Raw genomic sequence first — 144179 nt, 5'->3', positions numbered from 1 at the left:
AATTTAAAGAAAACATGACATTATAAGAGAAGCTAATGATCTTCATCTGCCTAGATTAAAAAATATATGAGATGATAAATTAAATATATGTTTACTCAATTGCAGCACGTAGATAAAAATGCAAATGTGGTATGTAAAACTATTAACAGCGCTTAATTAAATAATGACTCAGTGTCTGGAGAAAAAGAGACCTATGCAATACTATGGTTTTTTTTTTTTTTTTTTGCTTGGTAAAAATGCAAATGAAATCATTAATAGTTTATAAATGAACCTAGCTAAGAGACAGCTAATGCAGATCTTGTTCTAAATTAAATAAAAGCAATAAGTGGTCCGTTACATTCATTGAGGTAAACTCCAAAAATCACTTTATATTTATGAAATATAAGATTTAAATGTTTATCTTATTTTTTTTCTCCCATGAAATCATTCGTTATGCTGCTATGAATCTTGGCGTTAAAGTAAAGTTAGTTAGAACATCATTTTTTCTCATTATTCTATTCAATTTCCCCTCTCCTCTCTCTCTGCCTTTCTTTCTTCACACATACACATGCATACACACACACACCCACACACACACACACAGGCAAATATTGGTATATAAAGAGAGAGGATAAAAGACACAATAAAATCACATCGACCTATATGCTTTTAGGTCAGCCCCAGCATTAGGTAACTATATTCTTGCCACTAAGAGCCATTTAATATTCAGAGGAAGGGTTTGGTATGGTACTTTTCACTTTAATATTTATAGAATTTGATTGCAGCTGGATCCTCCACTTTATAGTGTGGTAGAGAAATGAACAAAAGCAAATGTGTTACGTGATCAACTCTCAGTGATTAGTATATTTTAAAACCGTGTGTCTTCTTCACGACGGAGTTTTGTTTATATCCAGATCATCTCTCTCTGTACTCACAATTCTACTCAGAATCTCCTGCTTCCCTACCTAAGGAATGCAAATAATTTTAATTCTAGCAAGAAAAAAATGTAATTATGAAAGCAAATCCCCTGAAAAAAACTGCATTCCCAAAACAAATATAAACTGCCCTTACCACTTTTAGATTATCAATGTGCTACTTCCCTTCATTACCAGATAGGTGAGTTTCCTGTAAATAAATTATTTGAAGAAGGCTACGTACAACAAAGAGTATAAATTATAGAAATGAATAATTATTCTAATATTCAAATATACTTTGAAATTCACACTGGTTAGTGCAGTGAGATGCAGAGGTAGTAAGGAGGATGTCAAATCAGAGGAGAATTTCAGGAGGAAATAATTTTGTTTCTTTATTTAACCATTTGTACTTTGACTTTAAGTATAAAAGGATTGCCATGACCTAAGAAGATGATATGTTGTTATGAAATCATGACTGAGCAAAGAATTTTGTGTGGGAGAAGGAATGATATTCACAGAGCAGGGTAAAATGAGCCAAAGCAAAGTATGACAATAACAATTCATGTTTGTATAGTATTTTCAGCTGGTGAAGAACTCTAACATCCATTAGATCATCTGATATGTAAGCTTTCTTGGTTAAGAAGGTGTATGTAATTATTACAACTTTAAGCATGAGGAAACATTAGCAGGCATCGCCAAGATACCCAATTTGAAACTCACAGAACTGGGCTAAATGGAACAAAGTAGAATAGTAGAGAATTTTATGCTTTTTTATGGGATAGTTTAAAATTAGTAAAGTCTTAGGCACTATTTCCTAGTGAGTGCGTACTTTAGAGAATTTTGACTGTGGTAAAGAAAGCTAGCTTAGCAGGCAGTTAGCCACTGAGCCTTCTAAAATAACATTGATGACCTTATGAAATTGTTTCCAAAGATGGTTGTAGCAATTCCTACCATGCTTTTCCAACTCAGAGGTAGAGTTAGCTTCCCCATCTCTTAAATACAGGCTAACTTTGGGACTTCTGCACTAAGTTTCATCAGGCCTTTAAAATAGACTTGTTGATGGAAAAAAAGATTCATAAATATTATTTTCTCATCTCCTTTTTTAAGACATTCAGAACAGTACTGTCTTGGGCTCCTATAACAAAATACTGTAAACTGGGTGCCTTAAACACCAGACATTTGTTTCCCACATTCTAGAGGCTGAGTAGTCCAGGATCAAGGCTCCAACAGATCCAGTGTCTGGTGATAGCCCTCTTTCTCATTCACAGACAGTTCTGTGTCCTCACATGGTGGAAAGAGTGAGGGAACTCCTAGGGTTTTCTTTTACGTGGGTACTAATCCTATTCACGAGGGCTCTACTCTCATGACCTAATCACAGCTCAAAGACCTCACTTCCTCCTACCATTACAATGGGGATTATGTTTCTTTTTTTCTTTTTTCTTTTCTTTTTTTTTAAATTTTTTTTCAACGTTTATTTATTTTTGGGACAGAGAGAGTCAGAGCATGAACGGGGGAGGGGCAGAGAGAGAGGGAGACACAGAATCGGAAACAGGCTCCAGGCTCTGAACCATCAGCCCAGAGCCCGACGCGGGGCTCGAACTCACGGACCGCGAGATCGTGACCTGGCTGAAGTCGGACGCTTAACCGACTGCGCTACCCAGGCGCCCGGGGGATTATGTTTCAACATATGACACAAACATACAGGCTAGAGCATGCATTTAATTCAGTGATGGACACTCCTTTCTCTCCATTTCAACCGTTGTAAAATCTTAATCTTAAATGTGTATGCAAAAAAAAGTTTATTGTATAAATAGATTTCACTTGTGACTAAAACAGTTTATTATTCAATATTTATCCATCCTTATCTCTTTACTAACAGTTTTGATTTTGTTGGATATACAAGTGATGAGTCACAAAACTACATTTTCTAGCATTTTCTGGTAAATATCTGATATAGTTCTGGCATGTGCCTAACTCCTTAAAAGGAAGCCAGTTCGGCCAGAATGACCCTTGGGCCTCTTATTCTCCCTGGAATATGGTTGGAATATGGTTGTGATATTAGGGCTCTAATAGCCACCTGTCACCATAAAATGAGATGCACATGCTCAATAGCTGAGCAGGGAGACAAAAAAGAAACTGCGTCTTTGATGGTATCATGGAGATAGTAAGACTGATTGCAGTTGCTCATTATGGAATTTTCATTGCTTGAAGAAAACACACACTTATCTGGTTTGTTTGTTGTTTATTTATTTATTTATTTATTTATTTATTATGTTTTTATTGTTTATTTATTTTTCAGAGAGAGAATTTATTTTTGAGAGAGAGAGAGAGAGTGATGGAGAGCAAGTAGGGGAGGGGCAGGGAGAAAAAGACACAGAACCTGAAGCAGGCTCCAGGCTCTGAGCTGTCAGCACAGAGCCTGACGCCAGGCTCAAAGTCATGAACTATGAGATCATGACCCAAGCTGAAGTCAGATGCTTAACTGACTGAGCCGCCCAGGTGCCCCATACTCATCTTGTTTATTAAGCCTCTATTACTTGGGTTTTCTGTTATATATGGGTGAGCTCCATATATTATCCTTATCCTGTGTGTATTGTTCCATTTTCAGGTGACCAAACTGAGGCCCTAGAGCTTAAATGATGTCAATGAGCATCTAGCAAGTCGATTTCAAAGTGGAAGGAGGAATTCTGGTTTTCTGAGTCCCTACCGCTGAACTTGTTTTCACTATAACACAGCTGAAGTGCCTATGGAGTGGTAAGATCTTTGGGAGCAGGAAGTTACCATTTTTTTATATCTTTTAATATATCTTTTGGTGTATGTGCCAGACTCTGTTTTTGGTACTGGATCCCCAGAGTAGAAAAGTCTCTTGTCGGCATGGAGTTTGTATTTCAATGGGTAAATGAATACACGAATGAATGTATGAATAACCAATACTTTTTTTTTTCTGAAACACTGACCTACCAGAGATGATCATGATTTATTCATTTTTCACATTTAGAAAAGCACATGAATATGTCTACACCTTCCCTCCTTCATTGTACCAATGAGTAATTGGAGACATTCTGACATGCAACGTTATGCTCAAGGACACAGAGTTCTGGAACAAACTTTGACATTATGTGACAACCTGATATTACCACGATCATGAAACAAACACAGTCCATCAGGATTCATGTAACAAATTGCAGATGGGTCTACTAAGCTCGCTGAAGCTGGAAGCTGAAGGGAAGCAGGGTTTCTACTTCTATACCAGGCACACGGTGGCAGAAGAAATTTTGTATATTCTCTGCAGGCTAATAGGAAACGAAAGCCAACAAAGTAATGATGGTTTCAGAATGTCTGCAAATTGAAGGATCTACACCAAACTGCGCAGAAACAAAATGCTTTCTTTCACATCTGAGCAATAGATAACCACCTGCGACCAAAGGACCAAGCAGAGTCTAAATCAGCAGGTGGATCCACAAAAAAGCTGTAGCTTTTGCAAGAGAGAACACCAAACATCTCTTTGAGATAGCGATTCAGTACACATAGGATCAGCCCTGGGCAAAGTTTCTCCTTTAGAAGTGTCTCTGCAAAGTAACTGCTTTTTGCAGGATAGCTTTGGTTGACGCTGAGTACAAAGAAACTCACCAGAACTGTGATTTAAAAAAGTAGTTAGTCCTTAATGCAATATGTTAACAATTTGGATCAAATCTGGCACTTCTTTGTCATGGGCCAAATAAGATTTACATCAAATATTTCTCAGCTGTTTGAAGAAAATCAATACTATTTACAGTTATAGCAAAACTTAGTGTGGATTGAGACCACGTAGGTACCAAGCATTTTGAATGGAATAATAGGTTTTGCTTTCATTTTATTTATTTATTTATTTTTTAACTAGTGGAACCAAGTCAGGCTTAATGCATTTTATTGATTTTATGTCACACCATTTTGAATACATGTGTGCCTGGTTGGTACAATGGCATAAAGATATCTTGACCACTTTCAGTTGTTTTCTTATCAAATGTATTGTATCAGTCTAGATTTCTAGGCTTTTGTTTTACATATTTCCCAAATTATGATGGAAATGTAAAGGACAGCACGGAATAACTGTGAAAGCCTCCCTGGGAAAACTTGTCCACATGAGGAGAAACTTCCAGAAGATTTACTGCTGGTGTGATATGTTGACTGAATGTTTTGTTTATGTAAAGCAACACTTTACACAGATAGATTAAACTACATTTTAAGCAAGTTCTTCATTTTGTCTCATGGCATAAGGGTGTGCGTGTCGTTTACATGATCACAAAAGGAGGGAAACAGCAGAGTTTGAAGTGTAGGAAGCTGATCTGAAGACATCATTGTTCTTTATGAAAAAACATAAGATTTTCAGAATTATGAGAACTGGCACATTTTTTTGTACATAGGGCATCTTTCTGTCATTTTTATATGAATTTCCATAATTAAAAATTTTGTTACAGTCATTTCATATAAACATGGGAAATGATTATCTTCATATGGAGTCTGATATTAGGTCTACAGTGTAAGCTTTTATATTTGAATCCTGCTTATAAAGTCAGATTGCATTTTGAAAACCAACCTATTCTGTATAAATGTGAAATTTACCCTTTTAAGAAAGATGTTTATATTTCAGGCTTGTACTTCTGCATCTCCTAGAAATTATTGACCTTTGATAGATGTTAGTCTTTCATATTTAATACATTCTAACTGTGTCACAGATGTCAGCGCCTTGAGAAATATATACGTATGAGGAATACGTGACATAACATATACACATAGTAACACGTCTATGATGTGTATATGAATATATACACACATATATATATATGAATATATACACATGCTAATTTTAGTAACTATCTTAATCTACATATTCTTTCCCTACTGTGGCATACCCAGGGAAGGCAGATGGGTGTGGTCTATCCTTGATATAGGCATTGTCTTTAGATAATTAAAAAAAAAATAAAACCAATTCAAAATCGATATTTTTATCGACATATGTCAATAATTCTAAATACTGTCAATAATAAAACATCTCCACCCTGAAAATATCTTTGGTCTGAGTAATAAACAAGTGCTAGAGTCACTGCCAAATTTAATTAATTAAACACACACATATGTGTGTGTTTGTGTGTGCGTATGTATGTGTGTGTGTTTCAGATTAGTACAATTTATTACTTAGCCTCTAACTACCAACTGTCTCATTTTCTGTGAGGCATTTTCTGTATATCCACTGCCTCATTTTCTTTGCTTTCTATCTAACCAGCTATGGAATATCAACCCATTTTTAACCTCCAAAAAAAAATAAATAAAATTTACATGCAAATATTTGTGGGTGGGCTTTTCTACTGTTATGCCCAGAATTCGTGATCCCCAAAGACCACCAGGGAGCTGAGTCCGATGCAAAAGCAAAAAAGCCTTTATTCGAGCTAGCTCCAGCTCAATCCCCTACCTGCACCGAGGCAGCGGTGAGATACCGGAGAGAGAGCGAGTTTCAAAAGCACAAAGGTTTTATTGGGGTCTAGGGGCAGTTGGTGAGGTAATGGCTGTGGCCTCAGCCGATTGGCTGGGGAAGGGTCGTGGCCTCGGCCGATTGGCTGGGGAAGGGTCGGAGTCCTGTTACGCAGGTCTCCGGGCGTGTTTTGATCGGGAAGTTTGAACGGGTGAGCGGGAGGTTGCTCAAGGGGAGGAGGTGTGGTCTGAGGTTTCTGCGATTTTCCCGGAAAGGGGTCATGTCGGGACATAGTCACTCAAGGTTGAGGACACAGAACAAGACGGACTTGGCCGGCGTAGGTCCGCCCTTTCACTACCAAAGAGTAAGTTTCTTGCAAACTCCATTCCATTTGCTCTAACATACAAAGAAGTTTAGTTCTTTACTCCTTCTGATTCTACCTTCCCCTAAAGAAGGATCATTAATGTGCTGTGCTCAAAAACAGATAAATTATCTGCTTTAGATCCCATCATTTAGCGGCACAGAAGAAATAGAAGCAGTTTGGGCATTTGCAGAATAAAGATGAATTCCCAGCTCACATGAGCTGTACTACTGCCCTGCCATTTTGTTATAAATAATATTTCCGCTCCACTATATAGCAATTTAAAGATATTTCATGTTCATAAGAGCAGATTTCAGGACTCTGTGCCTTTGAGAGTAAAGTCAGCCTTGAGAAAAATCATTTAGCTCACTAATATTTAATTTCATTACCTGTAAAAAGGCGAGCTTATTTCAGAATTCCTTGTAAGTTTAAATACTGATGTTGAGGAATCTTGAATGGGACTTCTTATGGCTGCCGTAGTCAAGTGCATAAATCATGTTTTATTTTATGAGTTTCATAGCTACCCAAACAGCCAATGTGATAGTGCTAACAACAACAAAAAGGACATTAATTAAACATTTCCACGCTTTATGTTAAATGCTCTGTATGCATTTCTTCAATTGATCTTGGCCTTTCCAAGTTTTCGGAGGTAATGGAACCGCCCTCCTTTGACTTGTTCAAGCCCTTGAACACTTGATTCTTCTATGTCCTTTACCCCTACGTGCAATCTCTCAGCGCCTCCTATCAAGCTCTCGTTGGGACGCCAGCAGTAACCTTGTAATGGTTTTCTGCTATTTCCCCTCCTACAATCCATTTTCTGTAGAGCAGTCAGAGTGAACTTTTAAAAATGCCAATTAGATCATGTTATTGACCTGTTTTAACCTTCCAATGGCTACAGAGTTGCACTAAAATCCATTTTCCTTAGCTGCATTGACCGGAGCCACCCAACGAGAGCCTGCTTGTCCGACCATCTCTGTCACTTCTCTGTACCTCCACTGTAGCCAGCAACCGGTCCTTGTTCTATTTTTCATGAATTCCATGTTCGTTCTCACCTCAGGGGCTTGGCATTTACTGTTCCTTCTTGCCGAGAAAGCTCTGGCCTGAGTGCTTCACACTGTTAGCTCTTTCTTGTTAAATGACACCTCCTCAAAGCCACCTGCTCATGAACGCTTCCTGGAGTATTTTCACAAGGATTCATTGGTTGCTTTTACAACATTATATCTTTTTGGTTTCAAAACCACCTCTCAGATGACATCAGTCCTCCTCAGGTGGATGCCCCGGAGCCATCTGTCATTAGTGCAAAGGACCATGTTGTGTGATTGTGTAAAAAGTGCTGGTTGGAAACAAACGGGTGAATAGATAGCCCCGTATAGTGGGAGGATTTCTCCCAGGGCCTGCTGTACTGTGTAGGGAGAAAATCTGTCACATACATATTTTAGATAAGATATTTTGTTATGCAAAAATCTGGAAATTCAGGATAACTTTCCTTCGGGAGCTCACAAAATATATATTTGAATATGCATCCTTTTACACACATAAAAATACAAAATCATGAGTGTGTATCTTGGTCGGTTTTTATTGTGTCTACATACCCGTGAACCGGTATCCATATTAAGAAACAGAGCGTTGCTGGCTCCTGAGAAACCACACTGTTTTGCACTTTCAGCTACTATTACCTCTCTCCCACTCCCAGGGATAACCATTATCCTCACTTCTAGGAGATTAGGTTAGTTTTTCTGGCTTTGAACTTTTTGTAAACAGAATTGTGCTGTGTGTACTCATTTGCTTGTGGCCTTTCCTTCCCCCCTCAATTGTATGTTTTTCAAGATTTGTCCATGTTGTGTACAGCTACCTATTTGGGGGGATTGCTCCATAGTATTCCACTAATTGAATAGAGCAAGTGTATTCCATTTGGACCATTTCCAGGTTTTGGGCGTATTAAGAATAGGTTGCTATGGACATTCTTGGACATGCCATTTGGCAACCATGTTAGGAGTAGAATTGCTTGGCTGCAGAGTGTGCATTTGTTCACCTCAAGTCAATGTTGACAGATTTTCAAAGTGACCGTACCAACTTTACTTCCAAAAGAAGTGTAGCCTCCTTGGAATATTATTATTTTTTTCACTTTTTATGGAAATAGGTAGGCACAGAATACAACATGTATTTAACTGCAGTCATCTTCTTCAAATTATGGTCATTCTACTATATCAACTAAGTAAGAACTTCAAAAAAAGGGGAATGTTTCCTCTCTGCAGCCATTTCCCAAGGGTTATTGGTTTCAAAACAAGATAGAACTCCAAATCTGATAAGTCAGCAGAATCTTGAGAGACAGGTAACGTGACATATGGGAAGACCATAGGGCTCAGGGCTAAAAGGCTCACACTCCAATTTTGGCTTTTCCTTCTACTGACTCTGGATTGTTCACATCATTCTGTCTCTATTTTTTTAGTTACTCATCCACAAAATGGGAATTAAAGAAATATTTTATATAGCTAAGTTTTTGTGAAGCTTCAAGAAAGCAATGTGTGGGATTATCTCTCCTTACAAAGAAGTAGAATAATCCCTACTTTAGTCAAGAAAAGATTAACAATGTGGATGGAACTAGAGTGTATTATGCTAAGTGAAATAAATCAGTCAGAAAAAGACAAATATCATATGATTTCACTCATATATGGAATTTAAGAAACAAAACACATAAACATAGGGGAAGGGAAGGAAAAATAAGATAAAAACACAGGGGAGGTGAACTGTAAGAGACTCTTAAATACAGAGAACAAACTGAGGGTTGCTGGAAAGGAGGTGTGAGTGAGGGGGTGGGCTAAATGGGTGATGGACATTAAGGAGGGCACTTGTTGGGATGAGCACTGGGTGTTCTATGTAAGTGATGAATCACTAAATTCTACTCCTGAAACCAATATTACAAGATATGTTAACTAACTTGAATTTAAATAAAAAAAGAAAAAATTAATAAAAAGAAAAAAAATGACTACTATATTTGATAACACTTACAAATGCCTCAATAGCATGATTTACCCCCCATTCTCTCCTTTCACAAACTCCTGAATTGCCTTTGGAGATCTGTGTGGTTCTTTAGAAACTGATTCTATCCCTGGTCTTATGCATAGATTTGCAATATGTAGGCTTTGCCAACCCATGCTGTTATTTTCCCGACCACAAGAATTATTTTAGCAGGGAGCACTCCAATTACCTCTCAGATCTCTTCCAAGATTGTGGGAAGCCTTTTCTTCATTTTCATTTTTTATAACAGCTTTATTGAAATATAATTCAGCTATCATATAATTTACCCATTTAGAATGTACAATTCTATGTTTTTTAATGTATTCAAGGAATTATGGAACCATCTTCACTACCTAATTTCACAGGACTATTTCATCACCCCCAGAGGAACCCATTGGTGATCACTCCTCATGTTTTTCTAATCCCAGTCCTTTACAGACCAAGGCAGTCGCTAGATTTGCCCATTTTTGATCCTTCATATAAATGAAAAAATATAATACGTGGTCTTTTGTGACTGGCTTCTTTCACTCAGCATAATGTTGTCAAAGTTAATTCATGGTGTAGTTTGATTTTTGGTCTGAGCAGTCGATGGATACTTTGTAATTACTGCTGAGTGATCTGAGAATGCCTCCTAACGTTAGTATGGTTGAAGATCTCCTAGTAGTCTCCTCTCTTATTCGATTATGCTACACTGTTATAAGTCATGCCCTTGTACCCAGCTCTGTAGACGAAGATTTTCCCTATGTCCTAAACATTTATTTCCTGAGCTGCTGGCGACCTAAAACTATACTGGCCTTTCTTCTTTGCCCTTCTTCTCAAGCTCATTGGATATTTATGTCAATCTGAATTTTTGTAGCTTTTTCTTCATGCTGACCTTTTAACTTTGATCACTGAGTTGGTCACAAGTGTTACCGTGAATTCACAAATTTATCACAGTGTTAATGATTATTGTAGACTCCCTAAGTTACAAAATGTTAACTTTATGTTTTCCCAAACTCTTTCATTTCAATAGTTTAAAGACTACGATGGCATGTATTTGTTTCATGTTTTGAAATTTCCAAAAGATAGGAATAAACCTGGCATTGTCAGTGTGTTCATTGTTTAGGCTTGTGCAATAATTCGAATGCCTTTCTAGACAGCAGCATCCAAGTACTCCCACTTATGGATCATATATATATATATGTACGTATATATATGTATATATACATATATACATTTATATACATATATATGTATGTATATATATGTATATGTATATAAGTATACATGTACGTACATATATGTATATATATACATATATATGTATATATATATTTGTTGCTGCTCTTGTTATTCAAAACTGATGGTCATTTAATTCACAATGATTTTATTAGCTTTCTACTACTTATACTTACTACTTGTTCAATGGTCTAAAAAGTTTCAATTTGTAATATGAGCTCCCCCAAACTCCACCCTTCAAAAAAACCCCATAACAACGAAGGAGGAGAGGGTGAAAACAATCTACTAGACAGAATGAAAAGGACAAAAAACCAATTATCTCTTTAATTAGATAAGTGTAGAAAATCACTTCAGATATTGCAATATAAATAAATGTCCCTTCTTCTCCATGATTTATATGGTGTTGGTATGGATTTGGTCAAGAGTCATTCAACAAAACACATATAAAGTGTTTACTATAGTCATGGCGTGAATGGGCAATAACAAACCAAGCAAAACAGAGGGCTTGTTTCCAATAATGTTACATTTAGAAGTTTGGACAGTTGCCTGTTGTTCTAATTCACTTTGCCAAGACTAAGAAAAGCTGAATTTAACAACATACAATTCACTAAAAACTTTCATCCCCTCAAAATTAGAGTTAATGTTAAAAATCTCACTTCAACTAAAATTTTCCTTGGATATTGTTTTTTTGTTCTAATTTGATGACAGTAATAATCCCATTTAAGGGCATTTTGATTTGATACAAAAGACAATATTTGAAAGGACAGGCAACATCTTTATTAGAAGCAAACACCACCAAACATACAGAAAAAGGCTAAGTATTTCTCACAGTTTGGGGGTAGCTACTTAAAGGTAACATATCATTCAACTGGGATCATTACTTGAAGATCTCCAGCCAATAACACAGAATGCTTGACACCCATTCCAGTCATTGAACGCATGCTGGGCACTGTGCTAAGCAACGTTAACATAGTATTTAATCTAACCCTCAAAGATTTTTATTTTTAACCCCATTGCTTAGATTAGAAAACTGAAGTTTAAAAGGATGGGTAATTTATCTGATTGAGGTCATACAATTTGGAAGCTATAGTATTACAGTATCATAATTCAAATTAAGTCGATTTCCATCATCTGGTGACCATGCTGTTGTAGCATGTATTACATCTGGGCAGGAAATGTTTCCAGGTCATATTTCGTTTCTTTCCATTTCTTCCAATGCTTTCTTTGATGTGGGTTTCTTTTCGTACACTAGGTTTCCACAGAAATAACTGTGGTGTCTATTCAGGTGAAGGTAAATTTGTTGTCAAAGTGTTTTACTTCGTCATATAGAATAGTGTTGTTACTTTAAAGAAAAAAAGAATTGTCAGATAATTTGTAGAAGTATATAAAATTAGGAAATAAATAGTGTAATAATTCATTGTTTAAACTTATTTTATCATAGAGCCATAGAACAGTGGAAAAGAGTGAGTGTGTACAAATAGTTTTACTTTTTCCCACTCATTTGTTTTGGGAAAGGTTGAGATCCAAAGATTTAAAAGTTGTTTGGAGTCAAGATGCAAATAACCCACAACACAACTAGGTCTCAATTCTTTTGACTTGACTTTCAATGATTTTTAGAAAATTAATTTAATTTAATTCGACATTTAAAAATATTTTCTGGGGCACCTGGGTGGCTCAGTCGGTTGAACATCTAACTTCAGCTCAGGTCATGATCTCACAGTCCGTGAGTTCAAGCCCTGCATCAGGCTCTATGCTGTTGGCTCAGAGCCTAGAGCCTGCTTCAGATTCTGTGTCTCCCTCTCTCTCTGACCCTTCCCTGCTCACACGCTGCCTCTGTCTCTCAAAACTAAAGAAACATTGCCAATTTTGATGCCTTTGATTTACTTTTGTTGTCTGATTGCTGATGCTAGAACTTCCAACACTATGTTAAACAACAGCGGTGAGAGTGGACATCCCTGTCGTGTTCCTAATCTCAGGGGGAAAGCTCTCAGTTTTTCCCCATTGAGGATGATATTAGCTGTGGGCTTTTCATAAATGGCTTTTATGATGTTTAAGTATGTTCCTTATATCCCGACTTTCTTGGGTTTTTATGAAGAAAGGATGCTGAGTTTTGTCAAATGCTTTTTCTGCATCGATTGACAGGATCATATGTTTCTTATCTTTTATTAATGTGATGTATCACATGGATTGATATGCAAATGTTGAACTAGCCCTGCAGCCCAGGAATGAATCCCATTTGTTCATGGTGAATAATTCTTTCTATATGCTGTTGAATTCGGTTTGCTAGTATCTTACTGAGAATTTCTGCATCCATATTCACTTTTTGCAGATGACATGATATTATACATGGAAAACCCAACAGACTCCGCCAAAAGTCTGCTAGAACTGATACATGAATTCAGCAAAGTTGCAGGATACAAAATCAATGTACAGAAATCAGCTGCATTCTTATACACTAATAATGAGGCAACAGAAAGACAAATAAAGAAACTGATCTCATTCATAATTGCACCCAGAATCATAAAATACCTAGGAATAAACCTAACCAGAGATGTAAAAGATCTGTATGCTGAAAACTATAGAAAGCTTATGAAGGAAATTAAAGAAGATACAAAGAAATGGAAAAACATTCTGTGCTCATGGATTGGAAGAATGAATGTTGTTAAAATGTCAATACTACCCAAAGCTATGTACACATTCAATGCAATCCCAATCAAAATTGCACCAGCATTCTTCTCGAAGATAGGACAAGCAATCCTAAAATTTGTATAGAACCACAAAAGACCCCGAATAGCCAAAGTAATTTTGAAGAAGAAGACCAAAGCAGGAGGCATCACAATCCCAGACTTTAGCCTCTACTACAAAGCTGTAATCACCAAGACAGCATGGTATTGACACAAAAACAGACACATAGACCAATGGAATAGAAAAGAGACTCCAGAATTGGACCCACAAAAGTATGTCCAACTAATCCTTGACAAAGCAGGAAAGAACATCCAATGGAAAAAAGACAGTCTCTTTAACAAATGGTGCTGGGAGAACTGGACAGCAACATGCAGAAGAATGAAACTAGATCACTTTCTCACACCATTCACAAAAATAAACTCAAAATAGATGAAGGACCTGAATGTGAGACAGGAAACCATCAAAACCCTAGAGGAGAAAGCAGGAAAAAACCTCTCTGACCTCAGCCACAGCAATTTCTTACTTGACACATCTCCAAAGGCAAGGGAATTAAAAGCAAAAATGAACTATTGGGACATCAGGAAGATAAAAGGCTTCTGCACTGCAAAGGAAACAATCAACAAAAGTAAAAGGCAACCAACAGAATGGGAAAAGATATTTGCAAATGACATACATATCGGACAAAGGGCTAGTATCCATATCTATAAAGAACTCACCAAACTCCACACCCTAAAAACAAATAATCCAGTGAAGAAATGGGCAGAAAACATGAATAGACACTTCTTTAAAGAAGACATCCAGATGGCCAACAGGCACATGAAAAGATACTCAACGTCACTTCTCATCAAGGAAATACAAACCAAAACCACACTGAGATACCACCTCACACCAGTCAGAGGCGCCAAAATGAACAAATCAGGAGACTATAGATGCTGGAGAGGATGTGGAGAAACAGGAACTGTTGCACTGTTGGTGGGAATGCAAATTGGTGCAGCCGCTCTGGAAAACAATGTGGAGGTTCCTCAAAAAATTAAAAATAGATCAACCCTGTGACCCAGCAATAGCACTGCTAGGAATTTAGCCAAGGGATACAGGAGTGCTGATGCATAGGGGCACTTGTACCCCAATGTTTATAGCAACACTCTCAACAATAGCCAAATTATGGAAAGAGCCTAAATGTTCATCAACTGATGAATGGATAAAGAAATTGTGGTTTATATACACAATGGAGTACTACGTGGCAGTGAGAAAGAATGAAATATGGCCCTTTGTAGCCACGTGGATGGAACTGGAGAGTGTGATGCTAAGTGAAATAAGCCATACAGAGAAAGACAGATACCATATGTTTTCACTCTTATGTGGATCCTGAGAAACTTAACAGAAGACCATGGGGGAGGGGAAGGAAAAAAAAAGTTAGAGAGGAAGGGAGCCAAACCATAAGAGACTCTTAAAAACTGAGAATAAACTGAGGGTTGATGGGGGAGTGGGAGGGTGGGGAGGGTGGGTAATGGATATTGAGGACGGCACTTGTTGGGATGAGCACTGGGTGTTGTATGGATACCAATTTGACAATAAATTTCATATTAACAAAAAATAAAATAAAAAATAAAACTCTTTAAGAAAGTTTAAATAAATAAATAAATAAATAAATAAATAAATAAATAAATATTAAAAACATTTAAAAAACAAATAAAAATAAAAATATTTTCCTCTTCTGAGCATGTCCTACATACAGAGAAAATGTGAAAATATTTTCATAGTAAGGTAGAGAAATTGAGACTTAAAAGTTCTATTTAACATCATCATTTAGATCATTTTTATTACATCACCCATAAAACTTGTTTCATAAAGTCAAGGGATGAAATTATAAGCTAAATGTAAACATCTTAATGGAGACTTTTTGAATGATGCTTTAAAAATACACTATTTGCATGTCTCAGCATAATTGACATGTTAGAATTTAATAATAAATCTTTACTCCTTTTCTTCTAAATTCTTAACATGAATTAGAATGATTGTCTTTGTTCTTGCTGTTTTAGAAAAATGCTTCAGTTGTTGTTTGGGGTAAGTGCTTTAATTCTAAAAGAACAATTTACATTTCTAACTCTAACGTTTAAAAAATGATGTGTAAAATGGCAGATATTAAGAAGAGAAATTCAGTTTTGACAGCCTTTCTTTAATTAAGGTCCATTAAATGAATCTACTTATAAGAATGTTTAATCAGCTGAGTTTTTCCTGACTTAAAAGCCACGTGCTTAGGAAATATCAAGTTAGAACAAAAGAGAAAATTCTGCATGCCCTTTTGGTTGGACCTATATCAATACTTTAAAAGCTGTTTCCTGCTTTGAAACACAGCATTGGTTTCCTGACAATGATTTATGTACTAATATCCCCAGCATATTGCCTCTTTTTCATAATCATAAAACTGTTCAAGTTTGGATACTAGAGGTAAACATGACAATATAAAACACGCTGACCCTAAAAGAGGTGTTTCTCTCACATTCAAACATAGAATAGATAATAATAAATGGTAGAGGTTAAAAAAAATGGAAAGACAAAATCTTTGAGCCCTTTAAAGGCTTTTTTTGTGGGGGTAGGAAATAAGAATATTTTAAATTAATATTTTTGGACTATGGGGATTAAATGTATGGGCGCTTTAGGAATATTAATAATTGGGTGCCTCACACAAGCCAAGTAAGATGCCATCCTTCTAAACACAAGTTAGACTGTTTTTGTCCTAGAGGCTGAGGCCAAGGCAGAATGGCAGGACCCATGGAGATAGAATCAGTGGTTTCCTATATTGTAACTAAGAAATTAGTTCTGTCTGAGAAGTTGCATGCTTTTTGTCAAGAAAGAACTTGAATACAATGGGACTCATCTTTCTCGAAAGACCGTTTAGTGTCCATCTGTTATTGTTCAAGAATGGTCCATGGGATTCTCATTAACCTCCACTCTGACCCTACATGATTTATCAATATCTTCCTTTCAGCTACATCCAATATTCTGCTTAAGATGAGTTTTGGTAAGCGCACTGTTGTCCATCCTACTACACTCGGTCTGTGTCCACTTCCTTCCAGCTTGGTATAATTTGGTGGAAGGGGTGACACTCTTATTATCACTGAATTTTCTCACTTTTACCCCCCTTTGACTCCAGTGGAAAGTGTGAAAAGGTACATTACAGGAGCCTTGTTCAAAAATATTTGAGAAGCAAAGCCTTGGAGAATGATACTACAAAGGTCACCCTGGCATTAGTAGTCTTTTTCAAGGCATAGGGAATCACTACTTATATTTTCTTTAAACTATGTAGTTCTAAGACAGCTTCTGGCTCAATTACCTTAATATCTGTGATGTAAATATTAACATTTGGTACCAACCTTATTTAGTCATCTGTAGTAATTTCATGAAAATCTCCAATAATGTAAAACAGAGAGAAAAATAGACTTAAAAATATTTTTTATTCCACAATGGGAAAATCCATAAAGCTTTTCATAGGAACTTCCAATTCAGTATAACTTTCTTTCCCTCAAACTCTCACTAAAACTCAAACCAAACTTATATCCATTTTATATTTCTAATCTTGTTAACATTGTCCTTTCATTAGTTCTTCTTCATCAGAAGAACTTGATCCTAGATTTCTCCTCTTCGTTACCTTCCAGAGTCAGTAACTTGGCACTTTCTCAGTCTTAAAAATCTCTCTTCTTGGTCCCCTCCTCTTCATCCTCACTGTACCTACCTACCCTAATTCTCTTCCTTTATTCTTCTCAGTTGATTAATTGTATTGCTCTCCTTAATTATCTTCTTTTTCTCAGGGCGCCTGGGTGGCTCAGTTGGTTAAGTATCCAACTTTGGCTCAGGTCATGATTTCATGGTTCATGGGTTTAAGCCCTTTGTCGGGGGCTCTGTGCTGACAGCTCAGAGCCTGGAGCCCGCTTCGGATTCTGTGTCTCCCCCTCTCTCTGCTCTGCTCATGCTCTCTCTTCCTAAAAAATAAATTTAAAAAACATTAAAAATTTTTAAATTATCTTTTTTTCTCTATGCTTATATTTCTCTAGTCCATGCTTGATATCATCTCCAAGATGATCTCTCCAACACAGATATCTGACTGGTCAACTAAGAATGGAAATATAATTTTGGAAAACTTAATTAGAGAATAATCTGATGTTTTGCAAAATATATCAAATTTTTCTTAGCGTGCGGCTTCCTTAAATGTTTTATCTCAACTGATTCAAGATTCCATTTTCCCCTTCTGAATTACTTAGTGTTCACAGACCTTGTCAAACTCATGCTTTCATACCTGATATTCCTTTCATCTGTCATGTCTGCTGCTGATTGTCACCCAAGTGCCTCTTCATCCTGTCAGTCTTAGCTCAAGGCTCCTCTGCTCCTTAAATACATCTTGGATTCTCTCAGATAACAATCAGCAATCTGCCTTAAGTTCTTCCTGCATCTGGCATATAACTTTAATATAGCAAGAATACATTGCATAATAATTTTGGTCAGTGTGCCTATACTTTCTATCTCCATTCTGTAAAGTCCTAGAAGGTAGAGGCCAATCCTGCCCCCCATATTTGTGTCCTGAGTACCTAATATACAGCTTGAATGGAGTAGAACAGGTACAAATTTGTACAAATAAAACAAACTTGTACAGTACAAATAAACAAATTTGCCAAATAATCTCTTGTATGGCTCCAAAAATATAAAAAGACATTATAGGTTTTCCAAATTGTGATTAATATTAAATAATTCCTCATTCATAACTGCATTATGATCCCTAGCTCTTAAAATGATTTGTTTCTTTTTTTTTCAAGAAACAAAGTACAACAGAATGTTGAGATTTCCACAATTTTTGCCAATGGTGATAAGCAGTAATAAGGCAATTGCTTCCCACTGGTTGTGAGACCATCAGGTAGAAAATCTTATCTATTAAAATGTAGAAATCCTAAATTCAAATATTTATACTTGTTCTGTGACACCCAAATTGTAGTAGAAACGTACATTTTATCTCCCTAAGGCATTAAATGAATGATAAGATACTCATCTCTGTTTTCCCCTGCAAGGAATAGGACAAGATACGTATCAATTTCAAAAACATAGATTTTGATTATAGCAGGTGGATAGTGAATTTCCTGATGAGATAACATAGAGTTAGGTGGTTGTTAGGGATGTCAAAGTGAGCATCGTTTTATGCATCCTTATATTAGTTTTGTTAATAAATATGAAACTTGAATTTCTTTTATTTGAAGTGGCCAATTTCACCAACATTTTAATACAAAGTGATAGTGTCAACTAACTATGACTTGAAGATTCCTCACCTGACAAATTGCCTCTTTTGCTAATTGTTATCATCCTCCTGATAAACTAAATCTATGCATACATAGGAGAAATATCATTAAAATAATTTACTCTTGGATCTTTCCTGATCCAGAGAATATTTTAAAAAATTTCTTATGTACCACCCAATGCAAAAAACAAAGTTAAGTTAGTTTTAAAAAGCCTAAAGCCATCACATATCTTTAACATACACATATCTTTAAGTATAGACACATAAATGTAATTATAGTCAAGATTAAAATAAGAGGATGGGTGTTTGAGAAGTAGTATAAGATTAAATTGGATACTAAATTTTTACAAAAACTTTCAGAGTTCAAGCACACATGCTGGCTTAGGTGTAGTCATATGTGAAAATGATTCTCCCCAACAGTTGCATTTGGTTTATGTGTTTAGAGATTCCCTTTCCTTGTCTAGGCACTAACATCACCAGCCATGTTCACTCTTATGCTTCTCCCCAGTGTTTCACATTGACAAATTAGAAGGAAACATATACCATATTTCCCATTCAATAGTCATTTGGAGTGACATGAAGTATGTTGGAGGGACCAGAATGCCTAGATAGGCGACATATTTCCCAGGAAGTGGGAGGGAATCCGTGGACAACTTACCATATTCTCACAGTAGACAGAAGTAAGACTCTCTTGACCCCTTGCTTCTTCTAGCTGGAAGGAGGAAGAGGGAGAAGGAGGAGAAGAAGAAAGAGAAGTGTCAAAGAGCCTCCCCCCCATCCCCTTCTGCCTTCAGCAGACCCAAGGAGAGGGAGGGAGTAATTGTGCATTTTAGAAAAATGTGGACTTTGGTTATTACTCTGCCCGAACACAACAGTTACTGAAATGGATCATTTGCATCCATTGGAGCCATTAATGTGACAGGAGGCTTTTATAAAGCAGATAATGGCTGGAAAAGTTATGGGCTCTGCTTGAGGATTCATCCAGAAAAGGAGAAAATTAAACCTCACTGAAAGGGTGTGTACGAAGAGCGGAAGAAAAGTAAATAAATTTCATGATGGCATCTGAGAGTCAGACTTGTGTGGTGTTCCAGGTGGAAACTATGGCTGGCAGCAGCCTCAGACATGGCTACAGTGAGGAAGAAGGGAATTTCGTTTTTACCCGAGTTTATACAATTCTCTGCATGTGGAGCAAACTAGTAGTTACGAAAACAATTCCAAGCATTGGTTTTATTTATTTATTTTCCCCCAAGCATTGGTTTTCAATGCGGATAAACAATTTACTGTTGTACATAGGAGATGCTAATGTGGTCCTTTTATTCGTCCGGATCTTTAGTGAGGTAAATTGTAAGATTGGTACATTTTTGAAATCTGTGTTTCAGCTAATATTTACAATGCATTTTAAAATGCAACATTTCGTCCCTAAGATGTTTATATTTGTGGAATATAGGGGATTTGGGGGTAATTTCCATTAAAATTTTATTATATTCATCTATAATTTATAGGGCTGTTATGAAGCTCAAATAAGATAATAATGTACAGTACAAGCCCTTGACAACTTAAAAAATGTTGGATATTATAAATACTATTATTACATTAGTACTAACAATTACTTTACATTTATGACACAAAATACTTTAATTTTATGCCTTTTTAGCATTAAGAATATTAAGACATAAAGTTATAAAAGCATAAATTTATTAGGCTGTATTATTCTGTTTTGAATTTTAAAAGCCATTTGGTAATGGCTTTTATATTTGAATAAGTATAGAAATCGAATCTAACCATAACACAAAAGGTTGCTAGTTTTACCACACTGCTTGACATCTTTTATTTAAATATTTCACAACTTAAAATGGTCTGTTGAAAAAGTGGTAATACATGTTTCAGTATATGATAAAATAATGGCACACAGAGAAAGATACAGAAGGTACATTATATGAATAATGGTTAAAAAAGTCAGTCTTTATGATTATCGCTTCCCTTTCCCACAATTAGTTTTTTATTTTTTTATTTTTTTTTTCAACGTTTATTTTATTTTTGGGACAGAGAGAGACAGCATGAACGGGGGAGGGGCAGAGAGAGGGAGACACAGAATCGGAAACAGACTCCAGGCTCCGGAGCCATCAGCCCAGAGCCCGACGCGGGGCTCAAACTCACGGACTGCGAGATCGTGACCTGGCTGAAATCGGTCGCTTAACCGACTGCGCCACCCAGGCGCCCCTAGTCAGTTTTGTATGATAGAAACATGGCTTATAAATAACTTAATTTATACAATAGAATCATTCTTAACTTACCATTCTGTGATTGGCCCTTCATTTTATGTTTACTGGTCACTTATTACAATCAGCTTTTTGTGCCTTTTCATGTCAATTTACCATATTTTTCTTAATCCCTTGCATAATACTCCATTGTACAGCTTTATAGTAGTTTACTAGATCTGTCTCCTACTTCTTGATATTAACATTGTCAGTTGAATTTTCAAATATTTTTATCTTTGAGAAAGCTGTTGGGTATTTCCTTATAGTGGGCTTGTGGATGTGTTGATTTGCAATATGAATTTTTGTATCTATACTTCTAAATTGCTTTCCAAAAATAGACATTTCCATCTATAAAAATGACAATACCTATTCTGTCATAGCTTCACTAACATAAGATCTTATAAAATATTTTGGTATCATTTTGGCAGTTTGGAAATGGGGCATTGTTGCTGTTTGATAGTATATATTTTTGTGTGTGTGTATGTGTGTGAATGATCCGACCGTTTCTAAATTTATTCCCATCTTGTTTTCATTTTTTGTGAGATTGTTATTCATATAATTTGCATTTTCTTTAAATGAGATTTAAGAAATATTATTGATTAGTAAGAGTAGTTTAATAATAGATTAGTCCTATGACTCTAGCTCTCCTTTTGTATAGGCAAGAGTTGTCAACATTGCAAAACTATACATAATTTTCTACATTAGAATAATTTTTTACTGAAATATGCTCATATTCAAAATATCTCCTTACATGAAATGACCATAAAAAATAAGAAATAAACATGTGAATTCAGGAGAACAGAGAGAATGGTACTAGGTAATTAAAACAGAATGCTAAAAAATAAAATGACAGAGAGGCACTTGGGTGGCTCAGTCAGTTAAGCGTCCGACTTCAGCTTCGGTCATGATATTGTGGTTTGTGAGTTTGAGCACCACGTTGTGCTCTCTGCTGATGGCTCAGGGCCTAGAGCCTGCTTCGGATTCTGTGTCTCCCTCTCTTTCTCTGCCCCTTCCCCACTCACACTCGCGTGTGTGCTCTCTCTCTCTCTCTCAAAAATAAACATTGAAAGAAGTTAAAAAAAAATAAAATGACAGATCAAGAGATTAGGATACAAAGCCCAGGAGTAGCCTATGTTTATCATAACATTGGATAAGTGTGTCATTTGGAGTCAATAGGGATATTATGGGCTGTTTTTATTTTATTTTATTTTATTTTATTTTATTTCATTTCATTTCATTTCATTTCATTTCATTTCATTTCATTTTGTTTTGCTTTGTTTTGCTTCATTTCATTTCATTTCATTTTACTTTATTTTATATTTTATTACATCTAAACTAGTTAACATATAGTGTAGTTTTTCAGAAGTAGAATTTAGTGATTCATCATTTACATACAACACCCAATGCTCATTCCAAGTGCCCTCTGTAGTGCCCATCATTCATTTAGCCCATTCCCTACACAGCACCCTTCCAGTAACCCTCTGTTCTCTGTATTTAAGAGTTGCTGATGATTTGCTTCCCTCTCTGTTTTTGTCTTATTTTCCTTCCCTTCCCTTATGTTCATCTGTTGTGTTTCTTAGATTCCACGTATGAGTAAAATCATATGACATTTATCTTTCTCTGACTGGCTTAATTCACTTAGCAAATACACTCTAGTTCCATCCACATTGTTGCAAATGGCAAGATTTCATTCTTTTTGATTGCTGAGTAATATTCCATTGTACATATATACCACATCTTCTTTATCTTCATCAGTCGTTGGACATTTGGGCTCTTTCCATAATTTGGCTATTGTTGATAGCACCATTATAAACATTGGGGTGCATGTGGTCCTTTGAATCAGAATTTTTGTATCCTTTGCATAAATACCTAGTAGTGTAATTGCTGGATCATAGCATAGCTCTATTTTTAATTTTTTGAAGAACGTCCATACTGTTCTCCAGAGTGACTGCACCATTTTGCATTCCCACCAGCAGTGAAAAAGTTCCCCTTTTCCCGCATCCTCGCCAACATCTGCTGTTTCCTGAGTTGTTAATTTTAGCCATTCTGACAGGTGTAAAGTGACATCTCATTGAGGTTTTAGTTTGTATTTCCCTGATGATGAATGATGTTGAGCATCTTTTAATGTGTCTTTTAGCCATCTGGATGTCTTCCTTAGAAAAGTGTCTGTTCATGTCTTTGGCCCATTTCTTTACTGGATTATGTGTTTTTTGGGTGTTGAGTTTCATAAGTTTATTTTATAGATTTTGGATACTAACCCTTTATCTGCTATGTCATTTGCAAATATCTTCTCCAATTTATGGACAATTAAATAACAGATTAAAAGCTATAACCCAAATATGTTGCTACTTGCATCAGAATTAACTCTGTATCAATTTACATGTATAAGTAAACAATAGAAATGCTAGAAGAAAACATAATTTAGTTTCCCATTTTTTGAGTGCTGGTTATTATTTTAAAGATACTATAAAACAAAAAATTCCTACAGAAAGAATATATGACAATAAAATAGACATGCCATTACCAAAACACATCAGAAAATGAGAAAGAGACAACAAACTCCAAAAATATTTGTAACACATAAACAATATTTAAAGAACATATAGAAATGAATTTGCTAAAATAGCAAATGAAGTCATCATTTTAATAAAATCATTTTTATTTTTTTGAACATTGCATTTTGATTAGTCTGGGAAAAAACCACATTCTGTAAGCAGATCATCACCAGAAAATAGAGAACACTGCATTTTATGTAATTTACCTTTTGGAAACTGGCCTGAAGGGTTCTGTGAGCATGAGCTGTAGAGAAACAGCCCTTTCTGCATCATCTCATGGAGTTTCTGCTTAAACTCCAAGCAGATGAAGGAGGTTCTTCTCTCTGACCTTTTCAATGGCTTACCGTCAACCAGCCCCACGTCCCATGTCCGAAGAGGAGCTATACAGCTAAAATAGCAGGCCACTGGGGCAGGCTACAATCTTGCAATGAAAAAGGACAATGGGGCTCCAATGATAAACAGAGATGTGTCTGTGAGAGAATGCTTTATGAAAAAACAATGCAGGCAGGCACACCAGCTGTACATGAGAGGGAACTTGGAAGCATGGAAGGAGGTGAACAACCAGCAGTATTTTCCTTCTGGAGATTGATGGTGGTGGTGGTGTGGCTATAATTACTGAAACTTTTTCAAAGTTTTTGCTCTAAATTCTGCATCTATTTGAAATGTACATTTGAAGTGTTTGTAACTTCTGATTTTTTTTCTAAGATATTTGTAATATGTGTTTCTTTGAACTAGGCTTCTCTTCTAGTGTGGGTTTTCTTGGAAGTAAATTTAGTTTCCCATCATTAATCAGCAAATGAGTTGTTTGTTTCCTACAGCTTCCTTGATTAAATGCAAGGACATTGGAATGATGAGTATCCCAGGAGAGAGGAGGAGTGGGAGAGAAGGAAGGAGGGAGAGAAAAAGTGAGGAAGGAAGGAGAAAACACAAAATAGTAGAATATGAAGTTGCTTGCTTTAAGAAATTCAAACCCAAGCCTACAAAAGGAGAAATGTCTGCTGTTTTCTCCCACTTTGTGGTCACGGAAGAGCTGAGTCGGCTGTCATCTAACTGGCAGGAAGAGACCTAAGCTCAGAAGAAACTCACGTGAAGAGGGTTAGTTTGTTGGTCCACAGGGGAAAGTTAGTAGCCAGGGAATGCACTGAGAGGGTCCAGACTCTGGGGTGCTTCACTCAACCTTACGCAAGTTGTGAAAGTTCTGCATGGTCCTTCCTATGGCTTCATCCATGGTGACCAGTGGCCGGTGGCCCATGACCTTTTTGGCTCTCACAGCTGTAATAGTGGAATGCACTGGCCAATGCGACTGGCATTGGTATGAAAGTGGGCTGGAGCTGGATGACAGGACTGATCGCCATCACCAGGAGGGAAAGCAGGGGGGCCAGGGAGCAGGCCACCCAGTAGGGGATGTGGTACTTGGGGCCTTATAATTGAGGCCTGTCAGGATGTGGGACAGGAATGTCCAGAAAGAGGTGACTTCATGGTTGATGATGTGAAGTACCTTCTCACTAAGCCACATCTCAGGAGAGGTACTCTGCAGCCAAGATATGTCTGTGCACTGGGTTCTCCACGGAAGTGAGGACCACCAAGTTCTCTCCATTTCCAATCTCAAACTTCACCTTGCCTTTCCCAGCCATCTTGATGAGGATGGGGACCAACTGGGGGTCTCTTGGGCTGAAAATGCCATGACGGCAGGTGGCCATGGCTAAGAAATGCCTCTCAGAATTGTTGATGCCCAGGACTGCTCTCTCCTGTAAGATTTGGTCTCTGTGTAGTGGTCTGCGGGTTTCATGGGGCAAGGGAGATCTTCAGTTCCATTTTTGATGTTGACACCCTCAAAGATGACACTGGTACTTCTGGTTAAAATGAGTTTTGAACCCCAGCCTCTGTGCAAGTTTCAATGGCATTCTTCGTGCCAACGCAATTCACTCTATAAAAGAGTTTTTGTTGGTACTGGTTGGTGGGGGTCACACACATTGGACAACTGTCCTATACCTTTAAGAGTTGGGTACAAATCCTATTAGCTACAGGGGTCGCCCAGAAAGAACTGCACCCAGGGATTGTGAAACCCTTGCTGCATATCAAATACATTGATAGAGTAGCTGGCTAGAAACTGCTCCACCGCGTGCTGCCCCAGGAATCCAGAGCCTCCTATCACTGTGCACTTATTGGCCCTTCAAATAATGGTTATTCACTTCCCAGTCTCCCACCCATGGGAGCTCCTCTGGCCAGCCTCACAGTGCTTTCAGCTTGCACCCAAAGACCTCCAGCTGCCAGTGCCACCCTTTACTCTGATGCAGTCATTTTGATGTCAAGGACCTTATTTTTCCATAAACAATTAACTTGTTAATTAATTATATTTTTCCAGAATAGAAATGTCTTTATTAGCTTGTTCTTCTGACATTGAACCTAATGCACCTTCATTTAAGCTATTAAATACAATTTTTAAATAAAAATTTTAATGAAGAAGATTATAATTACCCACAATCCAAGAGTAATCGTTTTCAATATATTTGCAGAATGTCTTTCTAGTTTCTGTTGTTTTTCTCTTTCTCCCCTTCTTTTCCTGCCCCATCCCTTTCTCTTTCCCTCCTCTTCAGCTTCTAAAACAAAAATAACCTTCATAGGTTGCATTTTTTTAGGACTTTCATTTTTCACTTACTATAGTTTGGACACATCCAAAAGCCAACTACATAATCATTTTTAATTTCCACAAAGTATTTTTTATTGTATGTATCTAGACTATGTATCTAAATCCTGTTGATGACCATTTAAGCTAATGTTATTTTGCACTACTCTAAACAACTCAGGTATACAAATCCTTGCACCCTTTCCTTATAATATGTCTGATTATTTAGGTTAAATTTTCAGAAGTGACATTTATAGGTCAAAGTATCTACACATTAAATAACATGATGCCTACAACTGTCCTCCAAAATGTTGCACCTGGCATTGGGGTGCTATCATTTTTACTATCATTTTTATTATGTCTTTTTGTTTTTTATTATCAATTTTTTATTTGCCAATCTTATTTTCAGAAAAAACTAATTTAATTTGCACTTATTGAATGGCTAGTGAAGTTGTATATTACTCATATTTTAATGACTATTTTTTAAAATGATGTCATAATTATGTCCTACACATTCTCATTATCTATTTTCTCTCTTTTTTCTCTCTCTCTCTTTTTAATTTTATATTTCTCTATTTGACTTAAAAGATTTATTACAATAATCTTTTGTCCTATGCACACAATAATTTTCTCTATTTGAAGTCTACCTTTCAATTGCTTATTTTATTATATAACCTAAAATATTTCTCTTAATGATATCTGTATTGGTTTCATGTTTTAGAAAATTCACCCTTCACCATGATTTAAAAAATAGTAACCTAAAACATTCTTATAGAGCCCTGAAAAACCATAATACATGTAGTTTAAGTCAGATGCCTGGACAGAATTCCCTCTCATGGGAGCACTTGTCTTTACTAGTATCTTTTTCCTTCCCAAATGTAATTTACCTTTTTTTCTTTAAATGGAACAAGCAGATCATATAACAAATACGATGGCAAAATAATTAGTAAATTTCAAATACATTTGGAAATATTGAGTAAGATATAGGGAGGCATTAGTTTTATAGCTTTCTTCCTTCTTCTCTTCCTTCCTTCCTTCCTTCCTTCCTTCCTTCCTTCCTTCCTGCATGTTTATTGAGTGCTAATTTAATGCCATAGGCCCAATTCAAGATTTCAGAGTTATAACAAGAACAAGTAAATTGAATAAAAGACTAGACTAGAATTTTGCAAAGACAACCTAAGAGAATCATGGATAGCTCACAAAAAGAAAGACGTATGTAGTATGAACACAGTTCCAGGCTATGAGTCAAATGTGCTCAATGGTGACATTTTTGTTTTTCAATAGAAATGCTCCCATTCAATTTGATGAGAGAAAACATAATATTTCTTAGTCAATTCATATAAACTTAGTCAATTTGAGATAAAAAAAAATGAATTTAGGTTCTTCCTCAATTTTGCATTTTTGGGGGAGACATTTTTCCTGGATCTACCAAAAATATCATCATATCTGAAGGAGTGGGAGGCACCCAGTCACTGATATTGACATCTTTCCCATTAGCTTGTGCTGAGAGACCTCTCATCTGATTCATTCTCCATGGCCACCAATGCATGTCTTTGTAACCACTGCAAATCTTTTTCAGCCAACCAGCTTTGGGTGTCGCACCTGGACACTCCCAGCCAAGGAGCATAGAAAGGTCTGAGGGATTGCGTGCTCCTTATGTCCTATCAGAGCATATGAGGACTCTCCTGACACTGCCTCAGATTGCTTCCTGACATGCAAGAAACATGTCTCCTCCTGAAGCATCAGTGAGATCAATCTACCCCTCATGTGTGCATACATGGTGAACTTAACGATAGGTAGGGCAAGATTCAGTGCTCCTTCAATGACTCACTCTCTGACTCTTCTGAATTCTTCCCAACTTGCAGTTTCAAGTGCCTGGAGATATCACTTACTGATCAATTATTTATTCACTCTATGCCTATATTGATAGCAAGAACTTGGCTTTTGATGCTGTAAAGATCTAGCTTCTTGTGACTTAAAAAGCTAAAGAATCTGCCAAAAGTTTGATTTTTAAACTTTTTATACCAAAGCTAAACATTCATTCTTTCTATCTTCATTTCTGCAGTTATGATGGTTACCTAAAAGAGACCAGCCTGCCCAAGCCTGATCTTTTTCTGGTTCTTTTTATTCTGTTTCACTCTTTTTCTCTGTTTACTCTCTTTTTACTTCACACACACACACACACACACACACACACACACACACACACATTATAAATGGACAAACTAAATCATATATAATATCCTCCCTCAAAGATCTTAGGCTTGATAACAGGAAGAGCTTAGGTAACACTTAAGTGTTGTGTAAAATCTTTCACTATAAAGAGATACCAAGAGTAAAGAATTTATAAAATTTAATATGCTTTATACTCATTTTCAAGATTAACATATCTTGGGGAGATATTTACAGTGAATTCCTTATATGTTTTGCTTGTTATTTATACTCACAGTTATTTATACTCACAAAATTTTAATTCTGTAAAACATGCCTTGTAGATTTTGCTTCATTAGTTATTAAGTGGGAAAGAAAAGTCAACCAAAGAATGAAACATAGTGTTCCAGCCTCTAGACATGAAAAAAATGGGAAGGAAGGACTAAAATCTTTTTAGGAAGGGCGTTTTCTTTATCTTTTTATATTTTTCCTATTCCCTTTCATCATCCTGCTTTCACATCTCCTGCAATTAAGCATCAGCAAATTAAATATACTCAACCAGTTTGCAGTTCTGCCCTTTGAAGATGCTCTTAGTAAGATTTTTTTCTGTGTATACAAATGTACTAAAATTAATAAATGCAGAATATATAAAAAAGCGTATGATGAATTGTTGTCAACTTGTCCAGTTTATATAGAAATGTACCTTTCTTTGTTGCATTTAATGATTGACTTTCTAGGTTAATGTAACTGTAGGTGATAAAATGCCAGAGAGATTAGTATTGGATCACATTTGAGATTTTGTTTTGGTATTTACCCACAAAATATTTATTGAGCCCCCACTATGTGCCAGGTACAGCTGTAAGTGCTTGGGATACTTCAATGAACAAAAGGCACACAAATTTCTACAAATCCTGGTCTTCCTCAAGCTTACATTCTAAGGGAGACAGACAATCAGTATCAACAACCAGTCAATTCTATGTAATTGGAGGGGATAAGTCCTATCAAAAGAGCAGAGCAGGGTAAAGGGGGACAGAAGTTCAGAAGTGGAAAGAAGGTTGAAATTTAATATGAATATGCAAAACATATTTGCAATTATATATACAGCATTTGCAATTGCATACATAGTATATGCAATTGTACACACACACATGCACATATGTATATGTATGTGTATATATATATATATATATATATATATATATATACATACGTGAAACAAGCAAATGTTTTTGCCATCTTTGCTTCAGAAGGATCACATTTGAGTTTAAATGTTAGAATTAGATTTAAGTCCACCACCTCCTGTTACTGCTTTATCCCAAATCCAGTTGTGTTGTTCCAACCCTAAATTCTCCATTTGATCCAATATCCTACAGCACTCACACTAAATATTTTAATATCAGTGCTTCCTTAAAAGTCTTGGACAATCAGTAAGAATCTCATTGTAGGAGAAACACGCAGGAGGTTAAGCCTTGGGTTCCTCCTTCCTGTAATTTATGGTAGTGTAATCTTGGTGAAGTAATCAGCTCACTGCAATTTGTTATTTCAAAGCTATTAATGTTACCCACACCTATAATGAAAAAGTCAAGAATTTTTATTTGAAGCATACTTAAGTGTCTTGGAAAGAATAATTGATTAGTATGTTCATCCCAAATAGAATATCTACAACTTTTTAAAATATTCTCTTTTTAAATCATTGAAATGTTGCTAAGAAAACATAGGAACAGCTTTTGAGTACAGTATTAAATTTAGAGCAAGTTCATGCAAAAGTGGTGATTTAGACATGACTTTTGGCATAATTATCACTGAAAAATTCTATAAAGCAAATAGTACAGAATAACTTTAAATATATAAGTCCTGAAAATGCAATTACCCACCGAAAAAGGTGCAAATTAGAACTTCTGTGTATGTTACTCTTTCTTTTGGGATATGGTTGTGATTCTACAATCCTATGTGACATGGCTTCTTACTTGCCTATTTGGTTTTATCTTAGCACTCTATTTTTTATTCCTTTAACCCTAGAAATTTAGAGGCAAAGCCTTATAATATATATTTACAGTATATGCATGCAAAAATGCTTTTCAAAGAGTATGCTTTTCAGATTTTTAATGGAAAAGAAGCTGCAGGTAACTTATTAATTTATTCATCAAGTATTCATTTTACATGTTTATTGAGCTCCTAACTTGTTCTATGGGTTCTGGGTAAGGTGATAGGGTGTCATTTTGACATAGGTAGAACATCTTAGTATTGGAGTAATAAGTGAAGAATTACTAGGTAAAGTGAAAGTTAACTTTTGTTGTGTTCCCAGCTTTTTAAAAAAACTTCCCTGCCTTTATTTGGAGATATGGAAAGAGAGAGAACATTTTAGCAGAGCTGTAGAGATCAATATTATTTTATTTTTGGAAAATAGTGAACCCTGTCTTAATGGAACCTGTATGTTTTATCTTGAAATCTCTTATTGCCATTTCCATACATTCCAGAGAGTTGTTCAGACTGACAGCTGGGGTATCTGGGAAAATGGCTAACTTACACATATCATCTCCCCAATCAATTCTGCGAAACTCTGTTCTTTATACATTTGCCTATTGTAGGCACATGTTTTAAATTAAAAGTAAAAGTAATGATATTTTCACCAGAAAGATGTACATAAGTGGCAGCAAAAAGTCTAAATAAATGGCGTGAGAAGACTTGCCAGGAGGAACTCCCTCGAAGAGGTGAATATTGAGTTTGTGATTAACAGAGAGAAGAAAAAAGATGCCGCAGAATTGCCTATGAACCAGCACGGTAATAACAATTTCTAGCTCCTTATGTGTGCTCATATGGACATCACACCTACCTCTAGAAGAGCTACTATCCTGTTTTCATCACATTCGTTTTAAATGCTTATGTTCCCCTCCTAGTCTACAGGAAAGAAGCCTACAGGGAAGGAAGCATGCTCTACTCATTTTCAAAAAATGAAGGCATAGATGAACAAATGATTGTATGTGTGTGATTAGTTTGCTAAAGAGAGAAGAAAAGCCGACCTTGACAACCATTTATAGTGATGGCTTCTTTGAAACAAAGCTGGCTTAGGTGGATGTGTCAGATTCATATCCTGGAAAGTCAACTGTGAGGTGGAATTTGTTGAGAAGGGTGATTTTTAGGGGCAGCCCTTGGGATCCACAGTTGTGAAAGAAAGGCACTCAGGCAGGAGTGGGAAGAAGGAGATGCTGAGAATGCAATTCCAATCATAGCCTCTGCCAAACCCATGGAGAGAGCTCTGGAGCTAGAATGACCTTTCAGCTTTATAGGCCAACTTGATCAGGACTCTGTATGCCTTTGTTGATGAGCCATTGGGTGTTGGGAAGCCTGGGAAGGGGGCATAACCTCTGCAGTGACTCTGTGCGATAAGGCAATCTCTGATGTTCCTGGAAGTTGAGAGCTGTCTACTGTCAGCACTCTGTAACTGGGGCAACTTCAATGATGTACTCCTTCATCGGTAGGGATCTGGGTGGTGTATTACAGTGTCGATTGCAGTGGGGTGAAACTAAATTATAACGACTCTGGCAAGTCAGAAAGAAGGATTATCAATGGTGAACAGGTGTCTTTTTTTTTTTTTTAAGGCATAATAGCGCCATAAAGTTCATTCCATTACTAGTATGCTGGATGCACAGGACTGGGTGGAGAGATCAAAGCTGAGGGAGTTAGTTTAGAAAGTTGTTTGAGTGATTCTGTCGTGAGGCAACGAGGGCTGAGGCCCTGGTAAAAACTAAAAACCACGGAGATAGCCTGAATTGAAACTGGTGCCTGAATGAATTGAGGGGTTGGAGAGGTCCGCCCCAGAAACTTTTGAGCTTCTATGTTTCAGACACTCTGTGCATATTTTGCACTTAATATGAGGTACACATTATTATAATGTTATTATATAGCACAACAAATAGATACTTTGAAAGTTTAGATGCATTGTCTGAGTCTTTCCGGACTGGGACGAAGACTAGATTTGTCTGACTGTAGAGACTGTACATTTTTACACCTAATCACTGATAGGATAGAGCATGCATTTCATCTTTGAAGTGCAGATTGGCTAGAGGATGTGGAAATATGATGATAAAAGAAAATGACACGTGAAATCAAGACCCGTGTCGAGCTCTGCAATGAGCGTGGAACTTGCCTAAGATTCTCTATCTCCCTCTCTCTCTGCCCCTCCCTGACTTGTGCACACACACACTCTCTCAAAATAAATAAAAAAACATTTAAAAAAAGAAAATGAAAGGCAAATATTCCGATTTGCATTAGTGAGGAATGAGGATTTCGAAAAAGATACAAAAGTTTATCAGGTAAGAGAATAACACCCTCATTATGCACTGGAACTATGCTTTAAAGAAAATATACTTAAGTCTCTATGAAAACTCTGTGGGACAGATATTATTATAATCTTCATTCTACACATAAGGAAACTGGATCTTAGGAAAATCAAATAAACTGCTTGACCTCAAGCAGTTAGTTAATGGTGGAACTAGATGTTTTTACATCAAGATTGCCTGACTTTATTTATTTTTTTAAAATTTTTTTTCAACGTTTATTTATTTTTGGGACAGAGAGAGACAGAGCATGAACGGGGGAGGGGCAGAGAGAGAGGGAGACACAGAAACGGAAGCAGGCTCCAGGCTCTGAGCCATCAGCCCAGAGCCTGACGCGGGGCTTGAACTCACGGACCGAGAGTTCGCAAGATCGTGACCTGAGCCGAAGTCGGACGCTCAACCGACTGAGCCACCCAGGCGCCCCTAGATTGCCTGACTTTAAAGCCACCAAACATCATATTAAAATTTGCCTCCTTATCAACAGGGCGTATTTTTCTGTTAAGTCATTTAAACAATTGCTAATCTACATCCTCCCCTTTTGAATATTCACCAGTAACGTTGCTAATCTTGCTTTTTAAAAATTTGCGTCTGGCTAATTATTTTATGAAATGGTCACCTTTAAAGTCGCCACCAAATCTTCATATAGGATATAAATGTATGTGTAAGTTGCTTATATTCAGTCAGATTGAGATGTGCTGTGTTAGCTGTCTAAGGCAGCCATGACAGAGTACCTACCACGGACTGGGTGGCTCAAAACAATAGAAATTTATTTTCTACCAGTTCTAGGAGCTGGAAGTCTCAAGTCAAGATGTTGGTAGAACGATGCTGGCTCTGAAATATATACAGGAATCATCCCTTGCCTCTTTCTAGCTTCTGGTGGTTTGCTGGCAATCCTGGATGTTTCTTGGCTTATCCATGTGTCACTCCAGTCCTCTGTTTCACGTGGTCTTCTCTCTGTGTCTCCATCTTCAAGGGGCCATCTTATATGTACAACAGTGATGTTATACTGAAGGCCCACTCTACTCCAGCATGACTTCATCTTAATTAGTTACATCTGCAATAACTTTCTTTCTTTCTTTCTTTCTTTCTTTCTTTCTTTCTTTCTTTCTTTCTTTCTTTCTTTCTTTCTTTTTCTTCCTTCCTTCCTTCCTTCCTTCCTTCCTTCCTTCCTTCCTTCCTTTTGAGAGACAGAGAGAGAGAATGTGTGTACACAAGCAAGGGACGGGCAGAGAGAGAGAATCCAAAGCAGGCTTCAGGCTCTGAGCTGTCAGCACAGAGCCTGATGTGGGGCTTGAACTCACAAGCTGTGAAATCATGAGCTGAGTCAAAGTCAGATGATCAACCAACTGAGCCACCCAGGTGCCCCCCCTCGCCCCATAAATTTACATTCTTAGGTGCTGGGGAATATGACTTTAATATATCCTTTTGGGGAACACACAGTTCAGCTTATAATACTAGCATACACAAAAGCAACCTGTGTGATCAAAATAATTTTGTTTTGTACCATGTTTGTAAAAAAAAAATAGATGAAGCTTTGCTAGGCATATTCCATTATAGCATTCTTTATTTAATCTATCTGTACAAATTAGAATCGGATAGATATCAAATTATTCCTAATGGACCAGAATCTAACACTTTATCTCTTCTTGTATGGAATTCCAACTGATATTATTGAGTGTGCTCTTGTGGGGAGCAAACAACTTTACTGATATTACTTATGATTTTGTTATTCCCCGTGGGTTGCATTTTCTTTTTGCTCATTTAGATAAGTTCCCCTGGAACACAGAGTTGAAACTTGTAGGGTAGGCTTGGGGAATTTGTTCTTCCTAAAGTGCTTTATTCTAATTATATTTTTTATTACTCATATTGTAAATGAGACAGGCTGAAGAGGCATTGCCATACTAATTTTTTTTCAGCTTTTGTCATTTGAATTACTCTCCTTCCATATGCATCTAATTATAAGAGTTTCTTAGATGTAGATATCAAAGAATTTTAATATTTAATTTGCCCCTAGGAATACGATGAGCAAGGTCTTATGTTTATTAAATTGATCTTAGGGCAGGCAGCCCCAAAGTCAGATGCTATGATGCATGATTTGTATTTAGATATCATTAAACCCACGTATAAATTATGTGATTATTTCATACGTCTGTAACATGGAAATTAGATCTCTTACTTGTCAAACGTAATTACCTATTTCTGGGTTTCAGCCTTATTTACCTTTCTGCACATCTTACAACTTCTTCTCTCAAACTCTTTTATTTCTGGTGCCCACCATATACTCACTTGTACTTTATACACTTTAGCATCCTCTTCTGCCTTGTCATCTACTGTCTACCCCAATGAATTTGTATTTATTATAACATACAATCTTTTTATCCTAATGATTTTGTATGTACTGCAAAATTGTTGCATATCCATATACCAGTGTTGCCCAAATCTACTTCTGTAGCTTTGATATCACCAAGTCTTTGACCTCAGTTGCCTCCTGGATATACCCTGGATGTTTATATGTATTTTTGAGTGTAAAATGCATCATATTCATTATCTTTTCTGCAAAACTACTTTAGTAGTAAAGTAGGTATCATTGCTTCCTCAGATGGCATTGTTTCCATGTAATTTTGCAAATCCTCCCCCAAAACACAAAGTATATTTGCCCCCTTGGATTCTGGGCTAGGTAATAAAGTAACTTGGTGTGGCCAATGGGAGGCTAAAAGCAAGAGCTTTTTCAGCATGTAGGGACTGAAATGTGCTTGAACATATGCTTTGGCACTTTTATTATTTCTGTGAGAATACCATGCCCTGGCTAGCTTGCTGGTCCAACGAGGTTGTGAGAATCATGTAGAAAAGCCACTCCAGGGACCTTTGTTTGAAGTAGCACTACCCAAACTCAGTAGTTCCACTGACATGTGAGTGAATTCAACTGGCAAAAGTAGAGGGAACCTGGTAAGATGTGTGAGAAGTAAATTATTGTTTTGGTATCTCGCTGATTTTTGTGGTTGTTATAAAGCAAAAGTCATCTGATGCAAAAAGTGGTACTTGAAGTGGAATGCTGATAAAAAAACTAAAATATGGGGCACTGATTTTAAGCCTGGATGGCAAGAGAAAGAAGCTGATATAGGAGGCTTAGAAAATGATAGCCCATATGATGCTGTCATTAAATGTTTGTAAAAAGTGCCCTTTTTGATTCTTGGGAAGACTGATATCACATGTAATAATTTGTAGATTTGGATAAGATGGACTCCAGGCAGAGTGCAGAATGAGAGATCTAACTTCATTTAGGTGGATGTGATCAGGTAATGAAAGTGAGACATGAGCTCAGTAAAGGACTATCCAGTTAGTAAACAGAATGAAGGGGCAATAGAGAGTTTCCACAATGCACTGGTTTATAAAACTCTTTAAAATTCTTCAGGCTCTCTAACCCTGCAAACCAGTAAAATATTATCAAATTAAGATAGATGCAGTTTGGGGGCAAAGAAAAAATCAAGGGCCTTTAAGATGTAGCTTAGGGATGTAGACCCTAAGGAGTAGTCCTCCTGTGCTTTCCTAAACTATTTAAAAGATTTAGGGTGATACCTAGTATGTCTTGCAGAGAATAAAAGGGCCTCTAGAAAGCGTAGCCCTGCAGATTCCTAATGGGCCATACTACTCAAAGCACCCAAAGGTCTGTGGCCTTAGAAATACGGTTCATGGAAACAGAATACATGATAAAACCCACACATTTGTTCTTTTGTAAATGTAGTTGACTGGGATCAAGTAAATAAAACACCTGGATTTGGGGATGCTTGGCTAAAGTACCACTAGCCAGGGCTAAAAAGGACTGAAGCTGTTTAATATCTAAAATAACTTTTGGGTTCCCAATTTTGCAGGCAGAAATTAGTCAAAGGAAAGAGGGCACATCCTTTAACAACCTCCTTAGAACTGGAGAAAGATGATGACAAAAGACTAATCCCCTTAGGTGGCTGAGAACCACTCCCAGGAAGCAGAACTGGGACCTAATCAAAGAACATTTTTGACTTCCAGAGGACAGAGGCATGGAAACACTTGCATAGCAGGAATTCTGAGTTGCCGAGGAGTAGTGACTTCTGTGAACTTCTTTTTTCCTTCAAATGGGAGTGTGTTTTAGAGAGTTATCTGGTTTCTATTCCCAAAACTATGTGATGTATGCATGAGGTCAAAAAATTTACTTGTATGTTTTCTTCTCTCTCTCTCTCTTTAAATTTATAGGTCTCTAAATCAAGAGAATACATGTTTAGACTTGATATACTTTACCAGATCCAAGAATTTAAGCCTGATATTATGATTCGTTAAGACTTTCAAGGATTTTTTGATAGAGTGGGGATGAGTTTTTTTTTGTTTGTTTGTTTTTTTGTTTTGTTTTTTTTTTTTGGCATGTGGGATAAGTGTGTGTTATTATGGCTGAAAGGACATCTCTCAGGTATACTTTGAGGAAGAGACAGAGAACATTTGTTAGGCATCTTCAAGTTCTGAAGGTAGCATATTGTGTACTTGAGAGTATTACTCCAACTAATTTACCCAGTGACATGGAAGGCTGAGAACTAGCTCCCAGTATGGCTCTGAGGCAGATCCAAAGTGTGTTGCAAGGAGCTCTGTCTCTTGAGTCACAGATATAGGAAGCCTTTTTGTATGTGTGGTGGGAAAAGATGTCATGCAAGCTGTAATAGAAAAGTTATAACAAATACTTTCTAGAGAAAGTCCCCATGCCATCTGTAGCACCACTCATAAAGCATAAAGCATTCTGTTGTTTTGTTAAGAACTAATATTGATGAACTGTGTAACCATGAGACACCAAGCATCTATGCCATCAGAGATATCCATCATGGGTAAAATGAATCAAATCATAAATTTAGGTAGGCTCAGTAGCAATCCCCTGTTAGATAAAAGTGATATGTCTAGGATAAGCATGATCAATGTCAAAGGCACAGGAAGATGGGGTGCCTGGGTGGCTCAGCTGGTTGAGTGTCCAACTCTTGATTTCGGACCAGGTTCTGATCTCACAGTTCGTGAGTTCAAGCCCCACATCAGGGTCCGTGCTGACATTGCAGTGCCTGCTTGGGATTCTCTCTCTCAGCCTCTCTCTCTGTCCCTCCTCCACTAGTCTGTGTGCATGCATGCTCTCTTTTTCACAAAATAAATAAATAAGCTTAAACAAAAAAAGGTACAAGAAGTTGCATTAGCAGATGGGCCAGGCCTTAACTATAGTCATCCACCACAGTTACATGCTGCGTATCTGCCTATCTTCATCTTATACCCATGCCAAAATGGAGTGAGTTCTCTTATAACAAGCTGACAGAAATGGGAAAAAATCAAGGCTGGTTCATAGATATGTCAGTTTGGTGTGTTGGGGCTAACTGAAAATGGAATGCTGATGCACAATACTCATACTTAGAAGTGGCTCTGAACAATGATGCAGAAGGAGAATCTGTACAAAAGTTTCCACACTATGCACGTAGTCATCAACATGGTGGAGCAAGAGATGTGCCTAAAGCAAGAATGTAGACAGATTAGTCAGGGGACTGGAGGATAAAGTTTGGAAGATAAGGGTAAGGAGGGCTGTGAAGAGGTGTGTGGATGGACAGATAGGAGTAGGTACAAAGTGTGTAAGGTTTTTGTATCACTCATATAAATGAGTGCCTTGTAGAATTGATACACCTTTACCAATAGAAGAAGCACTAAGTAACCAAATAGATAAAATTACACAGCACAGCATAGTTAGCTATTGGCAAACCATTGCTGGCAAATTAAACAAATGGACGCAGTAACCATGATGACAGGGACGAGGGCTATACGTAAACCGGAAAGCCTGGATCACCTCATGAAGACTGCTACTCCTCGCTGCTGACTATCCCAACTGCCAGCAACAGAGACCAGTGGTAAGCCCCTGATATGGCACCATCTTAAGAAGGCCAATTTGGTGGCAATATATTCTCTTGAACCCCTTCTACCCTGAAAGCAATTCCTCTTTAAAAAAAAAACACGTTTATTTATTTATTTTGAGACAAATAGAGCACCAGCAGGAGAGGGGCAGAGAGAGAGAGAGGGTGAGACAGAATCCCAAGCAGACCCCACACCCACAACGCAGAGCCCCACAGGGGGCTCCATCCCACAAACTGTGAGATCATGACCTGAGCTGAGACCAAGAGCCGGATGCTTAAGCGACAGAGCCACCTAGGCACCCCTGAAATCAATTGCTCTTGATTGAGATTCACACATTGTCTTAGTCTGTTTGGGATGCTATAGTAAAATAAAAACGACTGGGTAATTTTTAAACAATAGGACTTTATTTCTCACAGTTCTGGAAATTGGAAGTCCAAGATTGGGATGACAGTATGGTCAGGTACTGGTGACGGTCCTCTTCTGTGCTGCAGACTGTGACTTCTTGCTGTGTCCTCATATGGGAAAGGATTGAACTAGGTCTCTAGGACCTCTTCTATAAGGTCACTAATTCCATTCATGATGGCTTTAAGGACCTAAGCACTTCTCAAAGGCCCCACCTCCTAATACCATCACGTTGATATTTCAACATATGAATTGGGGGGAACATGAACATTTATAAAACACATTCCAAGTATGCATTTTCCTTTGCTTCCTGAACTTTGAGGACTTACAAAGACTTTCAGCCATTAACACTGAATGCTTCACAGCATCATCTCAAACTAAGGCATCCACTTCTTAGCAAAGAGGCACAGCAATGGGCAGAAGAGCGTGGGTTCCACACTGGTCTATCACATACCACACTCTGAAGTTGCCAACCTGATAAAATAATTGAATGGTCTTTTCAATATTCTGCTGATATGCCAGTTTGAGACATTACCCTAAAAGAAAGGATATTGTCTTTCAGGATGAAGTATACACTCTAAATAAATAAGCAATGGTAAACTATTGAGTTCAGGAACCAAAGTGTGGAAAGTAGTTGAGCAGTAATTTTTAAAGAAAACCTACAAATAAATAAGAAAACAGTAAAAAAAAAAAACAACTCTGAAAAAGTATGCGTAGTTTTATTCCTAAGATTCAGTGAAGCACAGTTTTATTTTCTAATATATGGTAGGCTGAATCTAAAATAGCTCCCAGTGATCTCTGTCTACTGGTATTTATGCCCTTGTTTAAGGTATAGGCTTAGTGACCTACTTTTTATGAATAGCACATGGCAAAAATTATAGGATGTTGGTTCCTAGATCAAATTAAAGAATATAGTGACTTCTGTCTTGTTACTTATTTTCCCTCTCCCCTTTGCTTACATAGTAGTATGTTCTCCATGGCAGGGAAACAAGGATCTGAAGCCAAAAGCTTGTGAGGCACTGAATCTTATCAAAACCATTATTGTGAATTCACTCCAATTCAAGTCTTAAAACAAGACTATATCTTCACAGGATTAATTGCCATCTTAACAGTGTAGTGTCTTATTGTGGTTTTCATTTGCATTTCCCTGATAACTAATGATGTTGAACATCTTTTCATATACCTGTTGGCCATTTGGATGCCATTTTTGGAGGAATGTCTGTTCAAGTCTTTTCCCCATTTTTAAGTTATTTTTTGTTTGTTGCTATTGAGTTGTAGGATTTCCTTATATATTTTGGATATTAATCTCTTATCAGGTACATGGCTTACAAATATTTTCTTCCATCCCATAGTTTGCCATTCATTTTGTTTATTGTTTTCTTTGCTGTGCAGAAACTTTTTTGTTTGATGTGTATTTTTGCTTTTATTGCCTGTGATTTATTTTGATGTCCTCCAATAACATCATTGCTAAGACTAATGTCAAGAAGCTTTTACTTTTTGTTTTCTTCTAAGAATTTTACAGCTTCAGGCCTTACATTTCAGTTCTTAGTCCATTTGAGTTTTAAAACAACTTTTTAATGTTTTATTTATTTTTGGGAGACAGACAGAGACAGAGCATGAGTGGGGGGGTGGGTAGAAAGAGAGAGGGAGACACAGAATCTGAAGCAGTCTCCAGGCTCTGAGCTATCAGCATAGAGCCCAATATGGAGCTTGAACCCACAAACTGTGAGATCATGGACCTGAGCAAAAGTAGGATGCTTAACGAACCGAGCCACCCAGGCACTCCCAATTTGAGTAGATTTTTGTGCAATCTTGTGGTCCAATTTTGTTTATATATTTATTTTTGCATGTGGATATCCAGAGTTTTTTCTATCCCACGTATTGGAAACCGTCCTTTCCCAGTTGTGTATTCTTGGCTCTCTTGTCAAAGATCAACTTTTGTCAAAGATCAGCTGACCTTATATGGATGAGCTGATTCCTAGACTCTCTAACCTGTTCCATTGGGCTCTATGTGTATCTTTATGCCAGTGCCATACTGTTTTAATTACTATAGCCCTATAACTTTGAAATCAGGGAGTGTGCTGCCTCAAGCTTTTCTCAAGATTACTTTGACTACACTGGGACTTTTATCATTCCATATGAATTCTGTTGTTTTTTTCATTTATGTACAATATACCATTGGGATTTTAATAGGGGTAGCATTGAATCTCTAGATCGCTTTAGGTGGTATGGACAGTAACAATATTAAATCTTCCAGTTCATAAACAGGGAATATCTTTCCATTCAGTGTGTTTCCCTTAATTTCTTTTATAAATATTTATAGTTTTTAGTTTAGAAATCTTTCACTTCTTTGGTTAAGTTTTTCCTAAGTATCATATTTTTTTTGATGCTATTGTAAATCAGTTGCATACTGTTTGTGGGAACATAAAATGCTGTGGCAGCCTTGGAAGGCAGTAGGGAGGGTTCTTAAAAAATTAAAAATAGAACTACCATATGATCCAATAATCCCTCTTTTGAGTGTATATTCAAAAGAACTGAAATCAAATCTTAAAGAGACACCATGTCTCTTTTCCATGTTCAGTGCAGTATTATTCACAATAGCCAATATATGGAAATGACTTGTATGTGTCAACCAATAAGTAAAGATAATATGGTATATACATACAATAAAATATCTTTCAGTCATAAAAAAGGAAGGAAATCCTGCCATTTTCAGCAACACGGATGAAGCTGGAGGACATTACAGTAAGTGAAATAAGCCAGGTATAGAAAGACAAACACTGTATGATTCCACTTATGTGAGGTATCTAAAATGGTCAAACTCATAGAGGCAGAGAACACAATAGTAACAGGGACTGAGATGAGGCGGATATGGACAGCTGTTTTTCAAAGGACATAGTTTCTGCTATACTAGATGACTAAGTTCCAGAATTCTACTATACAACACAGTACCTACAGTTTGCAATAGAGGTATTGTGAGCTTCAAAATGTGGTTAAGAGGGTAGATCACGTGTTAACTGTTCTTGCTACAAAAATAAAAACAGAAACAGGGACATGAGATAATTTTTGGAGGTGATGTGTATATTTACCTTAATTGCAATCATGGTATCACAGGTGTTTGCTTATGTCTAAACTCATCAACCTGTACACATTTACTATGTACAGTTGTGTGTAAATTGTGCCTCAATAAAACTACTAAAAATAATTTTAAAAGTAAGACTACAGTTTTGTCCAACACCTTCATTGCAGCCTTGTGAGAGGCCCAGAGCCAGAGGAACAAGACAAACTATGCCTAGATTCCTGACTCACAGAAATGGTGCAGTAAAAATGTTATGTTAAGCCACTAAGTGTTAGGTTAATTTAATGCAAAAACCTTAGGGGAAAAGCTTTATTTTTTCCCAGTGAGAATGATGTTAGCTATAGGTTTTTCATATAAAACCTTTTTATGTTGAGCTATGTTTCGTCTTAACCTACTTCGTTGAGTGTTTTTTATCATGAATGGATGTTGTACTTTGTCAAATGCTTTTTCTGCTTCTACTGAAATGATCATATGGATTTTATTCTTTCTCTTGTTGATGCGATGCATCACACTGATTGATTTGTGGATATTGAACTACACTGGCATCCTGGAAATAAATTCCTTTTGATCATGGTGAATTAATTTTTTAAATGTATTGTCGGATTCAGTTTGCTATTATTTTGTTGAAGATTTTTGCATCAATATTCATCAGAGATATTGGCTTGTATTACTCTCTTTTCTGCTATAATGTCTTTGTCCGGTTTTGATATCAGAGTAATGCTGATCTCATAGAATTAACTTGGAAGTTTTCCTTCCATTTTTGGAATAGTTTGAGAAAAATAGGTATTAACTCTTCTTTAAATGTTTGGTAGAAATCAGTAGGTTGTCTTAATGCTTTGTTGATTATGTCCTTTGCTGTGCAGTAGCTTTTTATTTTGATGTTGTCCCTACAGTTTATTTTTGCTTTTGTTTCCCTGGTCTCAGGAGACATGCTTAGAAGTATTTTGCTATGGCCAATGTCACAGAAACTACTGTCTGTTCTCTCTTCTAGGATTTATGGTTTCAGGTCTCATATTTAGGTCTTTAATCCATTTTGAGTTTATTTCTGTGTATGGTGATAGATAGTGGTCTCGTTTCATTCTTGTGCAGGTAGCTATCCAGTTTTCCCAACACCATTTGTTGAAGAGACTTTTTCCCATTGGATAGTCTTTCCTGTTTTGTCAAATATAAACATATTTGACCAACAAACATAAAAATTTAATTGTGGGTTTATTTCTGAGCTCTCTATTCTGTTCTATTGATCGATGTGTTATTTTTGTGTCAGTACCATACTACAGCTTTATTGTACACCTCGAAATTTGGGATTGTGATACCTCTATGTTTGTTCTCCTTTTTCCTTTTAAATTTTTTTTTCATTTATTTTGGAAAAGAGAGAGAGAGGGAAAGAGAGAGAGAACAGGGTAGGGGCACAGAGAGAGGGAGAGAGAGAATCCCAAGCAGGCTTTGTGCTGTCAGTCCAGAGCCCAATATGGGCTCAGTCAAAATCAAGAGAAAGACACTTAACCAGTTGAGCCACCCAGGCACCCCTTGTTCTTCTTTTTCAAGACTTTTGGGATCTTTTGTGCCTCCATACAAATTTTAGAATTTTTTTTTCTAGCCCTGTGATAAATGATGTTTGTATTTTGATAGGGATTGCATGGGATAGTATGGACTTTTTAGCAATATTTTGTTTCCCAATCTATAAGCACGGAATATTTTTCCATTTGTTGGTGTTATCTTTAATTTCTTATATCAATGTTTTATAGTTTTCAGAGTGCAGGTCTTTCACCTCCTTGACTAAGTTTAGTCTTAGGTATTTTATTCTTTTTGGTGCAATTGTAAATTGAATTGCTTTCTTAATTTCTCTTTCTGCTTCTTCATTATTTGTGTACAGAAATGCAAGCGATTTCTTTACATTGATTTTATATCCTGCGACCTTACTGAATTCAATTAGTGGTTCCGGTAGTTTTTTGGTGATTCCTTAGGGTTTTTTTATACGTGGTATTACATCATCTGCAAATAGTGAGTTTTACTTCTTCTTTACCAATTTGGAGGCCTTTTATTTCTGTTCCTTGTCTGATTCCTGTGGCTAGGACTTCCAGTACTATGTTGAATAAAATGTCAGCTTGGTTCCCGACTGCGTCTCAGCCCTTCCTACCATTTTTGATGTGGCCTCTCTCTATGTAGCTGTGGAGAATCTGTTCTGCCAGCCTTTGGGTCATTTTCTAAGTTATTTATGCTAATGTGGGTGTTATCTAGTTGTATCCATGGGAAAAGGTCAGTGTAGGGTCCTCCCTTACACTGCCACCTTTCCCAGAAGTCCTACATTTTCTTAATTCAGGATGTTTCTACCATTTTGAAAAATTTCTAATAATTTCATTCCATCTGCATCATCAATAACTGTATGGTCAGTTACATTCATCACATTTTAACTATATTTCAACTCAGAAGTTAAAAGTTTAAAAGTTTAAAGTTCAAACTGTAAAGCTTAAAAGTTTAAAAGTTATTAAAGCAAACACGATCTAAACTTAGTTCTGCATACAGGCAAGACTGAGGTAAACAATAAATTGTTTTTCCTTAACTAGACATTCTCGACTAGTCATACTTGAGGATTTTATTTTTGAGTATTCAATCAGGTTTAATAGGACCAAAGTGATACACGTGCAGGAATGCTAAACACGAAGCAATGATCTAAATTTGAAGTATTTCTTTTCTGGTCTCTACATCTGAAATGAGAAATGTGCTCCTTCATTTCTCTTGTGTGCTGGGTGACAGATGGGAGAAGAGCTTCTTCTACGTCTCTCCTGCAGTCTCAATGCCCGAGGGTAGCGTTGCAGTCCCCAAATCTCTAGCTTCATAACTTTCAGATGTGCTATTTCTTTGAACACTTCAGAGACATGCAGCGAAGTAACTGAAAGGATGCTCAATTCCATATCTCAGTCTACAAGATGGCCTGGGATGTCCTGTCCTCGCCTCTGAGGTAGGCCATGCCTCTTGAAAGGTGAACCTTTGTGCTACCTCTTAGTGACTTCCTTCCTTCTATAGCCCCATGAAAAATTTTCCCCTATGGATGTATTACTCCCTGCTTTCCAAATTGGTCATGGACACGAGTCATATTTATAAAATTCTGTTCCAACCTAAATGGAAATTTCTGGCATGTAATCAGGCAAATATTTCTGGCATGTAATAGCAAATATCAAAAACTGACCAGAGGAGAAACCTTGTAAGATGAGATACATATGAGGTTTATATGGGAGGACTATTTCTATGCTAATCAAGCTCAACAACTATTTGTTAAATGAATGATTTTTTTTCCCTTTTCTTATTTCCTTTCTGAATCTTGGAAAGTTTAGCCTGTACAATTTGTTATCCAAAACTGAATTTTTTACAGATATTAACTTGAAGGTTTTGAAATTGAGACCAGGTGGTTCAATCCAGGGCCTTACATTTGGAATACTGGATTCCCCTAGGGTAACAGTCTGTCAGGAAAACATTTATGCAACACAAAGATAAGTCCAGATCCTTGTGCCAAGACTTGAGGGGAATGAGGCTCTCTGCATGAACTAATATAAAGTTCTGACCGCGTTGATGAACAGAAAATGGTGAAATTGTAAATGCATAGCTATTATGGAGATGGAGACATTGCCTTTTAGAGATTTCTTCTGGTTTCATTCCACTCTGGGGATACAAGATCAGGAATATTTTTCACCAGTTTAACATATCAGAGCAGTGTAGAAATACTGTTCTGGCAAGAAAGGTTTTCCTATCTGTGAAAGTTTCTAAGTTAACAAGATTTATTTATCCTTTAGTTCACCAGCATTATATTGAACAGAGTTTGTCTCCACTATCCGTTTCTGCACACGTGCTGTCAAACCTCTCCATATTTTTCATATTCCTGTTCATGTTTAGGGACTTTTTTTTTCTTCTCTAAAATCTCTGGATTTTTCACTCATATTGATTGCTTCTTTTTCCAAAAATTTTAAGTTTATTTATTTATTAAAAAAAAATTTTTAATGTTTATTTATTTTTGAGACAGAGAGAGACAGAGCATGAATGGGGGAGGGTCAGAGAGAGAGGGAGACACAGAATCTGAAACAGGCTCCAGGCTCTGAGCTGTCAGCACAGAGCCCGATGCGGGGCTCAAACTCACGGACCGCGAGATCATGACCTGAGCCGAAGTCGGATGCCCAACCAACTGAGCCACCCAGGCGCCCCTTAAGTTTATTTATTTTTGAGGGAGGGAGGGAGAGAGAGAAAGAGAGAGAGGGAGAGAGCTTGTGTATGCGAGCAGGGGAAGGGCAGAGACAGAGGCAGAGAGAGAATCCCAAGCAGGCCCTGTGCTGTCAGCGTGGAGCCCAAGGCAGGGCTCAAACTCACAAACCATGAGATCATGACCTGAGCCAAAACCAAGAGTCAGTCGCTTAAGGGACTGAGCGACGCATGAGCCCTCGCCAAATTTATTTTTGACTGAAGCATTTATTCTAAAATACTTGCTTTCTGAATGCCAAAGCGGACAATGACTGTGCTGTGGATTTAGGACTTTGCACTGCAGCTCCAAGCTCTGAGTTCCCAGACAGAGTCCATGTGTCCATCCTCAGGATACCCAAATTCTTAGCCTGTGGCTCAAGCCCGAAATAGAACTTGTTCATCCCAATGAATTTGCTTTCCAAAAGGCAGAATGTGACCCTGCCCACTTAGCTGGCTCCATCACGATATGGCGGTCCTCCCAATAGGCAAAGAGCAGTTACTACATACTCTTAGAGAAATAGAAAAAATAAACTTTTGGTCATGAGTCATTATTTAGAAGTATCACTTTGGTATTCTTTAACACACGTTTATCTTCTAAATTAATTCCCCAGCCAAAAAATAAAAAAAAATCAAGTTTTCTATTCCTATGTATTACATTAAGTTTCTTAGCATTTTATGCAGAATTCTAACCCTGTTTTTAAAACAACCACCACTTTTCTATACAAACCCAATGCTCTGGGTTTCTTATGCTTTCACATTTTGTTACCATTGCTATGTCCTCTGATATTTATAATACTTTGGTCTACTGATTCTTTTTTTTTAAGATCATTTAATTTTTACTTAAAAATGTATTGGAGTACAATTAACATGCAAGGTTATATTAGTTTTAAGGTGTACAAATATTGATTCATCATCTCTATATATTACTCAGGGCTCGCCGCTATAAGTGCAGTGGTTGTTGTTATATGATATTACCACATTATCGGCTATATTCCATATGCTGTAGTTTTCATCTCTGTGACTTATTTTATAATTAGAAGTTTGTGCCTCTTAAGCTCCTTTATCTATTTCACCTACCTGCCCCCCATCTCCTGCTTCTTCTTTAGCCGTATGTGGTCTTACCTTCTCCATGAAGATTTCCTAAATGACTAAAGCTCTCTGTATCACACCGATTTAGATTTTAATATACAGTGTATCATGTAAAACTCAGAAGACTCAGCACAATCTTCCTACCTTTGCTAAACAAAAAATGCCTTAACTTCCACATACACATAATCAATAGTCTTACTGATTTTTCTGGAAGAGTTCTATAAATCAATCTCTCAAGTCATTACATTGGCAATTTCTGACAGAAATAGTACTTCTTTGCCCAACATTATCATAATTCTCTTGAGTGAAATCAATACTGTAAGCTCCTTGTCTAGTCTCTTAGTTTGTATTGGAATTATCACAAAAATCCCAATTACTGTAGTGAGCAAATTGAAGAAATACATCCAGGACGTCACGGTAACCTGAAGTTGGTGAGCAGAAGAAAATAGCTTCATCTGATCAAAGTTTAGGCTTTCCTAAAATTGGCTTCTTGGCAACGAAATATTAATGGTGGAAATAGTGGCAATTAAGAAAATAATTCATTAGCTATGTTCACTTCTATGACAGAGAGCTCTTTAAAGAAAATTACTGTTCCTTACTTGAAGTTAAGGCAGTAGTGTGGCACTACATATGTCCATCAGTTCTCTGAAATGCTCTGAAATGTTTGTTTTTCACTAATCAATTCTACCAAATCAGGATTTGTATGTGCAAAGTTGTGTCCCACCTATTTTTCTAAGTTTAAATTTGGTGCAGTGGTTGAGCCTCTTTTTTTTTAAGGATAATAAAAAATAAAGATGAGTTTATAAAAAAATTGGGTTTTTTCTAACTTTTGTATTCATTCTGAAAAGAGGCAGTCTAAAATCAAAATTAAACAGTTATATCAGAATGACACAGGACTAAAAGATCATTGTTCTGAGCTCTTTAGAAGAAAGAAATTGTGCTTTTTTGAGAAGACTACAAATGAAGTGTTCTCTGCTCTTTAAATAAGAACTGATTAAAAGATGACTTAAATAGAAACTCTAAAACAAAAGTGGTTGCAACTTTGATAAGAAGAAACAGATGTAGCTGGTATTCCTTGAGTTAACACAATTGAAATTCTAATACTGAAAACCCACATTAACTGTTATATTTTACAAATATATATATTAAAAAACAGTTCATGCCCACATGTTTGATTCTTTCAGATTGACCTTATTGACCAAAAATGCATTATCTACATCAAAACATTTATGAAAAAAATTTACTAACATGATAACCATTCCAATGAGAAGAATAGAATGAATATAAGTATAAAATCTATAGATAATTCAAAACCCAGTAGTATTTTATAACAAAGTAGACATTCAGTTATTTATTTCATGCCTTCCATACTAGAATGTGGGCAGATTCTATGTCTTTCTCATTCATCATTATATTCCTAGCACTAGATCGGTGGCTGGCTTATAATAACTACATAAGAATATTTGTTCATTGAAACAAAACAGACTCATAAATACAGAGGATAATTTGGTGATTGTCAGAGAGGAAGAGGTGGGGGAGATGGGTAAAATAGGGGAAGGGGGTTAAAATTTTAAGGTAGATTTATTTTCCTTTCCTTTCCTTTCCTTTCTTTTCTTATTTTATTTTTTAAGTCCATTTACTTATTTTAAGAGACAGAGCAAGTTGGGTAGGGAAAGAGAGAGAGGGGAGAGTGAGAATCTCAAGCAGGCTCTGCACTGTCAGCACAAAGCCCCATGTGGGGGCTCCAACTCAGGAATGGTGTGATTATGATCTGAGCCGAAATCAAAAGTCAAATACTTACCCTTAAGATTGAACCATGCAGGTTCCCCAAAGAAGGTTTCTTAAACAGAATAGAAAAAGCGTCAGCCATAAAAAAGGTTGATAAGGTGGACAACGTTAAAATTAAAAGCTCTGTTCGTCAAAATACACATTTAGGCAATGAAAAGACCAGACCCAGATTGCGAGAGGCACATGTAACTGGCAACACATGTAACTGTCAAAGGACTCGCATCCAGACATATAAAGCATATAAAGAATGACTACAAATCAGTAAAAAAATAATAAAATAAAATAAAATAAAATAAAATAAAATAAAATAAAATAAAATAGCAACCCAATTTAAAAAAATGGGCAAAAGGCTAGAAAACACTTTACAAACGAGGGTACCAGAAAGGCCACTGACAGATGGACAGGTGTTCCACCTCCTCATCAGGGAAAACCTTACCGGAAGCATCAGGAGGTGGCACCGAGCACTGCCAGAGCAGTAAAAACTGCAGAGCTGGCCGGGATCTGGAGCAGCTTTTGGAAGCTCCGGTGGGAGTGTGAACGTGTGACCGTTTCGGAACGCTGCCTGCATTTTCTCTACAGCTGACGCTGGCAAACCCAACGGTTCCACAACTAGGGGTGCCCCCCAAAGTGTATACATGTGTGCGCCGGAAGACATATACAAGAATGTCTGAAGAAGATTCTTCATAATCGTCTCAAACTGGACACATCCCAAATTCCAAAAACAGTAGATTGGATGGAGTAATTGTGGTGTATTCAAACAATGGATTACCATAAAGCGAGCGTGACACAAAATAATTACATATTGTGATTCCCTTTATGTAAAACTCAAAAATCAAGAAACAGTAACTTCTGGGATCAGAAATTAGGACAGTGATGACTTTGGGAAGGAGAGGTAGTGAACTTCAAAGGTACTTGGTCTGGACGTTGGCTACCATGGTGTGTTTATTTTGTGATAATTCAGTGAGCTGTAAAACTTGTGACTTGCATACATTTATATGTGTGTAAGAGAAGTTTTTAAAAAATGAATATTTGTTGATTAATTAATGGATGAATTAATGAATGAATATTAAACAATTGTAAAAATAACAAGACCTACTGTTTTGTGCTCAATAAAAGACCTGTACACCGTCTTGTATACACCAGCTTTCTATGAATTATGGTGACTTTTAGGTAGAATCAAAACAGCTCTCTCATATAATAATATTTAATTAGGTTTTGTGTTTAGTAATTTAAATATTTGGAAACAAGTCTAACCTAAATTTAAAAATAATAGATTCTATACAATGGTTACAAGAATATTTTATTTCTCCTCTTTCGTCTTTTTTTTCCTCTCTCTCTCTATATATTTAATTTTTTAAATATTTATTCATTTTTTAGAGAGAGCAAGAGACAGAGCCGAACGGGGAGGGGCAGAGTGAGAAGGAGACACAGAAACCCAAGCAGGCTTCAGGCTCTGAAATATCAGCACAGAGCCCAATGCGGGGTTCAAACTCACCAACCCTGATATCATGACCTGAGCCTAAGTCATACACTTAACTGAGCCACCCAGGCTCCCCTTTTTTCTCTAAATGTATTAATTAGGGTTTTGAGGAACATACAAGTGTGATTTCAAATTTATTGACCATAGTTTACCAAATTGCAAATCTTTTGGTCCCATTGAAAGATAGCTGTATTTTTCTTTAAATTTACCTTAAACCAGCTCACTATATTGTTTTAGCCTCAAGTTAGGGGAACTCTCAAATCAAGGACAAATGCCCATAAAATCATAGTTTTGAGGTAGTAATTATCATTGCTCTAATGGAAAAGTAAAATAAGTATGTAACTATTAAAATAAATGCCCTTCCACAGAAACTGGGAGACTACAGTGCTATTTTTCTTGGTGTTTACTTTTTAATGGGATATTTCCCAGGTCCTTGAAAAAGACATTTTTGGGTCCTTAAGGTGGCAAAAGCCTAATTTAACTTTTAAAAGGATTTACAAATTTTTCAAAGAGACAGAGTAAGAACTTATTATAAGTTTTCTAAAATAAGTGGTATGATATGGGAGGGGAGGAATCTCTTTCCTTATTTTTATCAGGGAGAATAAAGCCTTTTATTTTTAATTTGCATTTGCCTTTACATAAGTATAGCCCAAATTAATAGTAGCAGAGTAGGGACGAAAGGCTACTAGCAGAAATTTCTGATTTTGATTCCAAGTTTCCAGTCCCAAACTTCATTAGACTCTTTTCCCCTTTAATCATATTTTATTTATTCTTCAGTGAATTCAGGTCCTATTTCAACAGTCAAGCTTGCGCAAAACCCCTTAGGCTGGGTTACCTTTCCTCCATGACTAAATCTGTACATATTTATTATAACAGATGGTGCATAATAATTCTTGATAATTAAAGTGTGGTCACTGGAGCCGAATAAAGACAGGATAAATGGTTGCTTATGTTATATAATGGAAAGAATGCAGAAGATGATACTGAAGGTTGCAGTTATGTTCCAGCCTTGCTGTACCAACTTGCTAAGTAATTATAATATCTTCTTCCATGGGTTACTGCAAAGATAAAATGAAATTATGTGATTAGCACAGTGTAAACCAGAGAGCAAAAGTAGGTCTGAATGGAGCTCAAGGAATGTTGCTGGGTTAAATACATTTTCAAAATCCTTCCAAGACCTAGGATTTCATGCTTTGCTGATTTTGGATTTAGGATAATATTGCAGGATTTGCTTCTTTAATTTCAGCACTTCTTTTCCTTCATGTCATTTTAAGTATTTACACTTCGGTTTTATTTGTTGAGTTCCTTCAATTTTTGTGACATGGATGCTCACCTTTGTGTGTGGAATCAGATTAATTAGGATCCATTGATGTCTCAGATTTATGTAAAATTGGAAATGGGCCTAATGGACATCTGGTATGAAAAACAAGTTGAAAGCATGTTATCTCCTTGGTGACAAAATAGATTTGATTTAGAACTACTAAACGGTATTATTCTTTAGAGGTTTTCCTTTTATTTATTTTGTATTTATTTTTAATCCAAACACTTGATTTTACCTGATAGAGAAGCAAAGTGATAAGATGTATTTGAGGATGCAGCATTAATTGATTCTTAAAACCCTTCTTCTCCATAAAACTTGAAAATATCATATAAAATACCAATTTCATTTCTAACCACATATTGGAAGATGCTAACATTTTCTGATACAATAAAGGAGGACTTTTCCACCTTCTAGAGAGTGTATTTTCTTGAGCATTGGACACATGCTTAGATACACCAAGCAGATTAGAACCCCTGCCCTGGAGATGCCGAATAAACACTGTCCGAGAGAGAAGCAAATAAGCATATTTTCAAGATATGTTTATGTAATAAACTATTTTTGAAAACTATAAATTATTTCTGCCTCAATTTTTTTCTGGTTGTCTGGCACAAATATAATATCTGAGAGTGCAGTCACTTATGCATATTTACACGAAGAGTAATCTGGTCAAATATCAGTATGATTAAATATAAAGAAGTATTTGCTAACAGCAAATATATTTAAGTTCTTATACAGTACCCCATAGGAAAAAAAGAACAAAACATATCTTAAAAGAGGGCTTTAGCAATATATATTTTTTGTTTTTAGAGAGTGCATCTTTATTACTAGCACAATATTATTAGCACATACATGAGTTTTAATATTATCATTTTTGTGTCTGGGTTGAAGTCAAAAGTATATATGTATTTTTATCATTTTATTTTATTAAAAAATGTTTATTCAGAGAGTGGGGGAGGGGCAGGGAGTCAGGGAGAGAGAGAGAAGCCCAAGCAGACTCCCTGCTGATAGCACAGAGCCTAACTCAGGGCTCCATCTCATGAACTGTGGGATTATGACCTGAGCTGAAATCAAAAGTGGGATGCTCAACCAACTGAGTCACCCAGACACCCCTATAAAACATATTTTTAAAGTTGAAATTAAAACAATCAAGTTGAGCTGTAATTGAGTAGAGAATGTAAGAAAGTGATTGATAAGAAAAATTGGTTAAGTGATGAAATCTATTAGGTTTAGATAATTTAAATTAAAACGTGAAATGATATAATGAAAGATAGTTTGAAAATAAGGTGACCAATACTTTACATTTAAATGTAGCAGGTAAAAATTCCATATATTTTAGTTTTGAAGTATCAGACACCCCTCTGGAGACCAAGTGAAAATCCGATGGGCCTGGGTATGTCTAGCAAAATGGACGAGACCGGAATCCTGATTTGTTGCCAGTGTTCTAGCTACATGAGGAATGAGGAGCCTCTGAGGAAAATTCATTCAACCAGAGGGAAGAATAAGCCATAAATACTAAACATGAATTTCTGAAAAGAATAGATATTTCAAGTACATCCTTTTTGGTATTATTGAATTATTGGCCTATGACCAGTACTGTGGGAGCAGAAGAAATACAACCATGAGGGCCCATTAATAAACCATTATGGGAAAGTAGAAACCAAGCATTCCTTTCCCCCACTTTACCACATGCTGCTGTCAGAGCACTGTAAGTGGCTAAAACCATAGAAGTCATCAAAGGGACACTGTCATCATGGTAGCATTCTGGGAGACTCTGTAGTGCTCAGAAGGAGCTGCCTACCCATCCTGTCACCCCCTACACTGCTTAAGCAACACTGTGCTAGATGAAATAGACATATTTCTAGGTGTATATGAGGAATCCCTGAATCAAAGAAATAGGTGAAAAATTTCATGCAGCCAATAATCCTTCATCAGAAATGTTAAGGCAGGGGCACCTGGGTGGCTCAGTCAGTTAAACGCCCAATTCTTGATTTCAGCTCAGGTCATAATCTCACTTTGTGAAATTGAGGTTCCCCGTTGGGCTCTGCACGGATAGCATGGAGCCTGCTTGAGATTCTCTCTCTCTCCCTCTCTCTGCCCTGCCTCTGCTTGTGTTCTCTCTGTCTCTCAAAATAAATAAATATTTAAGAAAGAAATAAATATTAAGGCGATGGTAAAGAAAAATGAAGTTATTCTTCTTAGTAAGACTCCATCCCTAAGTACAGGTGAGGCCTAAGGAAAGTGGAAGAACTTTAGAGTAAGTGATTGAATATCCCTTATCCTCTAAGAGGAAATAGTTGGAGAAGTTCTCATAAAAGGCTCTTTGGTTTTGCATGATTTTCCAAGAGTCTCAGTATTTGAGGAAGTGTGATGAGGGAGGGCTTGAAGAAGGTTGTTGGGTGGATAGACTTTGGTCTACCTGGGTAGGCTCCTGAAAGGAGCTGTTGGCAAACACATATTGCACACTATGGACTTTCCAAGGCTTAGAATATGTTTTCTTTACCCCAGTAAACCTCGCTCTGTGATTTCCTTTGAGAAAGTTGTGAATGAAGAACATTGTAGCTTGGTCTCTCCTAGAACCTCAGGGTCATAAAAGGATTTTTGAAAGTATCAATGGACTCTGGTGGATAAGGTTAGAAAACAAATCCAGTAACAGAGCTGCTTCATACAAGAAGTAGCTTAGAGTAGCAATCTCTAAGTCTATGTGGGTGTTATGGACTTGGTTTCCTTTTGATCCAAGGGTCCTATTAATAATAGCAACTCAAAGAAAAATTTGGTAACCCTTAGTATGTGCCTAACAATCTGCTAAGTACTTTATTCACACTATCTCCTTTATTCCTCATAATCACCTTATGAAATAGCCATTATTACTATCCCCTTTTAACAGATGAAGAAACTGAGGTTCATAGGTGATGGATGACTGCCTACATTCTCACCATCTTTTAGATGCCAAGCACTGTGCCAAAAATTTCACCTGCATCATTAACTTTAATACTCAGATCCACTGTTTAAAATGATGATTTCTAAGACTTGAGCTATATTAAATGTCCTTAGATATGGTTTTATTTATTTCTTTATTTTTTTAAATGTGTTTCCTGGAAGCTCAGGCTTACAATTCAGGTGTGTTACCCAGGGGGCTATGTTAGGATAGGAACTAAACTTTTCTGAAGTTGGTGGGTCAGAAATACATCTATTTTCTTTCTATAGAATTAGATCTCTAAATGTATTTGAACATAATCTCTAAAGATGTTATGTAATATAACATTGCCTTATAGCAAGTATTTAAAAACAAGGAGGCTTGCTTATAAATAGCTGGTTATTTTCTCACTTCTTTTTTTCTCAGCACATTTCTCTTCAGTGTTTGGTATCTTTCCAGAGCTAATTACCCATTGTTAAAGAAAACATTGCACCAGAAAAGAGGAGTATGCAGAAGTTGATGTTATTCCAGTATTATTGCCAGCAAGAGGGGAGAGAACACAGACCAAGTCTGAATAGTCAATTCTGCTGAAACAAAGGGTGGAGTGTTTCTTTAAGTGCTGAAATGAGTTAGTGGAAAAGAAGTGGAATACATTGTGGGGAAGTTGATCAATGGTATAAGTGGAACGCACTGAGTTTTCCCTGAGTTTGTAAATGTGTTTATGACTAGGTCATCTGTGTTTGCTAACTGACTCTCATCCAAGGTAGGCTTCTGACCTCCCACAGAGACTGGGAGGGTGTTAAGTCCTTTCATAATGTTTATGATTTAAGGAGATGGTTTTCAGGTCTTTGAGAAAGATGTTTCCTGAGTTGTAAAACTTGCAAGAGATGGGGAGAAGATTTACATATATTTCAAAGAGGCAGAGAGAGAAGTTACAACAGTAAGTTTTCTAAAGTAAATGCTCTAAGAAAAGGGAGGTCAGGGGTTATAGTCAGAAAGAAATCTGACTTTGAAGACCTTGAAGACCATCTCGATCACCATCATCCTGACGTTTTTTGATGTATCTGCAACCTTCTCAGGAGTGTTTTTTTGCAGTTTTGGTCTTTCTTTCTTTCTTTCTTTCTTTCTTTCTTTCTTTCTTTCTTTCTTTCTATGTTTATTCATTTTGGAGAGAGACAGAGGCAGGACACGAGTGGGTTAGGGGCATAGAGAGGGAGACACAGTATCCAAAGCAGGCTCCAGGCTCCGAGTTGTCAGCACAGAGCCCGACGCGGGACTGGAACTCATGAGCAGTGAGATCACAACCTGAGCCGAAGTCGGAAGTTCAACTGACTGAGCCACCCAGGCACCCTGAAGAGCTCTTTTTTTTAATGTTTATTTATTTTTGAGGGGGGGTGGGCAGAGAGAGAGAGAGAGGGGTGGGGGACAGAGAATCTGAAATGGGTTCCGCACCAACAGCAGTCAGCTGATGCGGGCTCGAACTCAGGAACCATGAGATCATGACCGAGTTGAAGTTGGATGCTGAACTGACTGAGCCACCCAGGCACCCATAAGAGGAGCTCTTAATATTCTTATTGTCCAAGCTGAGAGAGCATTCCAGCTATCAGCTTTCCCACAAATCCAGGCAAACAAGTTTGAGACTTAAGATTTATCTTTGCTGCTTTTTAACAACCTCTTTATTTCATGCTACATTTAATCCAGTTGTGGTTGGCTGTCCTGGAGGCAGCCTCTATTTCCCCTCTGTGCCAACACTGAAACAACATTTTTGTAACATTAAAAAAAAACTGATTTTGCAACATGCTAGTGAATGATGTAGATTTTACTAAAGAATTATCCGGAGACAAAGGATAAGAATTTAGGTCACACAAAACATACAATCCTAAGTTCCCTCAAAGGCCCCCTTCCTTCCATCCCTTTTGTACTTCCTGTGAACATCTGCCCTTCTGGAACAAAGAAAAGGCTTTCTTTCAGGTTTATCAAAGATTACCCCAGGGCCAGGAAATGGAAACACAGTCTTTGTGTATGCCTACCAAAATAACCGCCCCACTCTCCTCAGCCCCCAACACAGTGGATTCTTCCATGAGGAGATTTCACTGCTAAGGTGAAGAAGATAGTTCCATATCAGTAGTTATATTAAGATCCTTCTTATCTAAATGTGAATAGTACTTTAGCAGCTGAATAACTTTTTTCAAATCTATAAAAACTTGAAAGAAAAGTCCTGAGGAAAGAAATGCCTACATAAAGTTATCATTTCCAAGACCCTGAAACTTTCAGCCAGAGCTAAATCACTGACGCGTGATTTTACTGTGAATTCTGGCTCTTCCTTACTCATGCATAATTAAGTTACATTTCTTAGCTCCTCATGATTCTGCCAAAGCTCTCGGGCAAATCAACTCAACTTTCCCTGAGTCCTTCCTGGTATGTGGCTAAAGCTCAGTTTTGTTTCCCTTTAATGAAGAATTAAATCATAGAATCCATAAACTAAGCCAGATCATAGAAAATTTAAAGCAGGTCATTATAGTCTAGTGACTTCACCAATCCTTTGTGCCTTTCTTCCTTTTCGTAAAGCAGGTGATAAAGTAAGCTTTTGCTGTTCAAGGATAAGTAATTCTCAGGTATTATTTTTGGATCATAATACTAGTTCAGCAGCTACAGTGCTATAGGGTTAGATTCTAAGAAACTTCCTAGCAATAAGTTGTACACAGACAGAAAACCATGACTTTCAAAGAAAGAATAAAACCCATCATCACCATGTTATGAGCTTCTTTGTGTCAATAGGCTCCTACTTAGGGAATGAATGTAAGATACTCTTTTAATACTAAAAAAACCCAGATCTTTTGTTGTCTTTAAAATAGAAAGTTGATAAGACTATTAATTAACGGTTGGTTTAAAATCTCCTACTAAAAATTTCAACTCCCAGTTTGTCAATTTGTATTCTAATCAAGCATTGTATCATTAATGGATTTAAGTTCCTAGAGAAATCCAGAAAGGCTGTTTTAATCTGTCATATAGCTGATAAAGTGTATAGATACAATAAAGTGTAATGGAACAAAACCTATTATTTTTTTTTCTTCCAAGTATCACTATCCAGTCAAGGTATTAAAGGCATGAACAAGATAAATAATGTACACATTGTCTGGATGGGCTAGTTCCACATAAAAATTGTTAGAAAGTTTCAGAAGGATAACTGAGGTTAAAAGGTAGCCTAATCCCTTAAATCTCCTGCTGAATATCAGAAAATAGGAGGAAAGATATAGAAACAGGAAAATAATGATTACAAAGGAGAAATGGTATTGTAGAAAATTAAACAATACTGTGGATTTTTTTACCCATTGCTTATTTATTTATTTATTTATTTATTGAAGTAATCATTTCTTTTTTTAAATTTTATTTATTTTTTTAAATTTAAATCCAAGTGAGTTAACATTTAATGTAATAATAATTTTAGGAATAGAATTTAATGATTCATCACTTAAATATAACACCCAGTGCTCATCCCAACAACTGTCCTCCTTAATGCCTCTCATGCCCTCAGCCCTTCCCCCCCACCCAATACCCCACAAGCAACCCTCAGTTTGTTCTCTGTATTTAAGAGTCTCTTACGGTTTGTCTACCTCTCTGTTTTGATATTATTTTTGTTTTCCTTCCTTATGTTCATCTGTTTTGTATCTTAAATCTACATATGAGTGAAATCATATGATACTTGTCTTTCTCTGACTGACTTATTTCACTTAGCATAATTCACTCCAGTTCCATTCATGTTGCAAATGGCAAGATTTCATTCTTTTTGATCGCTGAGTAATATTCCATTGTATATACCCATTTCTTATAAGAAAATTTAAAGTAACATTCATCTCAGTTAAAGTAACTGTAAAAGTAGAAATAGACATAGAAGTAGAAATTTGCAGGAGAACAGGGTGGAGGGCACCAGCTTACTATCCATCTTCCACTTCCTACCCATTCAGTTAGCCATGTTTTTAGAGGGGCAATCATAAAAGTTGGAACCACGAGAAAGAATTTCTGCCAAGGAAAGGAGATGGATAAGACATGATCAGTCAGAGTAGTTCTAACAGCAGTACCTTATTGAAAAGAAGGTAGACAGAGAGAGAATTGAATAAAATAAAAAACACAATTCTTCAAGGGCAGCACATCTTGGCTCAAATATCTTCCTAGCAGTTTTGTAAAGCGGAAAATGTAAAGGAAAGACACACAGAAGAAATACCTCTGTGGAAGCAGTCAAGGGGAAGTGACAGCGGCACAGGGAAGAGGTGATGGCCAGAAGACTGGAAGGTGGGGACATAGCGTCTAAGATGGTGTGGAGTGTTTTTTTGAGAATGGATCCCATTTGCCATGTTAAGAGCTGCCTTATGTAAGGTTCATTCTAGTAATTTGGACATCATTAGCTGTTTTTTGATAAATAGTTCTCATATATTGACAGGGCCTGGAGAAAATATTACAAAAGTTCCTAAGTACATTTGTTAGAATTTGCACCATTTCTGAACTGTATTATATAGCAAAGTGGAAAATGTAATGTAGAGCAAGAAGTTGGGAATCTAAAGATAGCACAAAATTAATAAAATGTTGCACAAAGGACATTCTCATATATTTCACCATGTTTTGAAATAAGTTTTGGGTTATTTTTTCTCATATTCTTTTTACGGAAGGTTAACTGTAGCATGTTCAAGTATTTGGAATATACCAATTGCTTAGATGGAAGGGTATTTAAATTTTCATGCCTTGACTATCATTCTATAAGTCAAAACATAGTTTTGATGGGTTTACACTTATATTTTTATTATCTCTTTTTCAACATTGTATGTGGATGTATCATTATTTTGACAATTTTAAACAGTTCTTCAATTTAGGCTCAAGTAGGAGAAATATTAGAAGCTGCAACAGATTTCAGAATTTAAGTACGATTCATACTCTCTAAGGCAAAAGAAAATGACATGATAAAAAATCAGTAAAGAACTCTGAAAATATTAATGTGTTCCCTACATAATCTTTTATATGAATGTAATGAAAATTTAAAAAATCATGGGAGGGAATAATTGCTTTTAAAATTGCTAATGAAAATTCGCTTTGTAGGTATAGTCAATTATGCAGATTTTGACTACAAAAAGACACATGTCCACTTTTGAAATATTGGAAGGGTTTGGTTTTTGCCTTTAGCTTTTGGCCCTTTCAGTGATAACACAGCTGAGGTGGATATACATATCTTAATGACTCATTCCCTGATGAATGCAACTCTGTCCAATAAAACAAGGGGTGTTTAGAATTTTTCATAGCAACCAGATTCCACAAGAGCTGCCTGATTTAGCAAAGCATTCAGTCAGAGAATGTGACTGTCTTTGCAATAAGAAACAACGTTTAGAAGAATACATTGTAATTAAACTCTAGGACTTGAATATAGCAATTATATGTGGAAACTCAACTTTTCTCTCATAAAGATGAGATGTAAGTGACCTATGACTGCCAATCTCTTTTATGCTTTTAATAAATAGCATGTTCAACTTTACATTTTTACAAAAAGTTTATTTATTTAGTCAAGTTCCCTATATGGATGCTTAAATTAAATTTATCTCTAAATTCCACATAGATCATGGTCAGGTTTTACACCTACTCTAGTGGAAGAAACTTGTTCAAGCACAGAGACAGACATTCGTCCAATGAATTTGGTGGTGGCAAACAGAGGTGGGTGGTACTTTCATGACGGCATGCCCCTGCCCAAATTGTCTTTGTATAAAATAGGTCATTATGTCTTTTATTTTTACTTAAAAATTTTTTAATGTTTATTTATTTTTGAGAGAGAGAGAGAGGGACAGAATGTGAGTGGGAGAGGGGCAGAGAGAGAGGGAGACACAGAATCTGAAGCAGGGTCCGGGCTCTGAGCTGTCAGCACAGAGCTCGACATGGGGCTTGAGCCAATGAACCACGAGATCATGACCTGAGCTGAAGTGGGCCGCTTAACTGACTGAGCCACCTACGCGCCCCTTATTTTTACTTTAACAGCAAGTAGAATCTATGTGTCTTATTATACTTCTTTGCTAAGATTTTTGATGATAAAAATATTCAATTAAATCTTTAACTGCCACTAGGGGCATAGATAATGAGTAATTGTATTCTCCTATGAAAACCAAAGATTTATATTTTAAAATTTTTATAATTTTATTGACTTTTAAAGCTTTAAAACATTGTTCCCACATTGACAATAAATTTCATGAGTAATCATGAGTTGGCAGTAGATGCTCTTAAGTCTTTTGTCTTTTTAATGTCTTTATTAGTTTTTGCACAATAATAATAGAAAATCCACTCTCAGTAATTCAAGCAGTATATATTAATGCCTAAGAAAGCAAAGGAGAGATCTCATGACAAAATAAATTAGATTAGTATAATCATCATATTTATAGTAATAGAGAAATTTCTTTTCATTATTGGCTGGTTAATCACATATGAATAAAAACAGGGACTATAATCAGTATAATATTTTGGAAGTACATCATGCCTGTATTCTCATATAATTGAAATTAGAGATTCTAAATAATGTATCACCTCAACTGTGCTATTAAGAAATTTATTTAGGGGCGCCTGGGTGGCGCAGTCGGTTAAGCGTCCGACTTCAGTCAGTGAGTTCGAGCCCCGCGTCAGGCTCTGGGCTGATGGCTCAGAGCCTGAAGCCTGTTTCCGATTCTGTGTCTCCCTCTCTCTCTGCCCCTCCCCGTTCATGCTCTGTCTCTCTCTGTCCCAAAAATAAATAAAAAACGTTGAAAAAAAAATTAAAAAAAAAAGAAATTTATTTAATGTTTATTTATTTTTGAAAGAGTCAGAGACACAGAGTCTGAGCAGGGGAGAGGCACAGAGAGAGGGAGACACAGAATCTGAAGCGGGCTCTAGGCTCTGAGGTGCCAGCACAGAGCTGGACACAGGGTTCAAACTCACAGTGAGATCACGAACTGAGCCAAAGTCAGGTGCTTAACTGACTGAGCCACTCAGGCGCCCTTTGGCTGTGCTATTTTAAAAGTCACAATTATGTTTAAGTGTCATGATTTAGAGTTACATTAGGATACACGTACATTAGATACGCAATATTTCCTATTTACACTGAAACGTCCACTGACTTAAAAATTGATTATCCTTAATTTTTTTTTCATTTGTTCCATAAAATGTAATAATCTGAATTACTTGGCCTAACCTATCATGCTGTGGATGGAATAACAATGACTTGCAACAACTTACACTAGTAGATCTCTAGTCTTAAAAAATTAGAATATGTTAAAAAGAAAAAGGCTTGGGGCATCTGGGTGGCTCGGTTGGTTAAATATCTGACTTCAGCTCAGGTCATGATCTCATGGTTCATGGGTTCGAGCCCTGCATAGGGCTCTGTGCTGACAGCTCAGAGCCTGGAGCCTGCTTTGAATTCTGTGTCTCCCTCTCTCTCTCTGCCCCTTCCCTGCCTGTGCTTTGTCTCTTTCTGTCTCTAAAAAATAAATGTGAAAAAAATTTAAAACAAAAAGAGAAAAAGGGTTGACAAATTTCATCCACAGTTAGAAACCAGAAAATGATGGAATGTCAAAGCATTTAAATAATCTTTCAAAATAGTGGGTGGCATGGTTAATAGAATGTATGGTATTTGGGCTCATCTAATATTACATTATATAGATATACTATAGTATACAAATAAGACTATTTTTCTACAGTATCCTCATAGTAGATTTAGGTTGTGTGCATTTTAAACTTTTTATATATATATAATGTTGCAATTTACGCTTATGTAACATCCTTTCCATGCACATGTGGGATTATGGCATTGCTTGGTCAAGTTTTGTACATTTTCAGTTAGGCTAGCTGAAAAACATACTCTCCAAAGTTTTACTTATTTGTACTTCATAACAAGTGCTTGAGAATTCGAATTACCCCATATCTTCACCAGTACTTGGTTTTATGTGACTTTTTTGTTGTCATTGTTAACAGATGATTGTGAAATACTATCTCACTTTTAAACTTTTTGTATTTATTTTGAGAGAGACAGAGAGAATGTGAGCAGGGTAGGGGCACAGAGAGAGAGAGGGAGAGAAAGAGAATTCTAAGCAGGCTCCATGCGAGTGCAGAGCTCGATGTGGGGCTCGAACTCACAAAACCGCAAGATCACGGCCTGAGCCAAAATCAAGAGTCATATGCTCAGCCGACTGAGCCACCCAGGCGCCCCAATACTATCTTACTTTTGTTTTACCTTTGCTGATTACTAGAGACAATGTCATTTATCTTTGCTGGTTACTAGAGAGAATGAGAGAATTTACTTATTGGCTATTTGGATATCTTCTTTCTGCTAATTTCTTGCTAATAGGCTTCTCCCATTTTGTGATAGGTTTAGATTTTTCTCAGTATTCATATGACTCCATTATATAGTTTGATAATTAATTTTCTTGTAGGCTAGAAGTTTTAAAAATATTTTTTCTACAAAGTTGTTATGAACACTTTGTATCTAAGTTTTTAGGTTCATAAACTTTGAGGATTGTTACATTCTTTTAATAAATTGACTTCTTTATCATTATGAAATGATCCTCTTTATCCCTGGCCATGTTCTATGCTTTGTACTCTGATTTATTAGATATTTATATAGCCAAGTTTCTTTGGATTAATATTAGCATGATATATCTTTTCCATTCTTTAAATGTTAATCCATGTTTTTACATTTAAAGCATGTTTCTCATAAACAGCATACAGTAATGCCTTGCTTTTATTATCAAATTTGAAAATATCTGCAGTTGAAAGGGATTCTTAGGCAGTGTATTAATACAATTATTGATAAGATTGGTTATCTTTCTTTTTGATTTTTTTTATTTGTTCTAACAATTCTTTATTTCCTTCCCCTTTTTTCTTCTTTTAGGTTAAATATTTTTTTATGATTCTATTTTATCTCATTTGTTGTCTGGTTAGTTATAATTCTTTGCTTTGTTACTTTTGCATTTGTATTAGGGTTTATAGTGTACATCTGACGTCTGAAGTTATCACAGTATATCTTCAAGTGGCATTATAGCATTGAATGTACAATATGAAAACTCAGTAGTATACTTGCATTTCTCCCATCCCTGTCGTGATGTTATCATATGTTTTGAATTAAATATATAATAAACACCACAAAAATTAACATTAATTTTGTTTAAACAGATCATTACTTTTATTTATTTATTTTTATTGTTTTCAAACTTTTCTTTAAATTCAGTCGGTTAACATATAGTATAATATTGGTTTCAGGAGTAGAATTTAGTGATTCATCATTTACATATAACACCCAGTGCTCATCCCAACAAGTGCCTTCCTCAATGCCGTTCACCCATTTAGCCCATCCCCCCACCCACCTCCCCTCCACCAACCCTTAGTTTGTTTTCTATTGTTAAGAGTCTCTTATAGTTTGTTTCCCTCTTTTTTCCCTTTTCCTTATGTTCATCTGTATTGTTTCTTAAATTCCATATATGAGTGAAATCATATGGTATTTGTCTTTCTCTGACTGACTTATTTTGCTTAGCATAATACACTCTAGTTCCATCTGCATGGCAAGATTTCATTCTTTTTGAGGGCTGAGTAATAATCCATGCTATATACAATGGTAAGTACTTTAAAAAAGTAAAATAATAGGCACAAATTATATATCTTTCATGCTGTTACCATTTCCAATATATTTCATTCCTTTTTTCCTTTTTGCTGTATATTAGGATTTCCATATGGAATCATTTTTATTCTGCCTGAAGAAATTTTTTTTCACATTTCCTGTAGTGTGAGTTTGTGGTTATCAACTCACACTGTTTTTCAGACTTCTATGTCTGAAAAACATATGAAGTGGCTTTGTTTTACTATAATTTTTTAAGATCGTTTTTGTTGAGCATAGAATTCTAAGTTGACTTTTTTTTCTTTTTATACTTAACGAATTTGCTGCTGTCTTGCTTGTTGTTTTGTTTCAAACAACAAATATGATATTTTTTACGTTTGCTCTTCTGTGTTTGATGTGTCTTTTTTTCTGTGTGATTTTAGGATTTTTTTTCTTTATCACTGGTTTTGAGAAATTTTATTATAATGTGTGGTGGTATAAATTTTCTCATATTTTTTGTGATTGATGTTCATTGAAGTCTTGTTTTTATAGTTTTCATCATATTTGGAAGATTTTCAACCATCATTTCTTCAAATACCTTTTCTATATTCCCATCTCCCTCCTCTCTTTCAGGAATTCTAATTATATGTATCTTAGGTCACATAAATTTGCCCCACACTTCACTGATGTTCTGTTCATTTTAAAAATTTTATATTACCTCTGTGTTGCATTTCAGATAGTTTACATTATTATTTCCAAATTCACCGATTTTTTTCTTGATATTCTAATTTCTACTATCTCACTAATCCTATATAGTATATTTTTCTCTCAGACATTATGGTTTTCATTTCCAAATTGGATCTTTTATAGTCTTCCATGCCTCCACTTAACTTTTTGAACATAGAGGATATAGTTATAGTGACTAACTTTATGTGTTAGTGTTCTAATTTTAATAGCTGTGACAGTTATGAGATGGTTTTGATTGATCAATCTACTCCTTATTATGGGACATACTTGCTGTCTTTATGCAAGCCTGAATTTTTTTTATTGAATTTCAGACATTGTTAATTTTAACTCATTCATCCTGGGTATTTTTGTATTCCTATAAATAGTTTTCAGCTTTGTTGTAGTATGCATCTAGATAGTTAGAACAGTTTTATCCCTTAAGTTCTTGATTTTAAGATTTCTTACATGGGACCAGGCCAGGACTCAGAGTGTGACTATTTTCTACTTCAGAGGCAAGATTCTTCTGAGTATTCTAGCTGATGTCCAGCAAGTCATGAGTTTTTCTAGTGTAGCTAATGGGATCAGGCACTCTTCTCTATCACATGTAAGCACCAGTACCGTTCTCTTTAATCCTTTTGGACTGCCTTCTGCCTTAAGGTAGTTTCTTTATGTGTGTTTGCTTATCGGTACTCAGGTGAATAATTATTGGGGACATATCTTGAATACGCTCTATGAGCAGCCCTCTGCTCACTGGTACTCAGTCCTGCCAGCTCTAGCCATTTTGGTCACCCTGAACTCTCAGCTCAACACAGGTATCCTGCTGACTTTCCTGTATCTGCACTGTGGCCTGGAAATATTCTCAGGTTAGTAAGTTGGGACAATCATGGGACTCATAATGTTTGTTTTCTGTCTCTCAGGAATCACCTTCCATTACTAGCTGATATACAGTATCTTTAAAATAATTATTTCACATATTTTGTGTTTTATTTATTTATTTTTGGTTGTTCAAGACAAGAGGGCAAATATGTTCCACTTTAGTCTATCTTGTTTAAAAGTGTGACTCATGGGCACCTGTGGCTTAGTTGGTCGAGCGTCTGACTTCGACTTAGGTCATGATCTTGAGGTTTGTGAGTTTGAGCCCCATGTCAGGCTCTGTGCAGACAGCTCAGAGCCTGGAGTTAGTTCCAGATTCTGCGTCTCCCTCTTTCTCTGTTCCTCCCCCACTTGTACTCTGTCTCTGTCTCTCTCTCAAAAATAAATATTACAAAAAAACTTTTTAAGTGTGACTCAGCATTCTTTCCTTATCTAGTCTCTAAATAAGTTGCAGAATATTGCATTGTGATCTGATTCTTGAGTGTTTTGCAAAGCTCACCTCTAAAACTATCTGGACTTGTCAGCACCTCTGTGTGTGTGTGTGCGTGCGTGTGCACGTGTGTGTGTGATTTTCTTTAAATTCCATTTCTTTTATTTATGTGACATACAGATAGATGAATAATAGTGTATATTCAGGCATTCCACTGTTTCTTAATCAGGTTTAGCAGGTTGTATTATAAAGAAGCTTGGGAATATAATTTGTTATTTTTCAAATTTATCAAAATATATTTTCTTATTTTTAAAATTTTACCTTTAGCTATGGTAATGTCTCTTCCACTTCTGGTAGTGAGTATTGGTTCCTTCTCTTTGCCTGGATTCCCAAAAACATAGAGTCTGAAGCAATGGTTAATTAAGTGCAAGTACCTTATTGGGGGGTGCCATCCGGAAGACAGAAGTTAAGGGTAGAATGAATGCAGCAAGAAGGAAAAAGAGCTAGTGCAAAGATAACATTATTTAGTTGCCCTCGATCTTAGAAGATTGGTTACTCCGTCTCTTCTTACCATAACAAATGTGCCTCTGGAACACCCATCTGGGAGAAGATCTAGGGAAGGACTTACCTATCTGTTCCTTTTACTCATCATAACTCATACAAATAGTAGCAAGCACTGCACACAAACACGAATTTATTTCCGTTGTCAGCCAACAAATTGCCAGCTCTGATTTACATTTTTCTCTTCATTTTCAGCCCCAAGGACTTTGATCGCATTAAAGGGGCTTAACTTTGCATTCAAAAATAAGCTTTCTTATGTGTTATCTGGCATAACTAATTGTCTTCTGAGAAAGGGTTTTCCTGCCATGTTGTTAGGGAATGAAGAAAAACGTACATATTTAAAATGGTGTGGGTATTCTTTTTCACTTTCTGGCTATGAAAACAAACGAGAACAAAATGTTCTAGATATAGTTTACTTTCATATCACTTTGAACTGAAAAGCTTTCAGTGAGCAAGCGGACATGCTATGAGAATCGGTGTTTTGTGACAGGAAGGTGAAATAACCTTCCATGCTTAAAAAAGGTTTTCTTTTAAATAACATTAAAAAAATTTCATTTTAGAGAGAGAGCATGAGCAGGGGAGAGGGGCATAGGGAAAGAAAGGAAATCTTAAGCAGGCTCCATGCCCCAACACGGGGCTCAATCCCACGATCCTGGGATCATGACCTAAGCCGAAATCAACAGTCAGATGCTCAACTGACTGAGCTATCCAGGAGCCCCTCCTTTAAATAACATTATTTTTATTTTTTTGATATATTTAATCAAATCCTGCTCATTCTATTCCTTAAATACTCTGACTCACACATTGGAACATAGTTTTCAAATTTCCCTTAATTTTATTTATACCGTATATTTGATCGACATTCCATAATTCTGTCATAGATGTTGTTAAATAATCTAAAATCTCTGCAGAGGTTGGTTTTTAAATACCATTTACTAACAAGATTCCAGAACTCCGTGGTGAAATGGTTGATTCTAGGGAATATAGAAGATATGCCTAGAAATCAAAAAGTGAAGAAGTGCTCAACAAAGGATGCAGGATGGCCCATGTTAAAGGGGCTCAGGAGTGAATTCGAACATGCTTCCAATGGTCAAGTCTGTATCAGTTTGTAAAATAAAATAATGGTAGCAATAGAAAACTACCCACAGAATAACCTGGATATCTAAGACTCTCTTGGTATAAATAAATAATTCAAGAAATAATGAGAGGATAATGTTTAGTCCTTTCTTACCGTAGAATTCCAATCGATAAATGTTGAAGAAGTAGGAGGTGTCTGCCTGGCTGAGTCAGTAGAGCATGTGACTCGATCTTGGAATCATGAGTTTGAGTCCTACATTGGGGATAGAATTTACTTAAAAATATGTAGAAAAAATGGAAACAGGGAGTTATAATTAAATAAACATCATGGCAATAAGTTTTGCAGGCAAAATCATCACTGGATGCTGAAAGTAGTGAGCTAAAAATGATGAGGGACAGGAAATTTATACAGGCCCAAAATATCATCCCACACTTATAATTACAAAGGGTAAAATACTAACTTTACAGTGAGGAAATCTGGTGTACACCACCTTTAGTGTGAGTTAAATTAATATCACCAGTAATGAGACATCTTCCCATCCTATATCTCCTAATATATCCACTAAGAAGGGCCCAATATCAATTTAATTATGAAAAGCTCTCAAATATTCCAAGTTGAAAGAAATTCTACAAAATAATTTATTAGTACTCTTCAAAACTGTCAAGGTCACAAATGGCAAAGAAGGACTGAGGAACTGAAGGAGACTAAGAAGACATGCCATCTTAATTCATCTTGGGATCCTGGACTCGATCTAGACCATAAAAATGACAGTGTAAAACTGATGAGATTTGAATTCAGTTCTGTGGATTTTTAATAGTGATGTATTAATGTTAATTTCCTGGTTTCAATAATTGTATTCAGACAAAGACGTTAATATTATGAAAAGCTGTGTGAAGGCATATAGGAAGTCTTTCAAAATAAAAGGGAAGGTCCTTAAAATATATATATAATACATATATATTATATACATTATACATGTATCACATATATGTATATATTTAATTTAAGATTTTTCATTTAAAAAAATTATGTCGAGACTCTTGAGAAAAAGAAAATCTTAGAATACCTTATCATCTTCGGCAGAATAAAAGCCAAACCATGTAGTCATCTAACCCGCATCTTGGGTTATCTGATTCCTCCACATTTTGACAGACTCATCTGCTATCAATCAGTCTAGGCACAGCTTCACCTCTGGCTAAAACAAATTGCTTGCAATTTTCCCAATGCTCGATGCTTTCTCTTACCTCTAGGCTTCTGTCCAACTTCTGTTCGGAGGCTTATTTGTTCCATTTTTTTCCCCCATAGTTAACTTGACGTATTCTTTAAGACTCAGTGCAAAGATTCCCTCTTTTCATCAGGGTTACGTAAACCATCTCTGTTCTCGTAATAGCTGTGATTACATGTGCCCTATAACTTACAGTGGTTTGTAATTTATGATTTACTTCTCTGTTCCTTCCACCAACCTATGAATGATTTTAAGACAGAGATAGTGTCTTTTGTTATGGGATTTTGATACCCAGTAGTACCTGTTATATAGTAATGACACAACGATTCGTATAATGAATGTTTGGGCCTTACGTAAAGTGAACCAATAATAGAGAGTAAAATTGTTTTTATCCCATTATTTTTATAAAGGAGGATGGTATGTATTATTAGGATGTCACTGAAGATGCAGCTGAACATCGATTTAATATATTTCTAGGTTTTTCTTCTCACTAATAATACAGCTTTGAAACCACGTGATCCTACCTACAGACAAAAAAAAAAGAAAGAAAAAAGAAAAACTATTCTGGAAAAATCATGAATTGGAGATTAAAAGTTTAAAATTCAGTTGAAATTGCAAGTTAAACATACTGCTATGTTAGCTCAACTGTATTCTTTGTATGTTAAATAAACATCATGGCAATAAGTTTTGCAGGCAAAATCATCACTGGATGCTGAAAGTAGTGAGCTACAGTATGTGCTAACTTTATTTTCTTGTTTGTTCCTTCTCCTTGTTCTCATATATTTGGGTTATTGATTGACAATTTGCTTAATTCTTTGGGGGCCCTGCTTTGCTCCATTAATCTTCTGGAAGTTATCCAGTATGGCAGAGAGGAGAAGCATATGTGCCACAGAGTTAGACTGCCCTGGTTAAAATTCTAGCTTGGCCAGTTACTGTGTGGACACGAGGGAGTCAATTAGCCTCTCTGTGCTTCAGTTTCCTCATTTGTAAAATGAAAATAATAACAGTAATTAGCTCATAGAATTACTGTGAGGATTAAATATTATTACACAGGACATACTTAGAATAATGCAAAAAAAGCTCCTGGCTCATAGTAAAGAATCATGTAAGTGTAAATTATTATCATAATTGCTATTTGTCTTTCATCCAACCTTGCTACTTATCATTTCCTTTCAATACATTTCCTAATTACCTTTGTGGCTACAAAAAACTATGATTAACAAAATCAAGTAAAAATATCTATTTAGAGTATCATAGGAATGGAAAATTTGTGGGAAATGGAGGGCTTAGTAGCAGACTTCAACCATCTGAAGGGCTCTTATGTGAAAGAGATTGGAATTATTCGCTATTTTTCAGGGACAGTATGCTAAAGTGTATGCAAACTGCAAGGAGACTTACTTTGAATTTCTCATAAATAGAAATGACAAAAATGTAACTCCAGGAGAAAGGTTTCCTTTTCTAGAAGTACAGGAGGTAACCTTTAAACTAGATGACTTCTGAGATGTCTTTTGTTTCTAAAGATCTATATGATTGTGAGTAATATTTTTAGGCAGAGAAGAATCTATTTATCCCTTCAATAATGCTATAGGTCCCCAGTTCTGTTCTGTTTATCAAGAAAGAGAAAATCTGTCTTATAGTGAACATTGAGAGTGGAAAACAGGGAAGTTTTGGCATATATTAATAAGATTTATGCCCATATCCACAAACCATCTTTCATAACCAGTGGTATGTAATCTATTGGTGAATCGAAGATACATTATAAAGTGGTGTATTACTTATTAATAACTCCCTAAAAAGTTCTTTAATTTATTTTGGTTCATAAACTTCTATGTTTCCAAAAGGAATTATAAGTTTGTGGAGGGTAAGTAGAAGAAATAGGATAGCTGGATCTGTAATGTGTTCCTTTTCCTCTGATATGATTATTTTGAAAACATCAGCGCATTCCCGCTATTAGCTGAATATTTATCGGCAGGTGTACCATGTGCATTAAAAAGTTGATTTTCACTCTGGGTAAAATCCACTTAAAGTTTTGAGGGACCATCACTTTAGTAAGTTATAGATTGAGAAATATATCTATATTTGCTTTCTTCTCAGAGGACTTGTGAATGGGTTGACCACAGGTCTATTTATGAAAGAATGAAAAATATATTTTGCCTTCAACTCATTTTTGGCAAGTAGTATATTTGAAAAGGAGTTACTGTGATCTAAAATCTCCACTAAATATTTATTGCACGACTAAAAATCCCCTTCTTTATCTACCAAATATGTTTTTGAGGAAGGCCATCAAGAAACTGGACCTGAAATGAGAATTACCTGGCCGTGTGACCTTGGGTGCACTTTTTTATAACCACTAGGAACTGGTTACTTCATCATTAAATTGACTGTATTACCAGTGGCCCACAACATGTTAGTTGAAACCTGTGGATCCAGTCACATTTAAATTCAAATTAAGAGGGGTGCCTGGGTGGCTCAGTTAGTTGAGCATCTGACTCTTGATTTTGGCTCAGGTCAGTATGCCAGGGTTGTGGGCTGGGACCCTCCTTTGGGCTCCATACTGGGCATGGAAACTATTGAGATTCTCTTTCTTCTTGTCCCTCTGCCCCTCCCCCTTGCACGTGCTCCCACTCTCTCTCTCTTCCTCTCAAAAAAAATCAGATTAAGAAAAATCATGTAGTGCATCTATCATATATTATTTAATACTAAATGGGGTCTGAGGTATAATCCCCAAAAGGATACTACTCATGTATTTGCAGTGATTCATGAATATTTATTCTAAGTGGGGAAAGTAAGATATGTAACATCCTCACAAAAGCTCAGATTAGTTTCACTTTTAAATGAGTTTTGGCAGCAAATTTAAAAATAAAAATAAAAATAAGCATCTTTTGCTCCTTAGAGGTTTTTGTATTTTGAAATAGCAGATGAAAGACCATATACCTATATTTATATAGCACAGTTCTGCTAAAGGCAGTTTTGCAGATCAAATTGGATAACTTTAAGAAAAAGAACTCTATAATTTAGAAAGCATTATATAAATGTAAGGCAATATTACTACCTACATACTTAACTTTATGTTTATTTTCCAAGCTTTTACTGGATAACAAAATCTGGGCAATATTTTTTTATTATGCTGGGTTTGAACCCAGTTTAAAGAAGCAAAGAGATTAAAAGTTTTATTCCTAGAAGTGTATGGTGATCATACTATTTAGATTTCATTGAAACCAGCATAAATTTATGTCTTCTGGGCATTAAAATTATCTTTCTTACCAAAATAATGCTGCACACTTCTGCAATTGTAATCCCTATATCTCAGGGAATCGAAACCTCGAATTCATTCATTCACTTATTCATTCAGTAATTGCTAATTTTGAGTTATTATGTGTGGAGTCACACTCAGTGGGAAGTAATATTAGCTCAAGGACCTGACAGGAGAGTTGTTTCACCTGAAGAAATATTGGAGATATATAGGAAATTCCAGCTTAAGTGATAATTTGGCACAAAATTAAACTAAATTAAAAGTTTACCTGTAGATCTTGGATATTCATGAGCAGATAAAAGTAAAAAAAAAATTGGAAAGTCTTGTTGGAATGCACAGGAAGCTTCTGCAGTTGGCCAAGAAGCCATAATTGGAGTTACAGTGAGATGTTTGGTAACTTTGGCCAAGAAAAGTTGTGAGTGCTCATCTGGGTCGGATTCTGCTCCCCAGAGAGCTCCAAAATGCTGGTCACACTTTAGGTCCTTTGGTAAACCACTCTGTGAATGAGTGTATAGGAACCACTATAATGATCATTACTTTCTTCTACTCTCTTTGATTAATAAATTATTTAACTCTGCATCACCCTAATTAATGCAATCAACATCATGCATGGGAATTTATCAATGAATACATTTGATTTGTTTAACTCAGCAGCCTCCAAAAAGATGCTAACACTCTGCCCTCTTGGACTAAAGCAGATGAACCTCTCTTTCACAAAGTGAGAAGGGTCAACTTAAAGTATGAACATGGGATGGCATAATGATAAAGTAATACACACATTAATATACACATTCTAGTCTTTCCTCTTAAATCAATCTGATTTAAACATAAAAACAATACGTCTGGGTCTTACTTTTCTCATATATAAATTGTGAGAATAAGCCTGATGCTGCTACCTGCTCAAAAATTGTATTTAAAGCTTAGTATATTCTGGTACTTTTAAATTTCCCTGTAGCCATGTACTATGCTTCAATAATCCAATTGAATACAGAAGTATCAGTGATTATCTTACCAGGTTGATGTAGGGTTTTCTTTTCATGTTTGTTTTTGAAAGAAAAACCATGCAATTTAAAAATTATCTCCTGCACACACACACACACACACACACACACACACACACACACATCATTCCCCAAGTTCTTTGGTCTTTGACAGGTTAATGAAAAACTGACATCACTATCTATGAGGTTAAGTGATGAATGTACTCTAACACAGCTGGATACTTTATGCTAAATATGTCTTCTCAAACACTATCATATCATCACTTCTAACTTTTCAAACACTTTTCTAGTCTTATAAAAAACAAAATAATTATGAATCTTCTAGAAGTGACAGAGTGTAAGTTTTAGAGCAAAGAGAAATCATTAAATGGAGCATGAGTAATGTAAGTAAATGAAAAGAAAGACATGATATGTAGGACATTAATAAAATAAAATTTATATTGCAGTTGGGCTTTGAAAATTGATAACAGGACTCTGTGCTTCTGAAGGATATGATTTTGCAAAGTCTCATACTGTTTATTTCCATCTCCTTCCAAAATAGCCATTCCTTTTAATTTGTAAAGAAAAGGCCTCACCTTTTCATGTCTCAGTGGGCTGAATTCATGCATCAAAAAATTGTTTGGTCTCAATTGGAAGAGATAGTAGAAAGAAAGAATGTATGTTATTGTTACTTACATACGCTGTTTCTTGTCTTTTGGAATCAAGACGTCATTGGTTTCTTAGTGATACTGTACATGTAACACACTCTGTTCAATAGATCATGTTACCAATCTGGATGTATTAAGGATAAATTCAAGGAGTATAAAATTTTATTTTTTCTCTGATCTTTTTATTCCATGTTCTTTTTTAAATTAGCAAATATTTATAAATTGCCTTCTAGACACCAAGCACTGTGTGATCAGGGACTGGAGATACCATGATGAAAATGTAATTATTTTTCCTTTCATACAGCTGATTATACAGTGGAGGAGATCAGTGCATCAACTATTGCTAACTATGATAAAAAAAGGTTAATAATTTTTATCTTTGGAGTGGTTACTATGCACCAGAGACTGTACTTATTTTCATGAGTGATCTCATTTTTAACTATGACTACAATACCATGAAGTAGATACCAGAATGCCATTTGTCAGATTAGGAAACTGAGGCTTAGGGACGCTAACTTGCTCCAAGTCTCCAAGTCCATGGCAGAAAAAACATTCAACTCTGGCCTCTCTGACTCCAAAGCCAAGGCTCACAACATATATTATTACAGTGGGACAAAAGTTGTCATAGAAATATGTACACAAGGTTGTGTTAGAATGGATAAATGAAGTGGTTAATTTTATACCAGTTACACAGGGAGAAAGCCGTGGAAAATCTTCACAGATAAAAAGGGTATTGAGTGAATGCTGGCATCTGAGAGATGCAGACAGTCTAAAGTGACTAGGATTTTAACTATGAAGCGTGGAGTGGAGGGGAGAGGGATGGGTCTCAACAGATGTATAGGAGTTTGGTCAAGGACAATCTGTTTAAACTACATAAGAGACCTAGACTTTTCTTTATGTGTGTATAGAACCTCCAAATGATTTCTCAACAGGGAGGTGATCAAATCAACTGCGCTTTAGGAGAATCTGGGACACATGAAGAGTAGATTGGAGTAGGCAGACGCTGGATAGGAAGACAAGTTAAAGTTACTGGAAATGTTGGCAGGAAATAGAAAGACCTAAGTTAAAACAGTAGCCACGTGGAAGAAGATGAGAGAAGAAATGAAAGAGGAAATTCAGAGAGGGGATCAATTCAATTTGATAATATTCTATAGAAGATGGAAAGCAGTTTAGAATAATCCCACAATTACTGTATTTGGTGATAGGGAAGATAAGAAAACAAAAGAATGAGCAGGCTTGAGGGGGAAAATGAGAAGTGGTATAACAATGTTGAGGTTCAGGAACCCATGGTATAGCCAGGTCGAGATGTCCAGTAGATGTAGGTGAGATAATGCAACTATCGTTAACATAGAGATGAAGTAAAAATTTATTTTGCCAACTCAAAAATGACAGCAGGGAATTCCTGCCGGAGAAAATACTGATGGCTGCTATAAACAACAGACTCACAAATCATATGTAGCTATTTTCTTTGTTCTTCAATTGCCTCAAAGTGGGGCTTGACAGCTTGAAAATAGAGATTCTTTCTTAAAAACAAGTCTCCCCTCAAAGCATGCATGGAGCAGGCATGACTTCTTTCTTCAAAGTTGAAGAATTGGATCCATCCTTTAAAAATAGCTTAGTGAAAGTCATCTATAAATATGTTCATTTTCCAAATAGTTCCTTTTGATGTTTACTTTAGCATTTAGGCTATTGCATTTCTTTATGAGAATCATTTAAATAGATAAGTGCTATTCGACATTCAAATATTACTTTATATGTTTCTTCTGACATGTTGTGATGTTAAGATGTATATGTACAATTCTTCCAAATCAGATTTCCTAAAAATTATTTCTGCTAGGAGGTGTGATTTTCAGGCACCGAAAATTATGTTAGTCCATTAGTCACTTATGTATATAAGTTGTTATTTTGTTTTGGGGCTTTTTAACGAACAAAAATGAAAGCAAATCTTATTACATTCATTCTAGATAAACACATATTTGGCTCAATTTCAATACATAGCAAATAGTCTTATACCAGGTTTTCATTAAAAGTACATATTTTTGGGGGCGCCTGGGTGGCTCAGTCGGTTAAGCGTCTGACTTCAGCCAGGTCATGATCTTGCAGTCCATGAGTTCAAGCCCCGCATCAGGCTCTGGGCTGATGGCTCAGAGCCTGGAGCCTGCTTCCGATTCTGTGTCTCCCTCTCTCTCTGCCCCTCCCCTGTTCATGCTCTGTCTCTCTCTGTCCCAAAAATAAATAAACGTTGAAAAAAAATTTAAAAAAAAATTAAAAAAAACAAGTACATATTTTTTGCTTTTAAAGGATGGGTGCATCAGTAACCTGCCCTTAAGACCTTTAAATCTGAAAATAATTTCTTATCTGGTACCTCATTTTATACCTGAAAATAATCTGAGAAGATATTAAGAGCTCATTTTACAGATGAAAAACATGCTAAAAGATTAAATAGGAAATATGTGACAAGCCTATGTTTCAGTTTTATAAAGTACACAGTAAAGCAATTGACCCTTAACCTGTAATAAAATTATGTTATTAACAAAGTTAAGTGCTTTGCAAATAGCTGTGAGAGTCACAGCATATAGAACTTTCCTTTTTTTCTTAGAAGTGACATGAAAGGTCAGTTGAATGGTGTTTATTATAAGGTGATCTAGACAGCAGCAAACAGCCTTTCCCATTTTGACTTTTCCTCCAGTGTCATTAAGTTACACTTGAGAAAATTGTAAAAAAAAAAAAAAAAATTCAATGTGCAGGGGCGCTTGGGTGGCTCAGTCGGTTAAGCGTCTGACTTTGGCTCAGGTCACGATCTCGCCATCTGTGAGCCCAGGCCCCGCGTCGGGCTCTGTGCTGACAGCTCAGAGCCTGAAGCCTGTTTCGGATTCTGTGTCTCCCTCTCTCTCTGACCCTCCCCCATTCATGCTCTGTCTCTCTCTGTCTCAAAAATAAATAAACGTTAAAAAATTAAAAAAAAATTCAATGTGCAGTATGTGATGATGTGATATGCATATACTTTGTGAAGGAATTCCTCATACTGAGTCAAATAACACATTCACCACCTCACATATTCACCTTAATTTTTTTTTTTTTTGGTAAGAACATTTTTCCATTCTCCTAGCACATTTCAATTATACAACACAATGTTATCAACTGCAGTCACCAGTTATATGTTAGAGTCTTGGACCTTATTAATCTTATAACTGAAATTGTATGCATTTTTACTAACCTCTCTTTATTTTCTCCACTCTTTGCCACTGGCAATAACTCTTTTCCTCTCTATTTCTCAGTTTGACTTTTTTTTTTTTTTTTTACATTTTTACACTTAAGTGATACTAGGCACTAATTGTCTTTCTCGTCTGGCGTATGTCACTTAGCATCTAACAGATGTGAGGTGGTGTCTCATTGCGGTTTTGATTTGCATTTCTCTGATGCTTAATGATGCTGAGCGCCTTTTCATGTATCTGTTGGCTATCTCTAAGTCTTTTTCCAAAAAGGGTCCATTTCCATCCTTTGCCCAGTTTTTTAAATTGAGTTATTTGGTCTTTTTCTAATGAGTTGCGTGAGTTTCTTGTTTTAAAAATTAGACCCTTATTGAAGCTGTTGTTTGCAAATATTTTCTCCCATTCCATAGGCTGCCTTTTCATTTTTGTGATGGTTTCTTTTGCTGGACAGAAGCTGTTCATTTTGATGTAGCCTGCTTTATTTATTTTTCCTTTTGTTGCTTTTGCTTTTGGTGTTATTAAAAAAAAAATCATTGCCAAGACCAATGTCAAGGAGCTTCTTTGCTAGGTTTTTTTTTTCTTCTAAAACTTTTGCAGTTTTAGGTCTTACATTGAAGTCTTTAACCCACTTGAGTTGATTTTCATGTATGGTGTAAGATTAGGGTCTAGTTTCTTTTTCTTTTTTTTTCTTTTTGCATGTGACTACTCAGCATTCCCATTACCATTTATCAAAGACACTACCTATTTTATATTTTTGACAATTTTTCAAAAATTAATTGACCATATATGCATGGGCTTATTTCTGGACTTCACTCTTTCCATTGATCTATGTGTCTGTTTTTATGCCATTATCATTCTGTTTTGATTACCATGGCTTTGTAATGTAGTTTGAAATCAGGCAGTGTGTTGACTCTAGATTTGTTCTTCCTTCTTATGATTGTCTCAGCCATTCAGGGTCTTTTGTGATTCCATACAAATTTTAGATTATTTTTTTTTTACTTCTGTGAAAATTGCAATTGGAATTTTGAGAGGAATAATATTAAATCTGTAGATTGCTTTGGGTAGTATGGACATCTTAACAATATTAATTTTTCCAGTCCATTAATAAAGAATATCTTTACATTTATTTGTGTCTTCTTCAATTTCTTTCATCAAAATCATATAGTTTTTTTGTGTGTACAGTTTTTCATCTCCTTGGCTAATTTTTTTCTTTTTTTTTAGAGTATTTTATTATTTTTGGGAGAGTTCAAGTGGGGAAGGGCCAGAGACAGGGGGACAGAGGACCTGAAGAGGGCTCTGTGCTGACAGGCTGACACCAGGGAGACTGATGCAGGGCTTGAACTCATGAACTGTGAGATCATGACCTGAGCTGAAGTCAGCACTCAACCGACTGAGCCACCAGTTGCCCCTAATTTTTTCTAAGTATTTGTGTTTTCAATGCTATTGTATATATTTTTTTCTTAATTTCTCTTTATGAAAGTTTATTGTTGGTATATAGAAATGCAACGCATTTTCTTATTGATTTTACATCCTACAACTTTACTGAAATTATTTATTAATTTTAACAGTATTTTGATGGATTCTTTAAGGTTTTCTCTATATACAATTATATCATCTGCCAAAAGAGACAATTTTACTTCCTTTTATTTCTTTTTCTTGCCTAATTGCTCTAGCTAGGACTTCCAGTATCATGATGAATAAATGTGGAAAGTGACCCTCCCTCTCTTGCTTTTTATCTTTGACATTTGTTCACCTAATTTCCTTTTTCTCTGTCTCTCTGTTTTGTGCCTCTGTCTCTGCCTCTGTGTTGTTCTCAGTTCCCTCTGTTTCTCTTCCTCCCTCTCATGTTAATAAAACACACACACACACGTGCACACACACACACACACACACACTTTTGGATCTGGTTTTTCTACTAAAGAATTAGCATTCAGCTACAAATGTGACACTTAGGAAGAAAATGAGCAGAATGAGAGAAAAGGTAAGAAAAGAAGACAATATTTTGATACGGTGTCCTTTCTTCACCTGTCCTGACCTCCTTTCCCCTTTATATTTTTCTCCCTCTCTTGGCTGTCTCACCCCTCAGGCTTAGAGAAATGAAATAATGGGAAGTTTCACCTATGGAACTCGAGAGATATTATTCAAAGGGGAGAGAAATAAAATATTTATTGCTCCGCCACAGTCTGTGACCTGCTTCTTTTTATTACTATAGTTCAGAGGATGTTAAAAGGGTTTTATTAATGTGGTTGGGGCTAAACACAGACTTGCTAAGTAGTGTTTTCTTTCTGTATCATCTTATTTTGTAACGTTCATCTATTATTTAAATACTGATCATTTTTCAACTAAAATTTCTTTTATTTATTTTGTATCACATGCTGCTGATCATTGTCTTGATGATAAATCAATATCTAGGCCTCAAAAATGAGTCATTGGGAAGTTCACCAATGTCTTTGTCTTTTATTTTCCTCTTCCAGATCAATTTTCTAGAGATAGGCTTGTCAAATTCCCAGGGAAATTGTGTGAGTGATCAGGCAACCATCTCTTTGAAATCACAGGTAATTTATAAATTTCTTTGCTTTGTTCGATAATAATTTTATACACACACACACGGACACACACACACACGTACACATATGACAATTTAATAGTAATTTAATAAATGTCTTAGGTTTTTATTAAGAAAATACATCACCAAATTGAACACATTGGTGAATATCCTATTCCATATAAGTTATGGCAATGAAATATTTTATGATTATGAATTATAGTTTTATTTCCATTTTGAAAAATGGTACTACTCTGATAAGGGTAACAATAAACTGTTTCTTAAATTATTACAAATAATTCTTAAATGTAAGATGTATTTATTATATACATTATTGTGAATATTATAATTATTGTAAAATAATAATGATTACAATGGTAATACTGTTCATGTTATTAATTCAGAATCTCATTATTGGTGATATTTCATATTTTGATATAAAATTTGATGTGAAATCCCTAGAGAAAAATATATTTAGTTCAATGTGATTCAATCTACAGTGATCTGAAAGTTAAGGTAAATCAGTATTAAGAGGAGAAAAAAAAATTCTCATAATGATACAAAATGTCAATTTTACATTTTCTCTGAAAGCAGAATAAATCAAATGCGTGCCTGAATTTCAATGTATGCATCTTTCAATTTTTCTAGCATCTTACAGTGCTAGACTTAGAAACTGACTATTAACAACTACTACCTGCTACTAGCAAGAAATAGACTACTAAGCAGCTCCACGGCATTGAAATAATAATATAAATTCAAATTTTAATATTTTGATTTATTTTTATTATCTGAAAATATAGACAAACAGATTTCAAACTCAGATGTTTGAACTATATTATTAAAGGAAGTGACAAGGACATGGTTAAAGAGGATGGATTAATACTGCATAGAACCAAGATGAGGTATGTGGGGTAATTACAGAACTAATGAGCTAGTTAATCATTCTGAGAACAAACCATTGCTTCCATTTGCTTCACCTGGTGGGAGGTTTGAATAGATGACTTCTAAAGTTCTCACAGGATGTAGGATTCTATGACTGTGCAATTTAATATAATTCATGATTTGGGTCCCTGATTAATTAGAACGTTTGAGAAGAATATTAAGTCTTTTAGGCCATTACAGTAATGTTCTCAGCCATCTTAGTAAGAGGAAAGAGTTAATATCCAAATTTTCCAATTTATTATTGTGGATCAATAAAGGGGTGAGCATGGTAAAATGTTGAAAATCAAGCAATATATTCTAAATGTTCCTCTATGAAATATTTTTCTGTCCGACATCAAAAATGGTGACCTAGGATTATCAAAAATAGTTATTGGACCACTCAATGTAGGCAAACTACATTTTTGAATAAAAATAAACAACAAAATAAAAAACAAATACATGAGGCTAAATTATTGTATTTTTTATTACATCATGAAGACCTAGCCTTTTAGGGTATTAGAGAGATAATGTATTAACTTCAATCAGATAGGGTTTAATTAAGTTCATTCTAAATCCCTGGAGTTGTATGCTCTAAGTGGCAGCCCAGTGACCTGAAGAGGTCATGGATCTTGACCTTGCTAACTACCACATTCCCAACATTAGAGAGGAACTATTCTGAGGGTGCCTAATCCACTAGAGTATATGTTAAATGTACAAGATTCTATATCTAGGCTAGTGGAACATAATTTAGGTAAAGGGAAAAAACAGTACAAAAATTTCTATACCATATGCATTTGAAAGCCCTTATAAAACACAGGCAACATATACATATATTTAAATCAAAGATTAAAATAAATTGCTATTTCTTTTTCTAGAGTGACCATTTTTCATGAGTCGAGACAAATTTTGGTTACATTGATTGTCTTGGTATGTCCCAATTTAGACAGAGAATTCTCCCTTGACTGGAACAAATACACATGTTAGTTATCTTTATAAATCATAAATTAAGTGTGGTACATCCCTACTCAGGCCTTTACCCATGAAAAGTTAGAGGCCTAATGCAGATCTTAAGACTTCATAAGAATGTGAAAGGATGTGCAACACTTGCATTGAATTAAAGTACCTTTCATAATGGTATCATGTAAATAATTGTTCTAGATGTTTTTCAACCAAATTATGAAATTTCTGGTTTTCAGTTTTCAAAGGTAATAAGTAATCAAAACTTGATTATCCAACAACAACATGGTCAAAATGGATGTCCAATACTGAAAAGTAGCAGAAAAAAAAAACAAACTTTAAGGTTCTTTGACAGCAAAATTTTCAAATATATTTACAGATTAAAAACCTTTATATTAACTTTATTCCCTTTAACATTACCTTTTAGAATGCATTAAGTCAGATTAGAGGTGATTGATGTTAAAAACTAGTTTATATTTCAAAGGAAATTTTAGCATTTTTACACACCTTTGGACTTTACTTTCAGGAGGAAGACAAGCAGTTTATAGCAAGGATAATTCAAAAATAGGCAATACGGATAATCAATTAAGGGTAGTCCCCTTTACAGAGACTTCAGATTAATGCTATAATGTTGTGTTCACTGATTTGATCTGGTAGTTGATTTTTTTTTAATTCAAATAGCCTCTAAAGCAAGGACCTCTTGAGACATGACTGTTATCTTCCAGATTTTCTGTACATGAGTTTACTCTGATTTTTAAGGCACCTCAGGTTATGATCCCATTTGGTAGACAATCAGGAAGTGTTACTAGGTCACTACCTGGTATACCACTGATGCTGTATCGTCAAAATCTCGTTACTCTGAGACCATGATGGAATTTATTTGAACTTGCTCAAAGACAAAGGATTTGAACTTTCACCATTATATTTATGTTAACCTGGAAGCAATATGAAACAAAACCAAACCCATAAGATTAGATCTCCATATTTAAGACATTGGGGTGGGAATTTTGTTCATTTTGTGTAACTGTATGTGTATGTTCATGTGTGTAATTTATTCCATATTAGTCTTATGTATTAAGGCTGAGCTCACTCGCTATGATGTTAACTGAAATCAGAAAGAACAATTTCACTGGAAATTACCAGAGACAACTTGGCGGGTTTTTGGATAAAGCAGGAAGTAAATGAGATGGACCAATGTAACACGTACTGTAAATAAACATGAAAAAATACATTTCTAAAATTCATGCTAATACTAAGTTATCAGGCTAGGGCACAATGTATGAGGCCTGATTAAATTTTAACTTTTCTTTGTGTTTGTCATTTCATTGTATGCTTCACTTCACTTAATAAAAATTCGTAATCAACATCAAATAGTTCAATGCAGTAGGCAGAAGATAGCAGAAAAAAATTTCGTTTTTGTAAGTAGCATATGCAGCTATTACATTTTTATTGGCTAGGGAACCAAATAAGGCAAAATGTAAAAATCTAGGCAAACAATTACTAAAAAGAGACCATTCAATTCCTTGAGATAATAATACTCACAAATATTTAGTGCGTGCTGACTATGTATTTGCTGGGCCCCTATGAGGTTGGGCCCATTCTTATCTTCATTTTTCAGATAAGAAAAGTGAGGCTTGGGCCTACTGTTTTTTTTAACATAGACAGCAACAGTATTCACTGTTGAACCCAAAGAAAATTTGCATAACTTGAATATCTAGGAAATGTTATTTTTTCCCATCTACATTGTGACAAGATTTGCAGGAAGAGCTGGTACACTTGCATTGAGAAATATCATTTATTTATTATTTGATTAAAAATGCATTTGTGGTTAATTTTGGAGTAACTAAGATCCATATGAATTTAAAAAATTATGATGAATGAATTTTGCACTGAAGTATCATTTTAGGAAAATATTACCACTAGACAAAAGCAATTTTCTGCTCTAATTTGCACATGAAATCAGTATACCTTTTATGTAAATCTGAGGACAAATTTTATCCATAAACCTCTTAGAACAAAACATGCAAATAAAACTCCATAATACTGTCTTCTTTCCTTCTCTTGTAAACCACAAATGGAATTTTATTTAATCCATTTGGACAATAGCTACCGTACTTATTTAATCTGAACACTTCTCAAACACAGTAAGCATCCATCCCTGAATAACAGCTAATGTTTCACTGTTTACCATCCCATGCACCACAGGACATCTGGTGTGTGAACAGTGCACTCTAATACTGAGACGTGTCACACTGACCTTGGGAAGCAATTTTGCTAATGAGTGACAGAAGACCAATGAACCATGGAAAGCCTTTCCTGATAAAGTCATAAAACGAGTTTTACAAGAGTCAATTCCTCATGTTCCTTGTTACACAAACATTGAAAGCTACAGCACTCTTGTCCCTCACAGATGCAGAACAACAGTTTCTAAATGGTACTGGATTGGGCTGTGAACCTGGCCTGAGCTCAAAATAAGGTCAGCTGCCAGCCTGAGGGTGTCCTATTGTCAAGACCAATGTTTGAATAAATTGGATGAGAAGGTCCAATCTACTCCATGCTGGTATCCTCATTCTGTAGATCTCACTCAAAATCATTTACTTCACATTATATTGACAGGTAGCAGTAGATTTACAACCATTGTGTAGTTTTATCAGTTGTCAACTTGATAAAAATTAATCTCTCCTGCATTATAAGATTCTGACCACTATCTCTGCATAAGTCAGTACAAATTTCACACTACTCTTCAAGTATCATAAAAATATTATTCAACTGAATAAATATTTGTTGCCTACCATCACGTCCATATTCTTACAAACCAAACATTACACCATCACTTGTGCAAGGGTTAGTACTTGAAATTCTAAAAACCTTACTGAATTATTCCATGATTAAATTTAGAGTTTTCAAAGGAACTAGGCTTTAACTTGCAAATATATAGGACTATTTCATGATTTTATGGCCAAAAAACCATTTCAGACAACAAAAGGAAATCAAAGGCATCAAAATTGGCAAAGATGAAGTCAAGCTTTCGCTTTTTGCAGATGACATGATATTATACATGGAAAATCTGATAGACTCCAGCAAAAGTCTGCTAGAACTGGTACATGAATTCAGCAAAGTTGCAGGATACAAAAACAATGTACAGAAATCAGTTGCATTCTTATACACTAATAATGAAGCAACAGAAAGACCAATAAAGAAACTGATCCCATTCACAATTGCACAAAGAAGCATAAAATACCTAGGAATAAATCTAACCAAAGATGTAAAAGATCTGTATGCTGAAAACTATAGAAAGCTTATGAAGGAAATTGAAGAAGATATAAAGAAATGGAAAAACATTCCGTGCTCATGGGTTGGAAGAATAAATATTGTCAAAATGTCAATACTACCCAAAGCTATGTACACATTCAATGCAATCCCAATCAAAATTGCACCAGCATTCTTCTCAAAGCTAGAACAAGCAATCCTAAAATTCATATGGAACCACAAAAGGCCCCAAATAGCCAAAGTAATTTTGAAGAAGAAGACCAAAGCAGGAGGCATCACAATCCCAGGCTTTAGCCTCTACTACAAAGCTGTCATCATCAAGACAGCATGGTATTGGCACAAAAACAGACACATAGACCAATGGAATAGAATAGAAACCCCAGAACTAGACCCACAAACGTATGGCCCACTAATCTTTGATAAAGCAGGAAAGAATATCCAATGGAAAAAGACAGTCTCTTTAACAAATGGTGCTGGGAGAACTGGACAGCAACATGCAGAAGGTTGAAACTAGACCACTTTCTCACACCATTCACAAAAATAAACTCAAAATGGATGAAGGACCTGAATGTGAGACAGGAAACCATCAAAACCCTAGAGGAGAAAGCAGGAAAAGACCTCTCTGACCTCAGCTGCAGCAATTTTTTACTTGACACATCCCCAAACGCAAGGGAATTAAAAGCAAAAATGAACTATTGGGATCTCATGAAGATAAAAAGCTTCTGCACAACAAAGGAAACAATCAACAAAACTGAAAGGCAACCAATGGAATGGGAAAAGATATTTGCAAATGACATATCAGACAAAGGGCTAGTATCCAAAATCTATAAAGAGCTCACCAAACTTCACACCTGAAAAACAAATAACCCAGTGAAGAAATGGGCAGAAAACATGAATAGACACTTCTCTAAAGAAGACATCCAGGTGGCCAACAGGCACATGAAAAGATGCTCAACGTCGCTCCTCATCAGGGAAATACAAATCAACACCACACTCAGATATCACCTCACGCCAGTCAGAGGCGCCAAAATGAACAAATCAGGAGACTATAGATGCTGGAGAGGATGTGGAGAAACGGCAACCCTCTTGCACTGTTGGTGGGAATGCAAACTGGTGCAGCTGCTCTGGAAAACAGTGTGGAGATTCCTCAGAAAATTAAAAATAGACCTACCCTATGACCCAGCAGTAGCACTGCTAGGAATTTACCCAAGGGATACAGAAGTACTGATGCATAGGGGCACTTGTACCCCAATGTTTATAGCAGCACTCTCAACAATAGCCAAATTATGGAAAGAGCCTAAATGTCCATCAACTGATGAATGGATAAAGAAATTGTGGTTTATGTACACAATGGAGTACTACATGGCAATGAGAAAGAATGAAACATGGCCCTTTGTAGCCACGTGGATGGAACTGGAGAGTGTGATGCTAAGTGAAATAAGCCATACAGAGAAAGACAGATACCATATGTTTTCACTCTTATGTGGATCCTGAGAAACTTAATAGAAACCCATGGGGGAGGGGAAGGAAAAAAAAAAAGAGGTTAGAATGGGAGAGAGCCAAAGCATAAGAGACTGTTAAAAACTGAGAACAAACTGAGGGTTGATGGGGGGTGGGAGGGAGGGAGGGTGGGTGATGGGTATTGAGGAGGGTACCTTTTGGGATGAGCACTGGGTGTTGTATGGAAACCAATTTGACAATAAATTTCATATATTGAAAAAAAAAGAAAATTAAATTTTAATAATTTAGGATTTATTATCATGTGCATTGTAAAGTAAAATTATTTAAAGTGAATGAATAATCATTTGAGCTGATCCTGCTTTTTGAACATTTAGGAACTGCTAAGGTTTAAAAGATATTCAAAGGAAAGATAATTATATATGCTAATATTAGGGAATTTATTTTATCTCATTGCAGAGATGTTTTCCATTCCATTACAAGGTCATTTAGAAGACCAATAAAATATTCCCACACCAAATATGTAATACTAACAACTTGGAATCACAAAAAACTAAGAGATTTATATCATTTTTCTCACTTAATCTTTTGTGAGGTAGATGTTATTTTTTATCGTACTCATTTCTCAGAGGAGACAGGAAACATATTCAGATAGCTCTAAACTCTCCAGAAACCCTCAAGTGCTTATTGAATAAAGCCCAAAATCATTATTAAGGACTGTGCCATACACAGTTAAGTTTCTGTATTCTTCTCTGGCTTTATTTCTTCCACCCTTGTCCCTGCACCTTCACTCTCTTTACCAAAATAAATGATGAGTACATGAGTTTATATGAAATAACTTGTCATTCTATAGCTCCAAAACCAAGGCTACATCATGGCCTCTGTGCCTTAGTTCACAGAGCTTCCATAGCCTAAAATACATTTTACGGAACCTCTGTTTCCTTAGACATTACAGTTGCAAGATGCAGTTCAAAGGTCACTTCTCCTATCAGAGGTGTACCTGTCTCCTCCATAGGTTGCTGCCTTGTGCTCCTCCATTATTCTGGTTTCATGTGTACTTTGTAACATTTATTGGGTTTATTTGTTGAAATAATGTTTCTCTTCTTGAAGACTGTACCTCTCTTGAGGGCAGGAACAAGGTTTTTATTGTTTTAGCATCCTCAGCACCAGGCAAAGTGTTTGCCTACAGTTCATAGCGCACTAAATGCAATTACATTAAAACAGTAAACGCTAAGTACAAAGTACAAGGTATGATAATGGTTCAAAAGGGTGTTTGACAAGGAAAAAGCGGCTCTCAACTTAAGTTTTAGAAGGCTCTAAGTAACTTGTTTATTTTTTTCTGACAGTATGTATTAGAATGTGTAGAGGGACACCTGGATGGCTCAGCTGGTTAAGCGTCCGACTTTGGCTCAGGTCATGATCTCATGGTTCATGAGTTCAAGCCCCATGTGGGGCTCTGTGCTGAAAGCTCAGTCTAGAGCTTCCTTTGGATTCTGTGTTTCCCTCTCTCTCTGCCCCTCTCCTGCTCATGTTCTATCTCTCTCTCTCAAAAGTAAATAAACATTAAAAAAAAAAAAGAACATGTGTAGAAAAAAGAAATTAGCTTTCAAGTCAAAACAAAAAATAAAAATAAAAACAAGTGAAAATCAACTACAAAAATATTCTTTTGACCAAGTTTGTTTTAATTATGTGACCTAGATGAGGTACAGGCTTTCTGGATTTTATTTTTAAGTTCAGTTTTAATTTTTTTTCTAGGTTCCTTTAAAGGTCTTTGTCCGGTAACATGTTCATTCAGTGGATCTACAGTGTGCTCCATCCAATGTTAGGAACTTTTTTTTGCCAAATGGGTCTGGACCCACGGCCCAAGCTCATATTTTTACTTATTCCTACTTCAGCCTCTGACCCTTTCACTGATGGAAATTGTCCTTCTAATCCCCTGGAATTTTCTTCAGTTTAGATGAGTTGACTTTGTGAGTTATTGCTTTTTTATTGCCAAAATGTCTTTTGCAATTACCTTTTCTTTCAGGGAGAAGGTTTTGCGTGTGTGTGTCTATATTTACAAGATTAACTCCTGATACTTACTGTCTGCATCTTTATTCTGTATAACAAAAATATTCATTAATCAGGATGTCAAAGAGCGTTATTTTCATAGCATAGTAAATGCTTTTCCACTGTCTGACTTTTGAAGTGTGGAGGCTACACTGTAGAATGACCTAAGCCATATACGGTGGTATGATATTAATCACTATGAGAGGTAAAGCCTGAAAAATCATAAGTTGGAGATAAGCCTGTTTGGGGGACAATTTGCTATTCAGACTTCGTGTGCACCCTGAGAGTAATTTTTATTGCACACTGTGACAATAACACATTCATAATATGACACAGAAATGAACTTGGCCTCAGAGTTTAGGACGGCAATTCACAAGTAGCCACAGTATTAGCACTGCATGCTAGGAACAATTTTAACACAAGCTACGAGTTGGAAGTGGGGCTTCCTAATTCCATCAGGTTCCTGCTGTCTCCTATTAGAAGCAATTTTTTTTTAATTTTTATTTTTGCTTAAGACTTTTCAGAATTGCTGTAAGTCTTTCTGTGATTAACAGAGGATGAATTGGTAATAACCAAAATCTTCAAAGAAGAAAGAAAGATGTTTTAAAGAAAACAAGGTTTCCTGGGGCGCCTGGGTGGCTTAGTTGGTTAAGCGTCTGACTCTTTTTTTTTTTAGTTGTTTTTAATGTTTATTTATTATTGAGCAACAGAGAGAAACAGAGCACGAGCAGGGGAGGGGCAGAGAGAAGGGGAGCCACAGAATCTGAAGCAGGCTCCAGGCTCTGAGCTGTCAGCACAATGCCTGATCTGAGGCTTGAACCCACAGACCGCAAGATCATGACCTGAGCCAAAGTCGGACGCTTAACCAACTGAGCCACCCAGGCACCCCTGAGCACCTGACTCTTGATGTTGGTTCAGGTCATGATCTCATGGTTCGTGGGATTAAGTCTCGCGTTGCTTTGCACTGTTTTTGCTGCTGCTTGACATTTTCTCCCTCCTCTCTCTCTGCCCCTCTCCCTGCTTTCTTTCTATGTCTCAAAGCAAATAAATAGAGATTGTTTTTTCTTTAAAAAGGAAACAAGGGTTCCTGACCTATCTTTTAAAAATAATAATTCAAACTTAGGATTTACACAAAACTTCTGGTGTGTCAGCAGAGTTCTAGAAGGGAACTGTATCCAACTCTGATGGCTCAAGAGACTTTACCTTAAGAGGCTCCTTACAGAAGCATGGCAGGGTCAGGAACAGAACAACAACATGAAGCACCAGAGACTAAGCAGTGGGAAGCTATTAACAACTTCAGTTCTGAAAACACCAGGATGGGGAGAGTGTTCTTGGACCCAAGAGCCAAGAACGACGGTGACCTGAAAGAAGCTGTAGACGTGGGTGGACAGGAGAGATGTTAGAAACGCTGCACATGCAGAAACAGCAGGGAAGAGTTAGCACGACCCCTTTGCCTTTCTGCCCTTCAGCCTCTTTTGTCCTCCTGATGATTTCCACTGAGCATCCTGGGAAGAGGGGAGGAGAATGAAAAATAGATATGGAGAGTAGGCAAAGCATAGTGGTAGACCTGGGGAATATCAGCACAGCTCAGTGTCATTGTGGCATTTCACACTGCAAAATTTTCTCTTCATTATGATATTCTAACCTTTTCTGGAGTTGATCTTTGACATAATTTTTGAATGAAAACACTTTAGCGCTGTGTAATCTGAAGCGATATTTCTATGGGGGTTTTATGTGCACTCCTCTTAAAAGGAGGCAAACTTCTTCTCATCAGTGTCTACATACTTTAAAAATGTTAGCCCATATTCCTATCACAATAGGAAATTTCTCCCTTGAAAATGTCTCAGGTTTAAAATGACACCTTTAAGAGACCTGTCTGAGGCTTTATGTCCTGACCTTTCACAGTATTCGATATTGATTGAACTTCCCATTCCCTGATGCTACTGATTACCTATTGATCAAAATATCTTTGATAGCCTCTTACTCAATCGGACACTCTACTCTGGCTTTTCCTCTTATTTTCTTTCTCTTCTATTCCCTATAATGTAAGCTGTCCTGAGGGCTATGGACAATATCGTTTATTCTATTTCTTTGAGTAACAAGTATGATTGTCTATCTGTAATGCTAGAATCTGAAGAATGTTACCTTTTCATTTCAAAAGGAAAATCTCTATCATTTTCCTCCTCTACTTGCCCTGGATCATACTATAATCAAGAGTTTATGTGTTATTAAAAATTATATATAAAAAAGAGGGGAAAGCCAGATCTTGATTTGTAGAAGGTGACCAACGTTGCTCTTGCATGCTTGGCTGCATGAGTTGAACCCTCTGATCCCAGAGGACTCAGAAATGGTCCTCTCAGCAGTTCACTCCCTGACTCATCTGCGACACTTAGGACTGCTTTCGAGACTTAGGGGCTAAAGGCGGCCCCTTCACAAATGTCATATATCACTCTTACTGCTGGGTGTGTATAAGTGGCTTTGGGTCTTTTCCTTGACCAGGAAGTTCTCAACTTCTCATCTCCAGAGACTCATCTGTCCTTCCTTTGATGAGAATTCCACACTTCTTGAATTCCTTGCAGTAGCCAAGTTCCATAACTGAATTTACATCTTTTCCCATTATGTCTTTTTGTTTAGAACACAGCCCAGGCTCAAACGTGAACTCCTATGAGAGAATGTTTCTTTTCTGATTTGTTTTCTGCTAGACTGCAGCACCTATCTCAATATGTGATATGTATGAAGCTCATTATAAAGAACTATTCAATAAATCAATGAATTTATGAATTTCCATAATAATTTTACTGCTTTTCTTTCTTGCCTTTCAACTCTAATTGTTTTAGATTTTGTGAATGATCTTTCAAATATATTATTTGTATTCCCACTACCTCAATGAAAATTTACACCCTTATTAAATGTCAATTTTGATATGGCAAAACTTCCCACTGCTGATTACAATTTTTTTCTAGCCTTGTAACTTCTACTCAAAGCATCAGGATTACATTTTCAAGGATTTTGATTTTTGAGTCAAAATTTCAATCCTGTATTTGCCCAAAACAAAGAAGCAAAAATATGGAAAAGTGTACACAAAATTTCAACTATTGTTAAATGATAAAATCACAGATTATTGTTATCATTTTTTATCAGCATTTTCTTCATTGGTTTTTAAATAGGTTTAATCTATATTATTAGTCATTCAAGGGAGTAAACAAACTCAATGAGTTAAAGGAGTACCAAAAATAAGTCATAGCTGAGCACTGGAAATTACATACTTTATGTAGGAATTGATTAAAAGCTAATTTATAATTATTCAGTTAATATATTCTTATTATCTCTCTTGATAATAAATCTTTGATGAAAGCTATGAGGCAAAGACCTATTTTTTTTCCTTTTTGCTTCAGTATCTATCTATTAGAACACAGATCATAATGTCTGCTATGTTCTGAGAATTGTTTAAATATTAAGAATACAGCCAAGTCCCCTGACTTTGCAGGCCTTTATTTAGTGAGGGAAAGCAAACATTAAACATTAAATAAACAAATTATTAAACAAGGCAATTTCAGATAGTAATAATGAAGAAAACAGACTTCTGTGGTACTGTATGCTGGGGAGGTAGGATGCTACTATACTTTTCTTCATTTTTTTAAGTTTATTTATTTTGAGAGAGATCGAGAGCAGGGGAGGGGCAGTGAGAGAGAGAGAGAGGGAGAGAGAATCTCTAGCAGACTCTGCTGACAGCATGGAACCTGATGCAGAGCTCTGTCTCATGAACTGTGAGATCATGACCTGAGCCAAAATCGAGAATTAGACACCTGACCGACTGAGCCATCCAGGTGCCCTGGATACTACTTTAGACTCAGTGGTCAGGGAGGGTTTTTCTGAGATGTGAAATCAAAGCTGAGATATAGATTTATGAAAAAGAGTCAGTCATGTAAAATCTGAGACATGCAAATTCAAGGAAACTGTTAATATGAAGGGTGTATAATTCATCTCCTTAGTGTAGTAAAAATAAAAGTGATGTTTATGCTCATAGAATAGCTAAGGCAAAGGCCCTGGGGTGGCAACAAGCTTGTTCTGTTAAAGGAACAGAAAGTTCATGGTACTGTAGATACAAAGAGAAGGGGAGAGAGAGAGAGAAAGAGAGAGAGAGAGAGAGAGAGAGAGAGAGAGAGAGAGACTAGAAGATGCACTTGAGAGAGAGAGAGAGAGAGAGGTGACTGGCCATGTAAGGGCTTCTAGACTATGGTAAAAAAAATATTGCAAGAGTGATGAAAATCCTTTAGAGGATTTTAAGCAGAACAATGGTATATTTATGTTGTAGAACATTCCTGGCTGCTGTTTGAATAATAGATTAGAGAGAGAGAAGTGAATAAGGAGAGCAATCAATGTGGATACTATGGCAGTTGTCTAGGAAAAATAACCTATTCGCCTGTTCATACAGCTCAGAACAAAACTGAGGATAACTGGTTAGTTTCAACACTAGCATCAATGAATACACTGAAGTTTATCAGAAATGTCCGTTTTTAAAGAACTGTTATTGGTCTGGGGGCAATAAGCATAATCTTTTGCCTTGTATATTGAGATGTCTGGGGCCTTAATAAAAGAAAGAAGATGGGACATCTGGGTGACTCGGTTAAGCGTCCGACTTCAGCTCACGTTATGATCTCGCAGTTCATGGGTTCCAGTCCCCCGTCAGGTTCTGTGCTGACAGCTCCAGAGCCTGGAGACTGATTCGGATTCTATGTCTCCCTCTCTCTTGCCCCTCCCTGCTCGTGCTCTGTGTCTCACAAATAAATAAGCATTGAAAAAAAATTTAAAAAAAGAAGGAAGAAGGATTAAACAGTCTAGTGAAATACTTTACAAAATTTATCTGGGGGAATTTTATGCTTTCATTACTCTGGCCTTGTTCCCAGCACTGATTTATTTATGTGATGCTAAAATATTTGGATTAAAAAATTAATTATATTATCAACTCTATGTTTTCTTAAATTACATAATATAACCCTAAATACTAACTATAAACATAAAAACATATTAACATCAATTTAATAAAATCTGAAAGTTTAACATAAAATAAACTACTAATTGAATAGCTATTTAATATTTTTTAGGAAGTGTTGATGTCATGGAGAGAGAACACAGTGATTTCATTTGAAATGATATTAAATATAGTCAAAATATATCAAGTTGTCAATCTTTTTACTTCTCTAAAGTATTGATTTTGTGCTTTGTTTTATAAAACCCTATATCTTCTTTATAGCCTATAAATATTTTCAAAAGAACCAAGGTGAACACCTTCCTACAGCTTATTTTTCCCCCATTTAAAAGAAAATCACTTTGTGATATTTTTCATTCTTCTTCCTTTGACCTTGACTTGTCATTCCTGAGAATTAATGGAACTCAGTCAGCTGAACTTTTCTCAATTCACATTTCACATTTCTCTACTTTGGGTTTCTTGACAAACACAGAAGTTACATGATTTATTTGAAAGGGAAAAAATGATCTCACACGTGGCATACATAACTACATGTTGAAAAACAACAACAACAAAGAAGCCTAGAAAAGAATAAAATACATAATAGGTCACACTGATCAATGACAGTGAAGAATTGCTATAGGGATTTCTGACCCTCACAGGCCCTCACACAGTTTTAGGACCGAAGCTCTGATTCAGGAGGAAGAAGCTACTAGTAATTTAAGGCTGCCAATGTGCCACCCCTACTCCTCCTTTCTGGTTCCAACCATGGAGCTGGGTATAGGCTTTAGGGAGCTAAACCAGCTTCCTTAATTTCAAATTAGAAACATAAGGCCCAATGTGGTGAGCAGTCATGAAGAAGTCAGGTGTTAAGTTATTCGGGGAAGCAGGTACTGAGAAGGGAATTGGTGTGCAGGAAATTTACTGGGGAGTGCTCTTCAAATCAGCATACCTGGAGGAATTTAAGAAAACCAAATGAGGCAGAGAGGAAAGTTGGGCTGCAATAAGGTCACAATGAAGTCTTCAACAATAGGACTCTGGGTCTGACATGGCCTTGCAGATTAGAGCAAGGAACCCCCTATCCATGTGTTTCCACTGATCGTTGGAGACAGGACATCTTCCTTCAGGGATGGCTGGAAAAGTGGAACAAGTTACTTTAAATTTATCACAGTGTGCATTTTGCCATCAGGACACAAATCAGGATTCTCTTAACAAATAAGAGAGTGGGGTGGGAAGGAATGATTCTAGATTGGGCAATTTACCATACTTAAGGGAACCTCAAAATACAATAGGGTAATGGGTTCATGGACATTCAATTCTCCCTACTTCTGTATATGTTAAAAAATTTCCATATGGAAAGCTTGAATATGTTTTTTTCCATTCAATGGTAGTAAACCTTAAAAAGTTTGATTTAGCATATATTCAAAAATCAAAATATATAGTTTTACTATCCTCTTAATAAAATAAAATGATATGCAAAGCAAAGAAAGAAGGCAATAAATCCAAATGAGTTTCTTTCCCTTTGCTCTACATTTCTTGGTTATTTTTCTCCTCAGTTTACATCTTTCATCCAATCAGCTTCAGCTGGAAGGGGGCAGCTAGGCAATTCCCCATCTTACTCCATTTTGACAGGAAAGTGTTCAAAAAGGAGCCAACGGTTAAGTAATATTTCAAGAGTATGGCAGTGGTATTACAGATATGGAGAAGGAAAATAATCAGAAATTAAGTAGAGTTAAGGGCCTAGAGGAAGGGACCTGTGTGCTACTATGGATTCAGACCTGTCTGGTCATATAGAAAGCACAGGTAGGTCAGGCAGTATATTCATGAGAAAGCTAAAGGTGTCCCCTAACAGCATAAACACAGGAAATATTAAGAGTATTTCACCTGTCCAGAGTTTATGAAACAAATTGGTATCCTTAATTAGGGACTCGAATTAAGGGGGAGAGGGCAAGGGAGGGTGAGAAGCTTCAACAAAGCTTGGTTCAGGGACAATGATTAGACTCAGGAAAAGGTTATCTCTAAATAGTATTCACTTTTTTTCTGTACTAGACCTCAGGAACCTGGGCTAGTATGTTGGATGAGAAAAGCTTCATAAAGTAGCCATCTAATGAAGCCGTTGTATTATTATAGAGATGCACTAAATGTGAGAGCAAAAATGGGGGTTTTAGAAACATTAAATATTTGTGGTGCCCATTTGTGGGTGTGTATGGGCGTGTTTGTGTAAAGATTGCATTTTTAAAATTTTTGTGTATTGCATTAATTGTGTAACTATATATCACATATATGTGACTATATATGTATTATTTATATATATACATGGTGTGGTATGGTTACATACTATGTATATAATTCATATAATACTTAATTTTCCTTATGGTTCTATTAGCAAGCATATTTTTTCTGTCAGTTGGCAGATAAGGAGAAAATCAGAGAAAGAGTTACTTTATCCAAGGTTTATCTGCATACGTCATATCAAGAATGATGACATGAACTGCACTTGTCAGTAGGAATGAATAAAGAGCTAACCCTCAGGATAAATAAATGACTGAAACTACCAAGTGGAAGATGTGGCCAGTCACGACTATTCCTAATCACTTGAGGAAAATCTCTGACATTCTCTTGAACCTTAAGGGAGAAATTTAAAATAGCATGCCAGTGATTCTGTTGCAGGACCATGGTGTATCTGAGACCTACTATTTTATTAACAGTTATTATGACTCTCTGAACTGCCAGCTGTTGCAGTCTGAGGAAAAAATATTGCATTCGACAACTGATGACACATAGAAGAAGATGAAAAGGTGATTCACTGGAAGGCCAGAAAATGTGAAAGTGTTAAAAAACAACCACCGTGCTGATAGGGGTGCCACAAAGGGGCACCTGAGCCAACTAGAAGAGCTTCCAATCGTCAAACCTACACCTAGTTAAACAACAAGATAAGTAAAGTAGTACTGGATCACAACCAAAGTCTAAAATAAATATCCACGGTTCCATAATGATATAAATAAGTTAATGGCTATGCAAAAAAAAACGAGGAAGAAGATGCCGGCCTCTCATGAGAAGTATTTCAAATGATCTATGAAGACACTCTGTTCTCAAGAAAGTGGAGCAGAATGTTGCAGTCTTCAAAGATGGGTTGTACATAATGACTTCCTGCCAAAGACTACAGTATTCTTTTTTATTTTTTAAGTTAGTTTTCTTTATTTTTGAGAGGCAGACAGAGACAGAGCGTGTGTGGGGGAAGGGCAGAGAGAGAGGGAGACACGGAATCAGAAGCAGGGTACAGGCTCTGAGCTGTCAGCACAGACCCTGATGCGGGCCCGAACTCACGAACCCTGAGATCATGACCTGAGCTGAGGTCGGACGCTCAACCGACTGAGCCACCCAGGCGCCCCCCAAAGAGTACAGTATTGACAGGGGGATAAAGGAAAACATTACAGTGGGAAAACCTGACAAACATGACCCTTTCCAGGTGAACAAGGTCAACGTCAGCAGAGGCGAGTCATGGTCGTGGTAGGTATCCTTGATGTAATGATAACAAACGGCACTTTATCTCTGAGGTCGTTCTCACATAATCCTAGTCTAATCATGAGGAAAACGGACACGTTCCAATAGATGAGGATCCTACATAATATGTAAGTGTCGTCTTCAAAACCATCAAGGTCATCAAAAACGGGGTAAGTCTGAGGAACTGACCTTTTCAAAGGAAGCTCATGGAGACATGACCACTAAACACAGTGTGGTATCCTGTACAGGATCCTAGAACAGAAAAAGAACATTAGGGAAAACTAAGGAAATCTGAATAAAGTAATAGCTTTAGTTAATCATGATGTCTCAATATAATTTCATTTATTGTGACAAATACACTATTGTAAGATGTTCACAATTGGCGAAACTGTGTGTTGGGTGTATGGGAACTCTCTATACTATCTTTATAACTTTCTGAACATCTAAAAACTATTTTAAAATGTAAAGTGTATTACCGGGGCAGTTGGTCAGGCATCTGACTCTTGATTTCAGCTCATGATCTCACTGTGAGGGGATCTCACTGTGAGTTCGAGCCCCACTCTTCATTGTGGCATTCTGCTTGGCATTCTCCCTCTCTATGCCCCTCCCCTGCTTGAACTCTCTCTGTCTCTCTCAAAATAAATAAGTAAATAACCTTTAAAGTATATTATCCAAAAAAAACCATGAAAATGTCTGTGGTATGATAATAAAAAAACAGGACATGTAATTATATTGAGTATGACAACTGCCTAAAAATAAAAACAGGTATTAGAAAATAAAACATAGGAATACAACAAAATTTTTGTGATAGCTGTGCTTATGTGGTATGACTATGGTAATTTTCCCCCTGTATCTGTTTGTCAATTTTTAATGATATATATTGATGTCATAATAAAAAGAAAAGAAAGGCAAGATGTTTCATGGATCAAAGAACCAAGAAGTGCATGTTTTTTAGATGTAACGATGTATAGAGCAGTGTTCCTGGCAACGTTCCTTTGAAAAAAACGTACTTAAAGGAACACACAACACTGGAAAGATCATTATGATGAAAATCAAAGTAAGAATAAATCAAAGTGCAATTATATTTCCAGCTAATGCCTCTACTTAATAATTACCTCATAGAATAATTTTCCGTTTTTGTGATAGTTCCAGACTTACGTAAGAATTTACAGCATGAATTGTATCTATACAGAAAAGGTCTGTGAACGCATCCTGTATACAATATTGAGTGGTAGCTGCCGCAAGTTTCTGAAGCAAAACCATCATCTTTCTTTATATGTTAACATTATACAATCATAAATAGGTTCATTTTAAAGTAGATGTTGACATGCCTCATCTTCACTGTTTACACGCCTTCGCACACATGCAGGGCAGTTGTAAATGAGACTCAATAATAGTAACCTATATATTTATAAAGTCTTTTGATTGCTACATTAGTTCTGATAGTAGACTACATAAAATTTCTTAGAAATGATATATAAACAGTGTGGGAAAGAAATCTTGGAAGCCTGATATTCTTTACCATAGAGGTTCATTATAGGGAGAAACACTTCGTAACTACATAAAAGTATGTCACCTAAGTAATTTTACCTTATTTGAGAATGTGTACCTCAAATATTTATTTATGAATAAATATCAGAAAGTTAACATAAAGACAGCTAAGTGATTATCAGCAAGCACAATTAAAAAAATTTTTTTAAATAATTGATGACTAAGATACATGAACAGCTAACACATGAATTGACTCATATTTACATCTAGGACCGAGAACTACCAAATTCATCTTTATTAATTTCACACCTTTTACATATTGAATATCAAAGATATTTCAGCTCCAATTTTACTTCAAGCTTTAGAAACTCATATGTGTTTTTAAATTTTTTTTAACGTGTATTTATTTTTGAGACAGAGAGAGAGCATGAATGGGGGGAGGGTCAGAGAGAGAGGGAGACACAGCATCCGAAGCAGGCTCCAGGCTCCGAGCTGTCAGCACAGAGCCTGATGCAGGGCTCGAACTCGTGAACCACCAGATCATGACCTGAGCAGAAGTCGCACACTTAACCAACTGAGTCACCCAGGCGCCCCTCATGTGTGTTTTTAAATGAATGTGTGATTATCTCCATTAGAATCACTTCAACATAATTATTTTAAAGGTGATTTTTTTTTCCTGGCCAAATTCATTTCACCACCTAGTATATTGCCTTAATAATGTAATAATGAGCATCATCCTTGCTGCAATCAACAAGACAGTGTGGTGTGTTCTTTTTAATCAAAGATGTCACAAATGAGAAAATTAGATACTGAGTTCGAAAATGGATTGTTTTCATTATAAAGCTATTGTTGACACTAACTAGATTGTGTATGCACAGCTATATATCAAAGCATAGAAATCCACGTCACAACATTTGACGATAACTGGCTGACCTTCGGGTCTCTTTTCAGCTGTCCAACTCTGGCCTTTGTAGACTATGCTCCTGAACTCGCAGCATGCACCTGATTGCCAAAAAACTACATGTAATGAAAGCAGCTGCTGGGATGCCATAAACTGTTTCACCAGCCAGAGATGACAACCTCTTAGAGGCACTGAAAGCTTTAATGGAAACAATTCTGTTTACTTGCAGGAAGCAAGACTTCTTGCTTGAAGAGACTAATCAATCCTTTTATTTGATAGAAAATTTAATTGAAGACAACATCCAGAGGTAAAAATATGGTTCAGCTAGCCACTTCTTTTGCCATTCCGTCATATTAATTGGGATTGTCCTCGTATTTTCATTGTTGAATTCGCTTGACAGAATCACTAAATTACATTAAAGTTGTTTAAGCATGAATTTTGTGAGAGGCAATCTTTTTAAATTTGAGCAGTATGTAGGAAGCATGAAGCTGATATATTAGAAGGATAATTTCACAATTCTTTAACAATGCAATATAGCATCTACTCCCATCTACCAGTGAGGTATGACACTCACCTCATGCTCATATCGGTAATGTGGGTAATTTGTTTTCAAGCAAATATTTACTCTGAAGTTGACGTGGAATGTTTATTAATAATTTTCTACTATGTTTTCTTGTCTCCCATGAGAAGGGGTGGAGTGTTTTTACCTCTTTTGTATATGCCCAATTGTATAGTTAGCAGCATGGATCAGTCAATAGATTGCAGGGAAATGTTGTTTCAACAATGCAAAGAAAAAAACAGTATCGAGGAAAAAAAGCCCCTCCTTGTGTATTACACCATTCCATCACTTCATTAGGCACTGTTTCTAGAACCGTACACTGTCTCCGTGAATTCTCATAGTGTGGTTGCCATACCCTTAAACTCTACTTATGGACAATTGGACAATACTCCTTCTATTGAGTGTCTGACATGCAGGTGTGACGTGCTTTGTTAGTTGCCTTCTACGTACACAGGAAAGAAACTAGGGAGTCATCGAAGGGTCCTCTGTGCTCTTAATATCAAGTCCTGAATCACTTATCTCTGAAATATTTTTCAAACATGGCTTGCATTTGGTTTGTTTTACTTCAAAGCTGTGTTGTTTCGTGTACAGGCTATACCACCAGCCGTTACACTGTTATTCCGAAGTTCTCATTGTGATGAAGTGACCTACCTAAAACTAACATCTATATTTTAGCATCATTTTGAAGTGTTATACCTATTTCCAATATACTGGCTATAGGTATAATCTGAGCTTCCTAGCATAGTTTGCAATGACCTCCATCATCTGACTCCTTTTTACCTCTACCTCTGACCTCCATCCTAGAGCCCTCCCTATGAAGAATTTCACGTAGCATACATTCGCTTCCTGTTTGAATTCCTGGTTCCCTCCATGTTCTCTGATATGTTGAAAGGATCCCATATCCCTACTCTCAGCTTTAGGTATATACCTCCTCCCCTAAGGGCAGTATTCCTGAGAGCCTTGACCTTCACAAACTGCTTACTTTTCCTAGGCTATAATGCATTTGTTTTCTTCTATCATTGCCCTTATTATGGGTTGTGTACCTCACCCGCGAGTTTCTTAAAATGAGGACTACATCTTATTCAAGTTTGTAGTGCCAGTACTTAGCATGGCACCAGACACATACCAGTGCTCATTAAACGTTCATGGGTGGATAAATGCATTTCAGCTGTAGAATAATTTTTTGACCTATGCTTTTTGTCTAAATCTTTTTTTCAGGATGACCAGATAAACTGCTCTCAATTAATCATGAACTTTCTCCAAATTCATAAGCAAATTGTAGTCAGAAAAGTCCACTGTGGATGGCACTTATTTGAGAATAATGAAGTCAGAAAAAACTTGGCCAGAAAGAATGCCCAGACCCACCGCAGGGCTGCTGTGGCTGAAGGGCAGGCCTGAACTGCCTAGAGGCCTGAACCCCACTGCAGAAGAAACAGGTGTCTCTGCCACTCTGGTTCCCAAAAGGTCTGCTCTCCCCATCTCACTGTGTTCACAGTTATGTGACTGGTGAAATGCTAAATGACATGGAAAATCTTGGGCTCAAAGGGAGTTTAAGGGATGTCATTTTACTTTTCCAACCCTCACATTATATGAACACAAGTTAGAAGACCGAACGTGTTGAATGAGCTACGTTATATATTATCTGAAACACCCACAAAATGTACACCTGAAAATTTTTTTTCTGAGCCAATAAAAAATCAATCTGTCAACAGCCTACAACTGTTTTCTCTGGAACCTTGGGTGCTAGAAAGAACAAAGGCAGAAGTCTGAAAATCATGGAAAGTTTCTGCTGGCCGCTATTGTTGACTTTCAAGGGGACCCCAAAATCTCATTTCCTCCTCTTTTCAATCCCTTATTTACTATTATTCCATCCACAGTATTAGGAAGTGTTGATGTGGACAGGCATAGTCTTAAGAATGCATCTGGACCCCAAATGGGCATCATCTCTTTTAGAGTCCCAAAGTTTTAGGAATTTAGATGAGTGTGATTCACTCTCAGCAACTTCCCAAGCTGAGGAGAGTGATTTCAGCTCTTCTGTGAAATTCCAGCACAAGCTGTTTTCCAGGATGCAGGCATCTAGGGGACTCATTCATTCCTTCCTCAGATACTGAGGTACAATGGCACTGAGGCCGCTTTTGCTTGAGAATGGATCACTGGCTTCTCAGGCTCGGATGGTTGGTCTATACAATGACTATAGTGGCATTTAGAAAGAAATACTGTCTCTTTTCTGGGATTATGATTTTCAGGATGCTTTCAGAGAACACATTGTTTTCCTCCATATTTTATTGGTAAGTGCCAGTGGTCTTATAGGAAAGGGAGGTCACTTACACTCCCTGCTAGTCTAGCAAAAACACAGACTTCCACATGACTCAGGTTGTGTGTGTTTATGAGGAAAACTACACAACAGTAATGACTGATTTTGTCAGGATTGATCCTCTGCTCATAGATTGTTCTTATAGAAGGGGACTAAAACCATTGTAGGTGGTTGGACAAGGATATGAATCTGTGTGGTCAGAATTCTGTTCCTTTGGCCAAACAGTACTGTCTATTGTTACTAACATTGTATGTATTTACTGGATTCCTCAGTCCAGAGTCCTTATGCTTGCTTTAAAATGCATCAAAGTGGGGAAATACGGCAAACTAGCCAAAATAATATAGCTTCCGTGTATGAAAGTATACCTACACATGTCACATTTACACATGGAGCTCTCCTGGGAAGTTTAGGGTTTATAATAGAGCTGCTATCTAAATGCACCTTGCCACCACTCACACTCAAGTGCTTGTGAACTTAAATGGCAATTATTATCTGTGGACTGTAGTTGGTAATTAACCATATACAATCTTCTGGTACCTGTTTGGTTGTTGCCCTGAATTGTCACTTAAATACTTTGTTGATGTTTAATTTTTCATCTGTTTTTCTATATTATCTTTCTAACCAGAACAGGGCCAGAATTTTTTTTTTTTTTGATATCCCACACTGCCTGGCCCAATTCTGTGGAATTGGGGAAGAACACAATAAATATTTACCAATGGATCTCTTATATGGTGTGGACTGCTTCCAGACAGATTGAATCATGATGTGGCAGAAAATGTTATATCTCTCAGGGTGCCTTTAAGACTGCAACTCTGATTTCATCTTTCTCTTCAGTTTCTTTAATTTCCCAACAAGACAAGAGCCCTGAGATTTTTATGTGCATTGAAACATTGAAATATTATATACTAAACTAGTACCACTGACTATCTCTGGGTGGAGTCTTCATAGGTAGCTTTAAATGTTTGTTTTATACTTTTCTAACACTTCCCCAAATTATTATGCATCAATTTTGAAATGACAAAAGACATTTTAATTTTTAAATGAATAAGTGATCATCATGACTATTCTGGTTGTTTTACAAAGAAGAAGTCAACTTAGTCTCTGCCTTTAAGGGCTATTAGATTTATTGTTTTATTTAACTTTACACTTGTCTTTTCTGCAAGGGTCTTTTAAGGGTGGATACAGATTATGCTGTTTTAAGTGTGGATACAAAATTTTGTAGTGTTATATAATAGACCACTTGACCTTTCCTTTCTTTTTAAGTTTATTTTACTTATTTTGAGAGAAAGAGTACGAGTGGGGGAGGGACAAAGAATGAGGGAGAGAGAGAATCCCAAGCAGGCTCTGAGCTGTCAGCACAGAGCCAGATGTGGGGCTCGATCTCACGAACCATGAGACTATGACCTGAGCCGAAATCAAAAAGTGGCCACTTGACTGACAGAGCCACCCAGGTGCCCAGGCCTTTCTTGACATTAGCAAACTAATCAGACTTGCTTCGTTTGCTACCTCACTGAGAATATTTATAAAATTCTTTGAACTATTTTTATGAAGATTATATATAAACGCAAAATCATTATATAAAATCCCATTATCTATATAGTCATGATCTTGTTTTAGGTATATAAAAATATACATGTGACTGACTTAATAATTTTTATTCATTCCTGTCCCACAAAAATAAAATGGTTTCTGGGATAGTAAAGGGAACATAATCTTTATTTCTTCACAATCCTCTTTCTGTAAATCTTTGTGTAAGTTTTACAAATAATTAATTTAGAATGTTTCCTGAACTAGAAACCACCAAACACATGCAAAATGATGGCATCTCTAGCCTTGAGGAGCTTAGAGTCTTTTGCAGACAAGACATTTCCATGAAATATTTGGCCATATCTTCCTATATAGTTGTTGAATCAATACTTAAATGACATCAGTTTGAAGGAGCTTTAAATTACCACCCTGCCTGAGGTACTTACATCACTCTAGCTGTTTGAAAATCTTTTTTAGTCCTAGAAATAAATGCAGTAATTTTGGTTCAGGCAGTTGGGGAAAAAAGCACAGAAGTTCTACTATTAAACAAGTAATGATGACCTCAATAGCAGAATTTTGGGTTAAATACACATGAGCAAAACATGGAACAAATGCATAAAAGAATAAGGACATCAAATTAAGAGACACTGCATTATTATTTAAAAATAAAATTAAAGACACACAATTTCAAAGAATATGTCTTTAGCAAGATTCATTGGAATTGTGGATCTTGGAACTTTTAAACAAAAAGGAATGATGAGATTGATTGGCCCATTTGTTTTTTCTTTTGAGGAAAGTAAGGGTAAGGAAGTTCAAGGTCATTCAGGTCTCAATATCTTTGTACAATGTTCTTTATGAACAAATATATTACTCTTCTTTTGATTTACTTTTATTTTGTATATAAGACTATTTAACAAATAAATATATGCACCTAGTTTAAAACTCAAATGTCATTATAAGGCTTATAACAGACTCAGCAGTTTCTTTCTCACATCTGCCTGTCCACCGGATTTCTTGTGATTTTAATTACAGACTTATGTTAGTTCTTGATTTCTTCCAGTATCAACATAATTATGGACTTCCTACCCTCAAATTTGATTCCCCCCCCCCTTAGGCCACTTCCTCTACACACACATTGCCTTTCCCCCAACCTCCCTATATGGTTATATAGATTCAGTATAGATCAATATTCAGTTATTACATTATTCTGACTTTGTAAATACTGTTCACAATTAAGCCACATAAAAGGCACTAATTACATTTTCTTTCCTACAATGATCTATTTTTCCTAGAATTAATAGTGCTTGCCTGTGTTTGCTTGGTTTTCTTTGTGCCTGTTACTACTTTATCCCTCAACATCCACATAGAACTGTAAAACTTCCCCCAAAATATCAGGAAATACAAAAAGGTATCTTTTAATGTTTTTCTTAGAGATTATGACAGAGTGATTGCATTCATTGCCCCAATTTTTCACACTGCCCTATCTCCATGCCCTTTGATAGAAATCTTATATTGACTCTGGGCTTGGCCATATGATTTGTACTGGCCTCTAGGAAAGCAGCAAACTTGAGACAAGGAGCGGCTTGACAACGTGATGGTGCATTTCTGCTTGCTCGCATAAGATTATTCCTTGGTTAGTTTGCTGCTAAAATATGAGATAAATATAACGAAGAGCCAAGGTGTCCGCCAAGACCATTATAGCACAATCAGCCTCCAGCCAACCTACTAGCTGACCACATGGATGAGTAAGTCTAGCCAAGATCCGTCTGGCCTATCCCAGTTATGCAGAACTGCTCAGCTGCTCTGTAAACATGTCGGAAATGGCAAAAGATTTTTTTAAGCAACCAAGTTTTGGAATGGCTTTTACTCAATAATGATTAATCAATACACAGATATTATTTCGAGGGCCTTTAGCCTGGATTAGTGACATTTTAAGCCTGCTGCACAGCTGCCATCCTGGGATCCCCATTACCATCTTGGAAATTTGTGTTGCCAGTGTCTCTTACTCTGGAGACCCTTTTCCCTGGGTCCCATATGTTTTGCGTTATTCCCTCCCTCATTTCATACAGCACATGTTCTAGCAGCATTTTAAGAAAGGGTAATAGATGGTTACAAATTTTTTAGGGCCTAACAAATCTGAAAATACTGTTTTCTGTCCTTTAGAATTAATTCGTAGTTTGATCAAACAAAAATATACCTTCAAATCATTATTCCTCAGAATGTCGAATATATTTTTCTCCTAACTTCTAATGTTGTTATTTAAAAAAAAAAAGTTTTTTACCCTTTTTAAAGCTTTTCAGCTCTTATTTTAATTTCAAAATTCAGACATTTCATGGATGCTTTGCTATAATTTTTATTGCATTTGGTCTGCTTTGGTATGAGGTTTATTTTATTTATTGTTTAAAGCACTTAATGGATTACCACTATCTGGAAATTGATAATATTCAGATCTACTTATTTTTTTTTAAATATATATTATTTCTTTAATCATTTTTCTTTCTGTATCTCCTCCTGTTGAAACCTACAGTTTCAGGATATCAACTCTTCCGAATTAAGCATTTATTTTCCCCCAATTTTCCATCTTTTTATTTATTTTACTTTATTTCCTGGGGATTTTTCAAATTCTACTTCAACATCTCCAATAGATTTGAAAATATTTCTGCCCTATGGTACTTAATTTCTAAGAGCTCTTTCTCATTCTCTGAATGTTTCTTTTAAAAAGCACTCTGTTCTAAATGAATGTATATCTTCTTTTATGTCTCTAAAGACATTAAAGTTTAATGTATATATTTTTTAATCCTCTTCCTTCCGTTGTCTTTTTTCTCTTGAGTCCCTTGTTTTCTGTTTCTTTTCTTAGGCTTCTGTGCTCCCAGTTGGAGGCACTGTTTGATGATCTTTGAAGGTTAATTTATATTTAGATTGACACACTAAAAGCAGATAGAAAACTAAATACTTGAGTAGATCTTGCTGATGTGAGGCTTCCAGAAAAGTGACGGGGCCGTGACCCGGAACAAAGCTGTCAGTACCTGTGTGCATTTGCGCTCGGGTTGGTTATTTCTCCCAGAGAAAACTCTTTCAATTGTATGACTGGAAATTACACATCTGCTGTGTTGCTAAGCAAAACGAGGGGTTGGGGTTTCAGGATTTAGTGCTAAGAAACTTGTAGTTGATTCATTTGCAGGGTAGACCCCCCTCTTTCCCTAGCTCCCCTCACCACCACTTCCATCTCTGGCTCATGTTGGAGAATCCATAGTTTTTCCTTCATACAACATTTTCACATAGGAAAACTTTTGCCTTTTGCCACACAGGCAAGGGGTAATTTTGTAAATGAAGGGACTCAAGAAGAGGATGTGGGGTTTTAACTGCACCTGATAGTGATGGGCAATCAGGTATCTTGGTTTTCTTTTGTCCTGCTCTTCAAAGCTTCCCTCGTGCCTTCATCCCCCAGACTTTCCCTGGTTCCAGGCAAGAAATTCCACTGCCTTGCACGGGTCTCCCTCTTCTTCGTTTCTTCTGACTTGCTAGTTCGCTGCCATTTCTGTATCTCTGCTTTTCAACTTGCAAAATATGAAAGACATCTCCCATCTCCCATTATGTTTTCCCCTTTCTTTGTCCCGCTGGGTCTATATGAGTATTTTAAAATTTTTACTATCATTTTTATAGAATTTGGGAAAGGGGCTTATGTTTTCTAGATGCTGTATTTAATTTATTAAAACCCTGAGTACGTGACTTTAAACTTCAAAATATACATAAAGATTCACATAATGATAAAATAACCCTCTATTACTGTAGCTAAACAAAGAAGACCTTAGGAATAGCAATAATTATTAATTTTAAACTATAGAAAAATACTAAATATTATGTAAAATGATGTGTTTTGTGAGTCATAGGAACTTTAAAATGAGGTAAATATTTCATGTGTCCCTGAAAATACACATATTTTTAAGATGGATTAATTCCAGGAAAACAAATGTAGTAAAAGCTTACCTGTTAAACAAGGTCAAACTTTCCCACTATGAAATAAACGTTAGTTTGGCTTACATGTATATTTTCTAACAAATTTGGGAGCAGTGACCATTCTAACCAACTATTATCTCTGTAAATAATGTTTTCTCAGAAGCTAAGTTAATGAGGTAAGTCTTGGTCATCTGCTCATTAAAGTTCTAAAAATAGAGCAAGTGATAAATGTGGTGTCAGAATTTCCAGGCCAGGGGGAAACCTGTAAGACTAACAGTGATCAATGCCAAACTCCAGCATCATGACACTGCATATTCATTTAACAAACCTCTTATCTGTTAATTACTATACTTCCCTGGATTGAGATGATTACACTTTCTGTGAAAAACCTATGACTTTTGGACTTTGTGTGTGTGTGTGAGCATTTGTCATTTGCTGAATTTTATAGGTGATCTGATGTGGATTCCATTTTCCAAAACTATGAAGAGACACCATTATAATTTCACAGATAAAGGGAATAAACTTCTCGGTAAAAATTTACAACGAAGGAAGATCTAAGAGACACAATTTTGGGGGAAGAATTCAGTGTAGTAACCTTCCTGCCAGTGGACTTTGTTCTGTTGTGCTATTATGAGATCTATTCACTTATTAAAAATGTATGCTCTACAACCCATCTCCTCTGAATTCCATGTTCACTGAACAGCTAAGGGTTGTGAAGTTAGCATAGCAATCAGGCAGTCCAGGCTTGAACACCTACTCTGTATCAGGTATAATGACCTTGAGAGAGTTAATCACTCTGACATTATATACTCACCTGTTAAATGGGAACAATGCCGTTTGCCTCTAAAGAATGGAATCTGCGCATAGGACTGGTTAGGATGTATGCGTAAGCACAATGTCCCGTGCCAGGCACGCGTCAGCTGATCAGTCAATGCTGGCTTCTTCCCACAGTCAAAAATATACGCATAAAAAATATACAAAGCTTGTAACAATAAAAACTAGATAAATGAAACTGAACTAAATTATAAATTCACATAATTTAGGGTGTAATAAATTCAGTTCTTGAGTCCATTTTTCTCCCGGAGAGTAGGCAGATTTCTTTTCTTTTTTTCTTTTTTTTTCTTTTAAATGTATTAGTATTTGAATCAGTTGTTCTCACCAGTTAGCAGAGGGTTTGGGTATGTGTCAGAATCAGCTGGGAAATGTTTTCAAACTTGATGCTGCATTCTTAGCGATTCTGATGTATCAACATCTCCTGTCAAAAATTCACTGTTTTAGGAGAAGGAAACAATCAACAAAACTGAAAGGCAACCAATGGAATGGGAAAAGATATTTGCAAATGACATATCAGACAAAGGGCTAGTATCCAAAATCTATAAAGAGCTCACCAAACTTCACACCCGAAAAACAAATAACCCAGTGAAGAAATGGGCAGAAAACATGAATAGACACTTCTCTAAAGAAGACATCCAGATGGCCAACAGGCACATGAAAAGATGCTCAACGTCGCTCCTCATCAGGGAAATACAAATCAACACCACACTCAGATATCACCTCACGCCAGTCAGAGGCGCCAAAATGAACAAATCAGGAGACTATAGATGCTGGAGAGGATGTGGAGAAACGGCAACCCTCTTGCACTGTTGGTGGGAATGCAAACTGGTGCAGCTGCTCTGGAAAACAGTGTGGAGATTCCTCAGAAAATTAAAAATAGACCTACCCTATGACCCAGCAGTAGCACTGCTAGGAATTTACCCAAGGGATACAGGAGTACTGATGCATAGGGGCACTTGTACCCCAATGTTTATAGCAACACTCTCAACAATAGCCAAATTATGGAAAGAGCCTAAATGTCCATCAACTGATGAATGGATAAAGAAATTGTGGTTTATGTACACAATGGAGTACTACATGGCAATGAGAAAGAATGAAACATGGCCCTTTGTAGCAACGTGGATGGAACTGGAGAGTGTGATGCTAAGTGAAATAAGCCATACAGAGAAAGACAGATACCATATGTTTTCACTCTTATGTGGATCCTGAGAAACTTAACAGAAACCCATGGGGGAGGGGAAGGAAAAAAAAAAAGAGGTTAGAGTGGGAGAGAGCCAAAGCATAAGAGACTGTTAAAAACTGAGAACAAACTGAGGGTTGATGGGGGGTGGGAGGAAGGGGAGGGTGGGTGATGGGTATTGAGGAGGGCACCTTTTGGGATGAGCACTGGGTGTTGTATGGAAACCAATTCGACAATAAATTTCATATATTGAAAAAAAAATCACTGTTTTAGGCCTATGTAACCCAATCCTTATTAAGATCTTCTGAAATCACATGTCAGAAATGTGAATTACTATGGAACCATACTTGCTTTCAATTATGTTTGGATAAATGACAAAGTCCCTTCCACTAATTTCATGGTTTATGATGGTATGTAGTTTCTTAATCTAAGTACTCAGGTATTCATTGTGTGTACCCCAGGGCCATGGAAACTGCAAATCCTGAATAGATGTAAAAGGGCAGAAAAAAAAATCTAAAACGTTCCTTTAAAACTTGACATGGCATGGAGCGCCTGGGTGGCTCAGTCGGTTAAGCGTCCGACTTCGGCTCAGGTCATGATCTCGCACTCCGTGAGTTCGAGCCCCGCGTTGGGCTCTGGGCTGATGGCTCAGAGCCTGGAGCCTGTTTCGGATTCTGTGTCTCCCTCTCTCTCTGACCCTCCCGACTTCATGCTCTGTCTCTCTCTGTCTCAAAAATAAATAAATGTTAAAAAAAAAACTAAAAAAAAACTTGACATGGCAGCAAATGAAAAATCCTATCTGTTTACAATATTCAGATAGTGTCATAATGTTAAAATTAATTCACTCCATTTTACCAATTTGTAAATCACAGAATTTCTAAGTTAAAGACCATTTATTTTTACTACTGCTGCTGCTACTACGAGTAGCAGTTGTGCTAGTGGAAAATACTTATTGAGTTATTACTATGTGCAAACTCCTGTGTTAAACAACTTTTCCTGCATAATTGCATCGAATCCTTCCAACAGGGGAATAGTTCCTCTTGAGAGGAATCCAAGGTAGCATTTACGGCTCCTGACCTCATTGAACTATAAAGAATATAGGTAGAATTCCTACTCCATGGAAAAATCTTTTAAATTAGGACAATTTTATGTCTCAGTTTCCAGGCTAATATTTTTACTTTTTCTGAAATTATGAGATTGTGATTTCCCTTTCTACTCTGGTAATTGCCTTCTTACAGTCTTCCAGTTTCTCTATTTTTCTCTTCTAGATGCTAAGTGCAACTGCACCTGACCCCCCTGTATTCGGTGTACAATAGCCAAGGATTATGCCGTCCCTTGTGTTGGATTTAGCTCTAGTCTTCAATCAAATGCCAATTTAGCTCTTTTGGCCTTGGTGCCACATTCCTATCACATCACCCATATTATACTTCTTCATCTTATGCTATGCTGAAAATTACTGGTGAAAATACATATAGATATGTATTTGTAATATCCATATCTCAAATCTACATACAGTTAATTACCATTTATATAAACTTGTAGAAATGATGAGTATGATATAAAATTAATAAATCTTAAAAAAACGTTTTATATTTTCTTTGAAGAATGTGACACAGAAGCTCAGATTCTCACTCATTCCATCCTTGAATTCTTCTTGACTTCATTCAACTGTGAGTAATTTACAAGTTGGTTGAAGTGCAACTAGAAACATACCAAAATAAATAAGCACAGCCAAGGAAAGTTGAAAAACGGCACTCTATTTAACTCTACTAATATGGGTAAAATGAAATGCCATTCTAATAAAATTCTTTTAACTTTTTAAAAAATTCCAACATGCCCAAGTACCATGACAGGAAGTCATAGTGTACATTCTTGTAGCGAGTTTATGCATATAAGTAATAGATGTTGGTGAAGAGTCATTTGCATGGCTATGTGGAAGCTAAAGGACACAGAAACTGTTGAAAAACAACAAAAGCTGATGATCGCCAGAAGAGAGATGGGTGGGGGATGAGTGAAATAGGTGATGGGGATTAAGAAATGCACTCAGTCGGTTAAGCATCCGGCTTTTGAGTTTGGCTTAGATCACAATCTCACGGTTGGTGAGTTCAAGCCCCACATCGGACTGTCTGCTGTCAGTGCAGAGCCCAATTTGGATCCTCTGTCCCCCTCTATGTCCGCCTTTCCCCCACTTTCACTCCCTCTCTCAAAAATAAATATTAAAAAAAAAAGGTGCACTTGTGATCAGCACTGGGTGATGTATGGAAGTGTTAAATCACTATATTGTACACCAGAAAATAATATTACACTGTATGTTAACTAATGAATTTAAATAAAAACTTTAAAAAATAAAATAAAAACAGTGCTTCCAAAGCCTCAGTAACTTGCATCATTTTAATCTTTTTATCATTTTCCCAGGTTATTATAAAGGAAGATGAAGACTCACATATGAGTTTCCTTTTTTAGAAATGGCCAAATAACTACAAAGAAAGTGTTCTATAAAAGACTTATTTTTGGCTTATAAAATTATGTACTTTGGACAGAACTGGACATTTAGACTTGGTCTCTGACCCCTCTATTGCTCAGGAAAAAAAAAAAGAGAATTTTTAAAAAGAAAAGACGAATTTAGGTTTTTTTCTATTTACCCAAATATTGTATTAGTTGGATGAAAGTGTATTTATATCTTAGATGATGCTTTTTTCCCCTATTAGATTAATTTTTCTGAAAGGATCTCTGCTTTTACAGTCTTCCTTTCAAAATTATGTATGAACTTCAAAAAAAGGCCTTTTCAGCATACCTCTTTCTGCTCTGTATAACACTGCATTTCATCCATTATTCCCTGGTTTATCCTGGCTATATCAAAGGGATGTTATCTTATGAATTCTTTTATATATATAATATTTACTAAGTGTTATTATAACTTTGACACTGTCAAAAATATTCTTATATGGAAACTAAAGTGCAAACTGGTGGAAAAATATCTGAGAGTTGACCAAAACCCATCATTTTTCTTTATTATATATTTGTTTTTCTGGATTGTCTGACTTTATCACTTTGTATTTACCTATTAAAGTATTTGTCTATTGTATATAGGTAAGATGAGAATCAATTCTTTAGACATTAGGAACTTCTGAAATATTTTCTGTCAGTTGTATCCATGGCATTTATTTATATAATTGGAGATAAGAGATCACAAGTAGTAATTTAGAAGTTAATGCACAAGGAGGTGGGAGACAGAAGGTGCCCAACACAGAATGTTGAAGTCCAACCCTTGGCACCCATTATTTTCCTCTTTGCCATATTACCTTTGCCCTAGTCTCTCTGTGTTTGGTAAGTTAGTTTCTTCTACTTGTCCCTATTGGCTAGTGATTCAAAGAGGGATTTGTTGGAAGAAGTGATTTCTTTCAGGACGTTATTTTAGTATGCCTAAAAGAAGAGAAAAATAAAAGTGATGTTTTTCCCTTAGTACTCTCCATCTCATCTCACTTGGAGCTGTCAGGGACACATTATGGTAGCTTCTGAAAGTGTTTAAACACTTACCACCAGCACTCTTTCTTCATTCCCTAATTTATTTACTTGTGCAATAAATATTAACTGAACATGCTTACTTTGTGCCAGTAAACTCTGAAGACAGATAAATACAGTCAGTTTTTACCCTCAAGAAATTTGTACATTTATGGTGACAATAAGCATCAGTACTTAGCCCTTCATTGGAAAACTAGGGATGATTTCTCGGAGAGATAACGCCTGAATTTACTCTTCTGTGTCAAACAACTGATGGTTAGACAAAAGAATAGGCCAAAAATTTCAAGACTGGAAAGCAACATAAACTAAGGGCCTAAAATCTAAAACAATTTGGTATATTTCAAAAACGTCAAGTCTTATAATGCTGTTGTATCACAAAGTGTCAGCCAGAGAATGACAGATGATGAGGTTAGCTAGCCCCGTAGCCAATAGTCATGAAATGGAGAACTTTGTGTGCCATCTTAAGAATTTTAGAATGTATCCACAGAGATAAAAATCACTCGTTTGTTTTTTTTTTATCTAGGGAAGATAATTTGTCAATTTGGCATTCAAGACTGTCAATGTAATCTGTTATGTGGAGGATGGATTTTAGAGAAAGTGGAATTTCGGAAAAGAGAACATTTGGTGTGCCTCACTAATAATCTAGCATGAGTTTGTTGAGACTGGATTGTGCCAATTTTATCCTTCTTTAAGCTAAATTTACTGAGCATTTTCTTTATACCAGGCCATATCTGAAATCCTGGGAACACAGAGTTAAGCAAAACTGGACATAATTCCTATCCTCATGAGATTTACAGCATAGTAAGGAAAACAGATTTTAACAAAGTAATCACATAGATCAGGAATTGGCAAACAATAGCTCCCATGTCAAATCTGGCCTTCAGCTTTGTTATGGGTTGAATTATGTCCCCCCAAAAAGGTATGTTAAATTCCAACCCCTGCCCCACCATACATCAGAATGTGACTTTGTTTGGAAATAGGGGGTGATCATGAGGTGTTAAAATGTTAAATGAGGTCATTTAATATGACTGGTGCCCTTATAAAAAAGGGAAATTTGAACCTAGACCTTCAGAGAAGGAAAGTAAGGTGAAGATACCCAGGTAAGAGTGGCTTTGTGTCTGGAGTGATGGATCTACAAGCTGAAGAAGGCTGAGGATTCTTGGCCAACTCCAGAAGCCAGAGCAAATAAAGGAGTTATTCTCCCCTAGAGGTGCTAAAGAGAGCATGGTTCTCCTGCCACCTTGATTTAAAACTTCTAGCCTTCAGAAATGCGAGACAGTAAACTTCTATTGTTTTTAAGACAATTTTTGGCACTTTGTTTTGGAAACTAATACGCATCTGGTTTTGTAAATATAGTTTTACTAAAAAACAGCCACATCCTTTTTTTTAAGTCAATGGAAGAATTAAATTTTTGTGACAATGGCTATTTTGCCAAGAAAGCCCAAAATATTTACTAAATGACTTTTTTACAGAAAATGTTGGCTATTCCCTGGCACAAATTAATGTAAAATTACAACTGAAACACTACAGAGATAAATGTGTCTATAAGAATGTGCAACAAGGGAAGGGAGAATGGGAACATTAAGCGAGAGAAATTCTCAGAAAGATTCAAGCCCTTATTGAGTGTTAATCAGATGAAGGTGGTGGGGGAAACATTCCAAGCATAGGGAGCAACCTATGTATCTTTGAGATAATCACTCTAAAGGAAAGCTTTTGAAACAAAGGCTTGCATGGGATTATTTTACAGAAAAGTTATCCAAGGGAACAGAAGTTAGAGACTGGAAGAATGAAACCAAAAAGGAAGGAAATTCAAATCCTGTTGGTCTCACTGGAGGCAACTCATATGAGATATTTCAGAATTTTTAGAATTTTCTCTTTGCGTATCCAAACACTGGCATCGGAGGGGCTTTGGGTAAGAAGTGAGAGATACCTACATGTTTGTATCAGGTCGAGACCAACAGTAGGTACAATCAGATACACCTGTAGGAAGCTGTTCAAAGCATGTATTGACCTGGTCACTACTGCGGATGCTATGAGGAGGGAAGTGGAGCTGAAATGGTGCCTGCTGCAAAATATCCAAGGCAAAGTATGTACAGTCTGAGGCAACATGGTACCATTGAAGTCTAGTGAAAAGGTTTGGTAAGGCTATCGTATAGAAAGTGAGGTGGAGAGCAGCATCAAATGTGACTAGAGGCAAAATGAACCTGGAGAGTTAGGTAGATGCCAGACAAAATAATTTTTTGTTCATCATATCGATAACTTTGTTCTTTTAAAAAATTTTTTTTTCAACGTTTATTTATTTTTGGGACAGAGAGAGGCAGAGCATGAATGGGGGAGGGGCAGAGAGAGAGGGAGACACAGAATCGGAAACTAGCTCCAGGCTCTGAGCCATCAGCCCAGAGCCTGACGCGGGGCTCGAACTCCCGGACCGCGAGATCATGACCTGGCTGAAGTCGGACGCTTAACCGACTGCGCCACCCAGGCGCCCCTTTTGTTCTTTACCTAAATCCAATATCAAGCCATTGAAGGATGGTAACTAAGAGAAAAAAGCTGACCAGGGTTGCATTTTGTGGAGTCAGCATCAGTTTCAAAGACCTCTGGCTCTAGGTAACCCTGGCTGTAAGTAGTCTGCTGTGGAGGATGGATTGGAAAAGTGAAAGAGTAAAATATGAAGGAAACCTTTTAAGAACTTATCAACATGGTCTGGTTGACAAAGGATGATAGTGGCAGAGATGGAGGTGGAGAGAAATAGACATATTTAAGATATTTAGTGTTTAGTGGAAAAATTATAGCATTTGATGGTAGATTAGGTTTTGGGGAAGTTGTGGTGATTAAAGAAGGAGGTGTCAAGAATGGTAAACAAGCATCCATCTTGTAGAAATTGATGAATGTTGGTGCCAGTCATTGACAAGGAGACCACAGGAAGAATCAGGTTTGATATAGAAGCTTGAGATACTTTTAAGACATCTAAATCACTATGTCAACTAAGCTGGTGAACATATAAATCTAGTTCTCAGAATAGAATTGGCTGGAAAGAGAAATTTGGAAGCTATCTGCATAAAGAATGTGATTAAAGCCATGTTTGGGGGCTGAAATTTATTGGAGAGTATAGATGAGAAAAGAAGAAGGGTTAGGGCAATTTGTGAGAAATGCTGATATTGATGATCAGATAGAGAAGGATACATTTACAAAATAAACAAAATCGCAGACAGAAAAAAGAGCAGATACAGAACACAGATCTAAGCAATATCTGTGAGATATAAACAGTAGCCCTGGAAATTTATTAGCATTAGAAATGAGTTCAAGAGAAACCAGAAGAATGACAGCTTACGTTCTAGTTTGCATGGGTGGATGGATAATGGCTGAGCTGGAAAAAGGCTGGAGTGAGTCTTAAGCACTTGGAATTTGAGGTGACTGGGAGACATTTAAGTGCACACATTTGAAAATGCTATCATTAAGATTCGTTTTTAGATACATAACACACTGTGCCACGTATTGTTGAAAACATTCTATTTGTATTAATTAAATATAAGAAACAGATACTACCATTGCCTTCATCTTATACATGAGGAAAGAGAGGCGCAGAGATGTTCAGTAATGTGTTTAGAATCACACAGCAGCTAAGTAGTAGAGCCAGATTTTAAACTTAGGAAATCTGGTTGAAGAACATTATCTCTTAACCACTATGTTAAATTGCTTTTACTATATAAATCTAAAGATAAATTAGAGATATGATCTGGATATATAAATTTAGCAGTAGCCAATACAGGTTGGAGTTAAAATCCTGAAAGAAGAAAAGAAAGCATGAATACAATAATAATAATAGATGATAAAAGAACCCTGGAAGAAAAAGCAATTTATGGAAATGGCAGAATGTATTTTTATTTTATTTATTTAAAAAAATTTTTTAAACGTTTATTTATTATTGAAAGACAGAGAGAGTCAGAGCGTGAGCAGGGGAGGAGCAGAGGGAGAGGGAGACACAGAATCTGAAGCAGGCTCCAGGCTCTGAGCTGTCAGCACAGAGGCGGGTGCGGGGCTCGAACTCACAAGCTGCGAGATCATGACCTGAGCTGAAGTTGGACGCTTCACTGACTGAGCCACCCAGGCGCCCCCAGAATGTATTTTTAGAAAAAGAGACAGAATAAGAATTATTGGAGGAGTCCAAGGAAAACAAAAGAGTAGAGAATTATAGAAGCCAAAGATTTAAACAACGCTTAGAGGGTAGTGACCACATAGAATATACAGTTAGCAAGGTCTCTAACAGATTTAAGTATGTTATATTTTCATGGAGTGTAGGAATCAAAGCATCCCTAGTGGCCTCAAAATGTGCTGCTTTGGTTGTGTGGTAGTAGTAAAAGTGAGTTACTGGAATTCATAGAGTGGAAATGAAGTGAGAAGGTAGAAATAATAAATAAATGTGATTGCTTCTTTTAGTTATTTGTATGAAGGCAAAAAAAAGGATGTTCAGGAGAATAGAGAGGGCACATGATTTTTTAAAATATAATTTATTGTCTAATTGGTTTCCATATAATACCCAGTGCTCATCCCAAAAAAGAAGGCACATGATTAAGAGAGGTTTTCTTTGAAGGTGAAATAGAGATTTGGATATGTATATAGGTTGCAAAATGAACAGCTGGAGAGTGATAGGATTGATGGAAAAAAGCTCTGGAAATAAACAAAAGATGGGAGGTCATGATGTCAGAGGCAGTAATGAATGAACCATGCTATTATGAGGCAGGTTGCATTGTTCTCTTACATTGTCAACTAGGAGTGGGGTAGAGATGATGAGAAGATGAATTTTTCTTAAGTTAAAAAGGAAGAAAATCAGAGAGATTATAATTTTTACATTGTTTGCTATAAGTGAAATGGGTGAAGATTGAAATAACTTTCAAGAGGAGAATTTCTGGAATACATGAAAAAAAAATGACAAAGTAAGATAAATAAGAATAAGGAAAATGACTAAATGGACTGGCTAAAATTATAGTTGAAACACTCTGCAATTTTACTTGGTGCTAATCTATATATCAGTTCAGGTTTAATCTGTATACTAGCATTCAATAACCCCGGGACAGTTAATGAAAACAACAACAACAAAAAATGGGATTGTGTTGTTGATCCAAAGGACCCAAGGGTGGAGTTTTGCTGACTAGGTGCAAATAAAACATAAAGCTGTAGGAAAATGCAAGGTATTATTGCAAGTATTGTTTGGATGCTCAATCACAGATTCTAATACAGAGAAGACAGAAAGAAAACCCAGTGACTATATTGGACTTGGATAAAAACCAGGCAAGCTAGAGCCTGAAAATTTCTGATTTGTGCACGGGTTTATTGAGGGTAACATAGCTGTGCAACTGAAGGTATAGTGAAACAATGGCATATTAGAGTTCAAGATTTCTGCAATGTGTTAGTTCTGGTCGTTGGCAAGGTAAAAGACTTAGTCATGAGGGTTGCTAAAGACTGTAGATGATTATTAAGCTAAAAAGATCCAGGCCTTGAAATTTAAGGTTATGATGATGTTTGGAAGCTCCTGTTCTACAGGAGATGACCGTAAGACATCTACCATAAATTTGAATGAGATTGCCTTAACTCCAGTCATATGAGAATACTGCTCTGAGAATACCTTTACATCTTTTATAAGAGTCCTTACAAGGAATAGGGAAAGCAAAGAGTTTAATTCTTAAACATGGAGCTGGATTATACTTAAGTACCCAGTATGCTGGGGTGACCAAGAGAACTGTCTAGCCAGATAATCAGCAGGTTACTCAAATTGGTCGGGGTTAAAAATAAAATCTGATGAGGATTAAAGTCTGTAAAGCCATCAAAAATGGTAATCTCATTTTAAAATAACTTATGTAGAGGCGCCTGGGTGACTCAGTCAGTTAAGCATCTGACTTCGGCTCAGGTCATGATCTCACAGTTTTGGGTTCAAGTGCCGCATCAGGCTCTGTGCTGACATTCAGAGCCTGGAGCCTGCTTCAGATTCTGTGTCTCCCTCTCTCTCTGCCCCTCCCTGGCTTACACTCTGTCTCTCAAAAATAAATAAATGTTAAGAAAAATTTAAAAAATAAAAATAAAAAATAAAATAACTTATGTAGGTGTTTCATCTAAAGGTAAAAAGTTAATATGACATACAAGCATCTAACTCTGCAAAAACATGCATTTCACATATACCTTGATTTAAACCACAGCTTTGAAGCTTTATAGCTGCTTGACCTTTAGCAAATTAATTAACCTTGGGGATTCCAAGTTCTTCAATTGTTGAATTAGAATAATAATAACTACCCCAGAGTAGTTATCAATATAAAAAATAGTACATCTATCACATACAATATACTTTACATACTTACTTATTCAATACATTTCTATCACATACAACATACTTAACATACTTACTTATTCAATACATGTGTTTAAAATTAAAAATAATAGTACAAATAACACCATATATTTCTTTTTTTTTTTAATTTTAGAGAAAGAGAGAGTGTGAGAGAGAGCACATGAACAGGGGAGGGCGAAAGAAAGAGAGAGAGAGAGAATCTCAAGCAGGTTCCACGCTCAGAGCCCAACACTGGGCTCAATCCCACAACCATGGGATCATGACCTGTGCTGAAATCAAGAGTCAGATGTCCAACTGACTGAGCCACCCAGGCACCCCAATGCTAGGATATTTCTTAAAACATAGTACTTGTAATAGGTGTATCTATTCCTCTCAGTTGCCAGGTTAAGATTTATTAACTTACCAAATTCTGTCCATAAATTTTAGATAGTTAGACTTCCTAAACCATTACATTTCCAGGAGTCCTTTAAGTTTTCAAAAATATTGTAACAATATTTTTTGAAATATGCTAACATGATGATAAAATGAGTGGGGATAATATAAGGAGGAAATGTTTGTAAGCCTCCTTACATGGTGGGATTGGGGAGGATGGGGTCTGGGAAGGGTGCTCTAGTGATTGTGATCAAATAGTGCTCTTCAAAATAGTTATTTCCCCAGTCTACTTCCTTCAGTCCCCTCTGGACCAGGAACCAAGCCTGGAACCTGTATTGGGATGCAGTGCAGAAATCTGCCTCCAGATTTTCATCTTTCTTCCAAAACTCTCCTTCCAGGACCCTGGTCATCGTCTTTCAGCTCTCAATTTCAAAAGGATTTAGCCTGTTCTTCAACAATTTCTTCTTAAACAACTGTTTTTGATTGCCCATTACAAATGGTTCCTTTTTGGAAACTCACAAATACTTATTTTTCTTCCTTGAGTTTAGCTCTTTCAAAACCCAGACATTACAAACACAAATGCTTATTCAGCTTCTTGGAAAAGAGAGGAATGGTACTCCCGACTTTAATTTTCCCCTGATGCTTCCCCACACTTGAAGAATGAATAAAGGCAGTTATTTACTTGTAATGTCCTGCTCAAGGAGGACAACACCAAGTCAGTCTTCAGTACAATGCCATCAATAACTGTGGCAGCATTGGGTTTCAGTTCCAAAATCCTGATGAAAGTTTCTTAAGTTTCCCCTCAAGAAGATTATTTTGTTCCAACAACGTAAGCAAAAATGCATTGCTCTTTTAAAGGTGTTTGTGATTGTTTCTTTGTGTTTCCTGGTTTTCTCTCCCTTACAATTTACCAAAAAAACCAAAAAGACATAGGAAAAGAGACGGCATCTTAGAACACTTTCCATAACTGTGGTTAGCTTAATATTAGGGAAGGGAAAAAAAAGGTCCCAGCAGAAGAATGGGTAAATATGTTTAGCTTTGTGGAGTTGCAGACTTTCAGTAAACAATGACTATTTCTCAAGGAATTAAAAATAGGAAATTATTCTCAAACCTGTTCTACCTTTGAGTGACATGCTCCCAGTCCTACCCAATCACGGAAGAGTATATGTTGGAGAAGTACAGACATGCTACAAGTGCTCATTCCAATCCAAGAAGGAAGCTGAGAATCAAGATTTGCATGCCAAACCATGTACAACAGAGGTTTTCCACCAAAGGTCAACAAAAGCACCTAACGTAGTTTGAGGACCTACTAAAACTATAATCAGAATTCAATGGTCATACAAACATTTAGTTTCCTGGAGGGATAGGCATCAAGTTCCACAAATCAGCATTTTTAGAAAGACTCCTGGATGGTGTTGGGGGAGAGGGGAGGGGTGAGAAGTAATGGGTGATCGGGAAAAATCCCTGTGCAGGCCAGACCCTCAATGACCCTGAGCGGGAGGCTCTTGAAATCACAGCCCCCAGGAGCAGTCACAATGAATCACCACGGAGAACCTGCAGTCGTTCTTGAGGAAGCAGGTTCTGGGTCTCTGAATAGGATGGCTTGATTTGCATCTGTTTTGTTTTTTTTTTTCAAAATATGAAAAGTGTGCAGAAAAGAAAACGGGAAAGAGCCGGATGGTATAATGAATTTAAGTATTCTCAGGTATAAGAGGAAACAGGATAAAAAACAAAAAAGATGCAAATGAACGACTTATAGATTATAAAAAACAGAATAGCCCTTACTGTTCTTTCCAAAATCTTTGCACAAGAATTTAAATTACATTAGACATTCAAAGAAAACAATAGAGCAACCCACATACTATTAAAAAATAATTCACCTCAAGATGTTCAAAATAGTCTTGTTTTCTTATTAGTTGCAAATGAATTTAGCTTAGAGAGCATAAGCAAATCACTTTCCATTAATTGTAGCTATTATCAACACTGATTTTTATATGTTTCAATTTATGAATATTTTATAAGTAAAACAAAGTGAAAGAGAGAAACTAGCATTTGATTTTAGTCTTTTCTTAAAAAATCTAATTTCTTATGTGAAAACTTTTAGTTCTTTGTTTGCAATAAGTATTCACATTTGTTAATAAACTGTTGCCTCCAGTGCGTGGCTGGCAAGTGGCTTGAGCTGTGCAGGACCTAACCGGACAATGCCCATTCTATGGTTTTATTCTACAGAGAAATGTTTACAACAAGATATGTGGTGATTCTCCATTTTAGATCATTTTCTACACATGAATGCAGAGTTTCATTGGAAATAGAAACTGTGCTTGTATCTATGTCTCTAAGTGTGGTATGTTTGAGGAGACCAGTCATAGCAAGAAATCAGAAAGCTAATTATAAATCATTTATTAAAACTCCGTCAATCAGAAGAGGTAATTTTTCCACCAGTGGGAATTTCTAATTTTTCCACAAGTGGCTCACTTATAATAAAGACTAAATAAACAAACATTCTGAATAGACACATGAATTATTAAACATCTTTCCAAAAAGAAAAATGAATAAGGGATGATAATATGCTTATAAATTGCCATAGTCTCCCTGGTAATAATACAGATCAGGGGGCATTGCACATCTACCAAATTGGAACTATAGTAATTTTTCTTTAAATTTTCCCTGACTTTGAAAATGAGAATAATTAAGCAAGGAGAGAATTCTCAAATCTCTGAAGCTATAAATAATAGATTTTAAGGAGAGATGAATAAGGAAGGTATGAAGAAGAAAGAGAAACATGCCATAAAATTGAGGGATTGATTCTTCACTCCTTCAGCTGAAAGGCCCCCAAATATCCCAGTATTAGTTATCGACCATTCTTTTAATTGTATCACAATTCAAGTCACTTTTTTTAAAACTTAATAATGAACCCCTTGAAATGTTTATAATGTTACACCGATACTACCCCCTCTAACGGAAACCCTGAAACTCAACAACTTAAAGCAAGAACATCTGCATTCCCTCACACATAGCCCGAGGGTGGGGGGGAGGGGGAGGAGAGATGGAGGTAGGGGAGGGGGTGGAGATAGGTGGGAGAGGGTCTCTACTCCACAAGGTCATTAAGGGGTCAAGCTGCAGAAGGCTCTGTTAACCTCAGTGCATTCACCAGTTCCCCCCTTACTCTGTAAGTTGAGATAAAAATCAAATCAAGAGCATAGAATCATGGGGGCTAAGACTAGAAGAAGTATTTATTACTTCTACTCATATTTAATTTACCAAAGCTCAATTATGTGGTCACATCTAACTGTAGGAGAAAGTGGAAGGTGTAATCTAGTAGTATTCTCAGAAGGAAAGAGAAATGAGTTTGGTCAACAGCTACCTAGTATTGCAAAATAATAATAATAATAATAATAATAATAAAATATTGGCAGGCCTTTTTAATGCAAGTCTCTTCTCCAATTTCTGCGAGCATACAAATCATTTGGGTATCTCAGAAAATGCAGATTATGGTTCAGTGGGTCTAAAGTTGGGCCTAAGAATTCTAATTTCTAATAAGTTCCCAGGTGATGATAATGCTTCTGGTCCACAGGACCAGGAACAAAATAGTCCATAGGAACAAAATAGTAGTTAATCTGGTCATTACATGAAAACAAATCCCCAACTAACAAACAGAAGCCCAGGCTCAGTGGGATGAAGTTTAAGTCCAATAGCCATCTTGGTGTTTTTCTTGGAATATATATTCCCTCTCTGTGCCCTGGTTCTGCTAAGTGACTCTAATAATCCATAGTTCCTCCAAAACTCACAGAAAGCTGGAGATTTATGAAATAATATCTGCAAAATGCTGTGGCCTCCTTGGGGAAGAGGTATGAGAAATATATGATGTATTATATTATTATTAACTTGTCATTGGCTGGGAGGAAAGAATATCCTATTGGGAAGAATGTTCCATATTCCTTTAAGTTTCTAAAAACCTTTGCAAAGAAGAGGAGCCCTTTTCCCTGCATAGAGCATTTTGCCATTATTGTTTCCATTATTCCATTTTCTGCTAGGGCATACAACAATCCAACTATAGCATACATACAATTAGCTAGAAATGTGATGACTCTTTGAGCTTCGTAGCACAGCTACTAGCAATTTAGAACCTAAGAATTATATATATATATACATATATTTTTTTTTCAAATGTTTATTCTTGAGAGAGAGACAGAGCCTGAGTGCGAGAGGGGCCGAGAGAGAAAGAGAGAGAGAGAGAGAGAGAGAATCCAAAGCTGGCTCCAGGCTCCGAGCTTTCAGCACAGAGCCTGACACGGGGCTTGAACTCATGAACCACGAGATCATGACCGGAGCCGAAGTTGGATGCTTAACTGACTGAGCCACCAAGGCACCCATATATATATATATATATATATATATATATATATATATAAACAAGTGACACATGACACACACAGCCACACCTGAAGCAGCTCAGGTGTTCTGTAAGTGATAGAATTTAAGCATTCACAGAACTCCAGAAAATCACAGATCCTGCAAACTTTGTGAAGTTTTCCCTGTTAGCTACATTTGCTTCTTGTCTTTCTCCACCTTGAAACAAATAAATATGCCTTTTCATCTTTTCTCTGTTAGCTAAAACCATGAAACCAAGGTTGCCAGGATTGGTTTATTCTTTAATGTATTTATTCATTCATTTATCCTGATTTTTACTCTCCCCGCCCTACCCTTCTAGATGGGCTCAGAATTAGCTGGAGAAAAGAATGAGGGAGAAAGAAAAGAAAAAAATGGAAAAGTTCAGCACTCTTTTATCTCTGTTTTACAGGCTATTTTTCCTATTTAAACTGGGAGGAGCACTTTCAAGAATACAAATCAAGAATCGCGATGGTTATAGCCTAAGGGAAAAAATAGAGTAAAATATAAGTAAAAGTCAAAGACCAAAAAAGTATGTTCTTATTCTCACTCTTTGTTAGTCTTTTCTAATCAGTTGGAATGAGTGCTAAGTGGAAGAAATGTCAAATGTGGGGTTTTGAATAATAATATCGATCATCTGGTACTTTTTGTCCTGAAAACTTGCGAGACAGCTATTTTAGGATACAAATATTATGCAACATTGTCAGCATATAGCATTCATTTAAAATGTAATTTTTGTATTTTGACTGAATAGCTAGTTTTGTTGGTAGCATTATCTGAATTATTCAAGCAAATGGAAATTTTCTTCTGAATTATATACAAAATTGCCTTCTCTACTTGGAAGCTAGACACCTGACCACAGTTTATTACCATAATAACACTAATAATTCACTATATTACAGTAAATCTGGTTTTAGCCATAACACAACTTGAAAAGGTGTACTAGATCAGATTATATTGTTCCAATTTCATTAATAGGAAAGGAAGATCATTTAGATGATGTCTTTTAATATCAATTGTAGTACTGTTAGCAGAAGAGAGAGAACTAACTTGATTCCAAGTGTAAAATTACTTCAAATTAGACTTATTAGTTCAAATTAGATTTAATTTCCAATTCTCTCTTGTTAATTAGGTGAGCGTTTTTTTAAATTATATTAAGTAACAGAGGTTTAAATTTTTTCAAAAAATCAGACTACAGGAAGGTAATTGGTAAAAACTTAAAATCTCTCCTGTCCAAACTTCCTACCAACCAAAATTTTATTCGACTCCCCAGAGGTATGTGTTATTAACAATCTGTTGCGTGTATGCCTCCAGGAATTTTCTGTGCATATGCAGGCATATATCTTCAATTCACTTTCTAACTATAAACCCAGTGTAGACAAAATATGAATTGTATACACATACATAAGTTATATAATTCAATATGTCATATTGATAACTGAAGTCCTGCTAATTATTTTTAATTGGAGAACAATTTCTATTTAGATGATTTCAAAAGTTTAATTTTAGGGTTCTTATTACTATGAGAAGCTACATTATAATTATTCTTACTTCATACACATATATTCCCTTGTCTATGTAGGAATACTTCCCATTTCAGCTTTTAAAAAGCATAAAAACCATTGAGGGAGGTGGATTCCCTTAATCACACTTCTCTCTTATGCTTTGCTGCTAGAGATGCTGGGCTCATTGTCCAAATTATACCGGTAGCTGTACGTAATGCTGTTTAGAGTGCAGTCACAATGAATTCAAATCCCATCCAAATACATCCTAAAAATGTTGGTTTGACCCCTAATTAGTTGGTGCATGTCCATGAGCCACCCAGCGAGGCTGTCGGGGTTGCAGAGTCGCATTATTCTTTCTTAGTGAGCCTTTTCCCTACCTTCGCAGCAGACAGATGAGTCTCTTATCAGAAGGAGCAGATGGCAGCGTGAGTCTATTTGAAATTGCAGACATGCACTTGGAGAACAGTTCCTAGAATTTTTTTTTTTTTTTGTTAGAGTGTATTACATAGGAGGACAATTGGCGTTAGGAGCCTAGGGAAACCTTTTGAATTTTGGCTCAGAAATATTTCTCGGGTTTTGCTTTAATAGTTATGCAATGTTGGGATTAAAAATGAGATAGCTCATTGACCCTTGATATTCGGAGATACGAAACACTGAAAACCATTTAAGATTTAAGAATTCCTGAACTTCAAACCAGTAGTCCCTGAATAACATTAATGAATCGTCTTAACTGTTTACAGGTGCTTTTATATTCAGGATTTCATTTAATCCTCACGGCAAATCAATTTTTTTTAAGTTCCTCTTTTACGAGGATCAAAGAGGCAAAGTGGTTTATTCTAAGTCATGTAGCTAACAAACAGAAATCCAGAAATTAAGTGTATTGGTCAAGATTGGCATAATAAGCGTAGTTCATGATACGGGTAGGTAACTATTATGGGTCAACCGTTGTGGCGGATGCTACATACACATAATGTCTTCTTTGTCACAAAATTACTGTAGCTGAGGAATAATTATCTCCATTGTATATATGAAGTTACTGTAGATAACCTGCCCAGAGCTGTCCTTCTGGCAAAGAGTAGACAGGCTTCAATCCTATGCCCATTTAACTCCAAATTTTATGCTTCCTTAGAGCTCCCGGAAGTTGTACAACCCTGACAGTATCTTAAGTCAAAAATCTACAGAACTGTAGATAATAAATCTATGTTGTTTAAGCCACTAATTTTGTGGTAATTTGTCACACCAGCTATAGGAAACTAATACAGGAGCATTGTGGATATTAAACGAGATTAGATAGACAGATATGTGCATAGATGGCTAACCTGACATATTTTAGGGATTTAGTAAATCATAATTATTATTTTAACCATGTGTTTTTTCTTTGACTATTACAATCCCTTTAATCAGTTGTATTGTTTGGGGTATCTTACACCTTATTTTGTATATCATAAAAGTAGCCCTAAACTGTTGTATGTAAACTCATGTAGAGTTTCTGTTTATATTCACATGTGTTTTGTATCAGGTAACTCGTGTACAGTTTATAGGTTTGAAAGAAAATCTATCCATCTATTCATTTTTTCTTCTCTTTTCCTGTACATTGGGAAAACCTAGTGTTTTTTTTTAAATGTTAAAGTGAAGAAAGACAAAGCAAAGCAAAGAACAAAGAGCTCCATTACTGTTTACTCTATTAGCATTAGTTATCATTTTATTTATTCATGTTTTATTAATTTTGTTAGGAGTGGATTTTCGATTAGAAAGCTTGGTGTTCTGGTGAGTTAAGATAGATAAATAGCAAAGGTGTGGTGCTATGATACTGGTTTTGTAGTTTGGTATCACAAGATCTTCTTTTAATGCTCCTTTATTCGTCATGAATGATAAGTCAGAAGTAAAACTTATTATACAACTAGAATGTGCCAGCATTAATTTAGGAGCAAGGACATAACAATAAAAAACAGAGATAAAAATTCCCATTCTTCTAGTGGAGAAGTAAGCAAATGTAAAAGTAAAGCAAATGTTTATTTGTCTTAAGGCAACATAGAATTGAGTGCGTTTAAAATCCTGATGGTTAACTTTATAGAATTGAAGAGCTTGAAGTGTTGTCCGCTCTGGAGTAAAACAATGGTTTTCTTCTCTAGCATTATGTAGAAATAAAGCAATTCACACAAATGAAATCTCTTCCTGTAAAGGTCATTGCTTGTTTGTATGTCCTACATTTAACATTTTTTGAGGTAAAGTTTTAAAAGTTGATGTTAATGTGTTGTGGACTTTGGAATATAATACAAGCATCATCAGCATAATTTAAAATTTGATAATTACTTGCATCTATTTTTATCATAAAAAAGAAACTGGAAAGCTAGTTAGCTGTACTGATTAGCTTTATGCAAATGACCCCAGATTGGTAAGTCTTCTACACTTGGGTAACTTACTTGTAAAAAATCTTTCTTCTCTCTCTTCCTTGGTTATCTTATGGCACTTAATCAGTATACCTGAGTTTTGTGTTCCTTTGCTGCTATCCCTTCATCAATCTCTTTCCTTTTTTTTTTCTTTTTTCATCAATTTATTTCTACTCTTGGATTTAAGATAACCACACCAAGTAAAATTCTGACTTAAAATAAAGGCATGTAGGCCTTAACTAAAACTTTCCCCAAAGTGCTGCCTAAGAAGCAAAGGCATTAGTCCGTGCACTTTGATTCGTAGATGTTGGTGTTCTCATAGAATTCGGTGGCTTCCTGCTAAGATCCTGGTCTGTATCATAACCATGGAAGTGAGGTAGTCATGTGCGGGTAAACTCTGATTGATTCCTCAGACACAACTCTACTTACACATAATTTGCAGCCAGAAAACTTGCCTGAATTCCATTCATTTTAACTAGATGTATTGCAGAATGTGAATCCTAGTACCTTTAGACCCAGAATCTGAAATATAATCTTAATAAAGAAGCTCCTCAACCTTGTTTTCCGGACCACCATGTTCTCTTTCCTTACTTTGGCTGAAGGGTTTTCTAGTCAGAATCTACCCTAGACTGTGTGAATAAGTATTTGTTTGTTTGTTTGTTTGTTTGTTTTTCAGTGCAAAAAAAAGTGCTTTTATTAAAAGTGCTTATTAAAGCACTGGGACACGACCCATGGGCAGAAAGAGCTGCACTGAGATTGTGAAGAGTAATTGGTTATATATGTTTAAGTTTGGGAGGAGAGAGACAAAGAAGTTTCCGAAAGGATTTTCATATGTCAAGGAAGACTTACAGGATCCTGGAGGTCTGACTGTTGTCAAGCTAAGGTTACTTTCTGCCTGTAGCAAAGCATTAATATTAAGACAGTTGGAAGGGGCACCTGGGTGGCTCGGTGGGTTGAGCCTCTGACTTAGGCTCAGGTCATGATCTCAGCAGCTCCTGAGTTTGAGCCCTGCATTGGGCTCTCTGCTCTCAGGACAGAGCCTGCTTCAGATCCTGTGTCCCTTTCTCTGTGCCTCTCCCCCACTCACTGCTTTCTCTCAAAAGCAGACATTAAAAAAAAAAGACACTTGGGAGTTCCTGGAGGAATGTCATACTCTGCCTGTGTCAAGTATTTGTCAATGGACTGCAAGTTGTAAGGAGATTTAATTTTATCTACATTTCTTTTGACTTTGTTCTCCACGTCATTCCCCCCTGAACATTTCTGACCCTTAAATCTGTAAGGTTGCTGAGGCTGGAAGGTCTTTTCTTGAAACACATCCCAGTATGAACACACAAGGAAGCCAGCCTTATCTAATTCTTGCTTTTGCTATTTTCAAAATCTGGAAGTCCCCACCATAATTTCTCACCTTTTGGAAAGTAAGATCTTCCTTCATAAAACTCTAGAAATACTATCATTAATAAATACAGTAAACTTAGAAAATATAGTTTGAGGGTAACAAGTAATGATAAAAGTGCACTATGGTTTTAAGGAAACGACAAAGAATTGACATTGAAAGGTCTTAGATTTTCATGAGTATATTGTTAGCTCACAACCACAGAATACCATAGTGAAAGACATTCTATGATTTTATACATGATGCCCAGGGAAATTAAGTGACTCCCTTAAAGTGAAGTATTAGGGAGGGCAAGAACTTAGATATGAGTTTGGGACTTTGGCCTCTAGCTCAGATTCTTTACACCATAGAGCAATAAATAGAATTAAATGATAAAAGTCCTTGAAAGATGGCCTTGTGAGGCTTTATTATTTTATATGCTTTAACAGAAGAGGCTGAACTACAGACAGGGGCAGGGGGTCTTCTATCTGAGCCTGACCAATTCTGCTAAACTTCACTTACTTTTCATGAAATCGCTAATCACGTGACTAAGTCACCTGATCAAATTATGTTCCCGAGTAATGCAGAGACATTTTCGGTAGTGCAAACAATCTGACATACCCAGTACTCAGATAATCTTACTGCTGAATTCATGCAGTATACTTTTGCTCTTTAGGCACTCACTTTTCTGAGTAGTTTCTTTCATGTCTACATAGGTTCTGTTTCATATGACTGGTTTTAGAATTAAGGCATCTGGAGAGGTAAGGAAAACTTTTCATCTCATCTTCATTCCTATTTGTGGAATAGACTTTAATTGGAAACATGGAAAAATGCCTCATTGTATATGTAGAAGAGATAAAAATCTTAAATTTGGTATATCTTATAAGAAAACAAAATGCCCTGAATACTATGTTCACCGGTAGGGGTAACTTCCCTCTTCCTTGACTTCATTTCCTTTTGGAGTGACTTTCATTAGCCATTGGGTGCCACTCGACTTCTTTCCTAACTTCTTACACATTTCTGTGGTAGGTATGGAAAACGTGTATACGTCATGTTTAACTCTTTCCCCTTTCCCATTGAGAATAATTATCTGCAAGGCAAGTGTTTACTGGCCTGCTTCTTATTTTGTGGGAGGCTTACGGGGGGGGGGGGCAAATTATGTTTTTCTACCATATTCTGCTAGGTAAATATGAGTATTTCAAGCAAGTATATTCATGACCATCTAACCAAAGATTCAAAGCTGTGTCTTCAATCAGATTTAATAGTAACAAAAATGATATCATGATCTTCAACTTTTGACTTGACATTTCTTACCTCTTCCCCCATCCCCACCCCCAATTCTGAACCTGGAAAGAGAAGAGTGATATTTATTAGCTGTCTACAAAAATGATGATGCCCAGAATATCGAATGACCAATATAGTACCTGTATCAGTCAGAAAAGTAGTGAGGGGAAAGGGTAAGGATATGCCTGACCAGTTATCATGGCTGAATGTAAGGTCTGATACCCTAAAATGACAACATGCATTTGCAAATTTCCTGTAAACAGAAGAGAATCTAGTCATTCAATTAAGCATAAGAAGCCTCCATCTCATAGGAGTATTGGCATCTCATTTCAATCAATATCTCTGAGTAGTTACTAGTTTTTTTTTTGCTAATCACATTTTATGTTTATAAATGGTATCCATTCATCTGTTGACTTCACTATGTCCATCCATTCAATAACCATCCATTGAGCACATACTATGTGTGAGACATTACTAAGCTAGACACTAGCAACACAAAGATGCATAAATCATGGTTCTGTCTTCAGAAAACACATGCTAAAATGAATTCAAGTGACTGAATCTTGATTTTTATTTAAAAACGCATTTGCATTTTTCCCATAAATCATCTTACAAATATCAAAACATATTTTCTCAATAAAAATACATGACTAAATTCAGGAGGGTCATTTTAGAATTGATAATGGCCTTAGAAAATAATACTTCCTGTGTCAGAGCTTGAAATTTACATTATTAGGGGCGCCTGAGTGGCGCAGTCGGTTAAGCATCCTACTTCAGCCAGGTCACGATCTCATGGTCTGGGAGTTCGAGCCCTGCGTCAGGCTCTGGGCTGATGGCTCAGAGCCTGGAGCCTGTTTCCAATTCTGTGTCTCCCTCTCTCTCTGCCCCTCCCCCATTCATGCTGTGTCTCTCTCTGTCCCAAAAATAAATAAAAGTTGAAAAAAAAATTAAAAAAAAGAAATTTACATTATTAAAGACTATTTGAATTATCATTTCTATTGGTACAAAGCAAGTCTATTTTTTCCAAAATTTACACACATTGTATAGTTTTTAAGTTTCTTGACATAGGGATGTTCATAATAATATGTAACTCTCCTTTCTTTTATCTTTAATTTCTGTCCCTAGCCCTCTGGCTTTTTGTTTGTTTGACTTACTGTTTGCTTTTTGGTGATCAGCTTTTTCATTCTTTTGTCTAGATTATGTGTCTTTGAGAAGAATCAGCTTTGTTTTTCATAATCAGTTTTTATTGTCTTGCCATTTAAAAATTACTCTTTCTGCTTTTCTTATGCTCTTGGTTTATTTTCTTGATTTTCACTCTTCTTGCTCATTTATTTTCAGTCTTTATTTCCTTATAGATAAACATATACAAAATTCCCTCTAAGTATTGCCTTAACTATAAACTCCAAGTTTTATTTAGTGCTTTCATTGTCATTGTTATATATTTTGCAATATTTTTCAGAAAATGTTTAGCTAAACGTTACGTAGAGTTACTATTTCTTATTTTCAGACACCACACATAACAAAATTAATTTTTACTATTGATTCCTAACTGCATTGTACTTTTAGGAAAAAAAGGAAAGAAAGAAAAAAGAAAAACAAAAAAAAACACATGAATTGTCTGTACTTTGTGGCCTCATTGAAACTTTATAACTTGGCTTAGTACATAATTCATTTTCCATGTAGGCTCAAAAAGTATTTGCACTGTATATTTTTTGTGTGAGAAGTTGTTATATGTATGTGTGTTATATGTATATATTCATGTATGCATTACATATACACATATATAAACTGAAACATAAATTTTGATTTTTTTTTACTTTCCAATAATTTCCTTTGTTTTGATTGTATCATCTATCCACTTCTTAAATAGTATATTAAAATGTTTAATTATAATTGTTTTTCTATTTCTTTCACATAATCTTACCAGTTATTGTTTTAATATATAAGGATATATTGTGAATGTATACATTTGTGTGTCTGACACATTCTCTTGAAATTTTTTTTCTTTTTTAGTGTTTATTTCTGTATTACTTTATAATTTCTTCACCTTATATTCTATTTTAATTAATACTAAAATTCCTACCATAGCAATTTTATTTGGTTAGTATTTATCATTTGTAGTTATTACACAAAGTAGGACTTATGTCTATTATCATGTTTGGTTTTTTTTTTTTTTAATTTTTTTTTTAAATGTTTATTTATTTTTGGGACAGAGAGAGACAGAGCATGAACGGGGGAGGGGCAGAGAGAGAGGGAGACACAGAATCGGAAACAGGCTCCAGGCTCCGAGCCATCAGCCCAGAGCCTGACGCGGGGCTCGAACTCACGGACCGCGAGATCGTGACCTGGCCGATGTCGGACGCTTAACCAACTGTGCCACCCAGGCGCCCTATCATGTTTTTTTAATGAATAAACTATTTATTAATGTAAACATCTGTAATATATATGAAGTTATATATTATATATAAACATATATTTAGTAGAATTATATTGTCTTTGCTTCTTTGTCAAAGATTAGTTGACTATATTTTTGTGAGTTTATCTTCAGGCTTTCTATTCTGTTCTGTTGCCCTTTTTCTTTTATCTTTCTTTTATCAATATCACAATGTCTTGATTACTATTGTTTTATGATAGGTCCTGAAACCAGGCAGTTCCAGTCTTCTGACTCTGTTTCTCACCTTCAGTAATAAGCTGCCTACACTGAGTCTTTTGTCTGTCTACACAAATTTAGAATCAATTTGTCAATATCTACAAAGTAACTTGCTTGGATTTTTATTGTCATTGTATTAAACGATAGATTAAGTTGGAAAGGACTGATGGCTTGCCAATATTGAACATTCCTATCCATGAACATGGATTATCTCTCCATTTATTTAGTTCTTTGATATATTCCATCAGGGTTTTGTAGTTTTCTTCCCTCCTCCTCCTCTTCCTCCTCTTCTTACTCCTCCTTCTCCTTGCTGTTGTTGTTGTTGTTCTTCTTCTTCTTCCTCTTCTTTCTTCTTCTTCTTCTTCTCCTTCTCCTTCTTCTTTTAAATGTTTATTTATTTTTGAGAGAGGGAGAGACAGTGCGTGCATCCAAAGCGGGCTCCATGCTGACAGCAAAGATCCTCATGTGGAGCTGGAAATCACAAACCATGAGATCCTTACCTGAGCCAAAGTCAGATGCTTAACCGACTGAGCCACCCAGTCACCTTTGTAGTTTTCTTTGCATAGATCCTGTACATATTTTGTTAGAGCTTTATCTAAGTATTTCATTTTTAGGGGTGCTAACATAAATGATAATATGATTTTAATTTCAATTTTCATTTATTCATTGCTAGTATACAGGAAAGTAATTGAATTTGGTACATTAACTTTGTATCTTGCCACAATGCTTCAATAATTTATTTGTTACAGGAGATTTTTTTGTTGATTCTTTAGGCTTTTATACATGGATGATCATGTCATCTGTGAACAAAGGCAGTTTTATTTCTTTCTTGTCAATCTATATACCTTTTATTTCCTAGTCTTGTCTAATTGCATTCATTAGAAATTCCATTATGATGTTGAAAAAGAGTAGTGAGAGAGGGTAACCTTGCCTCATATTTGATCTTAATGGGAAACTAAGTTTCTCACCATTAAGTATGATGTTAACTGTAGGGTTTTTGTAGATGTTCTTTATCAATTTGAGGAAGTTTGCTTCTATTCCTAGTTCACTGACAGTTTTTATCATGAATAGGTGTTGGATTTTGTCAAATACTTTTTCTTCATCTATTGACATGATTATATGATTTTTTTTTCTTTAGCTTGTTGACATGATTTTCAAATATTGAACAGTCTTGCATACTCAGGATAAATCTCACTTGGTTGTGATGCAATATTCTTTTGTGCATTGCTGGATTGAACTTGCTAAGATTTGTTGAGGACTTTTCATCTATGTTCATAAGTGACACTGATCTGTGGTTTTCTTTCCTTGTAATGTCTTTGTGTTGTATTAAAATAATGCTGGCCTCATAAAATGAGTTCAGAAGTAGTTTCTCTGCTTCTATAATCTGGAAGGGATTGTAGACAATTGGTATAATTCCTTCCTAAATATTTGGTAAAATTTATTAGAGGATTCATCTGGGCTTAGTACTTTCTGTTTTTGAAGGTCATTAATTATTAATTCAATTTAATAGATATAGGCCTGCTCAGATTGTATATTTTTTCTTGTGTGAGTTTTGACAGATTGTGTCTTTCAAGGAATTGGCTCATTTGTTTATTCATTTGTTCTACGTTATCACATTTACGGGCATAGAATTATTGAAAATACTGCTTTATTATCCTTTTAATGTCCAGGGAGTCTGTAATGATATCCCTACTTTCATTTCTGATATTAGTAATTTGTGTCTTTTCTCTTTTTTCTTAGTTGGTCTAGCTAGAGGCTTATCAATTCTATTCATTTTTTTTTTAAAACAGCTCTTTTGATTTTTTTTGTTTTAAATTCATTGATTTCTGCTTACTTTGGATTTAATTTGCTCTACTGTTTCTATTTTTCTAAGATTATAGTTTAGATTATTGACCTCAGACCTTTCCACTTTTCTAGTATATCCATTAAATGCTGTAAAGTGCCTTCTAAACACTGCTTTGCTGCATCTCACAAATTTTGATAAGTTGCATTTTCATTTTCATACAGTTCAAAATATTTTTAAAAATATCTCTTGAATTTCTTCTTTGACTCGTGTTATTTAGAAGTGTCATATTTAATCTCCAAGTATTAGGGGATTTTCCAGCAATCTATCTGTTATTGACTTCTAGTTTAATTCTGTTGTGGTCCTGGGGCAGAAATTGTATGATATCTATTTTTCAAAAAATTTGTATAGGTGTCTTTTATGGCCCAGAAAGTGCTCTATCTTTGTGCATATTTCACATGTTCTTGAAAATAATGTATAATTTGCTTTTGTTGAATGAAATGGGTTGTAGATGTCAATTGCATTAGTTGATTGATGGTGATCTTGAATTCAATTATGTCCTTACTAATTTTCTGCATGCTGGAACTGTCTATTTCTGACAGAGAGGCCTTAAAGTCCTCAATTATAATGGTAGACTCATCTATTTCTTCTTGCAACTTTACCAGTTTTTGCCTGATATATTTTGACACTGTCTTGTTAGGTGTATGTACATTAAGGATTGCTATGTCTTAGGGTTTTGACCTTTTTATCATTATGTAATTCCCCTCTTTATCCCTGATAACTTTCTTTGCTCTACAGGCTGCTCTGTCTGACATTAATGTAGGTACTCCTACTTTTCTTTAATTGGTACTATCATGGTATATCTTTCTCCATTCCTTTAATTGTAATCTATATGTGTTTTTTATTAAAGCAGGTTTCTTATAGACAACATTGTTTCTTGATCCACTCTGACAATTTGTCTTTTAATTGATATATTTAAAACATTGATATTTGACGTGATTATTGATATAGTTGGATTAGTTTATACCATATTTGCTTTCTATTTGTTGCCCTTCTTTGTTTCTATTTTTGTCTTTTACACTTTCTCTGCCTTTTGTGGTTATAACTGGGCATTTACATTATTTCATTTTCTCCTTTTTCTTAATATATCAATTCTACTTTTTTTTAAACTTCTTTTAGTGATTTTCCTAGGGCTTGTAATATACAGTTACAAGTAATCAATGTCCACTTTTTAGTAACATTATACTGCCTCATGGATATTGCAAATATTTCATAATAACAAAGTAATCCTAATTCCTCCCTTTTGTCCCTATATCATTGCTGCCATTCTCATGCTCATTCAGACTTTTCAAACTGCGCTTTTTTTTTTTTTTGCATGACTTGTAATTTTTGTAGAAAGGTGCATATGATGTTCTGGGTAATAGAAATTGTAGTAAATGGCCATTAATGTTGTGGTGATAAGTTGTATGTGTGGGGGGGTACACTTCAGTCCTATGTTAAAGTCTGTTCTTTTGTGAGCCTGTGCCCTGGACTATGACCTTCACCAAAGCTTCCGTTTCCTCCCCTCTCCCCTTCGATGGAACAAGATTGTTAAAAGGGGCTGGAATTGGGTATTTCCTTTTCCCAGAGTAGGTTAGACCATGATAAAGCACGAGCAGTTTAAGGCTCTGGTAAACAGCTTCTTTGAAGGACAGGCCTTAAGAAGAAAGAATGCTCTGGTGTATTACAAAATGGTTAATTTTCCCTTCACTCTGCTGCAAGCATAAGAGGATTTTTCTCTGACATTCAGTGGAGATACAAAGAAGAACAGAATAAACCCATCCCTGACATTTGTTGATGTTTATAGATCAGTGGGTTTTGTCATGAATAAAGTTTCCAGTATACAAATCTAACTGCATGGAAAGTTACTTTTATTTTATAAATTGGTAAATTATTTCATCACCTTACCTGAAATTCTTGGGGAAATACCAAGTACTTTCTGTCTTTCTCTCGTGTTAATATTATAGCAACTGTAAACCTTTCTTTTGAACACATACAATAATACATCAAGTTTCCATACATTTTATAGTTTGCAATTCAATTTTATACTTGATTTTTCATTTAATTTCAACTTTGTGATATTCAAGTCATTATCTCTTATTAACAAATGAAGAAGTTGTAGCAAAAGAACATTTAGACACTTGCTCAAGGTCACACAAGTAGATAGTCTTCATGCCAATGCAAGATACATTAAAGTAGAGTCCATGTCTCTTCTTATCGACCACTGAAGTAATGCCTAGCACAGTGCCTGGCATAGCCAAGGTGATTAGTATATATTTGTTGAATGAAGAAAGGAATGAAAGCCTAATAAGTCTAAAGCTCTCTCCAGGATAATGTGATGAGGAAGGCAAGAAGACACAAAAATAATTGTCTTGTATTCAGATGAGCTACGAAATGATCACTGTTTCCATACTTGATAAATACAAATGTTTTATATTGTGTTACTGTTAGCAAGGTTGTCTTTGGTACATAGGTATTAGAAATTATTGAAAATTTAAAATGATTTGAGACCATTACTATGCTTTGTGTTTATTAGATATACTGTTAATTATAGAAGATAACAGAAATGGGTAATTTGTAAAAATCGAGTCGCAATTAATTATAAGGGAGAACTGCTTTTTATTTACAATATTTGTGGTCCTGATGGGGATAAGGACTAAGTTTGAGATTGATAAAGGAATAGAAAATATTGAAAAATCTTGATTAGGAATTCCATTGCTATCAGAATAAAACCAGCAATCCTTTGAGAAGGAATGAATCAACATATAAATCCATGTTTCTTTTTGCATTCTTTCTTCTACTCATCTTTTGATTTAAAATGCATCCTCATCATTAAGTTTAAATGGATTTGTTGAAAATAAAAAGTAATAAAAACCAAGGGTTCGCTTTATGTGAAATCTCTGTGACTTGAAAATTTACATGTGTATGTTTGCATTAGCCATGAACATACATATATGTGTACATATATGTGTATTAGCTATGCTTCTTTTCATTTAGTCCCCAGCGAACTTGAAGTTTTTGTTTTTATTTAATATATGCTCAGGCTACCTTAGTGATGTCACACAATCTTTCATCATTATAAAAAAGAAAAGATGAGAATGAGCCATTTGTCTCCTGCTGTTGTGCTTTGATACTGATAAGGGAAGATGTATGGTTCTGATAAAGAAGAAATATATATTTAGAAAGATATTTCTAGCTGAAACATGTTGGAAGGGTACTATGGTTTTAGGGTGAGATTTATAATGTTCATAATAGTGATGAAGTTGAGTGTAATAACTTCTTTTCAGGAGAACATGGAAAGACTTCAATTAGAGCAAGTTAAAGAGAGTCACCTGCGTCGGAAACTGCCTCAGGTAAGCTATAAATACGTGGCAATCTATACTAGTTAGATGGAATTCTAACTTGTAACTAGTTTAGGATGCGCAACACCAACTCACTGCCTGATGTGTAGCAGGAATAATAGCGTGAGCTGAATTCTCAAAGTAGATCATATTATCACAGTGAATCAGGACAATGGTCTATCTACGGCTGCGGGGATTGTGATCACAAATCATTGAGGTAGCCGAGCCACTAAAATAGCATCGATATAATAAAAAGGAGCCTGAAAAACCGGTGTATAACATTACTCTGTGGAGAAAGTGGTTGTTGAAATTTACATCTAAGCCACCTGATATTGTGCAATCAATAACAGAAGATTTCCTCCAAAATTTTGTTTATCAGGGTCAGCCTCAGAAATCTAATAGAGTAGCTTGCCAGTGATTTAAGCTGGAAGGCTCTGTTTTCCATGGCTTTTGCACAGAGAATTGAATTTATGGACTCTTCACGCAGCAGTGGCTGTTACATGCAAAGTGCCAATGACTACTTGATTATCTCGGAAGGACCTCAAAGCTAGTTGGGCATGAAATAGAGGACCTCTTCAAATGAAAGGGATCAGAATATTCAACACAGTTTATAAAGTGTGACAATTCTATTATGTAAGTTTGAACAGCAGCCACCGTCGGAAAAAAAAAATCCATCAGAATATCCAAGAGAAAAATAGCTTGGCAGAGCTAGTGACCGTGAAAAAATATAGGCTTCATTACTAGTGGGAGAACAATGTTTGGAGATTTTCTATCTTGAATATCTGAATTATGCTCCATAGAATATGTAACTAGTCCCCAGTAATGTGAAACGATGATGGCATAGATAATATTTGTAATGGCTGGCTCCATATTTAATATGGAAAAATTTCCCCATGATTGGATTTTGAAATTTTTGATAATATCAAGGCAACTCCAAATAGAGACCATGATGTCCTTTACTTCCTATGATAGGAATCATGTATAATTGTGTGAAAGAACAAAGAAAAGGTTAGTAGTCCATTTTTTCGTAAGGTAGGGGAAATTGTTTTTTTTTTAAATAATTTTTTTAAATTTTAGAACAGATTTAGAGTTGCAAAATCATTATGAAAACAGCACAAGAGTTCCCATATGCCCCACACTCAGTTTCTTCTATTATGAACATCTTCCATTATGGTACATTTGTCACTACTGATGAACAATGAACTATTACATTATTATTAGCTAACATCAATATTTTATTCAGGTGCCCTTAGTGCCCTAACATCCTTTTTCTGTTCCAGGATCCCATCCAGGATACCTAATTACATTTGTTCATCATGTCCCCTGAAGTTCCTCCTGGTTGTTACAGTTTCTCAGACTTTTTGTGTTTTTGATGACATTGACTGTTTTGCAGAGTACTGGTCAGGTATTTTGTAGAATGTTCTTCAACTGGGATTTGTCTAGTAGTTTTTCATGATACATTTCTGGGAGGTGATGTATTTCCGGGAGGAAGACCAAAGAGATAAAGTGCCATTTTCCTTACATCATATCAAGGATACATACAACTGATATGACTTACTATTGATGATAACCTTCATCACCCGACTTAATGTATGTTTGTCCGGTTTCTCCCTGTACTTACCTTTTATCCCTCTCTTTCTATACTGTATTACTTGAAAGAAAGTCACTAGCAAGCCTGCACTTAAGGAGTGGGTGTTATGCCCTACGTCCTTAAAAGCAGAGCATCTATGTCAGTTATTTGGAATTCTTTTGTACTGGAGATTTGTTTCTTTTCCGTTTATTTATTTAGTCCGCCATTTATTTATAACTAACCGAGTCATGAACATCTGCTTTGGGTTATAATTCAATACCATTTTACTTATTTTGTTGTTCAAATAGTTCTAGCTTTGGCCATTAATGAGCTCTTTATGGCCATTAGTTGGGCCTCGTATCTCTTTAACATATTCCTGCCATTGTTTTATTCTGAATTTTATTTGTTTTTAGTACTTACTTTCTGGCACTACAAATTTTCAGTGCTAGGTACGCTCATTGAAACTGGGATATCACTGCTTCCAAGACCTCTTAAATGACAGAGCAAGAAGATATTCTGTGCATGTGTATTCACTTACCTACAAATGTTTCCATGTGTAACTATATGTATCTGTTTTAAGCTAAACATCAGTTCTTACCATAGGAACTTTTTTTTCAGCATCCAGGATTATACATTGCTCCTTAAAAACTATGTTTTGTGGGTATTTCTTGATGCTCTTCAAAAATTTTTATTGTGTGTCATGTCATGTTGCACTGGACTGTAGTTTTGCCACAAACAAAAATAAAAATGCTTTCTAATAGGACTTTAGCTACTTTTATTTTAAGTGAATTTGGCAGTTTTCAAATGCTAGGATTCAGTGATTGAGGGTATAAATTCCAAACCCTGAGGGTCAGAAAATCCTGTGGTCTCTTCCTCCAGGAGCAGAGGGTTGTTAGAGGAGCCTTCTATACTTCACCAGCCTGTACGATACTGGTTTTCCTCCTAGAAATTAAATTGTTCCTTTTTTTTTTTCTTCTCAACTTGGCAGAGTTCCTATAAGTATGTGTCTTTCAAACCTGCCTGAATATTAAATCACCTGAGGAACCTACAAAAAAAAAAAAGTACTGATATAATCTCTCTACCTGAGACCAAATTCAATTTGTGTAGGATGAGACTCTGGAAATATGTTTTTTAAAATTTCCCAGATTACATTATGGAGTCAGAGTTAGGGGTAGCATTGACACAGATGACCTCCAAGATTCTTTGGTCCTGAGATTTGGCTGATCTTTGATTTCCATTAATATGATCTATCTGGATCAGTCTGTGCTTCATTCTCAAGAAGGTGTAATGCATACAAAATAACCACAGATCTAGAAGTTATTTGGTGCTTGAACAGTCAGTTTAAAGAGAGTATGCTGTAGACCCGTGTATACTGGCACCATATAAACCCAATTTTCGACAATGGGCCTTATAGCCATTTGGGAAAATAAAATTGAACTAGGCCAACATAAAACAGTTATTCCAGAAGTTCAAGTCCACTGTGGATGCTTTGAAATGCTTCCAATATTAGCGAATTGCATGCTTTTTGTTGACCTATTTTGAGATGGAAAGATTCAGCTCCTAAAATGCAGGAAAATACTGTTCCTCCACCTTCAAAGTAGGATTGTACCAGAAGCAAAACAGCAATGTGGATTGTTCTTAGAGATCCTCGGGGAAGTTTTTACAGATCACTTTAATAATACATTCAGGTATTGTGCAAGGCCCAAGGTCAGGAAACATTGAAATCTAACGACTAAAAGTATTAAACGAAAAACCCAGATATTTGAATTTCAGTTCCGAGACTCTGCTAAAGCCTTTCTGATACCATAACACTTCTGTGTGTTTTACTTTCTCCATCTGTAAAACAAGCATAATTGCATCCTCATTACGATGCTGCGCAAATGCATGAGGCAATCTGTAAGAAAACACTTCAGACTCTATAGTCAAAAAGTCCCCTAAACTCTACCATAGTGCCACATTTCTGCTATTCTTCTATTTAACCCAAAAATCTTTTGTAATTTAAACCCATTTCCTGCTAGACGGTATTTGGGGGAACCAGAAGACTGGTTTGCCACAGCTTATTTGCAATAAATTTCATCCCAGTGTTTTGGCCACATGTTTTCCTTTTGAACACCAATCGTCTCTATATGGTCCTATGTTAATTTCTTTTTGCTTCGTAACTCAAGCCGGGAGTCACCTACGTGACCTCAAGTATTCCCCAAGGGCAAACAGCTCACCACAGCTGATTTACCCCTGTTAAAAAAGAGTGATTTCGCTTTAAGTCGTATCAGCTTTGGCTCTTCCAGCTCTAAATTCTGTGATTCTAATGGTGCGTGTAAAAATTTGAAACGGATTTAGTTTCCTCATTATAAGGGTCTCTGACTCCACCACACACGAAATAAAGGGAAGTTGGAGAAAATCATAGGAAGAGCCTTTATTTTGGGTTTTGATGATGAGCTACTTAGTTGGATGGCTTTCTCTATTAGTTCCTCTGAAGGGCTTCATTTACTGGAGAATGAGGTAAGATGTTGGAATATGGGGAAGTACTTCTGGGCTCCAAAAATAAGCTTCTTAATTTTTTTGGTGACATATTTTTACGTGTTCTCTGAAGGTAGGTCTCGACTCAGAACATTTGAATGCTGTTTCTCTGTGGGTAAATGTGGTGACACACAGATGGAACTCATTACCTGCAGTGCCACACACAGCTCATGAGAAAGTTTAAGGAAGGGCAAGGAAAGTGCTTCCAACTGTTACCATGGTCTTTTTCGCACCCATCATTCAGGCATCCAGACTACTTAGGAATGGCGGTGTATGCAAAGGCAGATTCAGCAGACTTGCATTTAAGGACAGGGTCGGATTGTGGTTTTTATACCAAGAAAAGCAAACTGTAAAAACACATGGGACAATCATGCCATGAATCGTGGTTTCACGAATAACCCTGGCTTCTCAGAAGCCTGTGTGCTAAAGGAGCTTTTACAACTAGCGGGTACCTGGCTAATCTTCGAGGAGGAAGAAAATTGTCATGAAGCAACCCTACAATGGGATTTGGAAGATGTGGTCATCTGAGCACTGATACAATAGGGGCAAAAGAATCTCAGCGTTCTATATCTGAAAAGACACTAGAGATTTTTCTTTTTCGGTGAAGAATGGATTTATTTTTAGAGAGTAACTGTAAAACAAACTATGACTGTGCCTTCATCCGATACTTTTGCAAGTGTTAAACTACTGTCAGGCACTTCTGTGATGCCTCATACTTTGCACCGTCCTATCCATGTGCCCAAAATACACCCACCTTTTTCAGCCACAGTTATCTCTTCTACCTACACCCACTCCTCACCGTATAAAGCTTCGGATAATAGGCAGAAATGGACTCACCTAATCCATTTTCTGTGGGACAAATCAGAAGGTGAAGCTCGAATCAAAAGGAAAAGTAGAGGCTTTCTACTCCCTTGAAAACCTCATCTTGGGGTTTAACTAGACGTGGCTCACAATTGAGACTTTAGTTCTGAGGTACACCAGGCAGCAGTGGAGGGAGTGGAGACACTTTCCTCACAGACTTTCTTTCCCTTGGTGCTTTGGTACGAT

At 36.2% G+C, this 144179-nt stretch overlaps 1 pseudogene; it reads right to left on the bottom strand.

The window, feature by feature from the left end:
• Positions 1–24839: 24839 nt before the first annotated feature.
• On the bottom strand, positions 24840–120702 carry LOC122469998 (annotated as a pseudogene).
• Positions 120703–144179: the final 23477 nt, after the last annotated feature.

Source organism: Prionailurus bengalensis, chromosome D3, assembly GCF_016509475.1.
Source record: "Prionailurus bengalensis isolate Pbe53 chromosome D3, Fcat_Pben_1.1_paternal_pri, whole genome shotgun sequence".
In the NCBI taxonomy this organism is placed as follows: domain Eukaryota; kingdom Metazoa; phylum Chordata; class Mammalia; order Carnivora; family Felidae; genus Prionailurus; species Prionailurus bengalensis.
This window is presented reverse-complemented; position numbering and strand designations above follow the sequence as displayed.